Source organism: Cyprinodon tularosa, unplaced genomic scaffold (genome assembly GCF_016077235.1).
Source record: "Cyprinodon tularosa strain WSP-4 unplaced genomic scaffold, ASM1607723v1 ctg130, whole genome shotgun sequence".
NCBI lineage: Eukaryota > Metazoa > Chordata > Actinopteri > Cyprinodontiformes > Cyprinodontidae > Cyprinodon > Cyprinodon tularosa.
In genome coordinates, this window is record NW_024038115.1 from 500,842 (window position 1) to 641,498 (window position 140,657).

Genomic DNA, 140,657 nt, shown 5'->3' on the forward strand with positions numbered 1-140,657 from the left:
TTGCATAATGAGGCAGAAATGCATACAGAAATGTAAAAAGGACAGGCAGAAATAAATGCAGTTGAAAAAATAGTGTAAAAAAATACAAAGGAAGAATAACACAAAAATATAATCACTTGTACATCAATAAACAATAATAAATAAAGTTGGAAAATTATAGTGGACAATAATTAAGGTAATTATTACAAAGGCGAATAAATAAAGAACCTAATTAAAAGAGATATATACATGTATGTCTCATTGTATGATTTAATTTCTACCTACATTTATTTGTTTATTGTTTTTTGGGGGGCAATTAATTGTATGCTTATTCATTTATTGAGCATTTATTTATTTCTGTATTTATTTTTAAATATGGCAGAGTTGGTCCTCCATACCGTAGCGCTTCATACATGGTTAAAACTGTCAGTGTGTCTTCAAACCGACCCTAAGATCTGATTGGCTCTCCTGACATTGACTCTAATTACGAACCAATCATATGTCGATAGTGGTTTTAGTCCCCGCCCACTGACTGAACGGTAAGCCAAAATATGAAAATTAAACACCTAAATTTGCATCAAAAAAAGAGTATTGAATACTTAAATTCTGAAATAATCATGCTTATAAATCATAATTACACATATTTGAGAAATTTAGTGTTTGTTGTTTTTTTTTATTTGATGACGTTTTAATGTTATTTGAATATCTGAGAATATTTATCCATGTATGTATTTGTGTGGCGAGCTCGTTGATGGAGGAGGAGCTCCCTGCTGTCAGCTCTGCCCGCCCTCCTGCTGTCTGTTCGGGCTTTAGGAGGCGAGGCTGAAACGCCGCTTCTAGTGGAAACCAAAGGAGAAAAGAGGGTCAAACATGACGAGTAACATCAGGTACAAAAGCCGGATTCCGGTTAAAACAGGTGAGCACGGTGATCATTTTTATTTATAGCTATATTGCATTCTAATGATGAAGAATAGACGCTGATTGCTTCATGTTTGTGTCTGTCTGGGCGTCGCTCCGCATCCTTGCACCTGCGCCTCCTCATCCATCGGCCAACAGAGGACAGCGCGGAGGTAGGAGATCATTTAATGCTGATCTAATCACGTTTACTATAAGAGATTATCGGGGGGATAATCCGTTATAGGAGCGTTTTAATGTGCGGATACAGGGGACAGATGTGCCAAAATGCTCCAGACAATCACAGTTCATTTTTAGACTCCAACATGGTACCCAGACCGCAGCATCCTCCTCCAGCATCCTCCTCTGCTCACTTATCAACCATTATTGGTCAGAGTCCTCTGGTGAAATGACCTACTTTAAGATAAACAGCTTATTAACTGCCTGCTGTATTTAGTGAAACCTTTATGACCATTGTTCATCTGAAAAACGCAGCAGCCACGTGAGCCTTCAGGAGAGGTCGGGTCTCTGGTGACCCCAGGCGTTTCTCCTCCCCCTCCTCATCCTCTTTCAATTTTACACCACTGAGATGGATGCATCTCACTAGAGAATATTATCTGTAAGTGCTTCTATTTATTTTTTTTTAATCATATTGAAATGTCACAGATCACCATATAGTTTATACAGGAGGCAGTGTTTGAATGATGGTTTTATCTATTGATTAAAGTCACTAAGCAGTATCTGGAAATATGCCTTTCACGCCCCTGTTAAGGAAATCTGTAAAAGTGTTTAATTGAGCCAACTGCTGGGTTTTTTTGATGAGAACAAGCAGCATCTCAACCAGATTAAAGCCCAGACTTTGACTAGGCCAATCCCAAACCTTCATTTCAGATGTGTTGATGTTGTACCTGTTCACTTTCTGTCTCAGAATATTTTTTCTAAACAGCAGATTTTATTATTGTAGTAAAATGTTGCATGAGTCTTGAAGCAGACAAACCCCCGTGTTTTGTCTTAGGCTGTTCTTTTTCAAAAAAATGTTATTTTAGTTTTATCCCATAAATGCTCAAAGGATTTAGGATTTTATTTAATCGGCACATAGGAGGCAGTCCTTTATTTTAATAATATTTTGATATAATATTTATAGTTTATTGCTTTTCAGATCCTTTAGCCTATACTTCATGTGGTCTGATAGCTTATGTTTAAGTGATTTCTAGATTTGATTTGGTTTGTAGTAATGGGGCATAGCTGTAGTATTTAAAATTAAACCAAGAGATGTATTTATTGAACTAAACTCAAGATTTAACAAGGAGATAAAAAGTACATTTTCCTCATGGTCAGTTAAGAGTGGATAGCTTCATTCCCTTAATAGTAAAATGACGATTATTTTATTACGGTATTAAGGTATTTACTTTTATTTTGTTTCTACCTTGTACATTTAGAACACATCATTCTGTAAATCCTCTCATTGCTGTGGGATAATGTGTATAGTTTTTATTAATGTGAAATATAAAGGTTTTAGCTAGTGACCCAAAATTTCACCATATGAAGGTTATACGGTCAGGTAAAGATTAAATTTTGCATGATTATATTCTTGTGCTGGATGGTGGTACAGTTGGTAGCACTGCTCCCTTTTTGAAATTAGGTTATGGGTTTGAATTTGCTTGTTTCCATCATGCTGCTACTCATCTAAAGATATCTTGAGCCTACATGGATAAGCAGGAACAAACAATGGATGGATATTAGCTAATTTGTTTTCTTAATAAGAACTAATGCCCCAAACGAGTTGATAACCCACCCAGCATTAGAAATCATTACCCCGTATGACTATTAACTTTTCTCTGCAGGCATTGCTGGATGTGTCTTAATATTTTATCTTAATAGACAGATGACCTGTTTTTAAAAATGCTCCTAAGATTGTCAAACTAAAGTTTCAGGAGAAGCAGAGTGAACCCTGGCTGTGGAAAAATTAACCGGGTCATTCTGCTGGTCAGAATTGCAGACGGTGTTACTGCATTTAGATTTTTTATTGGCCCTCATGAGCCTATTATTGTTCACTGAGACCTTTTGTTTATGTTATTGGAGCTTTCAAGGTGCCATTGGATCATGGTTAAGTCATGCTTGTAGGACTTAAATTAATGGATTGGATCGGAAGTAATAGTGCATGGTTTGGGAACCTCAGGGTACCATCTTATGCAGAAGATGTGGTTCTGTTGGCGTCATCAGATCATGACCCTCAGCGTGAACTTGAGCTGCTGATAGGTCAGAATGAACCAATCAAAATGATGGTCAGGTCCTTGAAAATGCAAAATGCTCCTCTTCAATTCAACAGGGATCGGACAGGTTTTGTTCATTTGTGGTCTCAGTTGTACAACTATCACATTAAATGCATTATGAAAATGTGGGAATGTGAGTCCAGTGCAAAAATAATGTATGATAAACAGCATTAGGCCTGAAGCTTTACTGCAGGTCTAAAAAGTACTCTACACCCTACTACAACACCCACACACTTTGCTAGAGCTGATCTCAGGGCGCTTTTCCTTTCAAGATCTAATATTCAGAATAACTCGGACTGTAGAAAAGGAAAGAGACAAACACTTCAAATGTTCAGCTGCATGTGAATGAATCTGAGATGATCACCTCCAAATGAATCCTGACGGATTATTGATCCAAAGTCATTGTTCCCACATGCCCCCCCTCACTCTAGCCCTCAACCTTTCCATTACTTCACCAGCTGTCAAAAAAAGCGTTGCCAGGAAACTGTATTTATTTCCCATCCATTTTTATCAATGCTCCAAGTGTGGGCAGAGAGGAACTTAACATTTTAGACAAAAAACAGAGAAAATCAACAATAAACTTTAAAGGTCCATGTAGACAGAGGCTTGAATGATGGTGCCTTCTTAACCTTTTTGTGTAGCTTTACTTTTATTTTCATATTCTCTACACTTAGTTTCTTTGTCTAAATTGTTCTCCTTTGGAGGAAAACAGCTCCCTTTACTGACCAAACCAGAAACGTATAGCATCAGGAATCATTTGAACAATTCGTTTTTGGTGAGATGTTTTTTTTTTTTTTTCTAATAATCGGTTGATGGTTCTGATGGAGGGCAGCGCAGTGGTGCAGTTTTTAGCACGGTTGCCGTACTGGCCTGGAGTCTTTCTGCATGGAGTTTTCATGTTCTCATTGCAAGGCACGGTTTCTCTCCAGTTACTCCAACTTCCTCCCACTGTCCAAAAAATGACTGGTAGCTTAATTGGTTTCTCTAAATTCCCCTTTGCAGAGTGTGTCCACACTTGTGTGCCTTTGCATTTAACCTACAAGACAAGCGGTAGGAGATGGGTGGAAAATTACAAAGGAAAGATGAGAGACTTCAAATTTTTGGGGGGAAAAAAAAATCACAATTTTCAAAAAGATTATTTTTAATTCTATCTGTTGAATGATTTATTTATGGTAAATCTGTAGTAAGAACCTGCTTTGATCTTATTTAAAAAATGAACTGTTTTATTTTTGTTTTTTAGACTAATTTCCTTATTTACATCGTGTGATTTTGTTCCCAAAGCTCTAGCAGTCCTTATAGAAGTGGTCTTCTCAGTGTTAGCAGATATGATTTACAAGAACAATTTTGTTTTTTTCTTACCCAAAGTAGAAACACAACAAAGAAATACTACAAGGATACAAGATGGTTCTGAAAAAAATAAGTCACAGGGTGACAGCAGGGTTTATTTTTCCTTTAACAGGTCATATAGCTTCAGCTTTTCTCTTGTAGTATTTGGATGCAGCTACATCTAGACTCTCTCGGTTCTTCACTCCAATTTAACGTTCACCATCTTCCTACCTACGCTGTCTTTAAACACGCTGCCCTCGCTGCCACGCAAGGGACCCCAAAAAGGACCAGCTGCACAGCAGTGACAGCCAAATCTCAGGAGGTTGGTTGGGTGTTTGGATGGGATTTAAATTCCCCACTGTTAACCCAAATATATCCTAAATAATATTTTCTTTCCACTGTGAAATCAGTAATATTAGCAATTGTTTTTAGTTATTTTCTGAAGTCCTAAAAAAGATGTTTTGGGCTTCCACTAAACCAAAAACCTCTCCAGCTTACAGATGATAAATATTGTGCAAGATGTGTGAAAACAATAGCTTTGTTTGTTTGGTTGTGTAAAAAAATCTCAGCAGCTCAGGGGATTCATAAGTCTGTAATGCCTTATTGTTAAAAATACGTGGATTGAAAAAGTATTTATTTAAACGTGATGTTTGGTTTAGTCATTACCTTTGTGCTAAGGTAGCAAAATATTAGACAAAAAAACACTCTTTTAGTTTCACAGATTCGAGCAGTTCTGCTAAGATGTTTACACGAGCACTTTATTAGAGCAAAGTTCAACTATCAACTAGGAAAAGCCCCATTTCCGTATGGTAAAATTCATTCATTAAGCTGCACTTCCAACATGTTTTTAGATTGTCCTCTACTGAGCTTTAAGAATGGGCCCAGTTGGCTTTTTTTATTCCTCCCTAAAGAATGAATAGAATTAGTTTTAAAATGGTTAGTTTCCTTAATAGACACAGATTTAAGCATAGTTCATAAAATCTTAACAGGTTGAAGTTAGCTGACGATTCTATTCTTTATTGTTTTATCTATTTTAAAAGTCCTTTACATGAAAGACAATTACTGTGTTCAAGTTTCAAACCTCCTAAACATTCATTTTGTGCAGGTAAAGCAAAGCCATTTTCAAATCAACAGGGACTTAAATACGCTAACCAAGAATGCAACCCCTGATTTTAATCACACATTTTTTCAGCCCGACTGAATGTTGCAGCTCTAGACAGAAACAGGCCAAATATTACCTATAGAGACATTATTGTCAGATGTGGCTTCTCCTCTTCAGAGAGGAGAAAATCATCCTTTCCTGTTTTCATGCCTTTGGTTTTAGCCCCTAAACGGCCTCGGCTTTCTTTTAAGAACGCTTTTAGAAAGTCGCTGAAGGATGACCTAGAAAGCTGGCATCTGGGAAGAATCACCCTTGTGACTGCCTGGATTTTGTTCTGGATTACAAAAAAAACTTCAAAATGGGTTTAGATGTGAAAGAGGATCTAAAATAACTGAGATTATTTACCGTTACATCATATTGTCTCTAAAACATATTATCATCCATTTTCACTGCTGGGGTAGTGAGGGGTGCTGGTGCATATCTCTAGTTGTGTACAGGCAAGTGGCATAGTACACCCTGGACAGGTGGCCAGTCCATCGCAGGGCAACACAGAGACAAACATCCATTCACCCTCACACCTAAGGGAAATTTAGAGAAGCCAATTAATCTAACAGTCATGTTTACGGACTGTGGAAGAAAGCCAGAGTACTCAGAGAGAACCCATGTATGCAAGGAGAGTACATGAAAACTCAATGCAGAAAGCCGGGAATTGAACCGGGAACCTTCTTGCTGCAAGGCAGCAGTGCTACTCACTGCACCATTGAACAGCCCCCGCATTGTCATATTAATCTAAAAGGTACAGTTTTGTTCTTCACTTCTCCTTGAGGTATATCATAAGAATCAACTTATATTACTTTGTTCAGCTTAAGAAACAATGGTCCCTTTAACGTTGGGGACCATTAATTGATCTCTGTTAACTTGCAGAAAAAGTGGATTATCTTGAGCTCTTGTGACTTGAGCAGTGCTGGAGATTTTTATGAGCCAAACTGTGAGTCTGTGTAAAATCAGGCTGGATTCCTGCACATCTTCTGTTGTTTTCAGTGGGAAGTTATTGAGTGACGTACACGCTGTGGGTCGAGTTCACTGCTGTGGTTTTCTGGGAATCATTGAATAAGTGAGAGGAAGGAGCTGAGTGATGCCTGCTGATTTAGCAACTGACCTCTGGATCTTTTCCTCTGCAAGATCATCCAACAAAATGACAAACACTCTAAGTACCGGAAATAAGCACTTCTTTACCACATCAATGGGAAAGAAAAAGCCTCAGAAATCTCACGAACAGAAAGTCCAATGCTTTTTAACATCTTTTTGTAAAAGCTTTACCCAGGGATGCACTACTTTGAAATTTTGTCATTGATTTCTAGAAAGCTCAGAGAGATTAAATTTAGGTGTTATAAATAAGAACACATGACGTCCGGTTTTTGAAGAAATTGAAAATCCACCCATCTCCTGTGTTGCAAAATGAAACAGATTTCCTTGTTTTGACACATTTCTAAATAAATTAGAGTGCAAACCTGCAGCAGGCAGCTCATTACACAATGTTAAGAAATCTGTAAAAAATATTCCTAAATCTAAATCTGGATCTGGATCATTATCAAATTTTAACAGGTTCTAAACTATCAACTAATAGGCCATAGCATTTCCATTATCCAACAAACAATCCAGTGCTGAAACGTTACCTCCTTGGTGGAGGTTATAGTGGAAAAACAAATCGTATTCCTGCATTCAAACAGGCATGTCGATGTGAATGTGATAACTAAATCCTATACTTATACATCTTTTATTGTCATTTTGTATACACATATTGTATACAAAACAATTTTTTTTTCTTGCACAGCTTTTAGTTAGTAAATGAGCAGCAGCTTAGCAGTGAAAAAGTTTTAAGCTTTCTAAGCAGCATATTTTATGGCATTGTCGAGAGCTGTATCAAGCCGCTGCCTACAGACGGCGCCATGTTGATTTTCTACCTGTAGTGTTTCTTTGGAGAGATGGAGAGACTTGATCTACAGACAGCCATGGGCTAGTTTAAGTTTTCAAATTCTCTATAGTTACTTTGTTCAGGGCTTTCAGTCCTTTAAGCTTTAATAATCCTACCATGACTTACTTTATTCCAAAATTATTTAAGAAATTCCGAAATCCTGATCAACTCCAAAATTTAATGGGTTCAGTTCAGTTCAGCTCAGTTTATTTCTATAGCGCAAATTCACAACACATCATCTCAAGGCACTTTACAGTTTACCAGAGCATACAGTCAAATGTATTCAAAGTTTTCTATCTAAGCAAAACCAGTTGATTGCATCGACTCATTGACTCGGATGTAATCCCTCACACTAAGCATGCTTGTAGCGACAGTGGAGAGGAAAAACTCCCTTTTAACAGGAAGAAACCTCCAGCAGAACCAGGCTCAGTGTGAGCGGCCATCTGCCGAGGCCGACTGGGGTTCAAGGGCACAGAAGCAGAGATGCAAAAGGCAACTGTAAAAAGCAGCTGGAAACACACAGCCAGACAGACAAGCTCCGAGCCAGCTCCCATGTTAGAGGATGAAGAGAGCACATCCAGCCAGTCACAGGCCCCGTCCACACGAAGACGAACCCTGGCCTAAACGCACAAATTTTTCACCAAACCAGCCTCTCATCCACACGAAGCCGGCGTTTCGGGGGTCTGTAAACGATCATTTTTTTATTCAGCCTTCAGAGTGGGAAGATTCTGAAACGCCGTTTTCGCGTTTCCATCTTTACGCCCTAACCGCATATTTTTTTTTACACGCATGCGTCATAGCGTCGCCTCTACACACGCATGCGCGACCAGTATCACAACAACAATGGCGCCGTTGCTGCTAATGCTACTCACCCTGCTGTCGGGCTTACAACAGAATCTTCTTCTTCTGGAATATCTCCAGGAAGAACAGAGCAATATCGACGACATAGTTCAGCACCTGAATTTCACTTAACCACGAAAATGGACCCGCAGGGCAACCATGTATAAATATTAGTGCACATGCCCAACATTTCGTCGCTTATTTTTGCTTTGGCACCACAGCGCCACTTACAGGCCTGGCATACATTTTGCAGCGTTTTCATGCATTCGTGTGGACGATCACATTTATTTTACGTCTCCGTCTTTACGGCAAACGTTTTGGAAAATATCAGCGTTTCGTGTTCGTCTTGACTTCGTGTGGACGGGGCCACAGTCAGAGAAATGGGACTACACTGAAAAACAGGACGATCTCCAACATCTATAAACAAAGGTGTTGATGGCAGCAGCACAGCTCATATTTCACTCCAGGGTGGTGTCACAGCCAAGCAGGAACATTTGAGGCGGGTTCTAAGACTCACCTATGGGAATAATTTCAGAGCAATCCATCTTTCCACAGTTTTCCCTCTATCCCTACATTTTCCATAATCTTTCCAACTGACAAGAAAACATTGGCGAATCTGAAATTATATTCTGGAATCAACAGGTTTTAGTTTAACTTGATTTCTCCCATCAGTGTTGTCTTATAAACTAACATATCACACCCTAAAAACTAAGGATGTATGATATATTGATAGTAATACTATTGGTTGGTCATTTCTAGCATATCTGTATCATCGAATCATTGAAAATTGGGCCAATATTAATGATGGATATTCATTTCCATGAAGTTGCTGTTTCTGTTTCAGGTCATAGATGGGAGGGGATCTGCAATGCTATCTATTTGGTCAGGTGGCGGTAATCATAAATCATAGCTTTTGATTCAAGTAGAGAAACAGTTTTTAAGAAGTATGTTGTTGCTCTAATGGTGTCCAATAATTCGATAAATACATTACACATGGTATTGGTAAAAATATAGTATTTTTGGACATAATGGCAATATCAATATTAGATATCAGTTCAGATTTTGATATCGATACATTCCTACTTAAAACCTTATGCTTCTTTAAATTTGGTTATGTTACATTTGTTAAAGTTTGCATTTCTTGATGTTAACTTCTGTTTTAGAAAATAAAGCTTAAAGAACAGCCATGATAGCCTGTCTAAGGTTTCAAACTGTTTTGAAATGTAATGGGAGGACAAACTGAGCAGGTCAAAGAAGAGGAGCAAACAGCTTACTTTCACTCATACTGAATATCCAAGTGTAACAGAAGTGTGAATAAGTGATTCTATTAGGCCTGTTTGTTTGGTGTTGGGTGCCTGAATGGGAGATGAGGGACAGCTGGCTACTGAGAAGGACAAACTATGGGGGGTTTAACTGGGGTTATTGTAAGACCATTGCAAGACATCTGCCCCTTTCCTTTGTTTATACCGTCACTCCTTCTACTAAAGCTCATAAATCCGTCTAGTAGTTAATGAAGCATAGCTCTATATTGCATTATTTCAGTTGAAAACACTGAGACTTTCCTTCACAAAGATCTTCAAACTTTTAACCCCAGTGTAGTCCTCTGTCTCCCCCCTGTGGTCGGGGCTGTAGCTTTAACATCCTGTACGTGGCATCAACATGGGTCACGTCTGTGTGGGGGAAAAAACGGTCCTCCTTCTTTTATTTCAAAGAATGTTTAACTTCTGCTGCCCACATTATGTGTTAGCCAGACACACCCATCATACACGCACACACGTACGAATGCCATTGTAACATCTGGAATCAATTGGCTTTACCCTCTGCCATGAATGTACCTCCGTTACACACACACACACACAAACACACACACATATATATATATATATATATATATATATATATATATATATATATATATATATATATATATATATATATATATACGTAAGCACTTCTGAAGTGATAAGTGAAGACACACTGGCTCATTGTTCCTTTATGCCGTCTGAGCTCAGTGTCCTCATTAACTCCCCATAAGGTGTAATCCATCCATCTTTAATGGAAATATCTTTTGTACAGCAGCCAAATACTGTGCGGTTTTTCTCCATATCTTCGCTGGTATTGTGACAATTCATCTTTGTTAATGAGCTCAAAAAGGCCTCCCTGCCATCACCCTAATCACAACCATCAGAAATAAATTTGGACCTCCAACTGGGTCACTTCAGGCCAATAATGCTACTTCTTTTCAGGAGAAGCAAGTTGGTCAAATTGAAAGATTTTGTTCAACTTTAAAGTACTTGGGGTTTAAATAATGCTCTTCCTAAATTAGATTAACCATCATTCTATCTGTGTCTTTCTCTTGTTATTAATTTAATTAATTATGAAGGTAAATAAGAATTAAATGGTCAACTTTTAATCATATTACATGTACATTTGTACATTTTTACTTGGAAACTTCTAGATAAACAAGAGCTGCTTCTGTGAAAGGAAGCAACCTGTGGTAAAGTCTCCCTGCAAATATTAAGACTTTGAGTGGACTGGCCACAAAAAAAAAGAAAAAAAAATCCTGGCAGCAGCATGTATTTGTTATTTTTTCTTTTGATCTATTTTTACTCTGAAGGAGACAGACACTATTTTATGATCTATGTTTATTGTAACCAAATGAAGCAAATAAATAACTTAATTGTCAGCTTTTTAGTTTGAGAAGACTATACGTCATATTATATTTCTTTTCATTTTGCTTTCCCATTTGACGCCTTAGAGTCTTATGAATTATACATACAGATTTCTGTGCTTGCTGCCAAGATTCACATGCTTTATTTTCTATTTGGGTGGTACAAACTTTTAATTTTTATCCTGTATGAGAATTTAGATGTTTGGGATTTGAATGCAGTTTTTCTACTTCTAATGTAAGTTCTCCAGGGCCTCTGATGTACACTATATAAGTTTGTTTTTTGTATTATATTAGAGTGAACACATCAGTGAGAAGAATGACTGGCAGGTTAATTTCTTTATTATCTGATAACCTCACTGCATTTGTCTGTACATGCAGCGTTTGTATCTCTGAAGCTTTTGTTTCCTTCAGGTTGAAACAGGTTCCCTTTTCATATGTTAAGCATACAAACTATCTGCACTTTCTGACTACATGAAGCTGAAGGTTGGTGGGGATTTTGGGGGAGAATTTATTTTTCATATGTTAGTCTAAAGGGGGGGGTAGGGAATGTGGACTGAATGAATGGGTTTCCTTCAGACATTCGCCTCTTCCATCCCTCCCTCGTTTCCTCCCTCAAATTGCCACCTCTCTCTCTCTCCTTCTCTCCCTGCTAAACTCCATTTCAGAAGGGAACGTTTCTTCATACCTGTCTGAACAGGGTGAGCCGAACCGCTGTAGGGCACAGAAAAGATAGAATTTAACAAAGAAGCAGGACTGGGAAGTAAACAAACGTAAGAGCAGGGAGTCTAGGACAAATATATTTAGGGACAGCAACCAGGGAAAGTGACTTGCTTTTTTTTCCATTCCTTGCTGGGCTGCTGCTCCAACTTTCTGAGACCGGTGGCTATTTTAGTCTGTCAGTGTTGGGGTGGTTTAGGATGGATGCCATCATGTTGCAAGAGAAGCTGGTGGAACGACTTCTGTGCCCACGAGTGAGAACCGCCAGACAGAAGGTAAAGAGATAGAAGTATATGAATAGATTTAAAGAAATGAGGCAAGAAGTGTGAAACATTATTTGCACGGTCCTTTAAAATATAAAGAAATTGTATCTGGTTTAAGGAAGGATCTTCCACTTTAAATTTTTTTGCCAACTTATTTATGTTTTTGCTGCACTGTTTCTCTGAAAGTGCTCAGATTTTTTTCTGCAGCTTCATCAGAGGTTCATCTTTCACCTCTTACTATGTTTTTTGTTCTATGTCTGTACATATTTGCTTGTCTGTTTTGACAAATGTGATCCTCACCCCAGGGAACTGTTGGAAACGTGCGTGACAAGTTATGACAGCGTATGAGGACTCTCACTGTGTGTTTGTCTGGTTTAGCGAAGGAGCTTTTCAGGTCTGTTGAATGTAGCTTCTGTTTGTGAGTGAATGCTCTCTGCAGGGCTTGAATGTTTGTTTATCTCTCCACATGTCAGTGTGTTGTAGTGTAGGGTTAAGATGACGCTCTGCCAGATGCAGTGGGAGCAGAAGCTGCTGTCCCACACAGTGGGAGACTGGTATCCTGTGGTTCTCTTTGTGTTTCTGGAAAGTCTGAGGCGTTGGTTATTCTCAGCCGCTCTGAGAGGAATGCTCTGCACAAGACTTTCCAAACACTTGCAGCTTTTCTCACTGTTGTGGTCATTTTATTGCGGCACAAGATCTTCAGATCTTACATTTTAATGTCTTGACATGAAAAGCCCCCTAACCAAAGTAATGCCTGCTTTTTTTTTCTTTTTTTGAGTATTAATGATGAGCTAAAAGAAGGAGTGAAGTATGTAGCGCAAAAAACATCTAAATGTTTAATCAGACATATACACTATATTGCCAAAAGTATTTGCTCACCCATCCAAATTATTGGAATCAGGTGTTCCAATCACTTCCATGGCCACAGGTGTATAAATTCAAGCACCTAGGCATGCAGACTGTTTTTACAAACATTTGTGAAAGAATGGGTCGCTCTCAGGAGCTCAGTGAATTCCAGCGTGGAACTGTGATAGGATGCCACCTGTGCAACAAATCCAGTCGTGAAATTTCCTCGCTCCTAAATATTCCACAGTCAACTGTCAGCTGTATTATAAGAAAATGGAAGTGTTTGGGAACGACAGCAACTCAGCCACGAAGTGGTAGGCCACGTAAACTGACGGAGCGGGGTCAGCGGATGCTGACGCGCATAGTGCGAAGAGGTCGCCAACTTTCTGCAGAGTCAATCACTACAGACCTCCAAACTTCATGTAGCTCAAGAACAGTGCGCAGAGAGCTTCATGGAATGGGTTTCCATGGGCGAGCAGCTGCATCCAAGCCATACATCACCAAGTGCAATGCAAAGCGTCGGATGCGGTGGTGTAAAGCACGCCGCCACTGGACTCTAGAGCAGTGGAGACGCGTTCTCTGGAGTGACGAATCGCGCTTCTCCATCTGGCAATCTGATGGACGGGTCTGGGTTTGGCGGTTGCCAGGAGAACGGTACTTGTCTGACTGCATTGTGCCAAGTGTAAAGTTTGGTGGAGGGGGGATTATGGTGTGGGGTTGTTTTTCAGGAGCTGGGCTTGGCCCCTTAGTTCCAGTGAAAGGAACTCTGAATGCTTCAGCATACCAAGACATTTTGGACAATTCCATGCTCCCAACTTTGTGGGAACAGTTTGGAGCTGGCCCCTTCCTCTTCCAACATGACTGTGCACCAGTGCACAAAGCAAGGTCCATAAAGACATGGATGACAGAGTCTGGTGTGGATGAACTTGACTGGCCTGCACAGAGTCCTGACCTCAACCCGATAGAACACCTTTGGGATGAATTAGAGCGGAGACTGAGAGCCAGGCCTTCTCGTCCAACATCAGTGTGCGACCTCACAAATGCGCTTCTGGAAGAATGGTCAAAAATTCCCATAAACACACTCCTAAACCTTGTGGACAGCCTTCCCAGAAGAGTTGAAGCTGTTCTAGCTGCAAAGGGTGGACCGACGTCATATTGAACCCTATGGATTAGGAACGGGATGTCACTTAAGCTCATATGTGAGTCAAGGCAGGTGAGCAAATACTTTTGGCAATATAGTGTATATCCTGAGAAAACACAAAAGGAAACTTTCAAATGATAATTTCAGTTCTTCAATGAAGTAAGCATAAGGTGTATTTCAGAGTTCCTGTACGACCTCCTGGAGGAGTTGTTGATCCGCTCTTGGAATAGAGTTTGAGTTTCTTTTCCATTACCATAAGTTTTTTGTTTGTTTTTTAGATCTCTAAACCTTCTTCTATTTCATTTTTTACAGGTCAAGTAATAAACAAAATGCATGCAGCCAGTAACATTTTTTGACTCTTCTATCAAAAAAATGTGCGTCATCATATTTAAGCTGTAATTCAACAGCAACGTTTATTAGAGTCATATTATGTGCATTGAAATGTTATTCAAAAATTAATATTTTTAAAATAATGTATTAAAAAATGTAATTACTTGAAACAATTAATATATATTACTTGCACCCATACTGATTTTTTTTTGTAATTATGTATTTTTATTAGAAAGACAGATTTCCATCACATTCATTACTGCTTTACCCATTTGAGGTCGTACATGAGAATATTGGCAGAGTCCAAGTGATTTTGTCCATGCTGCCTTTCTGAGTTTTTTTTTTTTTTTTTACAGACTATTACTAATTTTAGTAATAAAAATAGTAAAATTAACTTTAGTTGTGAACCATAACAAAAATGAACAGAATTGAACAATATTGGGGATTGCCCCACCTCGAGCAATAAAAACCACAAGAACATAAAAGGGCAGGACACATAATTCACAAGAGCAATCAAATTAAGTCAGATCTAATTAGTTTTAAATATTCAGTACATTTAGTCCAGATTTGATCAAATTTCCCTTTTGGAGGGAAAAAAAAGTTTTTTCCATAGCATAAATCTATTGAACAATATCAATCCATTCATCGATAGCTGGTGGATCTGGTTTTAAGCATTTCCTTGTAATGGCTTTCTTACTGCCTGCCACTAGTATGACCAGCAGTTTTACGTCATTATTGGTCCTTGTAACCAAATGTAAGCTGCCCAAATACAACGTTTCACATTTGAATGGTATTTTTACATTGAATATATTTTCAATATGTTTGTGGAACCCTTCCTAAAATGGTTTTATCACCTGGTAGTCCCAGAAAAACATGGAGGTGATTGGCTCCTTTAGACCCTCAAAGTCTCCAGCAGGCTTCCCTGTTGCTTAAATATCGTCTCTGAATTGGTGTATATGTTTGATCGGGACCAGACCCACTGCAGTTGACATGTTTCCTCCCAGCCACAGACTGACCTTTTATAGTCTTTTTTTCTGTTAACCAGCAAAATGTTCTGGTTAGAGTGAATGGAAAGAACTTTAAAGTGTAACACAACCCCAAATTAGGCATCTCTAGATAAAACCATTTTAATTCCTGATATTATATTTCAGCTTTTACAGCAGCGAAAATTTTATATAAAAAAATTGTCACACAAATGTGGACCTTAGAAAAATGTGTAAGAATAAAATGATAGTGAAGTGTTAAAAGATAAAAAATGAAACACTGTACTGTAAAGTATTACAACATAAAACTGTGCACCTGGTGAATAAAATAACCAATACACATCAATGGACATTTTTACTGTAATAGATATTTGAAAAACAGCAGCAACATCAGAGAAAATAAATCAGAATTGTTATCATGAATAGAAATGTATCACAATGATGATCAACGATGCGATAAATACCCACCCATAGTGCTATCTTTACGTTGCGCTTCACAATTGGACATTTCAATGTAAACTTGTAGAATTCTACAATATTGGCCAAAAACTGTCCTAGTACTGCCCTCTATCGGTTTAAATGTCACCAATGCAGTTTAGTTTTTCTCTGTTAAAGGTACACTATGCAACCGGTGTTGATTTTCCAGTGAGGCTCCCTCCAGAGGGCGAAAGTAAAAGTGCACTGTCGTAAATATGCTCAGCTGTTCTCCTGGTTTCTCCGTCAAGCCAGGCGCGGTTGTTTTGAGCTTAGCAGCGAATGACTAACGCTGCGTTCACACTGGATGTAGCTGGCGCGACAGAAGCAGCGAGTTTACATGCAAAGGTCCCGCAGCGCGTTTTGAGCTGCAGGCGCTGCACGTCTGAGCGGCTGCAGCAGCGCGTCGGGTGCGTTTAGCAGGGAGAGAGACACAGCGCTGATGATCACTGCTCTTAAACAGTTTATTGACGCCTAAATTAACTTAAAAGGCAGAAATCTGCCGGCAGAATATGCAGTTTGGATTATTTAGATGAAAAACACCTACCAGCTGCCGCGGTGAACCGCTGCTGATGAAGGGATCCATACTGTCGGCGCATCCCTGGTATGTGGGGGTCTGAGCGGCTCCGACAGAAAAAATATTGAAGGCAGGATAATAATCTGGATGAACTGACTGCACTGATTACGTTTTCAGGTGTATTTTCTCACTTAAAAACATATTAAAACTACTTTATTCCCACTGATCACAGCAAATATATAGCTGCAAGGCAGAGAAAGGATAGTGAAGCTCAGCCCAACGCGCCTCAGACACACTTTTGCAGCCAGAGCAGCAAAACTGCTTCAGCCGCGCGTCAGTACTAACTGGTACAAGCAGCAAAAATGAAGCAGCAGATGCGATTTTGCTGCTTTTGCTGCGTGAACGTAGCATAACTGCACAAAGATTGCCACTGTGCTTGCAACGAGAATGCTTTTAACTGGGGGGTGTAGCAGTTCTCGCCGTAAAGCAAGACTGACTCTCACGAGACTTCTGAGCCTGTGGGTGCGGGTCGGTGCTCCTGCAGTTGCAAGTGCAGTATTTCCCCCACAGACCACCAGGGCGGCCGAGAATACCTTTGTTCAACCTGAAATGACTCATTTAGTCATCCATAACGTTATGGAACACATTAATTAACTGAAAAATGTTGCATAGTGTCCCTTTAAAACAATACACCTATACTGTCACAGCCTAGTGTCTGTTAATGATGGTGCATTCAATTCACCTTGGAATTGGGACATTGGAGCATAGAGATCTTTGGTATTCCAGTTACTTGGTATTAAAGACACCTGCAGTCATTATTATTAGTATATCGCCACTACAGCCACTGTTACAGCTATAATAAAAATGACAAAAACACTGTCTGTGGTATTCAAACTTAAAAGTAGAAGTGAAAGGCAACAAAAACCATTGTACTCAGTTGGAATAGTGGAAATTCCTGATTAATAGCTTGTTTTAAAATGAACATTTTATGACCTATTATAACCTTATTATTCTAAGTACGTATGTTATTTAATCCTATCAAATTTTCTGTAATGTTGGATTAATGATAATTATGTGTAATACCTGCTTAAAGGTTGTTATTTTTCTCATTGGACTGCATGTTCTAGTTAATTAACTATGACTGGATATAACAAACTTCAATATCAGACTCTTTTACACTCCCTAAGGTTGGCTTTGATAGCCTTTTAATGAGGCCATCATTTAAAACAACATTTTGCGTTTAGTCAGGTTTTCTTTGACATTAAATTTGTTTAATGAGCTGAAACATTTTTTTCAAAGCTTTTTCACTTTGCCTGATTTCTTTTATTAAGTCCATAAAGTTATTCAAGTCTTAGGAAGCAAGTTTAGAGAACTTTTCTTTTTCTGCTTTTTTTCCTACTTTACTTGGACCTTTGGGCATTGAATTATCATATTTGCATTATCTTGCTTATATATATATAAAGGAAATATTAAGTATAAGGAGAGAGGGAGATGGAGAATGATTCTGTTGAAAATTAAACCCAAACTTATATCAGGGCAATTTTCTAAGAAATCTCATCAGAATGAAAGTAAATTATTGAAAGCGTATAATGAAAAGTTTTAGCTTTTTTGTGACAGTATTTATTATCCCCTTGGTGTGTTGTGTTCACTGGTGCTAGAAGTGGTCTAGTGTTAGCTGATAATGCTTTGCTTTTCCATTCTCACAAAAAATGCAAAATGTCTGATGTGCAAATAACTTGTCTAATGTTTAATCTTTATACTGTGGTGACCATATTGTCTTATTAAGCTTGAGGTTTGTTGATAAAACTCAGATTTCCCACTTCCCATTAGTTTTCCTCATGAACAACTAAAAATAATCTACCCTTCTTAAATATGTAGTATTTTTATGTGCTAGAGAAAGCGATCATACAGTAGTTTGCAGGGTTTGTTGTAGATATTTTCATAATGGAGGCTCCAGAAGAACATCTACATCTTAATTATGGTTTAAGCAACTCTATTCTGTAGATTAAGTTTATATTTTGTCTTTCAACTTATACCAAAAATATCCAGAAGCTAAAATCATGTTTGTCTTAACAGGTGGATATTAACATAGTTGGGCAATTGGTTTTCGAAACCCATCCTAAACGACTGGTATGCTGCGTGCTCTAGATGTTTCTTGCGTTCTACATCTTAGTCACATTAAGCATGCATTGCCATGTATCTCCTGATGACAGCAGGTATATCATCCATTTAAATCAGATGGGTCAGAGCAGCGCTTGTGAGAAAAACATTAACTCTGATGTCTTCTGTGACTAAAAGAATGAGGAGAAATCTGATGAGAAATAAACATGACTTCTGGTTAGTTAGGGCATGTTGGAGCATTATGCTGGAGTCAGATGGTTCTATACAGGGTCGCTGTCAGTGTTTAAAATCATGTTGGGTTGAGTAACAAAAAATTGTCTAAAAAGATAGTTGTGTCCTTATCCCCATTAAAAAAACACAAAAGCTGATGAGAAGATTTTGAAGTTTTGTTAGTATTTTTAAATTTTTGTAACTTTTGCACCTGATACAGATGAGATACCTTTAAATAGCTTTTATTCCCTATTTTTTAAAACGCAGTTCTTTGTTTTACCATCTTAGGTTTATTTGTACCTCCTAGACCGCCCACAAAATAAAATCTATAACCATCCGAAAACACTGATTTATTTCTGAAAGATTTTTTTTACCATGTCTAAGTAAAGCGTCATACACAGGTTCCCACGTTTCAAGTAACACCTCTGATCAAGATGGGTTAAAATCAGTACCCTGGAAACATGAAGGGGGTCACAAAATAATGCAGGCGCTGCCAGAGATGGAGTAAAACAAGTTCCTTAAAGTTGGGGTCATATGACATTCCTTTGAGCTCAGACTGTACGGTTGAGAGCAACATGTGAATTAGGAGCCGCTTGTATTTGTAAGGTGTGATTTTAAACCTGTCAAACTCAATGTACTAAAAGGAAATGAAAATAATAGACTTTCTTGTTCCATAAGCATTCAGAATAAGGAAGCTTAATCATCTTACTTAAAGTTGTTTTATTTTACCTTCTCTTTTTATTGCATGAAAAGATCTGTAATCCACAAATTCCAGAAATGTCCACCCTTCCTGCCCGATTTTTGCATGAAGTTGCATTTTAAAAGTCAGGTGAGGATCACCTGTTTGGACGACCCACCAATGCTTTTCAACCACATGTTGACAAAATATCAACAGATGTTTTACATGGATATTTTTTTCACATTTGACATGGAAGTCAAAGATTTCTCAGGCTTTAAAAAATCAACTTAGAAAATCAATATGTAGCCCAACAGAGAAAAAACTTTATTTAACTTTTACTGAAATGTAGTTAGCTGATAGTGTGCCTTTTGCTGCCATAACACCACAATTTCCCCATTTTGGGACAATAAGGGGATTTTCTATTCTATTCTATTCTATTCTATTCTAAGTATTTCAGCTTTCAACACTTTAACCAAAAGGGGGTGCTGATGTTCAAATGTTTATACGCTATTGACATAAGTATGGAATTTTAAAGAGACGAGACATAACATCTTGACAGAAAATAATAAGCTCTATCCTAGAATAGTGGAAAAAATTAGATCAGTCTAAACCTCATTGAAAAACAAGAAATGAAATTCACTTCCCTTCAAGTTAAGCATTAAAGATTAAGGATATTCTGAAAGGCTACACTCTTTAACCCAACCGACATTCATTATGATACATATTCACATCATGTATCTACACACATCTTCGTTTATATAATTATTACTAATCACACATAAGAACTGGCTGTAAGAAATGTGTCAAGGGTCTGCAAATACATCCAAAGAGTCATTTTGTTCTGAATGCACCTGAAGAAAGTCAATCAGTCGCAGATTTCACACAAACATTTTATTAAAGGACAACTGATTTTTGTTTAATAGATGCTTTAAATATCTTCTGTGTTAAAACCTCGAACGTTATCTTGTGCCTGAGAACTAAAACTTAATTCTAGGTTTTAGAGAAAAAAAAAAACATAATCGCTATCTTTCTGAATGTTAATCTGTGGAAATGTATGTAAAATAAATGATAGATTTCAAGCTAACGGTGTAAAAAAGTAGACATGTAAACATATTATTGGTTCTCTGCAAAGAACTAATAAAAACAGTTGTAGATTTTTTTTTATTTTCAGCCACGATTAAGAGCCGTTGTAGGAGGTCCAAAGAGCCACTTGAGGCTCTGCAGCCACAGGTTGCAGAACCCTGGTTTAAGGCAATCAGAAAATTGCATGAAATAGATCTAACCATCCGTCTTTATAAACATGTTTGATGGATATTTTTTTTCTTGCCTTTTACTGTACAATAAAGAAGATATGTTGAAACATTACTGCGGCATGTAGAATACAGTATATGTCATCTTTATATTTAATTTGTTTTCAAATAATTTCATAAAAAACAACTAATTAATTCCATTTCATTCAGTTAATTTATACAGCGCTAAGTCAAAACACATGTCATCTCAAGAAACTGCATAGACAATGCAGTCGAGTCATATAGAGAGATTGGTTTAAATTTCCTATCAAAGGAAGAACAGCTGATTTCAACAATAGATTAACTTTGCAGGATTTGTTTATCCTGGATGAGAAGATGGTGAAAAATCTATCAACTTAAAAATGTATTTAGTATTTAGGGCAATAGTGGTGTTGGGTGAAGGAGTTTCCCCTGCATTCGGAAGGTTGTCAGTTCGAGCTCCGGCTTTCAGTGAATTGTCCTTGGGCAAGACACTTCACCTGCATTGCCGACTGATGGTGGTCAGAGGGCCCGGTGGCACCAGTGTACGGCAGTCCGCTTCTGTCAGTGAGCCCCAGGGCTTCTGTGGCCACTATATATATATATATATATATATATATATATATATATATATATATATATATATATATATTCAAAAAGAAAATTTGTGTGTGTTTTTACTCTATGTGCATCAAATCCTGCAAATAAGCCTTTGACGTAATTTGTTTTTCTTCAGCTGAGTGGTTTGCATTTCTGAATTATAGCTACATCAGTAGTAATGGAAGATCGCAGAACTTTTTTTCCTCAACACATCTTTTTCTGCCCTTTATTATGTTGCAGGAGAAACAATATGTTGGCTTTGCAACTCTACCCAACCAGGTCCACAGGAAGTCTGTAAAGAAAGGCTTTGATTTTACCCTAATGGTTGCAGGTTAGTTTTATTTTTATTTCTTTCTAAACAAAACTGTAAACAATTCAGTCATTACTGACAGTTTATTAGGATCATAATGCTAAACTGGCTATCTTAAAGGTTACACTGATCAGTTTTTGTTAGGTTTCAGGGTAATGGCTCTAATAATCCAGAATTCATCTGTTTTTGGACTATCTATATATTTTAAATATGCTGCCATGTCTCTTTGCTTACAGGTGAATCTGGAATGGGAAAGTCCACTCTGGTCAACAGCCTTTTCCTTACAGACCTCTACAAAGACAGGAAGCTACTGAATGCAGAGGGTGAGTCTTCATTTCACTCTTATCTTCATTTTCTTTTTTTTTTTTTGGTTTTCTGTTGGTTCCTACAAGCCTGGTTTTAAAACTGGTTTAGCCTTAACAAACATTATTCTGTTTAAAAAATTAATAAAGTTGAAAATAATGAAAATTGAATTTAGATGTTATCTTAACATAACACAGCTTATTTAGCTCTGTCCTTGATGTCTTTAATCCAATTTTTTCTGTCCTTCATCCTGTGCTGATGCTTTGCAGAACGGATTAACCAAACTGTAGAGATCATCAAGCATACTGTAGACATAGAGGAGAAAGGAGTAAAGCTCAAGCTCACCATAGTGGACACGCCAGGGTTTGGAGACGCCGTCAACAACAACGAGTGGTGAGCTGCAGCTCTTGTTGGTCTCATGTTAGCTAATGGTGCTGCTTTTCAAACACACAACCAGAGTTTGCATTGCCACATGTTGCAGATGGTCAATGTCAAAACTTCTACATTCTGGTTAAGATTTTATGTGGCATTAGCAAAAATAACCTGAGGAGTTCCTCAAGGTTCCATTGTTGGGCCCTTCGTATTATGTTAAGATCTGCTTCCTCTTTAAAACATCTCACTGTACATAAGCCAATGAGACAACTTTGTTTCTTTGTCTACAAGTCACCACAAATACTGAGTGACTCTGCATTGATTAAAAGGCTACCTCATTTTTAAGTTAATCTATTTTTAAAACAGTTTGGTAAAATAATTTTTATTCAGGAGTTATTGTTATTATTGGACGCAATAACAGGATACGATCAGGTTTAGACTTTTTTAACAAATATTCTACATTTTTGGTGAGTTATTTTCTGATAAACCCTAAAATGTGTTGTGTTTTTTTGGTTTAAAAAAAGTGCATCTAGAGGTTACTGCATTTTTGTTAGCTGTAGATTTGTCAGTCTTTTTGACTCTACAGCTGCCTTTAAGTGCAGTCCGTCCCACTGTTCCCTTTATCACCACTACTTTACACTTACATTTAGATAGTGTGGACAACTCACACAAGGTTATGCAAAGTTTATATACAGAAGAAATATACGCTGTAAGGACTCGTAATACAATTCATATGTGTATTTTTCTGGACTTTCCCCCTTACGCCTGTTCTCAGTGAAAGAGTAAAAATATGCTTTTTCTGCATCTGTCCTCTTCAGAAATGTAATTAACTTTAAAGGGTGCTCCATAGATAAATGTAACTTTAGTCATTATTTTGTGTGTTCTAGCTGGAAGCCAATCACAGACTACATTGATCAGCAGTTTGAGCAATACTTCAGGGATGAGAGCGGGCTGAATAGAAAGAATATCCAGGACAACAGGGTCCACTGCTGCCTCTACTTCATCCCTCCATTTGGACATGGGTAATGACACATATACACAGACAATATCTGCAGAATCAAACCAAAGGAAAAGTAAAATGGACTCCGGCTTTCTCTTCTCAGCCTGCGTCCCGTTGATGTGGAGTTTATGAAGGCTCTTCATGAAAAAGTGAACATCATTCCTCTGATAGCAAAGGCTGACTGCCTCACTCCCAACGAGATAAAAAAACTCAAAGACAGAGTGAGTTTAGGACCATTAGCCCGTATGCGCTCCCTGACCTTAATGCAGTTTAATCCACATGTTTTTGTGTGTCTCCTCTTACAGATACGGGAGGAAATAGACAAGTTTGGGATCAAAGTTTACCAGTTCCCTGAATGTGACTCTGACGAGGATGAGGAGTTTAAACAACTTGACAAAGAGCTGAAGGTGAGCCTGAGAGTTATAAAGCCCCTTTTTAGATCAAATACAAACTAGCAGTTACCTACTGACATAAAATACCCTCCAGAATTACTGTTTCATCTAAAAGGTTGTTAAATTTGTCCCAGCAGCTTAATCTAACCCAAACAACAGAGGAAAAAACACAAACTTTGATTTAAATGCATTTATTATTTTTCCTAATAATTTTACAAAGATTTTTGATCCTACATTCATCCAGCAAAAAGCTTCTCTTTTTTTTTCCAGGCCAAAATTTTAAACACTGATTTTGTTGTATTTGAAACTGAGCTCACTGTTATGCACAGTGGATGATCTGTAATGCTAGGGGCCCATTTCTCTTCCATTGACCCTCAGAAGCTTGTTAGAGTGTATGATCTTGAGAGAAAAGAGAAAGAAAAAACATTTTTATTCTTGTATACCTCGTGAAATGTCAGGGAAAGACTAAGGCTACGTTCACACTGCAGCCTGAAGTGACCCAATTCCGATTTTTTTGCCCATATGTGACCTGTATCAGATCTTTTTATGACAGTCTGAACGACACAGATCGGATTTTTTCAAATGCGACCCAGGCCACTTGGATATGTGGTCCTGAATCCGATACGTATCTGATCTTTTCAAATGCGACCTGTGTCTGTACGGCCAGGTCGCATTCATCCGACCTACACGTCATTGATACTTGACAAATGTTACTAAACGTTACTAATCTGCGTCCTACTAAGCGGAGGCGGGAAAAACTAACAACCATTGCGGAAGATAACACAGAGAGCAGTCAATGGAGAGAAAGTGAGGTTGCTGACTTACCCCAGGCTCACACCGACTCCGGTCTTACCGTTGCGGTGCGGTGGGTGCGGCGCCGCAGTGATTCCAAGTCATTAAAAAGACGTAAACCTCTCTCACCGGCTGCTGAGCTGTCCGGCTGCCGTTACCGAGACACTCCGTCGCTGCAGAAAATTCCGCAAGAAAGCTATCCTTGCGGCGTGCCGGAGCCCTCCGCAACAAGCTCTCGCAAAAATCCTTTATTTGGGCCGTGTTATCGCGTGAAGTTACGTGAACTCAAGTGAACTTCTGTTAAATCTCCGGACCTGTTGCCGGAGCCGCAGAGCCGCACCGCACCGTAGTCAAAAGGGCGGTGTGAGAGGGGGTGTGCGGGAGTTGGGGTCTCCGTCAGCTCGGTAACCGCACCGGAGCCAGTGTGAGCAAGGGGTTAATTCATATTTGGGAGATAGCTCGATTCAGATCAAACTCGAAGGGTCTTACCGGAACCTGGCTCTCTTTCTTTTTGATCTTCTTAAAAAGATTTCGTTCGTAAGAAGAACTTGGAGAAGAACTTAAAGAACGCAATATACGCTGCGGTATTACGAGTCATGTTTACTTCCGCAAACACTGAGGACGCTTGCTACATGTGACGTCATCGCGTCCTCGAGTGCGCATGCGGGACACTTCAGTTGAACGCTTTCAGTTCACACAGTAGATCACATACAAGTCGCATATACTTGGAAGTGTGAACGGACACGCAAAAAAATCCGATTTCACAAAAAAAATCGGAATTGAGCATTAAGGCCTGCAGTGTGAACGTAGCCTTTATGTTGCATTGTTGACCCACTTAACACAAGGAAACTGATAAAAACAATTATTTCTTAAAATGAGTGTTTGTATGAGACTATATCCCGCCCATACATCAGTAACTGTAAACTGCACTAGAACAATCTAGAGATTTGGTATCTTCTTTATGAGATGGTGTATGCTAAATAAACATTATTTTATACTTAATATAAACCAATCTTCATTCACTAACAGAAAGACAATGGAAACAGGAGTCATTTTTATGAATGCAATAAAATACATATTTCTAAGACTGCTTAGAAAATGTTGCATTATCTATCAAAACATTGTCATTTGTCACTGTGATTCCTTTAAACCTATTAAGGTGGTTGGTACCAATTAATTAGTCATGGTTTATTAAATATTGTTTGCTGGGAAAACCATAAAAACCTTCTTCAGAAGCTACAGGAAAACCTTAGGTTTTATTTTCAAAATCTAGAGGTGTTTTATTTGTATGCAAATAATTTCAGTTGTATGTTGTCATTTTGTTGGTTACTTTCAAGCCTTTTTCTCCACTGTAGTACAATGCAAGTAGATTTGGCTGGAAAATACAGGAAACACATTTGAAAAGGGTCTCAAATAAGATTCTTAATCCAAGGTCAGGTGTTTGGGATAATCAACCGGTTTCGCAGAATCTTTTACAAAAGAGTTCTTTGTTTGAACTTACAGTAGCCTAAGTTACAACTAATTAAAGCTTGTGTTGTGTTTTTCATAAAGATTATTCTATTCTTTCTGAAAAGTCTCAGTTGAAGCTGAAAATAAAAGTCTGGTTTGACATTTCTCTCTTATCGCTGTGTATCAAACTCTTATTGCATTTTTTCGGTCTGAGTTGAGAAGGAAAAGGCTCATATATCTCAGATTTGCAGCCAAACTAAAGATATTCTGCTGCTGATTTGGCAGAAATTGATTTAGTATTCAGAGATTTGGTCTAAACAGTGAATCCTCTGAACTGGATCACTAAGCTAATAGGTTATGTCAGTAGACATGAAGTTTAAATGTTATATGCACTATAGGCGCTATTATTTTCTATCACTTTCAACATCCAAAAATAAAATGATATAGCTGGTGGCGTGACTTTTCCTATTCTGCGTTTAAAATAGAAAAAAAGGAACAGCATGCAATGTGTTACATGTCTGAGCAATCCCTGTGATGCTTCCCTTTTAGTTGCATGGCTCTTTAGAGAACGTGTCTAAATATGTGAATATGCACCAGCATGCTCAGCCAGCCTTTCCTGTGCAAATGGGTTTAAAATAACAACTTGTCATCCTGCATGTAGGAGTGCACACCATTCGCTGTGATCGGCAGCAACACTGTGGTGGAGGCAAGAGGACAGAGGGTGAGAGGACGCCTGTACCCCTGGGGGATTGTAGAAGGTAATTTGATGAATGACGCATTGGTTCAGCCCTCATGACAGAGAATATAAGCTACATACATTGGGACTTGTACACTCATGAATAATGGTTGATGTAACCGTTTCCATTTTAGCTCTGGCTGTACGTTTATGATCATTGTCCTACTTGGGGACTTTCACCCCAGTCTAAAATCATGTGCAGCTTCAGGCATGTTTTCCTTTCTGTTTTGTGCTGTTTTTAGCGCCATCCGGCTTCTCGTCAGCACAATGTTATCACCTCAATGTTTCACTGTGGGAACGATGTGTTCATGGTGTTGATTTCCAACCACACTCAGCATTTTGCATGTAGATCAAGAAGTACAATTTTTATCCCATCTAAACAAGATCCGCTTTCTCCCTTACAGTCGCCTGCATGGTTGGTGACCAACCTCCAGCAGGGCGTCTACTGACCCTGCTTTGTGTTAATCTGTCACATAAAATCAATTAATCCACATAAAACAGCATTGCAGCTGGTGGTCGTTATGAGACAAAACGGTTAAACTCCAGAGGATGTGATAGTGTTGCAAGAACTGTATGCTTGTAAGCAGGCTTGTTGATAAAAAGTTTATCTCCACAGTGGAAAACCAGTCACACTGTGACTTTGTGAAACTGAGGAACATGTTGATCCGCTCACACATGCACGACCTCAAAGATGTAACCTGTGACGTCCACTATGAGAACTACAGAGCGCAGTGCATCCAGGAGATGACCAGGTTGGTCTCTCTGTGTTAGAAATAGTCTAAAGAACAAACATCAAACGTTTATAATCAGAGTTGTTTATGTTAATAGATATAAACATTTAATCCCTTCTCTTCTGTCTGCTTCATCTCTCAGTAAACTGGCTCAGGACAATCGGATGGAGAGCCCCATTCCCATCCTGCCACTGTCCACCCCAGACGTGGACACTGAGAAGCTAATCAAGATGAAAGATGAGGAGGTATGTCAGTGTTTGGAGTATTTATTTTCAATGTATTGTGTTATTTTCAAGCCCTCAGGCTTGCAAAGATAAGCCCATGTAGACAATTGATGGTGTAGAAGGACATAAACATGTCGATTGTTAATTGTTTTTCCACTTCACACTCAAGCTTTGTGAAATACATGTTGCACAGTAGTGAATGGTGCAATAATTCCCACAGCAATAAAGTCGGTACCAAATGTAAGACCCTATTTAATAGAATCTGGTTAGATCTAAAAGATGATTGACGCTCGGACATGATTGGGTGTTCCAGCAAGATAATGATAATGAACATACTGTATTTCTAAACTGGTTTGGAAAGTCTTCAGCTGCCGAACTTTAGTCGCAGTCATAGAAGATCATCGAATTTCATTTGATCAGGTTACAAAGATGTCTGGGAAAAAAGCAAGTCAAGAACAAAAACAATTGTAATTTTTCTAGGGCTGAAACTAGAAATAATCAAATAATGGTGATTATTTGATTATTGAAATAGTCGTCAACTAATTTAGAATACAATTAATCAGGAGTAAACCTGACAGAGCATCCTACTTAGAGCAGTAATTATACCAAGATTGTACAAAAATATATCAACATTTTGCATTTAAAGGTAAAGTGGAAGATGTTCTTTTTCCGAGTGGATTATCAAAATAAGTGGTCCTCCTAATTGTCAATCATTCTGGTGATATGTTTACGTAGGGCCATCCTACCTGCTCATACCCATTTTCACTTACCTGTGGTGAGTCTATGACAGTTGAGCAAATGCAAATCTTTTTTTGGAAAGTCAGCTTGTATGAGTGATGCAAACAGCTACTTTTAAACAGAGCGTGCACAAGGAGAAATGGGCTTGTGCACGCTCTCGCACACGTTTAATAGGCGTTCCCTCTCGCGAACGGGTACAGGGTTGTGCATGTGCATTTTTTTAAAAAGGGGAGAGGGCAGATCTTTTCAAAAATTTGCGAAAATCCTCCACTACACCTTTTAGATTAAGAAAAAAGAAATGCCTGTCAATATGCTCTATCCAGAACTCCTCAAGTGGAAAAGTTTGAGTTTTACCTGTTTAATTTCGTAAAAAGTCAGCTTGAAAGAATCTTTGTCTATCCGATTATTAATCGATAAAATAATAGACAGATTAATCGAGTTGCAAAATAATTGTTAGTTGCAGCCCTAGATTTTTCCAGGTTTATTCTTTTTTATCTGTTTATATCCATGTTTTTTAATGTAAAGTCTGTTTTGTAGCTTGCTGCAAAAACAGGCAGCTTATTTACAGTGTGTCAGTGTGTCCCTCCTTAACCATCCGTTCTCTTTCTCTACACAGCTGAAGAGGATGCAGGAGATGCTGAATAAGATCCAGCAGCAGATGCATGAGAAGGACCAGTGACATTTCCAGAGGCAGAGTTATCCTGCTTTGCAACCTGCTGTTTCTACCCCAAAACCCCCATGAGATCTTCAGACCTGGATTTAGATCGTTCGGCGCGGGAACTCCGGCTGACAGCTGCATTTCTATTCATTTTGGTGCTCCATTTTGTCTGTCTGCCTGGAGGTCATTTCCGTTTTCCAATTTGAGCCCCTGGCTGTGATATCAACTCAAATAATTTTAAGATATAATTTAAATAACTTGTCAGTGACTAATTTATAACACAGTGCTTGCAATTCTTTTGAATATAATGTGAGATGTTTTGTAAAGAACTGTAGGTTGATGGTTAGATTTGAACCTGGGTGTTATTTTGCGATTATGTGTTAGATATTTGAGCTTATATCATAATATATCTTTAACTCCAGATTTCCATCCATGAAACCTGTTTTCCCTCTTAAGGAAATTTAATTAATTAAAATCTAACTTTTGCTGTGAATTTGTTAATTAACATTAAGAGTTTCTTAAGGTCAGTATAAACATCCTCCTCCAGAGTTTTCTTACATGCAATCTGAGCTGAAACAGCACTTATTGGCAGCAGCTAACTGCTAAAATAAGGGTTTGTGCATTATAGGGAGCATGTGTGTGCATGCTGTCATTACTCATATCTTCTGGAAGCGTTGGGCCTATTTTTTACTGCTTTGTAACTGATTCCTTGTGCTTGTATCTAATGCATCCAATGTGCAGTTTGCTTTGTCGCCGCTGCATTAAGGAAAATAAGTAAGGAGGAGCAAATACTGTGTCTGTGCTTCTGTTTAAACTTATCTCCCTAGAAGTGAGTAAAGCCATTGATGTAGTAAAACTTCCATGTGAGTTAAGACTGCAAAGTGTCTGCAAGTGACTGTGTGGGAGTGTGTGTATGTTTGTATGGGTGTGTGCTGACTGTACTGCTGCTGATGGCCTGTACAGAAGTTCCCTGAAGGCTGTTAGCTCAGTCTTTGTGTCCCATTTTGCAAAAGTACGATAAATAAACTCCTCTTCTTGTTAACATGGAATTTCTGACTTATTATTTAATTTTTTTTATTTTTAGAGGATTAATCCAGTGAGCATTTCACAGTTTCCTTTATCACTTCCACACATCAACTAGACTGGAAGAGGGACCTTCTGCAGGAACACGATCTGCTGATTCATATTTATCTGCAGCAACCGCTCCTTCCCTCCCTCTGCTCACAGCATCATCTTCCTGCCAGGCTGAGGATACAGTGATATAATATAGCTTGTGCAAAAAAACTTCTACTTTCATACTTTATAAAAGTTTTAATTTTGTAGGATTTAGCATTTTTGGAGTAGGTTAAAAAATAAACCAGACTTACAAACACATTAATGGCTAAACAGCTTGAAACATGTAAAGATATATGTTTTACTATTACAGTGAAGTACCCACGGTTTCGATAAAAATACATAAAGTATTAATAGCTTTGAATAACCCTCACAGGTCCAGTTAAAAAGAATTGGATGTCCTCAGTAATTTTGTGATACAGTCCTGGCGAAAAACTGATCAGCAACACTAATCTTTTCTATGTTTTTGATGCAGCATTACATTTTTAAAATATTTAGTAATTGTTTGAATCTTTCTGGAAAGAGTTATCAAATGTACCTATGGAAACTCTATTGAAAGTTTTTTTTTTATTAAATCTGCTGAAATTTAACCTAAACCTTCATAATAGGAGTTATGAAAATACATTATGACCTAACTCTATATTTTCTATGAAAAGAAGGATCATTTAACTCTCTCTCTCTCTTTCCATCATGGTGTAGATTATCTGACTCCACACAAGCATGTATGTGTATGAAAACACACTCATAATTTGACAGCAGTCTTTATCAGTATGAGCCAGCTGGCAAACTGGTGAAACATTCCTGCTCTAAAATCCATCAGAAGAAGCAAAGTCATCCTCACAAGTCGCTCAGAAACAAAGGTAAATATCAGGCTTTATCGTTTTTTTTTTTAGACTTTTATACTATTAGTTTTTTTTATGTGATATTTTGAATCTAATATGTCCAGCAGGACTCCTGTAGACATACAAGAGTCAGAAAAAATTTATATTTTCTAGGTCAGCAAATATTAAAAAGTGTATGAATTTGTAAAAGAAATGTTCTACATGATCCTTTAGCTGAAGTGATACGTAATAAAATTGCAGATGAAGCATAATCTGGTGGGATTTTACATATCTGTCGTTGGTGGATATAATTTACTTGGATATATTTATTACTATCAAAAATAAACACATTTTTTCTGGTAAAGAACAAAAAACAAAAATTTGATATTAAAATAAATTCTAATATCTGACTTTGTATGTAGCATTGAATAATTACTTATGCTGGAAGTTATGCAGGTTATTTATAGTGTTCTTCGTAAAATAGAAAGTCAGGTCTATTAAATCTGATGCAAGGAACATATATTCTAATTGATCCTAGTTGTCAACACATGCAGTTAAGCCCAATCTATTCATTTGGAGTGGTTAGGGCAAAGAGCTTCGAATCGTGATGTTGTGCATTAGAAGTTCACTCAGACTGCCACTCTGGATCTATAAGCAAGACCCTTAACCCCCAATTGCTTCCTGGGCGCTGCACAGTGGCAGCTCACTGCTCCCCAAGGGGATGGGTTAAATGCAGAGAGTTAATTTTTCCATTGTGAAATCAATTAAGTTCAAGTTCGGACCAGGCCGATGTCCCCCTGAACAGAGCAGCAGGTTAGATCTAACTGTTGCTATAATGTCCAAACCCAAGTCAGCACCGCAGCAAGGCAGAGAAATATCTCTAACCAGTTCTACATGATGCTTTTATAGCCTAACATCTTATTAGCTGGGCACACTTGGAGGATGAAATACAGTTTTAAGTTATCGTGAGCATATGATGCAGGAAATTCTTGCTCGGTGTGGGGCCAACCGATAGGGATTAAAGCAGCTGTCTAGTTCATTTACCTTGTGCAGAAATGAACTATATCCAATCTTTTTCAAAAAATGCTTTTTGTTTTTTCATCCTAAAATCCTAAAATCTTTAACTTGACAAAGAACCTGTTGTAAACTGGACTTTTTTTTAACGATTTGCTTTTAAAAGAAAACACATTGCTCATGTTTTGTGTGAAGTATCTTCTTGGTTTCAGTTTCTTGATACTTTCTGCATACATCAATTGAATCCCTGACTCTTCTGCAGTGGTCCCTCACTGCAGTGGTCCTTTCCACTTCCATAATCTTTTAAGCACACAAAGCTTGGTGTGCTGCAACATGTGTGAAACATAAACCCAGTTTAAAAGAAAAACATTCAGAAAAAAAACTTCTGAAATGCTGTGGCACTACTGAGTGAGACCCATTTCAATATAATTAAAAGTGCACATTCATTGTACAGAACTGAACTAATGGATCTATAGCTCCATAAATTAGGTCCTTTTAAATAGAACAATCAAAAGTATATCAAATAGCATATTAAGTCAAAGAAATAAATGAGCCTGGCAAAAGCCATTCAGAAAAGAAGATAAGCAGTATGACAAAATAATAAAAAACAGAAAATAAATCATAATTTTTCCTCTTTGAATCAAAGCTCTTATCCAGTTGCAGTACCCATAAATATTCCAATCATCTGAAAACGAAATGAGCCAAAAAGATAGTATGAATCTAGAATCAATACATGAAGCAGAACAAGATTTTTAAAAAAGAAAGATGACAAATGTCATCACCCAGTTCAACTTAAATGTCACCTTTTGTCTCTTCTCTGCAGCATGCTAACCATGACTGTGCACCTGCTCCTGGGTCTTCTCCTCTCATTGGGAGCTCACAGATCACTGGCGTGCCCCCATCTTTGCTCTTGTCAGGGTTCTCAGGTGGACTGCAGCAGTAGGTCTATCACCTCTGACTCCCTGCCCTCCAGCTTCCCTGCAGAAACAGAGGAGCTGCGTCTGCATGACAACCTGCTGAGCACACTCCCCAATGGGATCCTGGATGACCTGACCTCCCTGTCCTCTGTGTCCCTTCACGGTAACCCTTGGATATGCGACTGTGGCATCCTTTACCTGCGAGCCTGGCTGAGGCGTCAGTCCGCCAGCATGGGTTCCCACTTGGGGGTCATCTGCAGCTCGCCTCCTAGCCTAAGAGGCCGGTCTGTGGTGTATCTGACCGAGGAGGAGGTGCTGGAGTCGTGCCACTACTGGTACTGTAACCTGGCCCTCGCCTCTCTGGGATCTCTGATAGTGTTTGTGGTGGTCCAGGCGGCTTTGTTGATAGCTCTTATTGCTTTCTTAAGGAGGTTTGAGAGGATTTCAAAGGAGGCCAAACGAGCCACAGAGGAAAGCTTCGCGGCTGGGGATGGTCACCGAGAGAATGATTATGAGCGCTTAAAGGACAGCAGCATCTGATGGGAAGAATTTCCTCACTGAAAAGAGTCGGCTTTTTAACGGGTTTAGAAGCCTGTTTGGATTAAGCTTGGAAAGTTTCTATGACTGGATCAATACTCTTAGAGGAAAAACATTTTGATTTTTCTTTTTGGTTTACAGCTTGTGGTAACTGATAATATTTCGTTAAAAAGATATTAAATTGTCTAAATAAGAGTATAACAAAGGTTAAAGGTTTGTCATTTTATTTTCAATAACAGTACTTGTTTTTGTTTTTTGTCTATATTCTGAAAAAAAACTGGATTGTCTCTGTTTCATACATTTTGCTTTAATACATCCATATTTTACCTCTTTTCTGTCATGATCACAAGAGGGTGGTGCTTATTTCCAGCAGTCTTGGAGTTGGGTTACACCCTGGACAGCTTAGCAGTCTATTGCAGAGACACAAAACAATGCGCACACACAACAAAGAACAACTTAGAGAGACCATTTAATCTAATAGTCATGTTTTTGGAAGACGAAAGGAAGCCAGAGTCCCCACAGACAACATATATGGAGAGAACATGAAAACTTCATACGGAAAGACCCAAAGCCAGGGATCAAACCCAGATCTTAAGCTACTAAATGCACCACCATCAACCAGCCTCAGTCATTTTTTTTAAATCAGATTTTAAAAATAATATAAGTGATTAGAGTAACAAAACAATACACTTGCAACCCTAGCTCAACTCTAAAACAAATTAATTCTTCAAAATCTTTATTTTGTTACCTGCAGAATTTGCTGCATAACATGTCACATATCTGTACTGCATTTCAGTCCAAATATACCAAGAAGTTTATCTTTCACCATAAAATATCTTTTAAGTAATTTTGTATTGGAAATGTCATGTAAAATGTTATAAATAGGAATACATTTATAACTCTATGAAACTTCAATATTTAAAGCTATTTGGAGGATGAGACCAATATAATAAAATAAAGATTTAATCAAAAGTATTGTGCTTTTCTTTTCTTTTTTAATATATATATATATAATTTGACAATTCTTGATATGCATATTTTAAAACTTGTGACTCTTTATCTTTTTAAGAACAATGCTTTAAGTTTATATTTGAATACAAAGAATAAAGAGGTAAATCTATATGGATTATTGACCATTGTTCTAGACTAAACAATTATAATAAACTAAACTTTATTATCTTTTGTATCCCACTTTTGTCTTTTATTTATCATTCTAAGTTAAACACCTCTCAATTTATATGCAACTCTATCCTTTTTACTCTTCCCTGCCTATCTTTCATATTTGAAAATTCTTCTAATTTTCTTCTGCCACCTTCTTTTAATTTTTCTATTTTTTTTTCTGTTTCTTTCTTTCCTTTTCCATTTTATGATATTCGGTATTATTACTAATGATAATTTATCATTTAATTTCCTTATATTTATTATTTTCTATATCGTTTATTATATTTGTATTTCATTTTTAATTGAAATACTTGAAATACTTGAAAATACTTGAAAATAATTGACATTTAATGTACCGCGGAACATTTCTCCGGAGAAACCCTTATTTCGGGGGGGACAATTTATAGTGACGTACACATAGATGTTTACACGTGAAGGCTATGTGGGGTTCCACATGAGTTCCTTCAGAAGCATCTATTTTATTCTCTGCAACCTTTTTGAAGGGTTTAGCCGAAAAAGTAAGAACCGAACAACAGTTATAATCACGACATTATCTGCATGAAGACATTTTGGTGACGTGGTCCTATCTTAGTTGTTCAGATTAGTGAGCCGTGTCTGTCTCGGTATCATAGTGTGTTTTCTGCATTGTACCCAGGTTTTGGTTTAAAATGGGGAAGTTGAGGAAGAAGCACAACTGGAAAGGGAGACAGCAAAGCGACACTCAGCAACCAGCGAAGGAAGAGAAGACGGGTGTTGTGGTTGAGCTGCACGGTTAGAAACATGGATATCAAATTGGTTGTCCATTCCCTCTTTGTATAATAGCTTTCTAGATTATCTGTCTTTTTTCTTTTCTTTTTTTCGACAGATGGAGACAGGTTGAAAGGTGTGGACGAGAGCAACGCCCTGGTCCTTCCAGCCTACAGAAACAAGAAGAAAACAAAGGAAGAGCAAAACCTTAAACAACCTAAAAAACCTCTCACAAAGAAGCAAAGGAAAGAGCTACAAAAGGTCTTGGAGCGTAAAGAGAAGAAAGCTCATGTAAGACAACAAGAACCACAGCCGTAATCAGTATGTAGCAGTGTGATACTAAATGGATATGGGAATTGTGTATCATTATATACGATTTCAGTTCAATAATACAAAGATCATGTTAACAAATAAAACCTTAAAGTCTGTCCTGATCTGTCTTAAATAATGACTTTATACAGACTTCAGGATTCCTTATTTCATCCATTGTGTCAACCATAGCAAAATAAAACTTCCTACAGCTTAAACCTATATTCATTGAGGTTTAGTTATTACCTAAACTTGGAACTAACTTAGAGAATATATAGGTAAATGTTTTTATTTGTCATTTACATAATTAAATTAGGTGAAAATGCAAAAGGAATCATGACTGTGCTGTATTTTTTATAGATATAGAACATCAAATCCCAATGAAATATGTTAAGGTTTATTAATGTTATGTGGCAAATTGTAGAAAACTTATAACAGGGTTATTACTTCTTTTTATTGCAACCATCTGAAAATAAAAGATCAAAGTATTTTTGTATGTTCTTCTGTTTTCAGACATAATTTAAGGACATTTCTTTTACTTTCAGGACATTTATTAAACCCTATATTTTTATTTATTTCATATCCCATAAAGATATCTCTGTCTGTTTTTAGAGGGCAGATATTCTGACCAAACTGTGTGAGGTGCAGCTTCCAGAGTCTGAACTGAAACTTTTGTATACAACATCCAAACTGGGAACAGGAGGAAAACTTTACCAAACTAAACAGTAAGTTTAGATCTAAAAACCATTATGTGCAGAAATAAAGGAAATCGCAGGATTGTGTGATTTTAGCGAATAGAGATTTAAAGACAGCAGCAGTATGATTACTCTGTGGATTTTGGGGATCAGTGGTTTTCCTTCTTTTCAGGTCATTGGATGAAGTGAAAGATGGAGGCTCTGGTCCAAAGATCAGCAGTGTCAGTGGGGCAAACAGAAAAAGAAAATGGGAAGAAGAAGAAGAAGAGGATGAAGAACCAAAGAAAGAAGAAAGCAGTGAGGACGAGACATCTTCTGAGGAGGAAGAAGAGGATGAAGACGAAGGGAATAACTCCACAGAGACATCCAAACTTCTTACAGCTGCTAAAAGCGAACAGGAAGTGAAGGTGGAGCAGAATGACGTGGATCCAGATAAACAGAGAGAGACCATTACTGATCAGAACACCGTACAAAGCAAGAGGCTTTCAGAGCCGGCTGTCTTTATTCCCGTCAACCGGTCAGCGGAGGTTCAGGTGAGGGGAAATCCCATTGCATGCATTCATGGATTTGGTCTTTGTTTGTTTGCTTGAAGTAATTCTGTTGTTGCAGGAAGCTCGTCTGAAGCTCCCAGTACTGGGTGAGGAGCAGGTCATCATGGAGGCAGTCAAGGAGAATCCCTGCGTTGTCATCTGTGGAGAGACAGGAAGTGGAAAGACGACACAGGTTCCTCAGTTCCTGTATGAGGCTGGTTATGCCAGGTAGGGGATCCATTTTGTTTTTATAAGTTTCTTTTGACATTAAATTAGAGAAAATGTTCTAGTATCACATCATAGTTTGGAAAAATCTGAACATTGAAAAATATCTGTATTTTCTTTTATTTACACAATGTCTGACTTTTAAAAATTCCATCCATCTTTTTGTCCTTTCTTCCATCCATCCATCCATCCATCCATCCATCCATCCATCCATCCATCCATCCATCCATCCATCCATCCATCCATCCATCCATCCATCCATCCATCCATCCATCCATCGAATTAATAACCTGAGCGTTTTTTCAATAGCTTAAGAAAAGTTTTGTTCTGCTTCTTTCATTCAGCGGCAGCAGGATCATTGGGATCACAGAGCCAAGGAGGGTCGCCGCTGTCAGTATGTCACACAGAGTGGCTAAAGAGATGAACCTTCCCACACAGTAGGTTCAATATTTGATCTCTTTAGATCCTAAGGGAACATTTTTATTAAATTACTGATAATAAATCAACTTTCTGTGTTTCAGAGTGGTGTCGTACCAGATTCGATATGAGGGCAATGTGACGAGTGACACAAAGATCAAGTTCATGACAGACGGAGTCCTGCTGAAGGAGATTCAGAAGGTTTTACTCTGTTTTATTTCTGCCTAAATTCCCAGGCTCTGCATGAAAGCAGCCTGCTTAGCATCGATCGAGGAATAGGTCTAAATTGAAGTTAACACTATTTGTATTTTTCTGTGTTTTTCTTTTGATTTGCAGGATTTCCTGCTCCAGCGATACAGTGTGATAATTATAGACGAGGCCCACGAACGCAGCGTCTACACGGACATCCTGATTGGGTTGTTGTCTCGCATCGTCCCACTGAGAAACAAGGTCAGGAACAATGCTGTGCTGTGTTTCACTTTTGATGGATACACCTTTGTGTTTACCTAATTTCAGGCAAATTCCCATTAATATATGTTTGCTAAATGTTTAGCTAAACTTTGAATTAGATATCCATCTAATCCTTGGCGTGTATATAAAGGCTGCCTGATATCATTGTTCATACATATTCCTGAAAATTTGAGAATGTACAAAACGTTCTCCATATTTAAAATATAGAAAACTACATACTGAGATTTCCTGGACTGTTTCTTGTTCTATTTTTTTATGTCCATGCTTTCTTTGATGTATCACATCAAAATATGATTTTAACATTTTAATAAAACTTTTCTATAAAACTAAATGCATGCATATCATTAAAAAAATCAAAAGGACTAATTAATTAACCTTTTCTTCACTACTTTATTTTTCTGAACTTCAGTATGCCTACTCTGTCTTCTTTTCTCTTTATTTTTAAGCCAGGCCTGGATTGTATGATTTTTTTGCCCTTTTCGGGCTGACTTTCCAGTCGTGCAAGAATTTTTACAATGCGGCCGAGTTTCAGCCTCATTGTGCGTCCTTGATCATATAGTATACAGTGGGTAACGAGGGTCGATCGTGGACAAATCCTGCTGTTGAAGTAGCGCTATGAGCCGATTTACCAGAACTTTGAGCGCTGCACATGTGCAAACAAGGGAGTTCTACTTCTTCCAGATTGAGTCAGACCAGCGCTGTCTCTCGGCACTGTGCCTGACGGGTGTTTTTTAGACGTACAGTGTGAGCAGGTAGATCGCATCAGAGCGTCGGGTCGCACAGTGTGAGAACATACATCATGAGCTGTGAACTTTTAAACCCTGCGATTTCATCGTACAGTTTGAGCTGCAGCTGCATGCAACGATTGAACATATTGCCCAGTGTATGTTCCTAGTCCAAGGGTTTTAGAGTCTGAAATGGAGAAGCTGTATTTTGGTGAAGATTAAAAAAAAAAAAATTTGTTTGGGAATTTTTTTCTTTTATCATTTATAGCATTTAACTACATAAGCAGTTAAATGTTTATATTTTGTTGCATTTACAGCTCTCTGTGGCGTGAATCCAGTGCAATATTGAACCAGATTCACGAAAAATAAGTTTTCCTCAAATTGTACTTTGTGCCTGTTTTTCCCATGCGTCGGCCTGCAGAAAGGGATGCCCATGAAGCTGCTGATCATGTCAGCCACTCTGCGCATTGAGGACTTCACAGAAAATCAGAAGCTTTTTCGGACTGTACCGCCCGTCATTAAGGTGGATGCTCGGCAGTTCCCGGTCACCGTACATTTCAACAAACGAACTCCGTTGGACGACTACACCGGGGAGGCCTTTCACAAGACCTGCAAAATCCACAGGATGCTGCCTCCTGGTATTTTTCATTTTAACTTTTATTTTAGGGCCGCAACTAATGATTATTTTGCAAATTGATTAATCTGTCGATTATTTTTTTCGATTAATCAATAATCAGATAGGAAAAGGTTAATTAAAAAAGACATTTTGCGAAAATAGACCAGGTGAAACTGAAACTTTTCCACTGGAGGTGTTTTGGACAGAGCATGAAAAATAGATTTTTTGTCTTAAATGCATACTTTTTCCTTTCTTTTATACAATTTTGGTATAATTGCTGCTTTAAGTGGGTTTCTCTGTCAGCTAAAAGCATGTTTTAGAGTCTATGCTCCAGTTAACGATTAATCGATTACTGAATTAATTGACGATCATTTCAATAATTGATTAATCACGAATAATTGTTTCAGCCATAGTTTATTCTTTATCAGTACTTTCAATGCATGCACTGAGCATTCTGTGTGTGTAAAAGGGGACAGTTGGTGATGGTATTTGTTTTCTCGCTCAGGGGGCATCCTGGTGTTTCTAACAGGACAGGCTGAGGTCCACAGCCTCTGCAGGAGACTCAGGAATGCCTTCCCATTCAGGAAGGGCAGCACAGCCACTGGTGCGTGGTCAGCCTCTCCCCATATGAATAACCATTGATCCCTGAGAAGGATCCCTTCTGTTCTGAATATCCCTGTTTCTCTGTTTAGCTGACGAACAGGAAGCAGACACGGCTGAGGCAATGAGGAAATTTAAGAAGCTCAAAAAGAAGAAGAATGTTGTGAGTTTATCTGCTGTAAAGACAAAAATTTTTCTGTGGGTTTAGACCGATCTCATATACTGCAGCAATGTTTCAATAAGCTTTTGTGAAATGGCTGTATTAGATTAGACATTAAGAAAATAAAATCCTAAAAATACTGGATTTTTAAAAATGTTTTATTCTCTCCCTGTCTGATATATTTTTAAATGTTTTTGTGAACTTTTAACTCTGATTGTAGTCTCTGCCTCGGATCGACCTGGATAACTACTCTGCCCTGCCAGTGGATGAGGGGGACGAGGACAGAGAGGCGGGTATCGGAGATGAGGAGGACGGAGGGTCGGACCTTGAACTAGGCGACGATCCAGCCGACACGGGTAAATTAATCCTGACAGATGGTTAATGATTAGCCCTAAAGTAAACTTTTAGAGATGTATTTTTATTAAGGAACATTTGGTGAACCTTTTGCAGTCCCTTGTTACTCAAAAACACCTTTAGCTCGTTCTGGGTTTGGAAAGATTTCATAGGGAAAGACATCTAAACATTCATCCTCATTATCATTTCCTTCCGAGTTTAACCTTACTAAGAGTTACTGTGACTATATTGAAAGTCATTTCTTTTACTCACAAGTTTAAAACCAGTGCTTAACTGACAAAGGTTGAAATTCCTATTTTATTTGGCCTTTATTGAAAAAAGGAAACAGCAAGTCATTATTGTTTTATCGTTTATTTGTAGCTGTTGACCCAGAGCTACTGAACAGTTTGTTGTTATCAAACACTGACAATAAATATCCTAAGCAAAGTGTTGCTCTTTGTTTGTTTCTGTAGAGGACAAAGCCGACCCGTCCATTCCTCTCTATGTTCTCCCTCTGTATTCTCTGTTGGCCCCTGAACAGCAGGCGAAGGTAAGGCCAATATGTTTGCCTCAGTGATGTTTAAAAATGAGTCAATGGCAGTTTTGAGTTAGCATGTTACTCATTCTCTGACCATCCCCTGCAATGCGGAGAGGAGAGGTTTCTGTACCTCTACCACCAATTTTAAGTTTGCTTCCTAACTCTGCATTCTGGACCCAGTTATGCTGCTCCCACAGCAAAGAACTGCTTCCCCACATTTTCAGATGAACCCAAATGTAAATATAGTGTTTTTATGACTGCAGGTGTTCAGGCCTCCTCCGCCAGGCACTCGTCTCTGTGTCGTCGCCACAAACGTCGCAGAGACGTCTTTGACCATTCCTGGCATCAAATACGTCGTCGACTGTGGCAGAGTTAAGAAGCGTTACTACGACCGAGTCACAGGAGTGTCGTCCTTTAAAGTCACATGGACCTCCCAGGCATCGGCCAATCAGAGGGCAGGCAGAGCTGGACGAACGGAGGCGGGACACTGCTACAGGTCAGTACTAATAGACAGTGGTCAGATATCGAGGCGTCTGATTCTAACTTACAGACGCTTTTATGTTTCTTCTCTGCTTCCCTGCACAGGTTGTATTCCTCTGCGGTTTTTGGAGACTTTAGCCAATTTTCCGAAGCAGAGATCACCCGCAGGCCTGTAGAGGACTTGGTTTTGCAGATGAAGGATCTTAACATCGATAAGGTCTGAAAGAGACAAAACAGATGTTTTAAGGGAAAAGGACAAAAAAGCAAACAACACGTTTTGTTTTCAAATTGTGGTTTTTGCAGGTGGTTAATTTTCCTTTCCCCACACCTCCCTCCGCTGAGGCTCTGGTCGCTGCAGAGGAGTTACTGGTCTCACTGGGAGCTCTGGAAGAGCCACCTCGTTCTGGAAGGTAGCTGACTGTTGCAATGCTTTACAGAAAACTTGTTGAGGTTTTTTTTTTTTTTTTGATGATGAAGTTTAACTAATTCTTATCTAAAGCTCATTTAAATGGCAGCATAATACATAAAATATTGAGGGCAAAATGGTTTAAAACCATCATGAACAGATAAAGTAATGTTAAATATAGAGTTTAAAGCAAATGTAAACAGGTTTAGTTGGTTGGGTTTTAATGTTTCTCACTGGGAATGCCTCAGGTTATGAGTTTATTAGTAAAGCTCATTATAGCTGTAGTTGCTCAGTCAGGAAGATTGTTTCCTATCTAAAAGTCCAATGATCATCAGACTAGAAGTTGGTTTCATTAGATTCCTGCTTAAAGGATTTTCCTCTAACATTTTTCTCTGAGATGTTCTCATTAATAGCGACTTGCCAATGTGTGGAAACTCATTGAAGTTGAGGAAAATGTGTTTCATAAAGGCATAAACATTTAAAGTAGGACTTAAACCGATTTTTGCCTGCTCCTCTTTTTTTTTATTCCCCTAGATCAGTTAGATTGGATGGATTGTGTTTGAGAACAGATTTAAAATGATTGCTTATGATTTTCCATTGGATTTACGTTTGGACTTTTACTAGGCCATTCTGACTGATGAAAATGCTTTGCTGTACTTGTTCCATTGCAGCTCTGGCTATATGTTCACAATGGTTATTCGCCTCATAGTCAAACCTCTGGCCTGTCCCGAGCCTTTTACAACCTCTAACAGGTTTTTCCTGTTTTTAGCCTCATTCATCCATAACTCCACAAATCTGCCCATCAATACATTATTTTATAGCTCTTCCAGTTAACATGGGCCTCCTCCTTAATAATGCTGTCCTTGCTCATCCTCTTATTGCATGTGACAGCTCTTATTTGTAATTGTGCTACATCGTTTCCTTTTTTAGAATGATCTGTGCTTCATGTGATGTTCAAAGCTCAGGTTTTTGCAATCACGTGCTACTTTATTAGCCCATCGCATAAAATCCCATGAGGTTAAATTAAAGTTTGTAGTTGTATCCAAATTGGAAAGAGTTTAAGAGCTGTGCTAATCACCTGCCTTTATACAAATAAAGATCTTTTGTTGTTTTGTTACATTAATTTTGTTTTTCCCCATGTTAACAGCTATTTTTTTGTTTTTTAAGAATGCAAGACTTGCAACGAGCGAAGCTCAGCTGTCCCATCACTCCGCTGGGTAGAGCCATGGCGTCGTTTCCTGTGGCTCCACGTTATGCTAAAATGTTGGCGCTTGGAAAGCAGCAGGACTGTCTGCCCTACATCATCGCTGTGGTTTCAGCCATGACTGTCCGGGAACTTTTTGAGGACTTTGACAGGTATGCTTGCACACTGAGTCTAATTATTGTTTCTAAATAAATGGATTAGACATTTAGAAAAAAAAGGCATCTAGTGTGAGATAAAAACATTGTCCTTTTCATGTAATAGCGCATGTTGTATCTACATAATGGACTGTGTTTATCATTGATAGACACATAAAAACCTGCAGCTGTCTTTAACTGAGTGCCTGGTATCAAGCTGTAGTTCTAATGTTTTGGCATCTGTCCTCAGACCTGCTCGCAGTGACGATGAGAGCTCCAAGCTTAACCAGCGTCGAGCGCGGCTGGCCCAGATGAGGCGTCTGTGGGCGGGACAGGGAGCTTCACTCCTGCTGGGGGATCTCATGGTCATGCTGGGTGAGGCTACTTAAAAGCTTTATTATCCTAAGACAGCTGCACATAGATTTATAGTAGCAGACATTCAAAATGGCCCATCACAGTCAAACGCCAGCCGAATGGCAGCCCACTTCCCTGCAACTCTCAGCAAAATCCCCTCCAACTTCAAGCCACTGGTGCGACCCCCTCCTTCTCCTGGACGTGCATATTTTTATACTCTGACTTCATCCTTTCACTGAATTACAGGGTCTGACGAGGAGAAGGAGATTCTCTTTAGATTTTAATGTCCACAAATCATGACAGAAAGAATATTTTAGTACAAAGATCGATGTTTAAAAAGGAATTGTAGGGGACCAGCCAAGGACCCATCAAGGAAAGTATGGAAATTTGAATGGCTACTACTGTATTTGTTCAAATTATAATAAATAAACTATAAAATGATTTAAAAATCTGCAAAAGCTGAGTTGTTTTCATCCATAACCCATGACTGCATTAAAAGCGTTTTAGTTGCACTAGCTTTGATTCACTACCCCCAGCATTTTATCCTATGTGGCTTTTTATAAAATAAGTTTAATGAACTGCCAATTCATTAAAATTATTTTAAATTAATCCCACTTTGAGATTACCTTTCAGAGACTCATCTCCATAGTTGAAATAAAATCAAACCCTACGGCTTGTTGGCCTTTTTTTCGAATAAATTTTCGAATAAATTTCGTAATCATCTTGTAACTAGTGCATCATTATATGGTGATAAATAATATGTAAAGATATTGGAATCACAAAGTGAATTGCCTTTTAACAAGCTGTTTTAAATTCAGCTATGTTTTCACCATTTATATAAACTGAAGTTATTTCCCAAAGTTAATTGGTATCTTTGTATCTACAAGTTCGTACGTTTTTTCTTGTTACGTCTCCTTCTGCAAATAAAATGTTTCGACCAACTGTAAAAACTATAAGCTGTTTACAATAAACAAACCAACCAACAAACAGTTAAAATAGCTGCTATCCTGAACACTCTAACTATTCCTTACAGGCAAAGTTCCTCTGTTCACTAACATGATTTGGTGAAGCTGCTGAAGCTTTTTTTCCCCTCTAGAGTTGAGTTTTGGTGACTATAGTGGCCATCGCTCTATCTAAAATGACTTCTCCGGAAACGAGATTTTAAAAAGGCCAAGGTTCATATCTTGATGCTTAAGCTACAGGTTCTTAAAGAGGGGATGGCATTTTGCCTTTACTGATACTGGATAATTTTGTCCTCGTCTAACAGTAGGTTTCCGTCACCTTTAAAGGCCAGGTAAGAACGGTAAAAACAAAAACAAAAAACAGGCCAAGTTAATAAAGACATAACATTTATTAACATGAAAAAATAACCTTTTTTCAACCTCAACATACTTTCTATACAGAATCACAGATTCTGTTAGTTGGAAAGATGTAAAATGAATAGTAGAGCTGCAACTCACTATTATCTAACTATTGTCTTGCTTATCGATTAATTTGTTGATTTTTTTTTTCAGATTAATTATTTAATATCAGATAGTCAAAGAGGGACAAAAAAAAGATATATATAAAAAAAAAGTTTATCCTATATGCAAAATGTTTACATATTTTTTTTTTTACAATGTTTGTATAATTACTGCTCTAAGTGGGTTGCTCTGTCAGCTAAAGGCATGTTTTAGAGTCTCTATTGTCCAATTAACCATGAAATCAATTACTAAATTAGTTGACAATTATTTCAATAATCAACCAATCACAGTTAAATATGATTAATTGATTCAGCGCTACTAAATAGTATAAACAAAAAATAAATATATAGTAATAAACAGTGATTAGGTTTCCAAATAATTGTCAAATGATTTACACAAATATACCACAATTTGACAACATTTTAAGATTGTTTAAGATATAATTTAGAGATCAGGAATTAACAATATCGAAAATATGCATCACTTGCATTCAGCATTAATACCGTCCACATAAGTATCGGATATAGAGTTTGAGTATCAATACTTTTGACAACTCGGATTGTATCTCCAGTTTTGATTTATTGCTGCACAAGTCTTACTAATTTATACAGTTGTTAGTAAACTGGAGCAGACTTTGATAATGTTTTTATTCAACCATGTTCGACTGCATCCCTTTCCATGGAATCTGAAGTTTTCTGCCATGTAGTCTTGCAGTCTTTCCGCAGTACATTGGGAGGTCTTGTTGGCTGTTCCAGACTCAATTGAACACTTCTGTCTTTATTTATCCATAGAAACTCAGCATGTCCAAATGTTAAGAATGATAAGTCTCACTGTAGCTCCGTATGTGTTGGACTGCAGGGGCTGTTGGTGCCTGTGAATTTGCCGGCTGCACTCCCAAGTTCTGTGAGGACAACGGATTGAGGTACAAAGCAATGGTGGAGATCAGGAGGCTCAGAGGTCAACTTACTAATGCAGGTACACAAATGCACACATACAGAAAATCACATAAACCTGCAGCAGGAAGTGAAATGGAGATCCCTGATCTTCCCTCCTTTCAGTGAACGCTGTGTGCCCGGAGGTGGGAGTGTTTGTGGACCCTAAGATGGCTCCACCTACAGAACATCAGGTGGTCTGTCTGCGGCAGATTGTTCTAGCTGGGCTGGGAGACCACCTGGCGAGACGCGTCCAAGCAGAAGACATGCTGGACCCAAAGTGGAAGAATGCCTATAAGGTAAGCAGATCCTAAAGTTTGGGTTGTGATAGAAGATAGCATATTTTAGTTAATTCCCTTCATTTTGTCACTGTTTTCTTTTATCATAGACTCCCCTGATGGACGACCCGGTGTTCATTCATCCCAATTCTGCTTTGTTTAAAACGTTGCCAGAGTTTGTGGTCTATCAGGAGATCATGGAGACTTCTAAAATGTACATGAGAGGTATGGGAACCCCACCGTGTGGAAGGGCTCAAAGGTCTGGGATGAGTTTCAGATGTTCCAGGTTATAGCCAAGTTTTAAAGATCCTAGTAATTATGGGAAAACAGGATAATAATAAATGTTCTGTGAAGAATTTTTATTTTATTATAAATTGTTTTGATTAAAAAGTTGTAGCTATGACCTTTAAAGAGTTAGCAATTTACCTATTATCATTATAAAGTGTAAAGGGGTGAAATAGGATTACAAACTTAGTATAAGGAGACATTAGAAATAAAGCTGCTGCTCTGTTGCTGGTGGTGCTTATTAAAGATAAGTTGTTTAATCATTATTTTTTCGAACATGGAAAATAGACTTTTATTTAGGTTACTGACTGGATTTTGAAAGTCCTCATAAGGATGATGATAAAGAACTCATCCTAAGGAGGAAATCCTCGTCTTTTTCACATTTTTTAGGTTGCTGGGTCATTCATGCATCCCTTTGTTTCCACAATCCCACCTTCTACATCCATGTACAAATGGTCTTATTGCTCCGCAGTTCAACTTGTATGATGAAAATTGATTAAATAATCTGCATGTTTAAGTCAGAACAGTAAAGGGGGATTCCGTAAAAGTTCAAAAACATCTTTGGTTTCCAAGATTTGAGATTTCAAATCTTGGAAACCAAGTCCAGTGGATATTTTTGAACTTTTACGGAGTGACTATGACCTGGATGACTGGGAATCCTCATCAGCAGTAAAGGGAGATATTTTTCCTTTTTTCATTCCTTTTTTCCTGTCTGCTTCCCTCTTTCTCCTTTTCCTCTCTACTTTTACTTCCATGTTCACCCCCTTTCTTTCTTCTCCTCTTTATCTATTCCAGTTAATCTATGCATTTTTTTTTCGTATTTGTAAATACATTAAATATAATCTAAGCTCTCTGCTAATTTGTTTTCGTAAATGTTCAGAACCTGAACTTCATAAATATGTATCAGCTCTGTTCCCTTTATGTGACTCCATCTTGTGAGAATATTTTCTTGTTCTTCCTGTCAGGTGTTTCAGCTGTGGAAGCAGAGTGGGTTCCACAGCTCCTGCCTCAGTACTGTCACTTCGGCTCTCCTCTAGACTCTCCGGTGCCGTGGTTCTGTTCCTCCACCGGCACCATCAGATGCCACAGATCGAGCACATTCTGTAAGTTAATTTAGTTACTGAGCGGCAAAGCTGACTGATTCTTCAGCCTTTATTTCATCTTTTTATGTCTCCTTTTAGTCCGGATCGGGTGGCAGCTGCCTGCAGTGGAGATGGAGTATCCTGAAGGTTTGGAGCGGTACCGGCTGTTTGCCAGGTTTCTTCTGGAGGGACAGGTACAACAGCATCCCTTGCATCTGTTTTGTACTAAATCCTTTAATTATATAGTAAACTATATATCCTAGCTGTTGAAGAAAAATCTTTCATTTAAAAAATATAACTTGCTCTTTCTTCTAAATGTACAGTTGTACTTTTTGATCAAAGTCAGTTGTTTTTTTGTTTTGTTTTTTATGAATATTTTTCACTGTATATTGATGGAAATACATGCAGGTAAATAAAAATAAATAACTAATAAATAAGATTATTTTCACAAAGAAAAAAGATTTACACAAGAAAAACAAAATTGATAAAAAATGAAAATTAAGGGTTTTATTTATAATTTTCCTCCATTTAAATTACCGGTGTCTTCAATTTACAACAGCATGATTTAAAAAAAATAAAATGTCATTATAAATATTAAATTTGATTAAAAAATAAAGCACCCCATACATATTATGTCATTTAACATTATATATGGTTCACAGGTTTGTCCCAAACTAAAGAAAAATACAGGCCACCTTCTGTCGAACCCTTCCATCATGATGAAAACTTGGGCAAAGTAAGTTTTTTTTTGTAAATATTGTAGAAGGTTGCTGAATATCTCCATTTGTACTGATAAAATTGATTTCTTCACTGCAGACTGTCATGTAATTTAAATATTAGAGACAGGCTTGCATTGTGTAAAAGAAAAAAACTATATGTAAAAAAACCTTTACATATTTTTCCTACCTATTTGCTTTAATTTGGCCTAAAATAGTTATATTTGAGTTTCTTAAATAGTCTGCAAAGGCCTGGAAATTGGTTAAAAGGATAAACCAGGCTGAAGTGACTATAAGTAAAGAATATTTTTAAAATTTGCACTTTAGACTTTATTCCTAATCTTTTTTTTTATATGGTATCCTTGTATCTGTTCATTGTCTATCATGTTTTTACTCTGAAAACTGAGATAAAAAGGGCTGTTGAATATTGACAGATAAAATTGTTGCATCTTTTCTTTTTTTAGACTTCAGCCTAGAACTGAAGCTTTACTGGGACCATTGGTTTCAAGGAGGGTCGACAGCAGAGATGCTCTCCACTCTATCTGGAGGACTGAAGAGAATTGTGAGGATCTAATGCTGTTTTTGTTTTTATCTAAGTGTCGTTGATATGTTTTCTAATTTATTTTCTCCACCCTGTAGTTCTGTTGTCTGCCTACTGCCAGTGGTTACCTGAGGCCATGCACCAGGAAGTCACCAAACTCTGGCCTCCCATTTAAAGGCTGAAGACAGAACAGGGAAGAGACTGAGCAAAGCCTTGGCCACAGTAGTCTTTATCAGATTGTACTGATTTTTATGCAACTATAACACCACAATACCTACTTTTTCCAGTTTTTATTGTATACATTAAGTCTGTGACCTGTAAAAATATTTGTGGGGAGGAATGTCTTTGTTTGACATCTGTACTAACTCTGACACTGTATTCTATTTAATCAGTGTGCTGCTGTTAAAAACTTGGTCTTCATAAGACTTTATAAAGCATTTGATTTGAAAACAAAGGCTACTCTGTGATTTATTTTTGTATATATATTTTTTGTTTCACATAAAATCATTTGAACATAACGCATAAAACACGTTTAACCTCATAACCAAAAAAGTTCAGTTGTATTTCTGCCTTTTTCTTTTATTTTAGCTAGTTTCTTAATTTTGTATTGTCCTTTCATTTTTAAGGATATCAAACATAGCATTTTCTTCTCATACACTGTATTAAAGCTCCTTTTACATTTCTTTGTATCTCCAATAAAGTGTATTAAAAAAGTTTCAAATAAAAAAAATTTCCTATACTAAAAAATAACTATTGCCAAACCATAATATTTAGACCGGCTTAATGTTCTGAGTATATTAGTATTGATATGCAATCACTTCTTTACCTTATTTATTTGTTAAAGGAAAGAAAAGTTTGAATCTGGTAAAGAAATATTGGTTTTATTGATATATATATACACGTGTGTGTAATTTTTATAATTTGTATAGCACTTTTTGAAGTAAACATCCTTCACAGTGGAGGGGATATGTGGTTAATTCTTTGAAATGAATTTCATTGAAAAGATTTTACAAAGAACTACACAGAACATTAGACAGGTGGTCTGAAATAAAACATTAAACAATGAAAAGGAGTGTAAGAAAATAATTCTTTGGAAATCTCCAAAATATCTGTGGATGATTTGATCAGATTCAAACAATGTAAATGGATTTCATTCCAGAAAATTTTGAAGTTTGGGCAGTTTTGGAATATTTATATTTGTGAAAGGAAATCTGCCATACAAAACGATTGGGTTTGTAATAAAAGTAACAAAAGCTATTCTGATTGGTTGCTGGCTGGATGTTAGCCGTCATGACGTAATTTCCGCCTGTCAGCTCGAATACTTCCTGGAGAAGAAAGAAGACAACAATACGCTGAACTTACAAGAAAAATAAAAAATAGCAATTTTTACTTAAAGTCTCCACATAAAAAGCCAAACGCAGTCACAATGGTAAGACAATAGCTGCTAATATTCACCGCTGACGCTAAACGTGTATGAAAATAAGTCGTAGTTTTAGCAGTTTAGCTAACTAGCTGCTAACAGCAACACAGACACAGAAAGATGCTCCGTCATCCTCGAGGTAAAGTTGTACCCTGATGGAACAAAGTTTTATTTTATTAACAAACTGTTTTTGACTTCACAGTTTTCTTTCCATCCTGTCTTTGACCACCCCATGGTCCGGGGCTTTTCGAACCGTTTCTCTACCCAGTACCGCTGCTACTCGGTGTCCATGTTAGCTGGACCCAACGACCGCTCCGATGTGGAGAAAGGAGGCAAAAGTGAGTGTCGCCTATGAAAGTTTGCATGTCTCAAAGGAAACTAATATGATTGAATGTTTTATTTTCAAGACCTTATCACCACTGGCACGGCAGACTCTTGAGAAGTAGAAATATTTTATTGCTCTAAGGCAGGGGGAACCAATTCAAAATCAGCAGGGTCCGAATAAAGAAAATCATCAACCATTAAAGTCCAGAGACATTTTTTAATGATCTGTTACTTTAAACAGAACTTAACACTGAAACAAAATGAGTTTTTTTATGCATCCATGTTTATACATTGACTTTTTAAATAAAACAACATTTTAAAATCTAAACTGTTTTTTTGAAGTAGAGAACTACAATCGTTCAGTTTGGTATACAGACAATTTCCTGATTCACATATTTTATAAAACACTTGAATTGACTGTTATTTTTCTTTCTTTTTTCCGGCTTAATGAGAGAAGTGGGCTTTTTGCTGCCCTACAAGGCTTTAAACCTGGGTTTGAATGGCGACAAAGCCATTCTAAAGCACATATCAAAGTACTCATTTTGAGCCTGGATCCATATTTATTTTTGATTTTGTTCATAGTGGAGAATCCTAATTCACAGCAGCAGGTTGAGCCAAACATACTAAAAATGTGCAGGGTCATCTTTGAGCACCCCATTTCACTTTTATGTCACCACATCACTGCGCTGCTTCCAGCAGTCTACACTTTCTTTCACGTTTTCTCATCATCGTTACCTACTGCCCGGCTTGTCACAGGTTTGCCTGCTGTGTCTAAAAGTCGCCAGCGGCAGCAACCCAGACTGACACAGTTCATTGGCTAATATGCATCACGTGTAGCCTGGTCCTGGAGGGCTTTACCGTACCAATAGGAGAAGCAGCGCAAGTGACGTTAGACACTGCTGTCTGACAACGTTCGGTAATTTCTAAATGTTTTATATCAGGTTGGGTCCGGAATAGCCAGCAGGTGGGTCCGGATCGAGACCCTGGTCCCCTAATCCATGACCTCTGCTCTATGGCAAATAATCCCCAAAAACAGACAATTTCTGTCATATATTTCCAATAAGAAAAAAGAAGCAGAAAGAAGACTGTTATTTTGTCTGCGTTAAATAAAAAAAAAAAGCAATCGAATACACATAAACGTAAATAGGCTTCGCTAAACAGTTTACAGCCTAAAGCAATGCATTAACAAACCACTGTGTTCAATTAAATCACATAATTTTTAGCGAAAATATAAATTTTATATATAAAAAAAATAATGCATATGAGGAAAAAGAGAAACCTCTTTATTTTGATACTGACTGAATATATTTTGTTTATACATATACATGAAAGAGTATTTAGTAGTTATAATATGGCACGAGCTGAACTGTAAAGTATGTTTATCTTTTTAAAATAAAAAAAATACCTAAGTTATAAGTATATTCAAGTTGTGGAGGAGTTCGGTCTTAAATGTATATTTAGTATAGTAGTACACATTGTAAATTATAGTGCTTTAACAACGAAAAAAGAATAAATTTAACATTACATTTTGACTGATAATCAGAGGTGTAAGGAACTAATAGAGATAGTAAACCTTCAAGGGCTGCAGATATTAAAAACATGTTACAATACCTTCCATTTAAGAAAAATATAATTTTATACAATTTTGACATTGGTTAAAACATGACCCATTTTTGTTATCTAGATGTCTTTGTCCTGAATTATGTTTTTTGGGATAAGAGATAAAGAAGTTAGTTTCCTCAAACACCAACATTACAACGTATTTAGAACCAACAACTCAATCCAAATCTTTTATAATTTTGGGTTATTTGAATTTTTTTTTTTTTGGTATCATAGTGCTTTTCATATTATTTGAGAAGAATGTTTATTTTCTGCAAAAACTAACAATTCCACTTGTATTTTTATAGTAATTATGCCACCTTCAGCGCTTGACCAGCTCAGTAAGTACAAGTCAAACGACGCTCTTCTCTGCTCCTCCATTGCATCAAATGATTCTAAATAATAGTAATTATTTTTTTCTTTTTATTCACACAGGTAGGCTTAACATCACCTATCCGATGCTGTTCAAACTGACCAACAAGAACTCGGACAGAATGACTCATTGTGGTGTTCTGGAGTTTGTGGCAGATGAAGGAATCTGTTACCTGCCACACTGGGTGAGCGCAAAACTAGCTGGATAGTGATGTTCGGCGCTCTGAATGGTCTATAGTGTATTTGCTCTCAAAACAATAGTATATCAATTTATTTAGAGTTAACAAAAATATGGTCTGATCCCACAACAGAGCTGAATATAAGGACTTCATACAGGCACTGTGGCGATTGAGATGAGATGGTCAGATTTATTGATTAGTTCCATTACACGAAGGACTTTCTCTCCTTCACAAAAGGTTTGCTCTATGCTTACACAGTTGGTGCCTCCTTTATAGAGACAAGTTTCGCTGGCCTTTCTGGTTTTCTTCTGCAGCTGGCTAATCTTTCTCTCCTCATTCCCGGTTCATTAAGGTCAGCTTTTATTTACATTGGATAGTGTTGGCTCTAAAGTTGATAAATTCTCATTTATTTCTCATTAAAGAAGTTGGTTTCTCATTCCTTGAGCTGCTACAGTGGCGTTGGATGTAGGAGTTTGCCCTGAAATCGAAGGGTTGACGGTTCAAGCCCTGACTCCGACTTTCAGTGTCGTTGTGTCCTTGGGCAAGACATTTCACCTGCATTGTCTACTGATGGTGGTCAGAGGGCCTGGTGGCGCCAGTGTACAGCAGCCCTGCTTCTGTCAGTGAGCCCCAGGGCAGCGGTGGCTACAATGTAGCCACCATCAGTGTGTGAGTGTGTGCGTGAATGGGTGAATGAATGTAGTGTAAAGTGCTTTGGTCAAGTCTCCTAACTTGAATAAAGGCGCTATATAAGTACATACCATTTACTATATTAAACGGTGACGAATAAGAAGACAGAAAAGTATGTTTTTTTCTTTTTTGAGTCTATGAGTGAATGAGAATGCCAGAAAATCTTGAAAAGATCGCTAGCTTATCAATACTTAATGTAGCAACAAATTTGGTGTAGATGAGGGCAGATTTTCAACAAAGCTAGTGTCTGAATGATTTCTGCCACAGTGCTGGGGCTGTGGTTACAGAGGGTGGAGCAGTGGAGACATAAGGCTGCACCTGTACAGCTGGACCTGGTCGGCATGCATCCACCAGGCTGCTGTCCTATCCTCCTTTCACCCCAACATCATTTTGAGATAAAAATAATCTTAATACAGTTTTTGTTTTCAGCTACAACACATACAGCAATCAGTCAGATCTCCAACTCTCCCTCCCACATGCCACAAAGCACTCTCTTCTAGATGCTCTTGAGAGTTTTTAGCAGAAACCAATCACATTTGCAGCCCCTATAATGCTGGATGGGTAACTTTTCCAAAACTTTTGAAAATCTTTTCAAACTGTTGGAGCAACAAACGGTTTATGTTGATCCTGTGTAGCTGCCTGAATACACTCTAAAGCACATGACCTTCAGTGTGGCAGATAGGATAAACCTTTAATCACAGAATCTTAAAAACAGACACACAAAAAAACAATCAGGAACTGTAAAACTACTGTCAACTACTCTGAAACATTTGATTTTGTGTTTTTCTTTCACTGCAGATGATGCAGAATCTTCTGCTGGAAGAAGGTGGTCTAGTTCAGGTGGAAAGTGTCAACCTCATGGTGGCTACATATTCAAAGTTTCAGCCACAGAGTCCTGACTTCCTGGATATCACAAACCCCAAGGCCGTGTAAGAAATCAATATATTTTATAATTATCATTTTTTGTTACGTTTACCTATTAGGTTCCTAATAGTCTGTCCGTTTTAGCCTGGAGAACGCTCTGAGGAACTTTGCCTGCCTGACGACTGGTGATGTCATAGCCATAAACTACAATGAAAAGGTATATTTAATCATTCCAAACTTGCTATTGTTAGGCTGTTTATGATTTTTAATAAAACTGTGTTTGCTTCAGATCTATGAGCTGCGGGTTATGGAAACAAAACCAGACAAAGCTGTATCCATCATCGAATGTGACATGAATGTAAGATTGTTTTTTTTTACTATATTTTATTGTTATAGATGTACGCTGCCTCATTCATGTTTTCACCACTCACCTCAGGTGGATTTTGATGCTCCTTTGGGTTACAAAGAACCTGAGCGACGGGCTCAGAACCACGATGAACCAACAGTAAGACACAAACCTTAAAACTGCACATTTAATGATCCGAACAATGTGGTAAAACCTGGTTCTTTGCAGGAAGAGGAAGGAGACCCCAGCAGTTATGCTGACATGGATACTGGATTCAGAGTAATTTCTTCCTGCTGTTAGACTGATGAGACAAATATTAATCAAGGTTTAGTGAAAGAACTAATCTCATTGTTGCTGATGTTTTGCCAGGCTTTTACTGGCTCTGGAAATCGACTGGATGGAAAAACGAAAGGGATTGAACCCAGTCCTGCTCCTCTCACTGCAAGTGACATCAAAAGGTTAAAACAATCAAATTCTTCACGCTGTAAAATGTTTTTAAAATAACTTTTTTTGTTAATTGAGGAAAGAGCTCAATTTTTTTTTCAGCTTTAAATTTCTTAATTTTCAATAGAGAAAAGAACATGATTTTAGATAACCTTCCAGTGTCAGTTAGCACTAACTACAAACAATGATTCATACAGACATTTTTAGGCTTTAAAGTAGAGGTAAATCTAACTTTGTTTGATTCATAAAAAAGCTGGATTTTTGGATCTCACTGGAAGAAAGAAAAAAAGGTGTAGGGGTTCATTCAAAATAGAAATTTCAGAATATTTATTGGTGTTCTACAATATATGATAAACTGTGGTTCAAAATGGATCATGAAAAAGTTTCCAAACTCCTTTCCCTTTTCCTGTTTGTATTGTAAATGCAGCCGCCTAGCCATTTTTAAACCCATTATGTGTCCGTTAACAGGCCTGGTTCTGTTTGTGTAGAATTCCTCCTCCATGCTAGCTGCCCATTTATCTCAGCATCTGCCTGTCAGACATTTAATTACTGGAAATGTCAACCCTGTAAATTGACATACAGATGTTTATAACGTTAATAATTTTTATGTTTAGAACTAAGTAATGTCCTTACACAAACTGGTACTTATGGGCAATTAGAAGAAGCCAGTTAACTTTAGTAATATTGTTGAACTATGGGAGAAGGCCCAAGTCGAAAAAATTCCTTTAATGTTATTTCCTTGTAAGTTTAATATTACATAAAACTTTAGGAAAGAGTAGTGTGTAGAAACAATAAAACCTTGTTTCATCGTTTGAGTGCATGCTGGACTAAGAAAGTCTAAAATAAATTTTTGAAATCTTGATATACAATCTTTCATTACAGAGGTATTCCAAATTATGACTTCAAAGTTGGCCGGATCACCTTCATCAGAAACTCCAGGCCTCAACCCAAGAAAAATGTTGAAGATGTGAGTAGATAACTGTCATTAGATGTTTAAAATTACTTAACCCCAAAGTCATTTTGTTATTTGTAAAACTTTTAGGTGTACCTCAGCCTTTTACATGAGCACTGATCTCCTAGATTCATTAATGCTCTCTAAATTTTTCTTTTTTTCTTCTAGGATGATGCTTTGAACAGATTTATTGCTTTCTCTGGACAAGGACAGTCACTGCGCAAGAAGGGCAGAAAACCTTGAATTATATTAAAGAGTTTCTCTGGCTTTTGTGACATCTTCAACAGCATGGTTTAATTTAACACACATGCACATTTGGCTTTTCCCTTGTGTGCGTTTTACGTCTGAACTTTGCAGTTGATTTTTTGATTATGTTTTGAACATAAACTCTGGCGGTAACATGCTGCATTGGTTAAACACTGTCACTAAAAGTTTGTGTTCACAGGTCCATGGATTTGAGCCAGACTCTATAGACAATATATCTTACTTAAAGAATAGGGCAAGGTTTATTGTTGGAATAGTATGACTTAATTTTGCTTTTACCACATTTTTCCAGATTTGTTATTTATTAACAAGTCCTCCTAAAAAACACTCTGTTTTCAGGATCCTGTTCATAGTTTAAACAATGGGAACAGTCATTTTATTTTGTATACGCATATGAACAATTATATCTTGGAATGTGTTTTTTTTTTTCTTTTTTTTTTCTCCCCACAGTTATAGCGTTGATTTGCTGACATTCTTTCCCTGGATTATTTATAAAAAGACAAATAAAAATCCTTTGTTTTGAAATTGTTTGCAGTTATTTATGTTCCATATTGTCATGTCAGTCATGTATGAAGGAAATTATATTATGTTGAATTTACCTGGATAATAAACTTATTAAGCTATGAAATTAAATTAGTTCTGGTGTTTGAAGTTATAGTGGATGACTAAAGGTAAACGGCAAATTGCTGCTTAAAACCCCAGAATGGAAACTGGAGTATGTGAATTTAAGGACTATTCTAACAAATGTACCTAAAGTTGATTTAATATTGTTAAAGTTAATTATAATTCAGTAGGATATTTTCATATTGTGTGCTTTTAATTTGAAAAAACTGAAACCGGAAGCACTTCCTATGTTGCCTGTTAACCATGGAGCGGCCTGCAGAAACCACTTGGAGGGTAAATTATCAAGAAATGCGATTGATATAATTTAGAACTAATACATTTTTTTTTTTAAATCTTTTTAGTAATTGCTTGTGACTTTTTGTTTTTGTGAGACGGAATCATAGTGAGGAGTTAAGTGCCTAGCTATCGATGCTAAATTCTCCGTAACCCTGACCACTAGTTAGCGAGAGGAACATTTAGAATAAATGGGAGGTGTGTCAATGAGTTTTATTTAAGTATGTTGAGGTATCAGTTACTCGTGTTTACTTAATGCTTATCAATGTGTGAATAAAAAGAAAAAGAACTCGATAATCTCAGAAAAACTACGTCCAAGTGCAGTGACGGACGCCAGGGGGCGCTGTTTATAGGTTTACTGTAATATTAGTTTATCTGTTTTTAAGATACTCGTTTCGGATACGTCTTTGTATTAGAAGTTATTTTTATGCATTTATTTTAATTTTATCAATAGCTGTTGAAAAAGAGTTTCTGACTTTCATTTTATTTATAGTAAAACACAAATATGTGTTAGTAGCTTGAAAAACAAAAACAAAAAAACCTTCAGGAACAATTAAATGATTCTTTGTCCTGTTGAATGATCAGTCTTTAACTTGGCATCTAGCAGATAAATGCATTTTGCTAATATAACTCCAGAAATGTCAAGGTAACAAGTTGAACCACTGCAAAATGCTCGAGTCATGTGATGGCAGCTCAAGCCCACATCATCATACTTCTTCCACTATGTTTGATAACTGTATGAGCTGCTTGTACTGATGGAGCCTTTTTAGTACCCTTTTTATTACGGTCTTTCAGTTATGTGGTCTTCTTTTAATCAGCCAATTATTAAAGAAAAATGATTTTCTTGAAACCCTGTTAAAGAGCATTGCTTGCTATTTTAATTTCATTATAAACTATAGTATTCAACACACAAAAGTGAGAAATGTAATCATAATTGGCATTTCTTGGGGGGAACTTGAGCTTATGGGTGATTAATGAACTTTAAATATTGTACTAAAAGCATTAGAGCTCCTCCCAGATTTCTAATTTCTGATGTCTCCGTCCTATCTACTATTGTCCTCAAAATCCACAGCAGTGAATGCTCATTACTGTCGTTTCCTTCTAAAGCCAAACTACATTCTTTGTTCTTGGGTCTCTGCAGCCACCCCGAGCTTGTGAAGATTACTTGAGTGAGTTCAGGCACTGCAAGAGTTTCAGGAATCGTTTTCACCACTTCTACGCCTACGGCACCGCCCTGTCCTGCCAGCAGTGGAAAGTGGACTACCAAAACTGCAGGGAATGGGAAAGTCACAGACTCGGAGAGGCTAAGGTGCAGCTTCACAATACAATCTTCTATAAAAAGACCTGAATATATGCTACTCTTAAACCCCTACAGACCATAAAGTTTTATTAAAAATTTAACTTTGTTTTTACATTCTAGGATGCTCTACAGAAAAGTGAAAGAATGCGATTGGCAGAGCAAGGAAATTTCACCCCAGTGTGGAAACTAAGGCAAGAGCCTCCTAGTGACTGGCACAGACCTCTGGACCAGGAAGACCAACAGAACTGATTGGACATGCTTGCAATATGAACTAATGAAATCTGATGTAGATATTACGTAGAATGCTGCTGCATCTAAAATGATCTATGGTGTTGAATTGATTTTTGTACAGAACACATTTATGGAAAGTTTGTTAAACATGGTAGTACAGAAGAACTGATTTAAATTTAGCTTCATGTATTACCCCTAATTTAAGGAGGTATTTAAAATTGAAGTCGTGTGCTGTGCTTTATTTAAGGGTAAATTCTGAAGCTGCACTTGAATTAAAACTTTGTATTACTGGGGATCAGTCTAAGGTTATTTGACCTGCCTTGATATCCTAATGTTTATGGTAAAATTATGCACTGTGGGGCCAGGATAATTACAGGGTTTATGCAGAACTACAGCTAAATAGCTTTTATCAGTAATGAGTACAAAAAAATACACCCTCAGAAATAAAACCCATTAAAGTGAAGGGACAGAAAGTCTAAAAGTCTATTGACACCCCAACGTATTGATGTTAAACAAAGGTAGCTATGATGTGTGATTTGGAGTCTCTATAGGTGAATTCATCATTGGTCTAAATTGAGAAATCAGTCACTTCAAAAAAGGAACCATTTGAATAAACAAACTTTAATTTTCAACATTTTCGAGGTCTGAATAAAAACAACTTATGAGTAATTATGTACCAGAGCCATATGTTTATATAAACGGTAAGGAAACAGTTAGCAACATATTCATCCCAATGGCCTTCGCAGACGGATTAAAAGGCAGGATCCCAGCCTGATGAATTATGTTTAAATATCAAACAAAGACAGGCAGCAGCCACAGGTTTTCACTGAGTGTACACTTTGGTGACATCATTGTACTTTCCATCTGGAGCCTCATAATTTGGGATTGGAGGCGTGTAGGCAGGGCCTTTATGAGTGAAAGGAAACAGTAGTGGATCTGGCTTCAGTGCTGCCTGGTAAAGCTCCATGGATTCCAATTTAAGCTCCTCCAGCGCCTCTCTCTGTGCCTCCAGGGCGAGTTCAATGGCTTCCACTTCAGCCATGTGTTGTTTCTGCAAAGCAAAGACAATATCTCATTTCCACATCTCTAGGTATTCATGATATAGACCAGACAGAAAAAGCTACATTCAGTAAACAGGGTGTCTGTAGGTTCTTGAGTTACAAAATAAATATTTTTAGATCTTTTATTCAGTTTTCCATTAAGGTTTTAATTTACATTTAGTTGTTTATAAAACCTTTAGGAATGAAGTATCAGAAAATAACCTGTTTGTATCGACTCCACTCTTTCAGAAGAAGTGCTCGACTCTCACTTTCTTCAAATGAAAGCTTTGGAGGACTGCGCTCTCTATGTGAAACAGGAGAAAAAAATTCAGGGAAAGTTAAATATTAATTTGGTTGAGTTCTTGTGTGTGCAGTTTTAAACTAAGCCTGACCTTGTTTCATCCAAACACTTGGTGGGAGTGATGAAATCCTCTATGGGGATGAGTTCAGGTGGAACCCTTTCCAGTTTCTTCAGCTTCTTCTTCAGTCGCTCCCTCACCATCTGCTCCCTCCGTGGGTCTGCTTTCTTCTTCTTTTTTGGCTCCGCTCTTAATGCAACATAAACCACATCTCTGCATGAGCATACTTTTGACCAGTATATTTTCAGTAATGTTATATTATAATCAGTAATGTTGCAGGTAGAATTTGAGGATTAGTGATTTCATGAAACACCCAATTAAGAATAACTTGTTCTATAATAACTTGTATGTAAAATCCTTTGACCTTTTACATTATTATACTACTATGCAATACATACGTTTTACTTTGTAAAATTTGAAAAAAAAAAAAGACGTATCTCTTATTTTACAATTTCTTAGAATTTCATTCAAACATTTTGACATTTTAAAAATGTGTCGTTTTCTAAATAAATGTGATAGTTTCGATAAGAGACTTTTAATTCCAATTCTATTAATGCTTTTTGTTTTGCCAAGCATTTTAGTCAACAAGTATGCCAACACAATGATGCAGCTAGTTGCAACTTATTACAAAAAACCTTGATTTTAATAAAATTAAAGAAATGAAAGTCTGATTATTTTTACACAGAGTGATTTAACTCCAGCATTTATCTGCAAAAATCTGTTTTTTTGTTTTGTTTTGTTTTTTTAAATACAAACATTACAAAACACTTATAAATAATTGAATTTAATACAGAGAACTGCTGACCTAATAAGTGTTCAGCAGACACTGATAAACACCCTCTACCAAAGGGAAGGTCCTCAGTGCTGTATCCAAGCATACTAAAGGAAACCTTTGGTGTAATAGAAGTGGATGCTCACACACAGCAGGGATAGCTGAGCCCATTCAAGCTGGAGTCAGGGCTTCAAAAGCCATCACATAGACACATCCTGGACATGGGTTACTTGTAATAAAAGCATCAGCAATTTTTAGCCTTGGCTAAAGAAAAAAGGAACTGAATGGCTGTTTTTGAAACCCATATTTTATTTTCAAATAAAGGTAAATTTTGCATATAATTTGAAATTCAAGGCTTGACCGATCAATAAACTTTCCTAAATTAGACTCTGGTAGAGAACCAATTAAGTATTGTTGTTGTTAAAAAAAAACGTTAAAAGTATTTTTTTTTTTCTTAGATAGGGGGATGAAACATTTAATGGAACCAAAGGTTAGAACTGCGTCTATGTGTAAACAATGCCTTTAAATGCATAATTAACTGAGATAAATTATTTTGATATCTTTCAAATCTATCTGTAGATTCCAGTCTCGACTAAATTAGACTTTAGACAGATTTTATTTGCCATTTTGTTTACACAAGTGTAAAACCAAAAGAAATTTCGTTTGGAAACAGCTCGACAATTTCATCTTTTAAAAGTGCAGCCTTGGAAAAATAGTAAAAATGAAGAAGTTCAATTCATGAGGAAATAGTTGATTCTTTTGATTCCTTCCCCGCCAAACAAAAAGAAAATAATTGTTGTGTTTTAATCTGCCTCGACTGTCAAACCTAAGTGGTGCAGATGTCTTCAGCGTGACCGCGGGTGAAAACCAGGGACTCAGCACAGCACCTTTATATAATCCAGAATGCAAGCTGCAAAACAATATAACAACAGCACCAATTAGCGAATGGCATGTGCAAATCGTGAAAACAAACTTTCATCACTGGTTTAGCTTCACCTCTCTTCTATTTAACCTTGTATTTATTCCGACACTTAGGAACCGCATCCTGTTACAAAAAACTCACCGTGACGAGGCAGCCTGTCGGGATAAAACCCCACAGATGCAGCGTGAAACAACCAGAGACATGTCTCCACTTCTAGTCGGTCCAATTTACTCTAATTATTTCAAACACAACCGTAAACAAAAGTCTTCACATGTCGCCTCACTTGTGTCCCCTTACAGAACACAACAGGGACAAGGCGCAAAAAGATGACGTAATAAGTGAGGCGCTTTTATCATTCACCTCTCGCATTTTCGAGCATTTTGAAGCGCATACAAAACCTTTAAACATGATAAATTGGAAGATAATTGCAGTTTATTTAAACAATTACATGTGAATACATTGTGAACTTATTTATACTCTGTAAAGGCGTTAGGTAGAATTTAGTTTATTAATTAATTTCCTATTGAATCTGCGGGAATAAAACACACAGCCAGAGCTTTATTTAGGGTAAAGGTCAGCTGGGCGCTTCTTTCTTATGTCCACCGTGGACAGATCAGGAGCCAGAATTAGAAAGGGCATCGATTTCGAGGTTCCAACTGTCCAAAAGATTATTACTGAACCAACATCATGGCGCTTATCAGAGGTAAACTGATATTTTTTATTCTGCACGATTCTAATAAAACACGGAAGCTAGTTTTTACTCTTTGACAACAACTGTATAGTTTACGCTTTTTTTGTGCACAGGTGCATAAAGTCAATAACATATTAGTAGACAGCCGTGTAAAGTGGAGCTATTTATGCAAATATATTAATGAAACTGCTTAAAAGTTTTCTTGAATTCAGCGTTAATTTAAATTGGGTTAAAGGTTACTGGACATCTTTGAGATGATTACCAGGGCTTTGCTCTTCTTTTGTCTTATTTTATATCATTGAAAAAGTATTTTATGCCTTAATTATTATAAGATTTCATATGACTTATGTTCTTTACACTTAGGCTAATAGAAACTATGATTAGTAATGGTTTGACCTACTAAATGTCCTTTTTTAAATTTAAATAAAGATTTTTCTCCTATATGGATCAAATAAAACAAAAAAGAATAAACCTGCAAAAATAACAACAACAAATGTCTTAGAACAAAATCTCAAGCAAACATATCATGAAACATTAGAAAACAAGGAACCAGACTCAAAGATTTTTCTTTTCTTTTTGTATAATGAGTAACAAAAGCTGGAGATGAAGCTTTTCTATTAGTTTTAAAGGCAGGAGGAGATAAAACCTTCCATGAATGCAACCTAATTTCACTGTAAGTAGGTTAAAGGTAACAGGATAGTGTTAAAATCATTGACTTTTTTTTTAGTTTGTTTGTTTTCTCCTTATTATGACTTCATTCTATACTAACAATTTTAAATAAAAAAAGATATGTCATAACCCTGTTAAAAAAAAGAATAAAAAATACAATTATCTGAGTTTTAGGTCAGTTTGTCTTTTAGACAGCATGTGTTATGTTACATAACAGCGAACAAAATTCACAGATGCAAATGGTGAAGATAATGTTTATCAAAACTTGTTAGTGCCAAGTCTGGGTTAAGGTGTGGCTTCTGCTCTGTATTGCAGGTTACACAATAATTTATAGGTAAGAAAAGGAAAAATAGTTGTCTTCATAATTAGATATGTAGAAAAGTATTATTAAGTTAATCAGAAAGGAATTATTAATTTAATCATAACTGGATAGTTCCATGTAAAACTGAAACTTTTTTTATTGTGATTAATCGATTATTTAAATATCAGTTAAACTTTTTATTAAGTAAGTAATTAACTCAACTCTAAAACATGGTATTTGCTTAAAGAAGAACCCATTCAGAGCAGTAACTAGGCCAAAACTATGCAAACAATATATATATTTTGTATTTCTTAAAAAAGAAAAACCTTCTTTCCCTGTCAATATTCTCTAACGAGAATTCCTCAAGCAGCACAGTTTTAGCTTCACCTGTTTCAAATTTTGTAAAAAAAAAAAAAAAAAAACAATTAAGCACATTTTACTCTTCAATTTTAATTGGTCAACCGTAGCTGGGCAACAACTCAATATATAGAAAGTGAGGAAGAAAGGTGTCCCCTAACAACTATACCAAGCATGGTTGTTGGCAGGGCTGACCCATTTCTGAATGTTAAATGTTTAAATAAGCTTAGGGCTGCACTTCATATTTTGCCGTTTCCCCCTAATATTTATTTTAAACTGAGGGAAAAAAAAAAAACACAAATCAAAAACTATCTATCGACTGACATTGAAAGGCTTCTATTATGATAGATTTTTAAACATATCGATATTGCACAGCCCCTTTAGTGAAATGATGTGAGGTTGAATGAGGAAAATTCATGTTGGATTAGGGAACCTTTGTGTTATCCCAGCAACATCTAAAAACTTACTAAAAGCTTAAATAATTTTTTATATTTATAAAGAAACATTTCTAAAAACAAACATTCTATGAGAAGTGTTAGCTGAAAGCCATATAATTGGAAAACAGATCTTTATGTTCGACTCAACATGGCATAACTTAAACACACAAAGTTCTAAAGAATTTAACTGATTTATTTTTTATTATTTCAGCTGTAATGTCGGTTTTTAAATGTGTATACATTTCTGTTCATATCTTATTTTTTTTTTATTAACATCAAGGAGTTAGTTTGTCAAAAACAACAAATACATATACGTAGATTATAGAACAAGAAGTTACTTTAATATCTTAAATAAAGTGATTTTCTTTTTCTGCAGGTGTTTTTATTGTAGCAGCCAAGCGTACTCCATTTGGTACGTATGGTGGAGTCCTGAAGGATCATAGCGCCACAGACCTGGCTGAGCATGCAGCCAAAGCTGCCCTTGTTGCCGGCTCTGTGGCACCAGAGCTTATAAATAGCATCATTATGGGAAATGTCATGCAGGTACGCTGGCTGGTATTCATGGAGGTTTTCTGTTCTTTATGGTTTTCCCTAACTATACCTGTGTGTGCTTCCTCAGAGTTCAGCTGATGCTCCATATATTGCTCGTCATGTTGGTCTGAGGTGTGGCGTTCCCATTCCAGTTCCTGCCCTTACTGTGAACAGGTTGTGTGGATCTGGTTTCCAGTCCATCATAAACGGCGCTCATGTAGGCATCGTTACAAACATCTAAAGAAAACATTCTTGCTTTTTACACTCTTTTTGTCTGTTCTGTTTCCCCTTAATCTAATCTAGCAAAACAACACAGTTGTTTTCTGCTTTTAGTCACATTTGATAGTATTTTCTACATTTTATGTTGACGAAAAAAGTTTAAATAAATTAATTCATAGCCTTTGAGAATGCATTTATATTTGAAATGCTTAGTCTTAATCTCCATAGACATTCTTTACTCTTAGTGGAATACAATAGGGGAGTGGCAGCAGCGCTGCCCGGGCGCCACGTAATGGCAGCCCACTGTTCCCCAAAGGGATGCGTTAATGCAGAATGTGTTGCTTTGTACTTGTAACAATGTAATAACAATTAAGTTGAATTCTATTCTTTTTAATTTCAAATATATCTAACTCCAAAGTTTGTCATGCCTCTACTTGGAGAGCATAAGATAAGATTGTGGTCATTTTATGTGTTTGTAGGAGATTTGTCTGAAAGAGGCAGAGGTGGTTCTGTGTGGAGGCTCAGAGAGTATGAGCCAGGCTCCTTACGCTGTCCGTAACATCCGCTTTGGAACAAAGTTTGGACTCGACCTTAAGGTACATTCCCAGCCGTTCTACATGCACAACAAGGCATGTTCTTTAATCATAATTGAAACACAAAAAGCAAGAAAAAAGCGAGAAAAAAACCAGGGTGAACAACATCCCAAACCACCAGTGCCAAATTCATTGGTGCTACCAGCCATTCTCTGCACAGTTGATCTTTGTCAGTCTGACAGCACATTTATCTATATTTTACAAGGTTTAAACATACAGATATTCTAGCCCCTCTCTGCATAATGTTTTTAGAGCCTCCTGAGTAGTTTGAGGCTCTTGTCTGTTTAGCTGATTCGCAAGTTTTCATGCTGTTTGGTTCTGTGACTTAAAGGGAGACGCCGTTTTTTTACATTGGTCCCTTGATTTTACGTTATTATATCATGTTCTACTCACCCATATGAGTTTTGTGTCATTTGGAGCTGTGGTGAAGATATTCGATTAGGTTATATCCAAGTAACGGCTTCCTATGGGCAACGAGTTGAAGGCACAAACTAAACTGTTCGTAATGTATTCTTTATGGTACGGCAGCATTCATAACGAAGTGGTGCTTTGTTTTTAAAAGATATACATATAAAAAATATAACCACAGATGTCTGGGGGACAGTGATTCGCCTACATGTTATTAATGCTGGCGTAGCATAAAGAATACATTATGAACAGTTCAGTTTGTGCCTTCAAGCCATCATACCTCATGGAAAAAAAATATTTTTAAAATATCTACAGAATATCTTTAGTTGCATTTATTTTGTGGGGACCGTTGGATGTTTTTAATACTCTCCCTTTGTTGATTTCAATTTTTAAAATGTTTCCTTTTCATCCGCTGAATGAATCAACATAAAGGTTAGATTTTCTTCTGAAATTCTAAATGCTAGGTTTTGCCCTGCTAAAATATTTAAATTTATTTTGAAGCTTTTTTAAACATCCTTTCCAGGGATTACATGAAAAAAACTTTTCCTCCATCATAAAAACACACGCCCTTTGATGTTAAAAAAGCAGGTTGTTTTCAGAGGTTAAACTTGTCGTCATATGTCTGACAGCTGGAGGACACTTTGTGGGCGGGTCTCACCGACCTTCATATCAAGACCCCGATGGGGATCACTGCAGAAAACCTAGCAGAGAAATATCAGATAACACGAGAGGACTGCGACAATTATGCATACCAGACCCAACAGAGATGGAAGGCAGGTGAGCCGACAGATATTATGTTTATATCATCCTTTTATACCGATTATTTGATTTAGCTCCTCTGTTTCTGTGTTGTTGAAGATAGAAAAAATGCACTGCATCTTTTCTTTCTTACAGCTCATGAAGGGGGTCACTTCACAGCTGAAATTGCTCCAGTTGAGGTGAAAGCAAAGAAAGGCAAAGCATCAATGTCTCATGATGAACACCCTCGACCTCAGACCACACTGGAACAAATGGCCAAGCTGCCCACTGTCTTCAAGAAGGGAGGAACCGTCACCGCTGCCAACGCTTCGGTGAGCTGCGTGCTTTCTGCTCACTCTTCTTTCTTCTTTTTCTGTTTTTTCTTCATCACTGACTTGGAAAAAAAATGGGACTTTACCTTATTTGAAAAGGGAAATTATGTAAACTTCAAAAATCACTGTTTGATTTTTTAAGCAACAAACATTGAATTATTCATTTCGCAACTGACCACACACTACCACATAAGAAAAATGAATAAAGAAGTACAATTATCCCTTTGCAGAAGTTTGCATTAATGTTGCATTAAGTCTTTTTACTGTTTTTCTGTCCCAGTAAATATGCCACATTTAAACTTTAATGATGAGAATTATCTTAATATCCTTTTAATCTGAGTCTCTTCTTTATCTCCAGGGTGTCTCTGATGGTGCTGCTGCCCTGGTGATCAGCAGTGAAGAAGCCCTGAAGGAACATAAGCTCACCCCACTGGCCAGAATTGTTTCCTATCACGTGTCAGGCTGTGACCCGAGCATAATGGGAATCGGTTAGTTACAACAGAGATACAGTTTAATTTAGTTGAAATAAATGAAATGAGTAAACAAACTTCAAAATGTTTAACAGTTTGTTTAATTTTTTTTTTCTTTTTTTTCACATAAGGCCCTGTTCCAGCCATTACAGAAGCTCTTAAAAAGGCTGGCCTTTCTCTTAAAGACATGGATCTGGTTGAGGTTTGTTACAAAGAAAAATTAGATTTTTCACTTTCCTGTATGTTTATACACACAATGATTGCTCTGTGAATTTAGGATGTAAGGATTAATAATAATACAGCATCTAAAAACAACCCCATTGGACCAAATTTTTCCCTTAATCTCTCTTTTAAAGCCCATGGGAAACTTATTAGAGTGAATGGCATCATGAACTCTGAAATACTGAGCCATATTTGTAAAAATCTGTGGGCCTCTAACAGAAAGCTAAACATAAGTTGTCATTGGGGGCAAAACATTTCCTTCAGCAGATAGAAAATCAAGTTGCTTTAATGGCAGCCCATGTTCAGATCTAAATCCTGGAGAAAACCTGAAGAGAAGAGAATAGGACAGAGGCTGTTTAGGAATAGAAAAGGTCAAAGATTCATCTTAAAGCATGCTTCAGACATGTGAACCTTTATTAGAGAAGACTAAAGGCTGTTTTATGCTCAGAAACCAGGTCGTCTGCTTGTGTGTCGCAGTTAACTGATAGACTTAGAAGCGCAGACAGTTTCCAGACATGTTCCTCATGTCCCTCCGTTGTCGCACAAACTTGCTCCCAGTTCCTCACCACCTCGGCCGTATCTAGACCAACAGCTAGTTCGTGTTTATCCCTCCTGTGTTGTGGCGTGGAATATCATAGAGGTTAAATCCTGGTTCAAAAAAGGGTTATAATAAGTATTAATAATAGGGATAATGATAAAAAGTTTTTCCAGTTAAAGTGTGAATTTACTTATCCATATTTGAGTATATTTTTTACCCAAACTGAATAACTGTTTCTGAACATGCATGGATCAGATATCAATCTGATTTAAGATCTGATATGAGGATTAATACTGCCTTTCATGTCTAGTACATTAGCTTTTGGCAATGTGTCTGTGTCTGTCTCTCTCCACAGGTGAATGAAGCTTTTGCTCCTCAGTATTTGTCTGTGGCCAAGGCTCTTGGACTGGATCCAGAAAAATCAAACGTCAACGGCGGAGCTATTGCCATCGGACATCCTCTCGGTGCCTCTGGAGCGCGCATCACCACTCACCTGGTGCACGAACTCAGGTACACTATTAATTAACTAAACGTCTACGCCCTAAGATTCTCTTTTCATGACAACAATTGTTTCAAACAGGCGAAGAGGAGGAAAGTATGCTGTGGGCTCTGCTTGTATCGGTGGAGGTCAGGGCATTGCCATCATCCTGGAAAAGTGCTAAAGGAGGAAGAGGAGGAATTCCTGTGAAATCGAATCCAAACACAAAGACTGTTCACCATCATGATATAAAATACATACTCAGAGAAAATGTTCTCAGATGTTTAATAATAAATAGCCTCCTAGTTCAGGACAAATATGCATAACTAATGCAACATTTATCTGATTCTCCACAAGTTGATTTCTGCAACATTTTTAAGCCTAATGCCTTTTAAGCGAGAATTAAATAAATAAATGACTGTGACTACACATCTGTGCTCAATGCACAGAGGTTTGGGAGCCTTTATGTGCCTAAAGTATATGTTTAGCTTGTTAACATGTAGTTTGGTAATACAATAAAGGATTTGCCTTCAATTGCTCTTCATCACTTTCATCTCATGGTTTGGTGTTCTAACAGAGGAATGAACTTTATTTAAAAAATAAATGTTTATACTTCTTTGTCAAAGGATCTAAAAAAAGTATTCATTCAATTCAGTTTTAATTCAGTTTATTTATATAGCATCAATTCACAACACATGTCATCTTAAGGCCCTTTATGGAGACAATACAGTCAAATCTTTCAGACGGAGGTGTTTTTAACATGTTTGAGAAAGAGGGGAAAAAAATGTCTTTAATGACTTTAATGTGAACAGTGTCAGATCCTCTGAGTAACAGGGAATGTGTGTCCTACATCTATATCTTGTTTCCTGATTACAAACAACATATCCGCGAAAGTCTAAATAACTAAAAACAAGACCTGAAGCCCTACAATTCTCTCTTTAACGCTTATGGCGTTTGTGAGTCAACAAGAAGAGGACCCAGCATACCTGGCTCTAATGACTTATTAAGAAATGAAAAAAAAAAAAAAAAAAATTTAAGAGTGGCACTGAAAATCATCCGTTACATTTGTAATTTTGAGGAAGAAATTTAAAAGAACTGGGAGCCAAGTTGAAAAAAAAGTAATAACCACCTACCCTACACATGAACCTATATGATAACATTTTGTCAGTGACCATCTGCTTTAATGTCTTCCAGTCTGGATTCTTTGCTCACCACAGTACAGAGACTGCTTTTTTCAAGGTCTTCAATGACTTAATGCAGACTGTTGAAAAACCACTATTCTGGTATTGGACCATTTCCATGACTGCTCTGGTCCCTGACATACTGAAAACCAGTTAAATCAATCACAGTTGCTCCTCAGATGTAACCAGCTCCCTAATATGTCATTTTGAAGACCAAGTGTGGCAGTCTAACCAATGACAGAAGTGGTTTCCAGTGTGCTCTGGGACCAGAAGGGTCACAGAGAAGGTCAATGGTAAGGCAAAAAAAAAAAAAAATGCAATTTACAAAAAGGAAAAGGGAATGGAATAAGGAATTACTTTTTTTTAAAGTGTGATTAGGAAAGGTATGTATAATCAGATGTAGGAATCAGGTTTTTCAATTTAGATATAGGAGTTGAAAATACATTTTCAGATTCCAGTATTTAATAACGGATGAATTAATAAAATTCCTCTAATAATTCAATTTAAAATGCACAATTAGAAAATGCTTTTCAAATCTGGTAACAAATTACTAATCTGGAACTAATTCCAAGAAAACTGCAAAAGTGAAGTTAAGTGAGATTAAAAACCTCTTTGCTTTGACAGTGCTATCTAAACAATATTAGTTATACCGGTAGACCAACTTGCATTTAATTTTGTTTTCAGCTATCTCAAAACTAATGACTAAGAGCTTATAATCTAAATTATTAATTTTCAATCTTCTTGGTTATCAGTTTTAATTAATCATTTAACTTCTTTCATGGAATTGCAATGTACATTTCCTTTTGTGCTTCTTTTCTTATGTACAGCACTAATGTGCTAGATAAAAACCTTTTCTTACTGCAACTTTTAATTTTGGAGGGATGACAGAGATAGTAATATTTATTAGAGCTAGATTTGATTTAAAAAAAAGCTAGTCTTTGGCGTTTTCACTCTGAAAACAGGAGTTTAGTTAAAGTTTATTGTAAGCATTATGTCCATAAATGTAATGTGTAAAAATATATATACATTGAATTGCATTTGGTATACAAACCTTATTTTCTCTAAGGACTACAAGGACCATCACGTCTGTGAAGAACGACGTTGACGTAATCACGCAGCGTCCTTATAAACGTCACATCCCCGGATGTCGATCTTTTTTTCATAGCTAAGGTAAGACACCCTAGCCTTCGTGTTACTGTTAGACAAAAATCTGTTGTCATCGGTCTTAAAGAATAAAAACTATAACTTCGTAATAACATGCATCGAAACTCTGTACTAATATGGTTTGACCCGGACCATTATTTCCTTGATTTATGAATTAGGGTTCCGTAAATAGGAACGTTTTATATACCGACCCTGCTAGGCCGCCGGCTAGCCTGAATCTAGTCTTAAACGTAAGCGACGTTATTGTAATAAACATGTATCCCTCCTTTACCTTTTAAATTTCATATCTAGTGAGTTGTTATTTGGGTTTGTCTTTATTCATAAGACAAATCCACATAGAAATAGCGTATGAGGCAGACGTATTGCTAACCTGTAGTCATGCTACATGTCATGCTGCTGTTTGCATTGTCGCCTCCGTTAATAAACAAATCTGTATCTTTAAGGGTTTTTTCCTGTATCTTTGTTTGGAGGGAGTTTAATTTTGAGTTATAATGGTGTGCCATATATAACTAGGAATTGTATTCAAATTTGAAAGCAGTAGGAAAATATACTAGCCTCATGGCTCCATAAATGCATAAACTCTCTTGCTAATGCATTGACTGTCCTGTTGAATTTACTTTAGGATGTACCAGTCAGATCACTTTCATAAATTGATTTGAATAAATCCTTTTTTTTTTTTTTTGCTTACGTCAGATGGCAGAGGGAGACAAGAAGAAGTCTGCCAAGAAGAAGCACGGGAGCCGGAACCCGGCTCTGGCCCGGGGGATCGGCCGTTACTCCCGTTCTGCTATGTACGCCCGCCGGGCAATGTACAAGAGGAAGACTAAGACCACCGAGACCAAGGTGAGGCCAGGTGCACCACAGCCCATGTTAATGTTAAAATGTTCTGAATGCAGCTCATTTGATTTAATTCGATTTCTTAATCCTGATGTGTTCTTATTTTAGATTGAGAAAAAGATCAAAACAAAACCCAAGGCCACAGTTGTTAAGACTGTTGGAGGAGACAAGAATGGAGGCACCCGTGTTGTTAAGCTGCGCAAGATGGTGAGTTATAGAATAAAACTTTTTTTTTTCAGCTGCATGGGATGGATATATGGTCAAAATGATTTTTTTTTAATGTATATATTTGTAAGGTCAACACTAATCATTTTGACACCTGTCTAACCCATCACAAATATTAAAATTTTAAATACAGTGCATATAGAGAAGGTATTATTTGGAGATGAGTGCACCATATGTGATCTCAAGCCATGGCTGGTAAATACATTAATACTTCGAAGAATGCATTTGGGTGTTGGTCCAACTTATGCAACGGAAAAAACGCATATATCAGCCAAACATTTATTTTGTCTGCCTCTAAACCTTAGGAAGGGCCTAGTATCAACTCATGGCACATTAGAGTATGAACATATTTGAAATTGAATCCAGTTTAAATCCTTCCTATTATGTTTGACTGGATTAGTTCTTTTCATGATTGCATGTTTTCTAAGCTATTAGCTAGTATTTGGCTTTATCAGAATACAACCTGTGACCAGCTGGTTATTAGTAGCTTGATACTATTTGCTAGTAGCTATTGTGCTTGTGGGAAATACTCCTTTAGTTTCAACCTCTTATTGGTAATATTATAAAACTACAAAATTATATTTTCTTGTTGGGACAAATGTCAGTTCTTTTAGGCAGCCACCAAACTCATCACTAAATGTGCAAGAAGGATGCCACTTGCACCAATAGTAGTTAAATCTTCTGCTTTGACTGTTAAGTCATTCAGGTGTTCTTGTGTCAGTGGTAAATATGCACTGTTCAGTCTAACATGGTGTCTTTTGACATGGTTATGGATGCAAAGGCACCATTGAGAATGGATGAATTGAATTTTAATTCAATTCCAGGTCCAAGGATGATGAAAGCTCTCTTGCACTAAATCTAGCTTCTGATTTATTAAACTCTAAAAAAGGTTTTTCTTTTAGTTGTTTTGATACAGTTACTACTTAAAAAACTACCATGCTAATGTTTGCCATAATAAATGTGATCCGTAACAAGATATGTTCTAAAAATAAATGTATTTCAGTGTTTTTAGGAATTAACATACTGATTTTACTTAACAGAGAACTCGATCGATTTTTAATAACCTTGTATAATTTTATAAAGGAAAATTTTGCTTCCAATTGGAGGTTGGGACCAATAAGAGTGTGTGGGTTTAAAATGGGGATTACTAATATACTAGGTGCAGACCTGACCCAACCTGAAGGAGTTAAGCCCTTCTGTTACAAACCTTAGTAAATCAGTATTGCATTGTTTGCATTTTGGTATTAGAAATGTTTTAAAGCACCTTAACCAGACAAATGAATACCTCCTGTTTCTGTAGCCCCGCTACTATCCTACAGAGGATGTACCTCGCAAACTGAAGAGCCATGGGAAGAAGCCCTTCAGCCAGCACAAGAGGAAGCTGCGGGCCTCCATCACACCTGGAACGGTCCTCATCCTGCTTACTGGTCGCCACCGTGGAAAGGTGAATGCTTGACAAAAAAAAATTATGGTGTTTACTAAAAGTTGGAATTTAAAAAATAAGGGCAGATAGTCCAATTAGTTGGTGGTTTTTCTCATTTTAACTGAACGGAAAATCTCTTTATTTGTAAAAACCGTTTCATTTTGGGTTTGAAGGGTAACTGGATTAAATATAACCTTTTTTATTGTTATGATTGCTAGGTTATCTAATTGTAAACAGCCATAGAGAACACCTTCATCCCATTTGTAAGAAAATAAGTTTTCTAAGATTGGGAAGAAAGTTTAAGTTAATCAGAATCAAGTTTATTGCCAAGTAGGTTTGCACTTACAAGGAATTTGACTTGGTGTTGTTGGTGCAGACAAAAAACAAAGCAAAATAAGATAAAATATATATATATATATATATATATATATATATATATATATACAAACAGTAGACTGTGCGTTAATGTAACGCAGAAATCCTGAATGGGGGAGAGAAACATTGTCCATTGTCACGGGCGGGTCTTGGCCTTTTTGATAAGGCCGATAGCAGATGGGGGAAAAAAGTCTATAAACATTAAGTCTATAAACATCAACTTAGCTGTTTAAATCCTGTTAATTCTTGTTTTAATAAACATTTGATGGTTTTATTGTGCAGATAAGTATTAGGGTTTGAGCTCAGTGATTCCTTATGGTAAAAGGTTATAAAATAACCTGGTAAATCTGCTTTACTTTAACATTTTGGGGGCTCAGTCAATAGATTCAGCTTTAATCTCACACCTTCAGTGCAACAGTAAAGATTTCTCTCCCACTCACCTGTTGTGGCAAGGATATGGAAGCAAGCTTACCCACACACACTTTGAGAAGGCAGCCTAAAAATGTTTTGAATTTATTCAGCAGGCTGAGAAAAAATATTATAGATTTGTTACAATGCAGCTGACATGGTAGATTTTTGTTTACTGCTTCAAAAAAACAGATTGGAGGTCCTGGGGGGAATATTTGTAGCATGTGGTGGAGTGTTTTGATGCATCATACCTTGAGTGCAGAAGATATTAAATACTGTTACAATTGTTTTTCAGCGCGTGGTGTTCCTGAAGCAGCTCTCAAGTGGTCTTCTGCTTGTCACCGGTAAGGTTGCATATTTTAGAAGAGGTTATTCAGCTCAGAAAAGCTTGATCTAACTTTTGTTTCCCGTTGATAGGCCCTCTAGCCTTGAACAGAGTCCCTCTGAGAAGGGCTCACCAGAAATTTGTCATCGCCACCACCACCAAAATCGACATCTCTGGTGTGAAGCTCCCCAAAACCCTCAATGACACTTACTTCAAGAAGAAGAAGCTAAGGAGGCCCCGTCACCAGGAGGGAGAGATCTTTGACACAGAAAAAGAGGTAATTCACTGAAGGTCTCATTATGCTTCTACAGTTCGGTTGTTTTCTTATTGACTAATCTGTTATCATCTCTAATCTGCAGAAGTACCAGCTGACAGAGCAGAGGAAGGAGGACCAGAAGGCAGTCGATGCTCAGATCCTTCCCCTCATTAAGAAGGAGCCTCAGCTCAAAGGATACCTGCGCTCCGCCTTTGCCCTGTCTAATGGTGTTTACCCACACAAGCTGGTTTTCTAAATGTCAATAAAGAGTTACCACCGTCTTACAACATCTATTGACTCTTTATCTTCTGTTCCATATGCAACCTCTATCACACAGCTGTACCACCTTCAACTCATTTTCTGCTTTGAAGGGCTTTTGTTAAACATCAAGTCACGTTTCCACCTTAATAAAATACTTCCATAGCTTTTGTAATTATACTTCAAGGCGACAGTGGCATCAATGTTTGCCTTTCAACCTGAGGGTTGAAAGTCGTGACTTTCATTGTTTAGTCCTTGGGCACGACACTTCACATGCATTGCCTACTAATGGTTGTCAGAGGGAATACGGCAGTCCCGCTTCTGTCAGTGAGCCCCAGAGCAGCTTTGGCTACCATGAAGCTTGCCATCTTCAATGTGTGCATAAATGACTGTAGCATAAAACCCTTTAGTCAATTCCTTTGACTTGAAATGGTACAGGCCTGTCATGGCCTATAGTGGCCTGCAACTGGCACAAGCTGTGGTTTGGATGTGTGGCCTCCATAGGAAGGCGCAAATGGAGGATTAATTCTTAGTGTCCAGGATTGGGCCTTAAACTTAATTTCAATGACATTGGGGGAAAAAAGCCAATTTCTTTATTCTAAATGGGACTTCAGATGGACATGGTGTATCTGAAAATCTGACTTAAAAGAAAATTTCTAAAGTAGCCCAGAAACTTAAATACTTCTAAAATTCTAAACTATAAAGGAAAAAGATTACCCAATAAAATTGCATTAAATGTTGTATGGTGAAACATTGTTGCAAGACTGACAGCCCCATCATGGACCATAAAGAGTTGCTACTTCAGATGAACTGGCTCAGCATATTGGTGGAAGGAAAAAGTAGCAGAAGGCGCACAGCACAACAGGATAGCTGGAAGTCTTGGGAGGACTATACTGTTTGGATTACAGCTTTTGAAGACGACTAGGACCCGAGGGTTCCTCTGGATTGTATATCTTAAGGGTCTATCTAGGCTAAGGTAATAACTTGTTCAATTCAAAGAGCTCTTTAGATACATTTTTAGTTTCTGAAGCTTTCCTGTTTTAAGTTTTCCTGTGTTTGATCCGTGCTGTCTTCCAGATGTGAGTGGATCCTTAGATGCCAGCTATTTCTGTTTTCATTAAGATGACGCAACAGAACCAACATTTCGGCTAACTAGAGCTCGGGGATATGGACAGAAAATGTTTCTAGGCCAAATAAGAGAAATACAATATTTGAATGTTCTCATTTTAATAAAGGCACACCTCAATCAAACCAGTCCTTAATGTCAAATAGACACATTAATGTGCCAAATTAAACAATGGCAGAAAAAACAATCCACTGGCAAACCCCAATTATGGCTCTACCCAACATCAACCGTCTCCATTTAAAAGTCCTATTTCCCTTTTTTAAACCCGATATTTTGAAAATATTTTTCCCATCCAACTACCAGCTGTAGGTAGTTATAACAAACCAAGCTTGAAAAGAACCCAGACAATATGTTAGCGCTAGATTGAGGATTAGTGCTGGGTTTTTACTAATAAAAATCACTCCTTGCATTAATCTAGTGCTCACTTTCACATTGATTTATTAAAAGATAAACTATATAAAATGTGCTTCTTATACACTGATTAAGTACAAATCCTGGAAATTTGTTCAGTTAATATTTTACAACTCTGTAAGAAAAGATTCCCCACGCTAGTCAGCCTCCACCCTAGTTAACATGACGTTCATTATGAGGTATGCAAAACTTAATTAGCCAGATACATGGTGTCTTGTCAAACAGCCAAAACAACTTAATTTTGTAGTGATTACACTTCAGAAGTCAAATAGACATTGTACTTTAAAACTCAAACCACTGATTCAATGAGCATTTCTAGAATAAACTTCTTTAGCACTCCTATAGTTGAAATTGCGCAAAAGAGGGATACCAGCTTTAGAAGAATAGATTCATTCTTCCTTTATGGGGTCATGTCCTTCGCCTGTTTATTAATCAGTGAGTCTTTTATCAACTTCCATTTTCTAAACATTAGCCTTTTCAATTCTGTTTATATAGCTCCAATTCACATGTCATCTTGCAGCGCTTTACAGAGACGACAGTAGGGTGGTTTCTTAAAAACAGTTGATTGCATCCAGTCTTTTAACGGGAAGAAACCTCCAGTAGATGATGCATACATTAATTTGGTAAGAATTCTTCAGCTAAGCTATCCCTGTAATAATTTGTTCAACCAACTCCAACTAGTAACAAGGAATGTTTTAACAATGCCTTCCTTTTCCTGGTTGCCATGGTGGGACAGGTAAAATTGCTTAAGTGCATGGAAAATGAGTGGATGCTTTATCCAAAACAGTGAAATAAACAAATCATTGAACACAGAACACTTGACATTTAAACTTTAATTAAAAAACTGACATGTCCAAAGTAACAAGACAAAAATAAATACAAGTGTTTCATCTCTTAAACATGGCCATTCTTATAGTCAAAAACAACAAAGCAGAATGCAGCACAGAAAAAGGCAGCGGCCCTTCGCCAAGGAATGATAAGTGCCTTTTGTGAGCTCCGTCAGTATTGTGTGGTCAGTTGGGGTTTGGGGAAATGCAGACATCCCTCAGCCGGACTTAAACAGCAAGATGGCTACCTGACCCAGGTAGAAGTAAATGAAATGCTTGGTCTCATGAGTAACGTAACTCCCAAAATTTCTCCCAACGATGCAGTGCCACGTAGGGTTATATTTCTTGTCAAACTCCTGTGGGGAATAAAAGATATTCTGATCAATATACATGAAATAGGGTTTTTGACTTAAATAATTCAGTAGTTGTTACAAAATGAATTGACAGCTATGTAGAGGCCACATCATTAAATATTTAACTGTAGGTTGATACAATTATAGGAAATATGCCCGATACCCGCACTCCTACACGTGGAACAATTAGAGTAAAACACCCAACCTATTCTATTGTTTGACACTGTTTACTTACATTAAATCTTTCTCCAAACATTAAAATTCGGTAGTGCAACAAAGGTGGAGAATAAATTAAGAATAAATCAAAGATGGAGAATAAAAAGCTTTGTTAAATTAATGCAGGATAATAATACGGTGCTGAACAATTGCCCAATACTTAAGAGAACGGAGTTAATTTTACAGGGCTTCAAAAAACAACAAAAAACATATCAGTTTTGTTTTGGTAAATACGTATATTAGAAAAGACGACTTCTAAACTGACCATTAATTTAAAAAAAAAAAAAAAAAAGGAAAGGAGGAACAAGATTAAAAGCTAAATTGCCATTTATGAGAAACAAGTAAAAATTGAAGAGTTTATTTTCCAGTTACAGATTGGTCATATATTATTATTTAGGACTCTTTGTGGTGGCTCAATGTGTCTAAGATTTATATATATATATATATATATATATAAAAAACATGGAGGAACCCTGGAGGGCCGGTTAGTATAATAATAATAAAAAAAAAAAAAAAAAGCTTTGATATTTCCCTTCTACATTTTCTTAAGCAAAGTTTTCAAGTGACATGACTAAGCTGACTGCAATTTTTCAAAGTTCTCAACAGTTGTTTAAAAACTGTCTCTCTACAGGAAATACCATGATGAAAATTCAACTTAAGAAATATTCAAGGATGCCAGTGTTAAAGGACACGCCGCCTCAAGGGAAACCTATATCAAACTGGATGGTCAACAATGAAGCCCTGGACGGTTTAAAAATCCTCTACTTTATATCATATTGGCTTAGTGGGAACAGTTATGGAAATCTGCAGAAGTAACATGGGGTGTTTTTCCAATTTAAGATATTTTGCAAACAGCATCTTTAAAGGAGAGAGTTTATGACTTTGCAGTGCTTTAAATCTGGGGAATATACAAGTGGATAACTAAAGCGTGCCAAATTTACAATGCAACTGTGTGATTAAGAATGTATTATTATGATTATTTTTGACTACAAAATGAAAAACGTGTGTATGCATCACCCTACTGCAATTGCATGTTTTCAAAATAGATAATATGGTTTCGGCACTAAAACAGTCTCTAACCCAACCTCATCCTCAGCCCTAGGCACAAAAATATACACAACATAAAATTCCTACTAGAATACTTAGATGTTTTTTAGAAATTGTATGTAGATTTGTTTTTAGATAAGATGCTTCATTGGTGTTTTACCTTTTTAATGAAAGCTGCAATGTCTTTCTCGATGTTATACTTTTCCAGGGCCTGTGTGGCACACTCCACGGCGTCCTGCTGCATGTCCTCCGACATGTCGGCGTTCTTTATCACTGACTTTCTGTCAGACATGGCGTTGCCCTGAGTAACCAAAACACAGCGTATCATTTATCATCCTCGTGAGGGCATTGACTCACACACGTTTAATGTGACCGAGTATTGCGCCTGAAGTACCAACACTGATCAGCAGCAGCATCCAACAAATTTAAGTAGGAAATGCAAAGAGATTATAAGAAATGGAAAAAAAGGTCTATTCTGGGACGACATTATTACATAATGTTTGATCGAGCCATTTCTACAAGTGTTGCATAACTTCCATCAAATGGCAGGGAGCTGAACGTGCGCTCTGCGTAGTTTCTATGGATACTCGGACATTTAAAATTACCGTTTGCATTTTTTTTTTTTTTTACATAGAATCTGATAAAAAAAAAAAAACACTAAGACAATAACTACAGCGATCCTATAAAAATAAAATAGCAACCGCTGAAAACTCCCCTCTATTTATTTATAATGTGGACGGCACATACATTTTAAAATCTTTTTTATATGTTTAAGGGAAACATGTTTTTCATCTAAAAATCTATGCGCTAGACTCTAGCAATCAATGATGTCATTAATTAGCTAAAAGCACGATAGTGCTTAATACGACAAATATATATAACTGCGATCACATGGAACAAAAATTTCACATATATATATAAAAAAGTGACTTACATAAATGTATGTGCATTAATAGTCAGCCTACCTTTAGTTGGAACGTATCAAGCGATGAATGGTGCTAAATGGTTGATTGTATGGTGTCAGATTGCTCCTGGAGCGACAACTCCCGCGAAGTGGTTGACACAAAAGTGATGTGGGTGTGTGGCAGTTGCATTCTGCTAGCTTGAGCTCCTCCGATTGGTTACCGTTAACGCTCAAAGCGCCTTCATTGGTCTATTTAACATAATACTTGTGGAGTTTCTCGTAGCATTTTATTTCAACCCGTCATGCACTGCGAAACAACCGTTACCAGGGAGACTTGTGTAAATAATTGTGTGTTAAGATGCAGCTGAGGCTAATTGCTAAATTGTTATTCCAATACAGTTACGTACTGTAGATCCAGTTTTACCCCAATTGTAATTTTGGTTATGTAAAAATGTGTAATTACATAGATTGATATAATTACATAGATTCAAAACGGGATATTTTGAGAAAAAAAAAAAGCTATTACTTTTCAGTTCCGCATGGTCTGTAAATAAAATACACCAATTTAGAATTACATTGAAATTTTTCATTTTAGGGTTCAATGTAATTTTTACAGGTTAAATTTCAGTACTTTCCATTCTTTTATCTCAGGCTTTAAATAATCTCAGAAAATTACTTAAGAATCAATGAAACCTTACAGAATGGCAGAAAGTTCAGCTAAAATGAGATCGATAGATGGACAGATAAATAATAGATTGACAGGTAAATAAATTCATGGATGAAACAGATTGATGGATGAATGGGAACAGAGACTTAGAACTGTTTGAAAAATTGGTGAATGAGAATTGATTAATGGATGGATGATTTAACTGGATGCATGGATAAAATTGAGATTACAAAATAATTGGATTATTCTTGGATGAATAAATTAGACTTTTACGTGCATCTCTATTATATTGGAATAAAAAGCAGTGGTGGGAGATTTTATCTTCAGAGATTACTTTGTTTACAATGGAACACAATACTATGAAAAAAAATAGTAGTCATCTTAGTCATCCAAATACCCAAATCACATTTTTTACTTTAGCTTAGCAGTGTATACATTTCCTGCTTAGCATAGAAATACTATCACTTCCACAGAAAGGATGGAGGTTACAGACATCTGCAAATCACTTGAAACAAATGGCTGAATTTCCTCATGCCATACAGCTCTGTGGGGACCTGGTAGCAAACACTAGAATATATTAATACTTAAGACCAATGTTGGAGGTTTGAGGTCAAGAGCACAAAGTGGAACCATCATGATAAAAAATGTAGTAAATGGAAAATACAACTGTTTGGATTTATTGTTTATTTCGCAAACAATTACCCAGCATTATTATTTAACAAACACCCAAAGGATTATTCTATTCTAAATGAGTGACTGACAATAAGCAATGCTTCAGACATCCCATTTTCTTCATCAGTAACATTCAACATATTTTTTAGAGATCCCAACACAAACTAAAGGCAACCCTAATTTATTATTTCATGTCCATCTGCTGCCCATTTCCTGGAAAAATATCACATTTTGCCATAATCCAAAATGATGTGTGTTGAGGTTTTTTAATCACTTATAATAGATTGAATAAACTACAGTTCACCATATTCAAATTTATATAAATAGACCCACTCAGCGGCTTCTTGAAACTATCTATAATCAAGAGCCTAGTCCAATAATCAATTACAGAGCATGATGCTGTAACATTTTCAAGGTCCCTAATCTAAAGAACTTCAAACTAAAACACTTATAAAAGGCCATAATGAAATGCAAAAACATGCATATAAACGAATCAAACAAAAATGTAACAAAGACAATCCACTTAGAAGTGTTTTTTTTTATATATAAAAATGTAACTCCCCTTTTAGGTTTACAATAAACAGTCTGAAAATGAGGGACATAAAACTATAGCTGATATGAAGTAAAGCCCCAAAATACAGCAGAAGTACTTCCATAGGACAGGACGGTGAAGCATAAATAAATACCAAGACCAGGATGTGAAGATCACTTCAATTTAAGTTAAGAAAAAGATCCAACTCTAAGAAATAAATCTTTCCATTATTGCTCTTTTTCAGCGTAATGAGTGAATAGTAAAAGTGGTAAAAGAGTAAAAAAAAAACAAACAAGATCCTTTTTTTGTAATTCATGTTTGCAGAACCACTTTAGATTTTCTTCACTCGCTGCGATCCTTGGGTTCCCTGTATCTGTACTGGATGTAATCAAAGATGTCTCTCTCACTATCCACCAACAAAGGCTCTCCTGCAATACCTGCAATGAAAACATTATTAGAAATCAGTAAATGGCTCTTGGCTGGAGTGAAACAGAAAGCCTATATAGGTGCTGTTGTCAGACTGACCAGTGACACCAAGTGGTCTGATGGTATACTCATTCAGAGTGAAGCCCTTCTCCAGCGCATGAGTCCTCATGTTCTTATTAAAGATGTCACTTCCAGTGAAATACAGAACTCCACAGTAGTACTGATCCTTAGGAATTAACCTTGGAACATAAAAAGGCCAATTTTGGTTAAAATGATGAAAATACGATTTATTTAATTCAACACGGAAGTTCAAGTGCAAAAGTTCCGCAATATATATAAATGTCATAAAAGACAAGGTCTGTTAAGTAAATTAAAAGGTAAGAGGTTCCTCCACTGATTTATTACTGTATGTTTTAATTGTTATAATCATCATAGTAAGACAATTACTATAAAGAAATGCTTTGTTGCCAAGGAGTGTTTTTTACTCATACCAGGAATTTGTTTTGGTGAAGTAGTTATAAACAATGACAAGCAAACATACAGTCAACATAAATCCAAGAATAAACAAATTCATTCACATCTGTTGGTTTTTCCTGACATGTAACAGGTTTTATAACCACAGTTCAAATATAATTTGAAATAATTTGCCACAGTCTAAGCCTGCTTTATTTATTTCAAAAGCAGTTCGGATCTTTTTCGGGGATACTTATTGTTTCGTAACAATAAACTGTTTATGTTTCATCCAAGTTATGGATTTGAGGTGAAGTGGAAGAATTTGGAAGGTAGTTATGTTAATCTTTCCATCCACTGTAAGTAACACAGCGATAGGAAAGGTATGAAAGAACCTAGGCATGACGATCCCAACATAATGCCTGATATTCTTACCCTAAAGGGCAATGTCTCACACCTCTGAGCATACTTTTTCTTTTTTAATCCACAAACCATACGGGCTTATCCAAGTAGGGAGCAGCAACTTTGTAAACTAAATGAAAACATAGACAGTTGTGTGTTTCAATAGCACAACCATATTCCAAATAAACATCAAAACTAGTTTCCAAATATTTCCTGAATGGTCTCCAGATGCCTTTAAACTCATTTCTATTTAAAATGTATTGCCTGAGGATTGTTATTAGCCACAAATGTGATTTTTTTTGCATCCTGTTAAAGTAGGGCAAGGTGTATGTATATTGTGTGATGAAACTTGTTTGGATTCAGATTCAGTGTATATTACAGAAAACACACAATTTCTTACTGGTTCTCAATATCTAAATTAATTTAAATTATTTTATGCATCATCAGTCCAACCTGAATGCATTGTTAAAAGTCTGAAATGCAATTGTGCTGTAGAAAAGTTGTTTTAAGCTTAACAGATATGATATTTGTTGGTAAAAATATTACCTAATATCAATGCGCCTGTGAAGATGTTCTTCCTCTTCCTCATCATCATCTTCATTTCCCTGCAGCTGGCAGACTCCCTAAACAAACAGGAAGTACATTTCGACAAGTCGAACCCTAAATAGGATGGCTGCATATCACGGATTGCATAACTATGTTACAAAGTTCAACATCAAATTTAATTTACCTTTGGGATCAATAAAGTAGTTTTGAACTGGATTTGAATTGAATGGGGATCCATACAGCTGACTACATATAGGAGAGAAAAACAAAGAACAGGGACCTCACCATGAACTTGGTGTCTCCTTTGGACAGAGTGTCGGTCACAAACTCAATGGACTCCAAATGATCGACCACAGCATGAAGAAGCTTAGGCTGCGAACAGAGAACATTTTTTCTGAACAGGTGGAGTTCTTACATACTTATGTATACACTATATTGCCAAAAGTATTTGCTCACCCATCCAAATTATTGGAATCAGGTGTTCCAATCACTTCCATGGCCACAGGTGTATAAATTCAAGCACCTAGGCATGCAGACTGTTTTTACAAACATTTGTGAAAGAATGGGTCGCTCTCAGGAGCTCAGTGAATTCCAGCGTGGAACTGTGATAGGATGCCACCTGTGCAACAAATCCAGTCGTGAAATTTCCTCGCTCCTAAATATTCCACAGTCAACTGTCAGCTGTATTATAAGAAAATGGAAGTGTTTGGGAACGACAGCAACTCAGCCACGAAGTGGTAGGCCACGTAAACTGACGGAGCGGGGTCAGCGGATGCTGACGCGCATAGTGCGAAGAGGTCGCCAACTTTCTGCAGAGTCAATCACTACAGACCTCCAAACTTCATGTGGCCTTCAGATTAGCTCAAGAACAGTGCGCAGAGAGCTTCATGGAATGGGTTTCCATGGTCGAGCAGCTGCATCCAAGCCATACATCACCAAGTGCAATGCAAAGCGTCGGATGCGGTGGTGTAAAGCACGCCGCCACTGGACTCTAGAGCAGTGGAGACGCGTTCTCTGGAGTGACGAATCGCGCTTCTCCATCTGGCAATCTGATGGACGGGTCTGGGTTTGGCGGTTGCCAGGAGAACGGTACTTGTCTGACTGCATTGTGCCAAGTGTAAAGTTTGGTGGAGGGGGGATTATGGTGTGGGGTTGTTTTTCAGGAGCTGGGCTTGGCCCCTTAGTTCCAGTGAAAGGAACTCTGAATGCTTCAGCATACCAAGACATTTTGGACAATTCCATGCTCCCAACTTTGTGGGAACAGTTTGGAGCTGGCCCCTTCCTCTTCCAACATGACTGTGCACCAGTGCACAAAGCAAGGTCCATAAAGACATGATGACAGAGTCTGGTGTGGATGAACTTGACTGGCCTGCACAGAGTCCTGACCTCAACCCGATAGAACACCTTTGGGATGAATTAGAGCGGAGACTGAGAGCCAGGCCTTCTCGTCCAACATCAGTGTGCGACCTCACAAATGCGCTTCTGGAAGAATGGTCAAAAATTCCCATAAACACACTCCTAAACCTTGTGGACAGCCTTCCCAGAAGAGTTGAAGCTGTTCTAGCTGCAAAGGGTGGACCGACGTCATATTGAACCCTATGGATTAGGAACGGGATGTCACTTAAGCTCATATGTGAGTCAAGGCAGGTGAGCAAATACTTTTGGCAATATAGTGTATATACGTTTTTACTTTAGACCAAGTAAGGAGCAATTTATGTGCAGTTCTTACCTGCTTCTCTGTTTGAGAAGTGTAATTCGGATGAGTCAGCAAAATATCAATATCACCACTCGATGCAGCACCTGGAAATTATAAACATTTAAAAAAAAAGCAACAACAAACTGCTTCGAAACAAAAGACCAAATGTTATTAATTAGAGGGAATTACCTCTTCTATAACTTCCACAAATTGTTCCGATATATTCTGGATCAATTTTCTTCAATTCCTTCAGAATAAGAGTCTTAACCAACAACAAAAACAACCATAAGATTATGGTTTACAACAGCACAAATAAAATTATTTATAAAAAGACATAAGAAATTCTGAAAAACATAAACACCTCCATCTTTTCCATTTCAGCTCTTGGGATCCTTTTCTCAAATTCTTCAAAGTACCTACATTCAGCACAGTAAACCATAATATTATAAACACTGTACACTCTTAAAAAAAAAAAAAAAAAGGCAAGTTCAAGTTTTAAGATGCAAATATCAAACCTAATGATTCAGATTAACTTACTTGAGTCCAATCTTTTGGTGATGATTTAATTTGTGCTCTACCTTCTTCAAATCTAAAAAAGAAATTCAGATGATCTTAAAAACATTTAAATGTCCACTGCAACAAACCTTTAAACATACAGAGATCTCTAGGATAGGTTCAACATTATTCATGGAAATTTAACTGTTTGAAGAGAATAATGAGATCTGGTATGAGTGATACAAACCATCCAATGTCTTGACCCCTTCTTCAAAAAACTTTCTGGCAGCAGCAGGCCTAAAATTGAAGACCATGGAGATTTGCTTATTTATATAATAAAATACAGCATTAAAGTCATACTTAACACTATATTTGGTAACATACTAACCCAATTCCAGTGACTCTAGTGAGGAAATTTATGGAGGAGCTGGTGTCATCATTTCGGATCTAGAAAAAAATAAGTATCAGTGAGTCTTGGGGCTGAATAGTAAAACATACAAATATATTGTACCCTGAGAGCAGGGGCCTCTGCTGGTAGAGTTATGTTACAAATACCAAGCCTATATGACCCACGCAAGCATGCTGATGTATTAATTAGTAACTTTGGCATTTATTTAAAGTTAAAAGGAGTGACATATTCCCCAAACAACCAGACCAACCTTTTCCAGTTTTCGTAGTTTGCCAGTCTGCAAGAACTCATCAATCTTTTCAGCTATTTTAGCACCAACTCCATCCTGTTGAAGCGTAAAAGCAAACATAACAGGGTATGAATATTGATATGTATATTCAAATATATACAGAAAGGTTTAGAAAAAAAAAAACACTTAGAGGATTTAAAAAAAACAACAACACCCAATTGTTCAGTAGCACAAGCATGTTTACCACTACAAAGTATTTCTGCTATACGGATGTCATTCAGCTAAAGGAGAAGGGCTATCAACATCAGACACAAACATGTTTTTGTTGGTTGTTGGTTATAGGTTTACAACCAGTGTTGAAGAAACATCTTTACCTTTATTCTTTTTTTAACTCTGTCACTTATTCTGTTATTTTTATACACTTTTTATTGTCCACATTGGTGTGACCACAATTTCCCCATTGTGGGACAATGAAAAGATTTTCGATTGTATTCTATTTTTCATATGTTCATTCCACATGGTGATCATTTTTAAATGTTTGATGGGTGTATAAATGCTCGTGCTGCGCATATTCAGTTTAATCTATATATCAACTTCATGTCGTTTTTTAATGTTTGGTAAATACCCAAGCTTGAATTTTTCTTTTATTTTTGCAAGAGTATTTGGCAGATATGAGCAAACTCCTGATGACAATATATCACACTATACAATAGTCCAATGACGTAACACATTATTTCCTTTTTACTTTATTATCAACAGCAACAAGGAACAATTTGGAAAATTAATTGAGCACATACCAGTTTCTTGGCTTCTTCTCCACTTTTAATCTTGTTAGGATACTTTGCAATGGTGGATGCTGCTTTCCTATCCACATTAAAGACACAAAGACAAAATTAATGTACAACATACAGCAAGTAAGCACCTTTAAGTTGGAAGATACAAAAAGGCAGCTGGAGGGAACTCTTTTGTATCTTCAGGGTTTAATCTCCTTCAGCTCATTTTGTAAAAGACTTTTAAAAAGTCATATTCAAACAGAATGACTTCAAACCATTTCTAAACTCTTTGAAAACAAATAAGAGACAGATGAGGCACAAATACAAGTTATGATCACTTGATGCCTTCTAAAATTGTTTTCTTTTGTCTAAGTGAAAGTTATTAAAAACATACTTCCATACACCCCATAAATAAAATATTTTCAGATTTCCTTTTTGGTCAGTAGGTTGGAATACCATCTGGCTTTTTTCCAAATATGTCTTTTTTGCAGAGGTTTTATTTGGCTGTACTGGGGGCCAAAGCAGCCCCTAAAGCACTAACCTAGTACTACAAATGAATGCATTATTTCAGTCTTTAAAAAAAAAAAAAACACACCTTTTAATAACTCACCTGTATGCATTGTACTTGTGTATTGCTCTGTTGACATTTTTCTCGTAGTTGGCCAGCTCTGAAAGCAGAAGAAACTTTAAGGCGTAGAATCATGAACCATTTAATTTTAAAACCATAGAGCAGAAGCAGCCATTTAAACCACGTCATGTATCAGAAAGTGTACCAAATAGAAAACCACATGCTTCAAACTTAACAGAAAATAATATGTATGAAAATTTTTTATTAGTATATACTAATATATTTTTATTGTAATGGAGTTCGTACGCTAAAGAAAAATAGCCACTGTCAGGCTAACTAACTGCTGACTGGACTAATCGTCACGTACCAACAAGAAAGTCTGTTATTCCCTCATTTAGGGACTCCTGTGGTGCTTTCCTCTTGCTCATAGCAGACTACAGGAAAAAACAAGGTGCACCTGAAAGCCAATCGGCTCTATTATACGACTAAACTGAATATTTCTTTCAATTGTTAGGACTATTAGCAAGCACCTTGCTAACACTTTAGCAGAATACGCTCACGCTGAACAATAACGTCCCATGCTACGTAAAATGCGTATCACGTCATTGATGACTCTCTTCTTCTTCTGGCCATTTACCTGTCCCTTTGAGACAGATTGCAGGAAGGACTTCAACTTGATGCCGTGTTTCTGTGGAAGTGCAACATCAAAGCCAGAATAAGGCTGGAGTTTCACTTCCACAGAGCCACACAGAACATGAAGGATTTTATTCAGCTGTGGGGTTTTAACAACATTTTATGTACTGTGTCAGATGATGGAGAATTTTTTAACTGACACTTGTTTTTACCTCAGTAATGATGTTTAACTGACACTTGTTTTACGGCAATTGTTTATATTTTTGAATTGTGTAAATAAAGTGTTCTTCTTCTTCTTCCTCCTCCTCCTCTTGGATTTATTGGTGGTTGGCAACAAACATTTAGTAGCATTAGCTGGTATGGAGTGTGGTTCGTGATGGACTATCTACTTAATAAACATATATATAATTTAAGGGGGAAAAAAAGAGAAGAAAAAAAACTAAATACTTATACATAACTTTGTATTCTACCCATCTATATCATAAACACATTTACCCTCTCTATAATAAAATTCTATGAAATAATTTAGTTTTGCTTTAAAAATCGAATAATTATTTGTATATGTTTACTCCCCAAATTCTTCCTCAAAATATCTACTAAATTAATCTTTTCCTTAATACATTCAAAGTGTCTCTTAATATATCTTCTCTCGCTTTCATATTTATGACATTCCAGTATAACATGTTCTATTGTTTCATATTTTCCACAGAAATCACATTTGCCAGTAGTATGCTTTTGAATTTTGAAGTATTTAAGTAAGTCATGTATGCCCTAATCATTGATGACTCTCATTTCATGTTTGAGCAAAAATCAGAAAGTAGGTCGTTTGTGCGCCCAGAAAAAAATACATTCTTCAATCCCTCCCCTTGGGTATCCCCACCAAATACTTTAAACAATTTGAAGCACTTTGTAAAAAATTATTTTGGAACGGCAAAAACTTCAAAGGAAGCAAATAGAAAAATAAAAACTATAAAAACCAACAGAAAAAGGTGGTAAGGGTCTTCTAAATATGCTGCTTACTATTTTGCCTTTAGCTTAAGAAACATGGCACATTGTACACATATCCCTGAAAAAGCTCCTCTATGGTACTTCATAGAATAGTAATTTTACACGTTGTTACCCCATTGCTCTTGTCTGCCTGAATGCCATCAAATGCTCAATCTCATCCTATCATATCACATATACAGGAATTCTGGAGAAAAATGTCTATTTAAGATAAACTCATATTTCACTGACTTCTGGAATTTGGAACAACCCTACTCTGGAAAAAAAAGTCGGTGAATAAAGGGATACTTACTCTGAGTCTTTTTATTTTAATTTTTCTTTAACCTTTATTTAACCAGGGAAAAAAACACAAAAAACATTGAGATTAAAAACCTCTTTTTCAAGAGAGTCCTGGCCAAGAAGCAGCAAAGTTACATAAAAAACAGAGATACGTTAAATTAAATGACAGGTACATAAAAAAGTATCAAGTAAAACAATTACAAATCATTGAGGCTGCTTCAAATTCTTTCAGTTTCAACTTAAAAGCATTTAAAGATAAAAACTTCCAGTTTCTTGGAAAAAAATTCCACGCAGAAGGAGCTGCATAGCTAAAGGCTTTCTTCCCTAGTTCTGTGCAGGGAAAAGGAACAGTGAGCAACAGCTGATCGTTGATCTCATGGCATAAGAAGCCATGCTTTTCTGTGTAAGTTAGGTACAAATATAAGAAGGCAGTAATCCAAGGAGGGCCTTGTAAATAAAAGTGTACCAATGACACTGCCTTCTCGTAGAGAGGGAAGGTCATCCCACCTGAGAGTGCAGGTCACAGTGATGTGTCATGGCTCTACAGTTTGTGATGAACCTTAATGAAGCGTGGTAAACAGAGTCCAACTTTTGAAGACATAAAGAAGAAGCATTCTTATAAAATATTGCTAATAATCTAAGACTGATAAAAACGTTGAAGAGACAAGGCGCTTTTTTACTCCAAAAGAAAAACATTAATTTATACGAAGGAGGATTATCTTAGCCTTTTGGCAACTTCATTGAGCAGTTAAGTCTGTCCAATAATAAATTTTGGAGGTTCCCTCAATTAAGACATCTCCTGGTCACCATCTTTGACTCACCTCAAACCTCACCCCAGATTTATTTTATGCATTTAAACACTTCTGGCTATGATATTATCAAAGCTCTGAAAGCAACATGGGAAAAAGATTTGGGTGCTTTGGGTAATATTAATATTGCTAAACATGTCTCCAGAGTTATCAGAATAAGAATAATACAGTTCAAGATTTTTCATGGTTACTACTGGTACCCCAGCAGACTGCTTAGACTAGGGTCTGCAGATGCTGGAGGTGTAACTGGCTGTTAGGGGACTTAATTCATGCACTGTGGTCATCCCAAAAGGTAAGAGCTTTTTGGACTTGGATCCTTATGTATATTTTGGAGTTAGCAAGGACTGACTATACTAGGGGGAAAAAAAACAACAACCCCAGGCTAACAGGGTCCAAACAAGCATCCTGATTGGCAAACAGATAATAATGAGAAAGTGGAAAGATGCTGAAGTCCCATTATTTCAGGATTGGATCTCAGAACTGGGAATGGTGGCAGCTTTTAAGAAAATATAATACAGTCTAATGAATAAGATGGACAAGTACAATGAAACAATGGGGAAAATTTCTACAATATCACTCATTACATGCAACTTGGTTAGTGTTTCACCTACTTTACTGTTGCCAAGCTGTATTCTATCTTGACAGATGTTTTTTATTTGCAATATATTCTTATGCATATTTGACTGCATGTGTGTATTTCATTTACTATGGGGGTAGGATGAAGGTGGTGAGGGCACCTCAATAGTAATGTGGACAATAATCTGGACATTTTGATTTAAAGATTATGATTCCTCTTATGTAAATGGTACAGTGGTCACTAGTCAAATCTCCATGCTGAAGTTTTACTTTTGATACACAAACGTTGCCCTGGGCTTTTTTTTTGGTTGTGACTGTCAGGTCTTTCAGCCCACAGATTTTTTAATTTGCTGTTGTTTGCACTTGTTTTTATTTATAACATTAAATAATGCTGTTTCTCCCTTTTTTCTCAATTTTCTGGTGACAAAACAAAAGGATTGAGAGATATGACATGTTTTAGTGTGAAATCCTCTTAATAACCTGTAAAAGTGAACAAACTTAATTTATACAGCAAAACAGTTATAGTAATCAAAAAGAAAAATAAGTCAAATGACAGCAAAAAAAAAGTGTGAATTTTTATTTCAACTTGACCTTACATTTAAAGATGCTCTTAAAAGTGGGCACATCTGTTTTGAAAAAAACACAATTTAAAATTAAAGCATAGAAATAGACTTTGATAAATACTTTTAAAACATTTTATACATGCATACAATTTCAATATATATCACATAAAATAAAATAATAAAACTAAAACTACTGGTAAAGAACCAGCAATAAACTAATTGCATAAGAATGCACAGTCTTGAGCTAATGCTTTGTTGATGTACCTTCCAATTTAATTACAGCATTTAGTTTCCTTAGCCATCTTAAGGAATCTGATTAATCTCAAATACACTTCAGCTGACCCTGTAGACATTTCCAGGCAGTTTCTCTTTTGCACCCTTCGTTTAAGCCATAATTTACGACGACGGCCGAGTCCTGTAAAAGAAGACTGAATACTGAAATTACATCAAAGGTGGTTCAACAAACGTTACAGTTTGTACGCTTCTACAACTCAATGGTTCCTGGTTTTTTATTTCTCATATTCTCTCTTAAGGCTGTTGGAATCTAGAGGATAAATGTCACTTTATTGTTTTGAAAAGGTTTGTAAGTTGTTCATTGTGGATCACCTTTTTATTTTAGTAATAAAATCCTAGAATTTTCACAGGTATGGTTACACATTTATGATCCACAAAAGATCTTCATTCATACACAAGCAATTGCATATCACTTCAGAAATAGTTTTATGTGAGCGCTGATGACTTCACGCAACTTCAAAAATTCAACTTCATAATATCACTTTAGAAAATATGTTCTTTGTCTAAAAAAACTCCTCCACAACAATATAATAACAAAATTTGTCTTCTTTTATAAGGTCTCGTTGTGTGTTAGGAATCAAGTTTGACATAAACCTTATCCCTGGAGAAAATTTTTATGGCCTCTTCAATCTCAGAGAGCGTATAATCCAGCTGAGCCCGGCGTGTCCGAACACTGAGACTGTCCGTCTTTAAGGGGAGGGAGAGCAGCTCGGTTACTAATGAGCGGTGGGCTAAGGGAAAGAGATGAAGAACAGAATTTGCAATGTTAGAACTTCTGCATACACTCCGCCTGATGGTAACAGTAGATCTGTTTATTTAAAGAAGACCTACTGTCTTTCAGGGACTTGAGTTTCTCCTGCCTCTCGCTTTCAGGCATCAATGAGTGACCCGCTGGGATGGAAGGGTCAGGTGCATTCCTCTTCCTTTCTTCCTCCTCTTTGCGCCATTGCTGCTTTCTTTCCTCAAGACTGCATTTTAACGGCAGTGAAACAGTAGAGAAAAGCTTCTGGTTAAATTACCGCTTTACCAATGTGAACCCAATATAAGAACCTGTTTAATTTCTTCCTATTTCAAAGCAACATTTTCAGACAGTTGCACATCAGTCTGGGTTTGACACGAAGTTCATCGTTTTCATTAATGATTCAGTTCATTTTATCTATATTGTGCCAATTTACAAAAAATGTAACCACAGAACTATTTACATGTATCAACAGACTTATCAACTGTAATTAATCCGACCATCAGTTGTAACATAGTAAAGTTGGGCTCAGTTCATCATGAAAATGAGTAAAACATTTTCAATCAAGGAAACTCGGTTGACTGGGTTCAAGCCACTGACTTTACAGCCATCCCTGAAGCTGACCAAGAATGAGGCCACAGCGCAAAGGAAAACTACATGGCAGTAAATTAGTAGTAAAAAACAGAAACGTCATGTTCATTAAAGTAATAAATCATTTTGAAAGAAATTTGTAGTATCCCTAATTAGAATTTGTTTTGGTTCTACTCGCCTTTTGGGCAAACTGACCGACCCTCATATAATATGAGCCCCTGAGACATTTTGCCAAAGAAAAAGGATTATGAAGTTTCTATAAACCCTTAAATATTATTAGTCATTTGGCTCAAAAAGAGAAAAATTCCAAAGTTTTATGAACAAAGAGTGCCACAAAATAAAAAGAGCAGATTTCAGTAAGAGCAGATGTCTCAGTGGGCCATATACAAGGAATGTTTTCACAGGCGAGCAATGCTGGGAGTCAAATGTTTGCAACATCTAAAAAAAAAAAAAACAGCTTTTCACCAGTATCAATGGGTGGCATCTAGTTTTGCAATGCAATTTTGTATTTTTTTTTTTTTTTTTTATAAAAATGCTTGAGGGACCCTGGACTACCAAGGTCAAGATGTCATCAGAGGTTCTAATTTCTTTCCCCAGCTTGGAAAACTGCATTGGATGATTATGTTTTAGGTGCAGATAGATGTTGGTTTTAATGCCACAGTCATTCAGTTTAAATCCATAGTGCGTCCAAACTTCAACTGTTGCATTCAGCTTTGAAACCACTTAAATTCGTTTTTTCAAACTCTCAAGCTTTCTGTCTCCTGCTACTCATCTGTTAAGGGGCAGCATGAAATGGTTAGTGGAGACTGATGCACTGAAGTGAAACATTTTGTCATCTGATCCGGTTAGAGGAAGGAGAAGCATGCAAACCGAAATCCTCAAGCTTATTTAAATCCATCATAAAAATGACTGATTTGTTGTTTATTGCAACAGGCCTGCTGTCCTCCATAATGACTATGACAAAGAAAATAACAAAAGGTGGATAAAGGACGCATGGTAAGTTTAATTCAGCCTGGTTTACAAAAAAGCTAAGAATCAAATTAACAGAACTTCAAAATAGTAAATTGGGGAAATGACAAGTACAGTAATAAAAAGCAATGCTGATAAAAGATCTCGTTAAAAAAAAGTCCACACTTTCATGTTCATTAGGTAAAAATAGTACAAAGTTAATGTAACATAAGTAATTTACAATAAGTTATGTGACAGCAGGTTATAAGAAGGTTAAACTATGGTTTAAATACTCACTACAGAGGGACCTGGCCTTTAACTGCGCTTGGGACTGGTTTATCCTTGAGGTTTGTCAGTGACTGTGAACGACGAAGGTTGGTTTTTCCAGCTGCCCGGGCATTATGCTTCACAAAGTCTATTGTCTGACCCCGCACCTGAAAACATCATTTAAAAAAGAAGATAATGCAACAAACATCAATCTAGCTACATCTTCTCATTGCAATCAACTTCTTTTTAACCTCTCCTACTGAGTTATTTTCATGGAAAAAAATATTTTCAGACGGTTTTAATTAAAGGACATCATAAAAAAAAAAACTGACTTCATGACTGTATGGTAATAACTTTGTGAAACCTTACCATTAAGTCATGGTCCTGTGTAGAACTGGAAGAGGCTGAGCGCTGCAAAGCCACAGTCGAAGGTCTTGGTAGTGTAGGAGAGCCTGCTTTAGAGTGGGCCCTCAGGAACTTTTGACACTGAGGCTTAACTGATGGACTAGAAACCTAGGTGAAGTAAATGCAGGTTCAAACATAATAAGGAAAATAAGATTTGCTCAGACCTCAGGGAGAAGATGTAATCCTTGCCTCTAACTGTGCCATAAACCTGGAAGGGACGTTTTGGTATTTTGTGGAGGTCCATAGAGCTTTGACTGGGATAGAACGGGTCTGGATTCTCTCAGCTTCCTGCTCTTTGCAGCGTTTCTGGATCTCACGGAGTCGACGTACGTTCTCTTTACCAAAGTCATGTACTTTCTGTTCTACGAGGACAAGCAACAAAATCTGTCTTAATACATTTTAATACACTAAAGCACTGGTCTAAGGCTCTTCGGTCTATGTCCTGCAACTTTTGTCTCTGCTTCAACATTATTAGCACATCTACATAGAGCACAGCTGCTTGCTAAAAAGAGAGTTTAGCCATTTAGTTCAGGTGTATATTGGCGGGGAAACATCTACAGGCTGCAGGACACCTGTCCTAGAGGATTGGAGTTTTAGACCATTGCTCCATATACTTTATTTACAGTTTTACATGTTAACATAACTAAGATATTAATATTACAAGTTTACACAGTTGAATTAGATTGATAAAGCTAGGCTTTTTCTCTTACTATGCTTGGGAACAGGAGTTGCAGAAAACTGGTCCAGTCTTAGTAGTTCTCCCACAACCCCTTTCTGACCACGCTCCAGAATATGAGTGGCATTTGGGCCAATACGAGGGCGGCAGCTCGGGGTTCGAGTACTGTAGCTGTGCGGGTTCAAGACTGGGTCTGGAGAAAGTGGACCCAGGAGAAAGGCCAGGGTCCCATCATGGTTTCCTTCCAAACGGCCTCGAGCTGGAGGAGGTGAGGCTATAAGTTTAAAGTTATTGTGTCTTTTTTTTTTTTCTTCAAACTTGATTAAACAGATGCTGTCCCTTCAACACGACTAAGTTTGAGCTATTTCCAAAAAATCACCTTAGGTTTCTAACACCTAAAGACATGCATAGGTGTCAAATGTTTATCTTTAAAAAAGAAATCATACATCATATTTACTTACATTATTGGGCTTCTTTGCATAAATTAATGAACAACATACATTGAACGTTTTGGTGATGTGACAAAATGTAAGAAATTCAAGGAGAATGAACACTGTCTTGTTTATCAAAGCACCTGCAAGTCAGTCCATACTAACTTCAAACCAGCATTGCCTTTGATATTTCTACCTAGAAAAAAGTCATTCCTGCTAAATCATCCATCTTTACAGTAATGAAAATGTTCAAATAATAATGAAAAGATCCAATGAGCATAAATTTGAGATGACATCCTACAGTACCTGAAACAGGTCGTCTGTAGTACTGCGGAAATAGAGAAGGATCTGGGGGGATTGGCCCAGATATTTTAGAAGGTCCCTCACACATCTGAAAGGACAGAAACCGCTGTAAGAAATACAGTTTCAGTTAAGAAACATTCAAATAAAACGGACGATTGCCGATTTCTTTACCTAACAATAACTGTATTCTTTACATATTTCCAGATAGATACATCTACAATGACTAGGATAAAACATGTTACTGCACTAGAAAAAAATCCAAATCTAGATAAGTCTTTTTTTTTTTTTATTAAGTGCATTTGATTTTGAATTGAGGAGGTGAGTGAGACACTTTTCCAATGGAACAAGACAATTTACACAATTGCATTGTCTTATTTCAAGAGCATATAATCTAATTATCTTATTTTAAGAGTAAAAATACTCATACCATTGGCAAATCATCTTATTTACCTACTCGAATTAATGGTAAAAAGACTTAATGTAATAATTTTTTTACTTATTTCTAGATTGTTTTTGCAGTGTGATTATGTTTGGTTTGTAACTAAATCTGACGATTAGGGTAATTGATTACAGTTTCTAAGTGGATTAAAGGCTGAATAAAGGTTAACATGTAAACAAATAAAACCGATATTAAAAAACAGTAACATATAGCGATGTAAAGGAACAGCTTTCTACGGCTAAACGTAAACCACAGCCATTGTTTGCTCTCTTTAAAGCAAGCTAACCATCATACACTCTTTTCTTCTTCTTCTGTCTATGGATTAAGAGAAACAAAGAGCTATTTTTATTTTCTAAAACCCCGCAGATGCGAAAAGTGTACCTAACAGCCGCGTTTACCTCTTCCAACTGAGTTGTTGTTATCGGTTATCGTTGAGGGATTTTGTTCACGCGCACCACTGACGCCGATCAGCCCTGCACTTGTTGTCCAGTTCCTCACCATGGCAACGGAGCACGCGCAGTCAGATCCAGACCAGATAGAAGTGCAACGATCGAAGGGAATTCAGACTTTGCTCTACCAGACAACGTTTACCAGGTAGTAGGACCATACTATTATGTGTAGGACAGGGCGGGGCCTTTCCACGCACATAATAAAAATCTAAAATAAAAATGACAGCAGGAGCACGTTTTATAGCATATTAATTGAGCCAAAAAGCCAATGTTGCGCCAGGGGCGGAGCTAAAGGGGGGGCCAGGGGTGGCCATGACCACTCTTAGCCAATAATTTGCCACCCCTACCATTTTCCCCCCATAATACTGACAGTGGCAGCAGTAATGCTCTCAAAATGTTTTAACTTTTCATAGATTGACAATTACTTAAAAGAAAAAAGTTAGAACTGTACATTTTTACTATTTTTCAAGGCTGCTTTTTAAAAAAGATGAAGTTGTCCAGTGAGCTGTTCCAAACGAAATGTATTTTTGTTTTACACCTGTGTAAACAAAATGACAAATAAAATCTGTCCAAAGTCTAAAGTCTAAGTCTACTTGACAACAAAAACACTGTGGTTAATTATGCACATCAATATACTAACGTTAAAGATGATAAATACAGAATTCAGGCTCTTTTCAGAACTAGATTTTGTGTTTTATGGGGTAAAGAGAGAATGCAAGTCAGTCTCCACGTAAATCATAGATAAATAACTATTCTTATAAAAGCTTAGTAAGTAAACAATTTTTGTAGATATTAGTACTTGTAAATATCAATTTTATGCAGAATGATTATTGATAAAAGTGGGTAAGTAATGACAATGGAAAAGATATTCGAACAGCAGTCAAACCTGAAAGAACTTTATCCACTATACCTTTTATCTAGATGGATGTTTAATTATATGCGTCTATTTGTTAGCAAAGGCTGTAGAAAAGTATAGTTTGTCTTTATTTGGAAAATATGTTTGTTGTGGTTGTTAATTTTCCTGTTGGATCAGTATAGATTGACCCTAAGGTTCTGGTGCCGATCCGCTGTCAGCCACCCGACAGTGTACATCGGTTATTGCCTGGCCACCCTTATAAAACTCTTCTGGCTACGCCTCTGCTGATCTAACAGACAAAAACTGCAATCCTGTTTTAGTGGTTAAAACATAAAGGTGATTGAAATTTCTAAATAATTGTTGAAGTAAACTGTCTAGGCAGCAATATTTATTACTAATTATTACTTCTTTCACTGCATGTCACCATAAGGAAGTGGCTTAGAGTTACACAACAAAAAATATCTAAAAAAGTACAAATACTCTTAAAAAAATGAAAAAAATATTTGCCCATAATTTGAGCAGGTAAACAGGAATGGGTATTTCTGCTCTTGGTTTCTATTGTCACTTAAAATAAGACAGTTGAGATGTTTTTATTATTACTTTAAACATCTAATATCATCTAGTGTCATCTGCAAATTATCTTATCTCCGTAAATCAAAATACACTTTCTTAAAGAAAAAAGCATCTACTTAAATTTGTCATGATTCTGCTTTTTTTGGTTCTGTTTAATTTTCTTTTTGAGTTTTCATTGGTTTCATTTCCATTTTGTGTTGTTTTCTGGTTGAGTTTGAGTTCTTATGTATTTGTTGTTTACCCGGTACCCTCTGTTTCCCTCTTGTGTCAGTCTCTTTCCCCTAGCTCCCTTCTAGGTTCTTCTGTCCACACCAGCTCCCAGTCAGTTAAATACCCTAGTCTTTTTTCTATTTGGCATATATACTCCTCCTCTTCAGTTACTGTTTGTTAATTCCTCGTAATTTCTTGGCTCATCATGTGTGTTTTCCCTGATGTCTCCTGGATTTTGTTTTTTCTGTATTTTGTTTATGGATTTTTGCTTCTGTTGAAACCTTTTGGATATAAATCTGCAAGAAACCACCTCAACTTCCATCTCTGTATTTGGGTCCTCTTCAAACCTCCACACAACCTGACAAAATGTAAATCTTTAAAGGGGCTAGGAGTACCAGGACCAGTTCTACAGAAGCATTGACCTTGCATTTTAACCTGCTGTAAATCTAAAACTCAAAACATGTTTGGTATGAACCCAGGATTACCTATATAAATAACATTGTAGATCAATTTAATTCTATAAAACTGACCCTATTATATGCTCACATAATGCTTATTAAATGAGCATTTAATGAAATTAGCCTTTGAGGCGCTGTGAGGTTTACAACAAAAGGAGAGGATGTTCATCTAGAGTCGTACACATTATTAGTGAAAACATGATTATATAGATGAAACACAAATATATACACACAAAACAAGAAACATTAAATATAAACACATATTTGCAACAATATAAATTTATGTAGTTCTGATTTTGAGGTTATGGTACAATTTTCCTGATAGTTTGGAAGGATGTACTCTTTGCTAACATTAAGGGCCTATTTTCTTTGGAGCTACTAGGCTTTACTTCAGGATGCACTGGCATACAGGGTGGACTTGCTACCTCTGATACTTTTTCTCATTGGAATTACTAATAAGCAATGTCATTATGTGCACTGACATGAATAACACAGAATGATCCTTCAGCTGTTGGAGGGCGGGGGTTTATTAGGTAGCAAGTGATCATTAAGGATTGTAGTTTAAGATGTGGCTTACTTTTAATGGCTTAGTAAGAGCTTCTGCAGGTCTAGGTTTCTTTTTGAGTGGTTCTGGTCAACAGTTTTTAGAGTTTATCAAAAGTGATCAATAATGAACCAAAGACTAAATCAATGAGGCTGAGACATGTGTGATCCAGCCGATCACCTCAAACTGTTTAAGCATTTCATGTTTCTGAAGGAAGAGTTTTCATAATGCAGTTTTACAGAAAAGGGTGAATAATAAGAAAAATGAAATTATATATATATATATATATATATATATATATATATATATATATATATATATATATATATATATATATATATATATATGTATGTATGTATGTATGTATGTATGTATGCCAAAATCTTCCACATTAAGACAATAAAGGACCTGAAATATTTCAGTTAGTGTGCAATGTTATAGCCTAAATGTAATCGAACTGACGATGCTAAAATAAGATTTGTGGAGTGAAAATAGCCAGCATTTTGTGACATTAATAAGATTTAATTGGATTTTATAGTACTGTATGTTAATGCCAACTTAAATGACGATTTAATATCGGTTGAAATGTTGTATATAGCCAAACGGATAGAGTACCCTAAAACATGGCCACTATATAAGAGAACCCTTATGTTTATTATCATATAACAGCACAGCCACTAAAAGTTTATTCACCAATGACATTTACACAACAGCCCCGCCCTCAGAGGAAGGCCTCACTGCGCATGCGCCATAAGAGGCTGCGCTTTCTCCTTCACTCAGCTGCCCTGAGGAACGCTGCAAACTCTGCACACTCCGTTTGAAATTACAGGTAAGAAGTCATTAACTTTACCAAAATGCGTGGATTGGTAAAGTTTTCCCGCTGCACGTTTCTCTGCATTATATTTAGTTGTCGCCAAAGGTCGCCTGACTGAGTGAGAAATGAGTCACATAGAGAGGGGGGTAGGAACATAGGAACGGTGCAGACTCTGTGTCTGGGTTGTGTTCTACTTCAGGCCTGTGTTTGTTTTAATCACTTGTAATAAATGTATAAAAATCACGGCGAGCTGCAAAGTGATTTAACCCAACTTGAAATTTTTTTTTGATTTGGTTCGCATTATAGTCGCATTTATGCGCCCAGGTGATTAGTTTTAACTGATTTACACACTATGTTTGAAACCATGTGTGGTATTTAAAAACAAGTTAAACAGTTTGAGTGCAAACTGCAGTACAGGGGTTACTAGTAAGACGCACCCTGTGGTGAACTTCTGGGTCAAACGTGGTGTCATAAATCTAAAGAAAATCTAGTCACATGGCCTTGGAGAAATATTTTAAATTAGACTTAACCAAACGAAACCTCCCTGGCATTAATTCATTATCGTTAATATTATTTATCTTCTTTTTAATAATACAGATTACTCTTGGAATGATTAAGTTTTATAGTTTTTACATTTTATTAGTAAATTGGTGTTATTCCTCTTTTATGTCGCTATCCAACGTTCTGAATCAGGCAGTTCTTTTTTAGATTAAATCCTCCCCACAAATACTCTGAGAGTTGAAAGTTGTATTTCTGTATTTGGTTGATTTTCCTTGAGATTCACAACTCAATATACTGATTTTAACAGTTTTTTAAAAATTATTTTTATTTCAATGGCTTTAAGACAAAAAAGAAAGTGCTTTAGGTTATGTTGAAGATCCAGTGATGCCCCCATAAAGTTTTTAAAAGAGTGGCCAGATGGGGCCCACTGATATTCATGAAATGGAACAACAAAAACCAAGTTTAAGCATACTGTTATCAGATAAAGATAGTGGGTGGGGTAGCAAGGCAAATGACTGACTTAAAACCTATTTAATCTTAAGGGTGCATTCAAATAGAAATGTCTTGATCGATACTCAACTAAATTTCTTGTTGTATACACTCTGTGTGTAGAAAATGAAGATAAAGTCTAAGTCTAAGTGACGTAATCTTCAAGGTCAATGTACTCCAGTTTTCCATTTGTAGACCCTTGTGTCCTCAATAACTGGTACCGCCATTGTTACAACATAAAAGTGATAAAACGCTGATCCAACCAGTATTCTGTACATATACCTATTTTTGAAACAGAAAAAACTGCTACTGAACAACTGACTGAATGCTAAATATATAAAAAAGAACTGCCACAAATGGTAGGAAAGTTTAACTACTGTCAACATCTTGAATGCGGAAGTCGGGTAGCATCTTTTGCGGCGCCTTTCCGACTCGTAATTCCGACTTTCTGGGGTGTTTCATTTAAAATTTGTGACTTTGAAGTTGGAATCTTTGACTTCCAAAGATGGATGGAATGTGTCAAAGATGCTAATTATTAAAGCATTAAAGCTTGAAGCTCTAACACTTCTTAATGTATAAATGTTTTATACAACAGTATTCACTTCGCTGAAAATATTTTTGAGTTTAATAAAATTCAGACAATAGTTAGAGACCTATGTATGTGATGCAAAAATTGACAAAATCTTTTAAGCACTTAATGTTCTGTTGATTTCTCAAACACCAACTATAGCACACATTTTTTTGTTCTCAGTTTAGATGTTAGGGTCCTTAGAAGTGTAAAACTCTTGGAATGGTCTCAAAGAGAGAAATCCAGCCCCCCAAAGACCAGACGTCATTTAGACGTTATTTTTAGGCTAAATCTGGTCAGTTCGTCACAGTCTTGATTTATTCCAAAATCATTGTTGAAAATTGGGCTGTATTTGGTTGGTCTGATTTTGTCCAACTTTAATCAGATAATAGACGTTGAAAAGATGTTGCAAACCGAGTTTTCAACGCCTTTTCAACAATCTGAAAATTACGACTTTTCACTTTTCAACAAAATGAGGAAGTTGTTTGGACATAAATTGCAATAGAAATGTAGGATTTGTGTTGCTACTAAACCTGATCAGATGCAGAATTGGCTGCATTATTGAAGCCTCTATAATAACAATATAAACTGATTCTAAAATCAGGGTAAACATATGCTTACGCACATCAGCAGAGTGGCTGTTTTCACTATACACAGAATGCAACAGTCAAGCCAGTGGGATCCAAAATGCCACACAAAACATTGTTGCGGTTTAAGCTACATGTTTGAAGAGTAACTTTGCTGTACTTATCCTTATCTCTCTCTCACACACAGACACACATTTCTTTCCACAAGCACATACTACCTTGGTTTTATGTTATCTAGAGATTAGTTTAGTGTTGAGTAACTGCTGTTTTTACACATTTTAAATTGTTTTCGTCTTTTATCTCTCTCAAATTGTGTCTTTTATCAAGGTTCTTTTTAAGCTGAATTTAAACCACTTAATTTTATATTATCTGATGCCTTTTTAGGTGTATTTTCCTAATTTTCTAAACAAAAACTATGAAAATAGAGAGACTGATCACTGAAAATGTATTAAGTTCGAATATCAACCACCATCTTGTGTTTGTGTCACCTTCATATATGCCCTTTTGACCTTTGAGCTCAGTCCGACCTAGTAATGAAACCGAGAGTGAGTGGCATGTTCATGTGAGCATTTCTCCATAGAGTGGAGGCACAATGCAGAAACACTGCATGTATTTTCTAGGGTTTTATTTCAATCCGCTGATCTTGGGGGGAGGACACATGTTGACTGCCCGGTCACGTGTTGCAGTGTCATGTTTACCAGAGCTAAACTTAGAGGCCAGACCAAGCAATGAAGGCTGAAGGGGAGAAAGAGGCAGACATGGACTGTGTGAGGGGAGTGAAAAAGGAGCATCTGTCAGTTCAAATGACAATGACTGACAAGGAGTTCCATGCTGTCAGCAAATATGCAGGTTAGAGTGCCCATTCTAGGGAAGCTAAGGCAGAATCAGGAGCAAGAGAGAATTTGAAAGCTTGCTGACCCCAACCTGCTACATGATAAGACCTGAGCAAAAACCAGACAAAACCCCTTTTGCATGAGCTCAGATGAAGTTATATGGTCAGTTTGGAATCTAATTTAATGTCAAAGACAGTTCAGCATTTCTCTTTTAACATAGCTTTTTTCTAGATGTGGTACATTACCTAAATGTGACAAAAATATATATATATTTCAAAAAATACATGAACATGTATATTATTGAAACAAGGAGGCACTCTTTCCACACGCTTAAGCTATCTGACCAAATTTGTGTTATAAAAAATATTATTGAATTACCGCATGGTTACATAAAAAGGCAATAAATGTGCATGTTTACACCTTCTCATTGTTATCATCTCTTATCTATGATTGGTGACCAGCTGTTCGGATAAAAAAAAATACTTCCCATACGCTCTCTGTATTTATATGTATATATAATTATACATCGCTGCCATTTTGGCTCTACCTCCTATACCATATTTATATATTCTGTTACTTATTTAGTAGGTGATGTACTGTGAGCTGAAGTTGTCAAACTGTGCAGAACGTCTTGCATTTTTCTTCTTCCTGTTGCCTTTCCCTCGTCCTGAGGAGACATGGAAGGAAAGGTGGGGATTGTGGTTCAACAGGAGAGGACTGAAGCAAGCGTGAAAGCAGAAAACAAAGATGTCTGTGTCTCATGTTTGCACAACGCCCCCAAGGGTCACGGTGAGTGGTGGGGGGTGCATGGAAGGGAGAGAGAGGAAAATTATCATCAGGGTCCCTGCATCACTTTACGGTGTGACAGTGTCAGCCTCAGTACCGCTCCTAAGGATTTTCTAGTTTTTATTCTGTTGTATTCCAGAGCTTTGATTGGTCTACACCGGTTCTGTTTGGGATACATTACCTGATGGGCAAAGTCCAGCTGTTTAACTGAAGAGCAGTGAGATTTAACTGTCAGGGTAGCAGGATAGAGGGCAAAATAAAGATGAGGACCAAATTACACATTAACCTCTCCTTCCTGTGAGTGAAGGCAGCATTATAAATGCTCCATCAGAGTCACCAGGTCTTGCGTGCATGCTAACTCAGGGGACCCTGATGATTGTGTGAAGCATTACGGTGGGGTGCAGGGTTGTATAAGGCTGTTAGGTAGCATATAGCTGCTGACTGCAGAAGCAGGCTTACTGCTTATGTTAGCTTTTCTGCACTCGCTTGGTCGTATGTCTTTGCACATCATACATTTTACATTCTGCTCTGATGTGTTGCATAATGAAGGATTTTGTTTGACATGCAGTTTTTGAGTGGCAACAAGTTGGTCTGTGGTTGCAAATGTTCTGCATGTCTGGACTGGAGAGACGGTTTCATTAGCTTAACCACTGCTGGATTACAAGTGGATTGTGGCCAAAGGATCGATTCATGTCTATGAGCTGGAGATGTAGGACACATAGAAAGGTGCTGTGCTGCTGGCCGGACAGTGTGTGATGAATGCTCTGCTCTGCTTTTTGCTTTTTTATATGTGGACAGAAGTAACATTCCCAGTGTTTCAGCATTCAGTTGAAGCATTTTTAATTATATTTTCTAAACCAGTTTCAGTCTCTGTTTAACAGGTCTGTTCAGAAGTGCTGGAGTTTTTGCAGTTTTGCATCTGATGTTGGATTTTCTCTGATTTATGGAATCCTAATAATAAACACAGGCTTAAAAGTTAACATCCACCTCTACTAGTAATTGGTCAAGTTTCTTTTAGCAAGTTTACAACCAGGACACATAATTTGTGTTTCAATCAAGAGTGATCACCTCTTTATGTGATTGGTTTCCTGGCATGGACCAGATACATTTAGGGTCAGACCTTTTTAAGTTTGGAAACTTGATTTTAGTTCAAGTAAACTGTTCATTGTTCCGATAAAACACAGATTTCCAAGTTTTAACCCCCTAAACAGATAGTTTGTGGTGATGTCAAATATTTCCAGGTAACCCTTCTAAATATACATTTCCCTCCACCTTGTGCAATACTCCAGCACCCCTGGCTGTGAAAAACAGTCCCTCAGCCTGATGATAACATTGCCTGCAGCAAGTTTTGAAATTAGGATGCTAGCATCTAAGTAAAAGTGGCTTCACAATGCTTCAATCTTGGTACATAGTTCTTGTATGATTTAAAAGCTTCATCTGCACTGACATTTTATTTCTTTTGATATTCAGGAATTTAGAAAAATGGGCTCCTGTCTTTGTTACACTCTCTTCATCCATGAGGATGAAAAACTGCTGGTATAACAGCAGTGTCCAGTTCATAGCAGGCGTAAAGCTTTCATGCTTATTGTATTCTTGGATCTAATAAATACACAGCAGTTTCCTGTCATCAGAGATTGGGTATTTTTCAGGCCATGGCTGTGTGGTAACATGTCCAAATAATTAACTGGCCCCAAAGTTTTTTATCTCAGATCTTTACTTAGATTGCTGATCAATCCAGTCAAGTGCTGTGGATCTGACAAAATCTGTCATCTTTAGTGAATCATGATAAGTTATAAGAGGTTAATTAACCAAAAATTACTAGTTAAGCTTCTTGCAACCTTCTGCAACACTTCTAAATGTGCATGTGATGATGTTGATGATAGGACAACCAATAAAGATCCACAATTTTGGAAAGCTAAAGAATCACTCATGGCCATCACGAGTGTTTGCAAACCAATAATGTCTTTATTGACTAATACAGCACTATGAAAAATAAACTAATTGCTCTTATAATTTGCTCAGAGGAACCAGTTTATGTCAGGATTAGTAATATAATAATAATAATAATCATAAAAGCTGGAATTTCCTCATTGTTTCCTATTTTTTTCAATCCCATCCATTTAGGATATTTTTATATTATGGTTTCTGTCCTCCTGCCTACCTCCCACCATCTTTTTTTTTCTTAGAAAATGTTATAGAGCAACATCGGTTAGATTTTTAATAAGTGAATAGCATTGAGAGATTTCTGCTTTGAACTTCAGGTAAATGCATGATTTTTGAGTAAAAAAAAAAAAAAAAGTAAAAAAAAAAAAAAATCTAGATTGCTTTTTAGATATTGGAGAAAAGTTAAGCTCCTCAGAAGGAAAACTGTAAGGTTTTGGGTTACTCAAGACTTCTCAAACGGATAACCTGGAGCTGAAAGCTGGCTTGGGGATCCTGTCTGGGGGAAAAAATCACCTTGAACTTAAACTTCAGATGGAAAACTGAAAATATGGATGATTTGGTTTTAGGAAAAAATAGCAATTACTTTCATGCATCTTTCAGAAAATTAAAGCTGCATTTGTCTTTACTGATAGTTAATAAAACAATGTGGACTGATGTGTCTCCTCAGGAACAATGGCTGTTCCACCTTCATACTCAGACTTGGGAAAATCTGCCAAGGACATCTTTGGCAAGGGATTTGGTGAGTTATCCCCTCTCAGCTGTTCCACACCTGCACTGTTTTTATTTATTTGTACTAATGCTGCCTAATTTGGGCTATTTGAACCAAAGCTGTGTTAATGCAGGAGTTGTTTAAAAAACATTTCTGCATATTTCAGATGTTTATTTGTTCTGCTACACTGGCAGAAACAGGGAGTTATTTCTCCAGCTTGACTTTTTTTAATTTCCTGCTTTTCTTTCTCCTCAGGATATGGAGTTCTGAAGCTCGATGTCAAGACCAAGTCTCAGAGTGGTGTTGTAAGTAGTTTTGTCTTTTAGGGATGTCTAATGTTAAGATTAAACTTTAGACGTCTTTGTCAAAGAGATGCAGTGTAAACCTCATTTACAGAAATGTCTCCTTTCTTTAGTCTATACATTTCAAATGTAAGAAATATCATAAAACATCATAGTATTTTTGTCCTAGAAATACTTTTTCTGTGTATTTTTTTTATCTTATATGCTATTCATTTAAAACCACACTGTACCCTTTTAGAATATACTCATCAGGTCACATAACTTTAAACCTAAACTTGTTTTGATAATAATAATGATAATAATAAATGAACTTCAGTAGGAAGCAGTGTGGGGTTAAGGGTCTTGCTCAGAGAGCCATAGTGGCAGTCTTTGGGAGTGGGACTTGAGCTCAGAACCTCAGGATTCCAAGCCTTATGTCCTAACCACTAGGCCACCACTCCAGTGACTACTTCAATGTCGCTCATAAACTGTCATTCTCCCTAACTTTCTCTATTTTTCTTCCTTGTTTTCTGCTTCTTCTTTGGACTCTTCTGTTAGATGGTAAGACAGAGAAGGTCTGTGTGTCTCCATGTTTGTGATGATTATTAGCAGGTGTAGTGTAGATTGGGCCAGTAATGTGCACATGCTTCCTTCCAGCTGTTTCCTTTGCAGTAGTTTCTGGTCTGAGTGAAACAACTGCAGCATTAGCTGGCAGCGCTCATCCTTAAACCCATACCAGCAGCTTCTCCCTCTCAGTTCAGCCTTCAGTTTCCCTCATTAGTTTGATTCTCCAACTTTCAGTTCTCCTTTTACATACCTGGCCTTGTATCCTTGGCAGTGGTTTCCCTCTGCTGCTTCTTTTCTCGTTTGCTTCATCACCTCTCTGCATCCTGACCTGTACCTCCCCCTCACTACAGCATCCCTCTTTGTCCCTGCAGGAGTTTTCCACCTCAGGCTCCAACAACACAGACACAGGGAAGTCAGGAGGCCACCTGGAGACAAAGTATAAGATGTGTGATCTGGGTCTCACTTTCAACCAGAAATGGACCACAGACAACACTTTGACCACGGAAATCACCATGGAGGACCAGGTTGAGCTTAAAGTTTCTACAGAAAGTCATTCTACTTGAAATGAAAAAGGAAAATAGCTAACTGGTTGTCCCTTTTGTGTCTTTAGCTGGCTAAAGGGCTAAAGCTTGGATTGGACACATCTTTTGTGCCAAACACTGGGTAAAAAGAACACCGTTTCTATGCTATAACTACTGAGTTAAATTATCTTTCCATTTAAATTTTCCTGATGTTTAACTGTATAGCAAGAAGAGTGCCAAACTAAAGACCGGATACAAGCGGGACTTCATGAACCTGGGCTGTGACCTGGACTTCGACATGGCTGGTCCCACCGTCCATGCGGCCGCTGTGCTGGGCTTCGAAGGCTGGCTGGTGGGCTACCAGTTGGCCTTTGACACTGCCAAATCTAAATTGGCTAAAAACAACTTCGCCTTTGGATACAAGGCCGGTGACTTCCAGCTGCACACCCACGTGTGAGTCTTTCCTCTCTGTGAAAATGGTCAACATATAAAATGTGTTTGAATTGTAGCAACCTTAAAGGGTCATAGAATGCAAAACTGAGTTTACATTGTCATAGATGAATAACGGTAGTTCAGTCGGTGAAATGAACGTACAATAAAATTCAAACCCCATCGACACCTCCTTTCTCTGCAAATCTCACAATTCTATACTTCCACCATAATCACCATCAATTCGGGGATGGTACCTTATTTGGTTCAGGTGTCCAGGCTACTATCACCGGGTCGGGTTCGGTCGCTCCGTCCCCGTCCCCCACTGGCTCCCTGCCACCGTCTGCCGGGGTTCCCGGACCAGCCCTGTAGTTGACGGCTTGGTTCAACAATTTGATGTTTCAGTGAGTGAGTGCATGTTGCTACAATGCGTATTTGCTCAGCAGCTTCTCTCAGTGTAAACCAACCAATCAGCGCACAGCTAAATATTAATGAGCATAACATAAAAGGAAGAAAACCTGTCGTTTTATTCTAGGGCTTTTAACCAGGCTTGCCATATTTCTCATAGCATAGCAAATATGCCACTTTCAGCCCAACCAATGTTACACTCCCAATTAGGAGACCAGCACCAAATACCCTAAATAATCATTCTATGACCCCTTTAACATTTTTATTCCTAAATGTTTTATTTAGTTTAATTATGAAAGTTTTCTATGGGATTCAAAACTAGACCGAATCAGATTTGTGTGGGAACTTTTCTCACCCTCTCTGCTGAAGTCTCGCTCAGACTGAAAGCTTCCATCACGGCATCAAAAGGGTGTCCTTTTAGGCACAGAAACATAAACTTACTGCCACAACATCTACACTTCTAAACTACTATTGGAGTTTTACAAACTAGAGGAACGGTCTCACATTTTTACAGATTTATCACTGGTTAGGAATAAATATTGCGCTTTAGATGGAACCTTGTGATCATTGTGCAGCTTATTTTTAAGCTGCTCTCTAATATTTATTCTAATTCAATATGCCAATTGTATTCACAGTCCAAATAAAGACTGAGACGTGTCCTGATTGGGCATTTAGTTGGAAATTCATCTGAGACGCGATAATAGGCTTTCCAGCATTTTAATGCTTAGTGGCTTTCAAGGCACTAAAAACACCACCTGGTGTTGATTTAGCAGCATTATGCTTTTAATTAACACCAGCAGACACTTTATAATCATTGCCATGTGTTTGAAAAGTGTAGCATTATTCATTAGGATAATTCATTAGAATTTAAAATTCAAAATTTATGTGGACAGTTTGACTTAACCTTTTAACTTATGGTTAGAAGGTGTTAAAAATGATTGCTGTTAACATCAGAGGACAGACTGGTGTTTAATGAGGCTCCACCAGTTATTTAATTTATAAACTATATTTTAATGCCAGGTTGCACCATTTAACATCACATTTATTTCATGTGAAGCTGGTCTTCTGATGCATCTGATAGACAACATTTATTCTTATTTTTTTATCTTTATTTTATCTTTTTTATCTTTATTATATTGTTTTATTCTTATTTTTTATCTTTTATCTTTATTATATTGTATAGTTGGATGTATGTATATATCATGTAAAACTGTAACTAGAGCGTGTAACAAAAGTAATTTCCCTCTGGGATTATTAAAGTATTTCTGATTCTGATGTGGAGCTAACAAGCTTAATAATCCAAACTTTTTTTTTTTATACCTAAAACACACAGTTGCAGCTTCTCCTTCCTTAAAAAGCTGGTATGGATCACAAGAGGCTGTGTTTTTTTTTTCTTTACTTGAATAGAATATAATAGAAAACAATAGAAATAACCCTGTGAATTAAGGGCATATTTGCAACACTGCAACAAGTGTGTAACTGAGTGGGGTTATTTGAGGAAATTTGCAAAATAGTTTAAATATTCTATGTTATTACTATGAATAAAGGATTTAATAGATCATTTAAAATCTTTTTGACATTAAATAAAAACATTAGATGCCAAAAAAAAAAAATGTATTAAAAATTTGTGAATTATAATATAATAATGATGAAACCATTTGAAATTCTCGGAAGTCTCCCTTCACACAACTCTATTAAAGTTTGTTCTTTAAAGAAATATATATAAGCTACTTCCATAGCAGTGTCTTGTTCTCGTGTACATTTCTGTGGAATTTTTGTGTTTGCCCCTATAAATACACACAAAAAACACAATGACGTTAGAATCCTACCCTGGTGCCTGTAGTGCAAACCTTTAGCGTGTCAGTTCTAAGTATGCCTTTTCATCTTCTTTTTCTTAGTAATGATGGCACAGAGTTTGGGGGCTCCATTTACCAGAAGGTGAACAGCAACCTGGAGACAGCAGTGAACCTTGCATGGACAGCAGGAAGCAACAACACACGCTTTGGAATCGGAGCCAAATACAAGCTGGATAAGGATGCCTCCCTGTCTGTAAGAAAGAGACATATGAAATGAATTTAAAGTTAAAATCCCTCTTTAGAAAGATATATTTAAAAATCACTGCTGCTGCTCCCATCATAAAATCTTTATCTTAAGTACCCTCTAAAATTTGATGTTTTATTTATTTGTTTATGGACTTTCAATTAGTCATCACAGAGCTCAAGACATTTCCTAACTCCAAACCAGTCATTAGAGAGCCTGTTGCAGGACATGCTGTAGCATCTCTAGGTGTTTCCTAAGCATCTGAGGGTGAACCTGGTGACAGTAGATAGTTGGCAGTTGTCTTTCCTCCACTTGTTAACCTCATTTCTTTACCACCCTTAAAGGTAACTGCAGTCTTCCTTCTGAGCGCATTAGACAGCTCTTCAGATCTTAAAAGGTTTCAGTCTCACTTCTGTAGTCAGGAAGAAACCAAACCAAATGTCTGAGGTTTGCACAGTGCAAACATCCTTTAAAAAGAGCAGTTATGCTAAGCTAATGTGCATCACATTTGAAACATCTCTGTAGTCATTTTAATAAGGAATACATACAAACTGTGATACAGATTTTATAGAATTTCCCTTCCCTTTTTTCCTTATCAAAGATAATGAGTTTTTATTAGTTATTCACAAAATATTTCATGATTAACATTTCTGAGTTTTTGAGCAGTTTTGTCCCAAATGAAAGCAAATTCATGTCTTCTCAGTATTTTGGCCAAATTCTGCACTCTTAAAATGATCTAGAAATAATTAAAAACTTCTTAAAATAAATGCAGTTACCCTTAATTTGAGTAGGTGAACACGATAATCTGCCAATGGAATGAATATTCTTACTATTAAAATAAGATAACTAGATAATATGCATTTGAAATAAGACAATGCAATTGTTTTTTTTTTCTTATTCTAAGTGTAAATTATGTTGTTCCATTGGCAAAGGGTCTCACCTCTGCAATTCAAGAAAACATGCACTTATTTTAAGAAAAAAAAAGACTTATTTAGGTTTCAGTATTTTGCAGTGTGTTGTACGAAATAACATAATTCATTGAAAGCTGCACCTTTTCATTATGATTCATTTATAATGCCTTAAATATAGATTTTTACTGGTGTTTTTTCTCCTCACAGGCAAAGGTCAGCAATGCCTGCCTTGTTGGAGTTGGATACACGCAAACCCTCAGGCCAGGTTCGCAATCATACATAAAAAAACTAATTTTACAGCAGAAACAATTAGAATTGTAGACCTGCAGTTAATTGAAGTCCACATTTTATAATTCTCTCTCCCGGCAGGAGTGAAACTCACTCTCTCTGCGCTGATCGATGGGAAGAGCGTGAACAGCGGTGGACACAAAGTCGGCATGGGATTCGAGCTGGAGGCGTAAAGACCTGCCAGAAAATGGAGAGGAAAAAAACAAAATACACAGCCCTCAATGTGACGAAACTGCAGTGACCCACTAAGCAACATGTGAATACATCCTCTCAGTCCAACACGCACACATTCTTTGGCCTTAACCTTCAAACCCAAGTAGCCTCCAAGACCTCCAGTACTGTAACTGTCACCCAATCATAACTTATTTTTACATTTTAAAATATGTTCAACTTTAAATCTAAACCTAAGAGCATACAGCACAAACACAGTTTTAACAGATTAAAGTGCACTTTTAACCAGAGCAAGTTCTGAGGCGCAGTTTTTAATTTAACTGTCTGTTTTAGTTCAGTTATGCTCAGTTGTATCATGTTAGGATATTTATAGGCTGCTTGTTTTGGAGTGTTTTGGTTTTTTTGCATGATATCCAGGCTATTGATAAAGTGTGTGAAAATCAATTGCAATATAGATCGGAGAGAGTTTGGTGGGAAAAAAAAAATGAAATATAGTTTTGTTTTTTCCAGGCCCCATTTGGTTTAAATAGGGGTTGAATGCAGTTTGAATCTCAGTGTCAACATCATGTTTCAGCCTTGGTCACGTTTCACAACTATGCTGTGGAAATATAAGAACTATTGTCTACTCTTTGGACCTCTAACTAATTTTATTGAATAAATGAAATAAAGACTGTCAAACAACACCAGCCTGTTGGTTTCTGTTACATTTTTATCGTTGAGATCACTTCAGTCAGATGAAAACAACCAGTTAAAAAAGGTAAACGGGGACGTGCAGCTGGCGTTAGTCCTCGACGTGCCCGACCCAGGTTTGAATCCGACCTGTGGTCCTTTACTGGATGTCTCTCCCCCTTTCCTGTCAGCCTTCTTTTGGAAAAAAAACTACCCACTAGTCCTGTAAAAACTTAAAAAGGAGTAAACAGTACAGATGAAGGCATCTGAGTAACACCTCCGACCGCAGAAGGAAGCACAGTTGTTGGGATCACAGGTACCATGGGGATTTCTGCCGGTCATAAACCAGGGTGGCCACACCACCTGTGTCGTTATCCATAGGGCAAAGTTATACAGTTTTTATAGAAAGGATGAAAACAGTTACTCTTAAACTAAGAACTTCAAACTAAGGCTAGATTAAAGGTAGATTAAGCTGGATCTAAATTTGAAATAAAAGCCTCTCATTCTATTTTCATAAGATTCAGATGGAAAATTCCTAAGCTTGCCACTTGTTTTTTTTTAAATCTTTTTGTAAGATACAAGCTTAAAATGTCAAGCTACAGATTTAGAGTTCTGGATGCAGATAACAGCTGACATGTTAACCATCTCCAAACCATCAAGGTTATGAAATCTGTCTGGGTTCTCATTTTGGGAATATTGGAATTTAAAACAAAAAACAACCAACATTTGGAGATGTATATATATTTTTCCTTATTTAAATGTTATTATTTTGGCCCTGAAAACGTTCATATGATCATCTCCGCCACCTTTCTAGAATCATTCCCTGTTTGAAGGGGAAAAAAAAAAGAAACAACAATAATTCAAAGGTATATTTGGGATGAGCTGATAATATTCAGACAGATTTCCCAGAACGTGGCATTAATCTTGTAAGAATGTCCCAAAGTCTGGTGCAAAGAAACTGCTTTAAAAAGTCATGAAATAAAAAAGTATTCAGTTAAATCTATCTGATGATGTGAGCCAGATAAGAAATGATAATAAAAGCCAAAGATGACTGAAATAAAGAAAACAGTGAAATATGATCTGTTTTTGATTTAAAAGCGAAAAAGAGGATGCCAAATAAAAGTAAAATTTGAAAGTCAGTTAAATAACAGCCAATAATCTATTAAACCTAAGTATAAAAGAAGTATATTATTTCTCTGACAGTTGCGCTGGTTCAAAGAGGTTTTCAGGGCTAACAGTATGTTGGGCCTAATATTCTTTAATGTTTTCCACTATATATTATTTTGTGGATTACAATTCATTTACTAAAAAGAAATTATCACAAGACACAATATAGGATGGACTGAATTTATTTCAGTATACATAAGATAGAAAAATCCTGCATTGTTGTCAAAACACATAAACCCAAATCATCTTAACTCTTTGTAAAACAGAGCAAAAAAAAAATATATATTTTTTTCTTTTGTGGTTAAGTGTTTTAAGATCTCAAACCCTGTGGTAAAAGTTTAGTTAAAAAAAAGAATCTATAAGGTCAGTCCCAGTAAAATAATTATTTTACAAAATGTAAAAAAATACTGAGTTCTTCTTAACTTCAGTATTTCTTAATAATCCCCATAAGCAACCAGATAGAAAACTTAAAAGGAAAAATATGTACCTGAAAGTTAAAAGTCTAATTGGTCCCTGAGCAAGACCCTTAATCCCCCACTGCTCCCCGGGCACTGCACAATGGCAGCCCACTGCTCCCCAAGGGGATGGGTTAAATGCAGAGATAGATTTCTCCAATGTGAGATCAATAATGTTCAATTTATTTATTTATTTAATTCACCAAATCAGACAACTGACTGTACATACACCTGCTTGTACAATTGCCCTCCACACGGGGGCAGCACAGGGACATTTAAGCAATATCATTTTAGGCGAGGTCACTGGAGAAATTCTGATCTCCTCGCAGCCACGTCCATTCCTTCAGCATCTAGGACAAAAAACAAGGCTTGCATAACTCACAGCAGTATAATAAACCAGTACTTTCAGTATGAAACCACACACACCTCCATGCTGCTCTCTGATTCCTGGATAGTTTCCTGCAGTAAACTCTGGAGGCGACTCTCAAATGTCCTGCTCTCCTCAACTAGAGACTCATCCCTGCAGAGACATCAACCATGATTCATACGAATGTTATTGATGGTGTTAACATCGTTATCACATCGTCTGTGATGCTGTATTCCCAGAAAACTCAAATGCATGCATGCATAATATTAAAGAGCAGATAGAGGGAAAAAAAGGGGGCGTCCAATAAAAATCTTTACAGTTTACTAAATAATTCTATAATTAGGTGATATTTTTGGGCCTCGTAGTGGATATGAATGTTTATTAAAGTTTCATAATGTTACTGAGTTGAATGTTTGTGTTTAGGCATACTCACAGTTGCTGTACGCTGTGTCTGGGGGTCATCAGAGGAGGCACTGATGAAGGCGTTCGGAGTCCATCGGGACTTCCACTCACGGGGCTTCGAACTTTGCTCTGCATTAAAATAAAATGATTCTGTTTCACACATCAGCTGCTAACTGGCTCTGCCTGCTAAATGTCAACCTCTTGTGTTTTCAAGCTTCTCTTCTGTGTCAAACTGATCGGGTGAGAGAGTTCATGCATCCTCACACAGGCGATTTTCAGCAGGTTCCACAGCTCCCTTTGTCTTCTCTCCTGTAGACCCATCAGGACCTGCTCACTCTCTGCCAACTTCTGGACCACTTCTTCCACCTTCGGCAGCAGCTCCATCACACGGTGGCGGCACATTGCAGTCTTACTGTAGCATGCACAAAAAAAAAACTATATTTTCAGCCCCACTCCACACAGATTAAGACCCAAATGAAATGTTAAACACTAGCTGGGAACCGGTGGCCTTGGGTCTGGTGTAGTGAAGTGTTCTGGCAGCACATTTATGGTGTATGTAATTTACACATATCTTGGTTTGGACATAGCACTATGCATATGTCTAAAGCTCAAAGAGGTGTTTTAGTAATTGTTTAGTTTTCTAGCTTCCATATTTATCTACTTTGTATGTGCTTGTTAAGCTATCCCATCAAACTAGGTTCTAGATTTAGCTGCTTCCAGATGGTTAACTGGACCTAACTGCTTTTTTTTCACAGAGTCTGCTATTGATAGCCTCCTTTCTGAGCTACAATGCAAAAAATAATGTCTTACATTAAGTGTATTTACCCTTAGTTTGAGTAGGAAAATAAGATTATCTGCCAATAGAATGAGGATCTTACTCATAAATTAGATAATTAGATAATATGCACTTGAAATTAGACCATGCAAATATTTTTTATTTTAAATGAAAATTGTCTTGTTTAATTGGCAAAGTGTCTCGCTTACCTCCTCAATTCAAGAACAAATGCGTAAAATTAAAAAGTAAAATTTTTTTTTATTCCATCATGATTTCGTGTCGCTTCTCTGAACTTATTTTGATGGGGTTGTTAGCAAGTTGGAGGGATTGATGAAAAAACGAAATGCTCTCGAGTTAAATTACAAGAATCCTTATGAACGGATGCATCAAGGTCATATTTTCCTTTTTGACATATACGTTTCTGAAAATTTAGGAAGAGTTTTCAGATGTTATTTCAAGGGAAATGCACAAGCACAGATGTAAATGTACAAAAATGTAATGTACATATCAGATGTAAATGTGTACGAGTACCTGAGGATTGTGTAGAAATCCCTGATTTTCTTTTCATAGAACTGAACTGCCTGAACCACCAGGCGTGCCGCCTCCATGCCGTCTCCTGGCATCCTCTGGTCTGAGGAAGGAAAACCAGAGAGTTGTTTGTTTCCACATGCAGAAGCCGAGACAAGTGCTGATGCTTGAAAGAAAAGAAAAAAAAAAGTACAAACCTCTGGGTTTTTCTCTGAGTTTGCGGAACAACTCCATGGCTTTTCCTTCCCTGAGGATAAAAAAAAAAGAAGTGAGCCGTGTTTCAGCTTAAAGAGAAGTTCTTGATTTTATTTTCAGACTCACAGCGTGTCCAAAGTCTCTCCGCTCCGCTGCCTCTGCACATCCACGATGTCTGGCTGCAGCTTCATCATCTCGTCTTCAAGTTCGGTCACCTGGGCCTTCAAAAACAAAAGTTATAATCCTTTAAAGGAAGCAAAAACCCCTTAAAGGCATCTTATAATACTCAGCGTACCTGACTACAGCTGATGGCAGTTTGCTCCATTTCCCTCCAAACACTCAGAAGTTTATCAGAAGCTTTTAGATATAAAGAGGTACATTTAGTATTAGATCGATTAGCTATTCCTGAGGTGAAAGCTGCAGACATCTCTTTATTCAGTTAACATGTTTGGTGGATAAAACACTTGCTATCTCAGAGCATCATGTACCAATCCCTGTGGCTGTCTGTTCCTGGTACTTGTCCATGTCTATGTGAAGGCTTGTGTTGAAGAAATCCAGCTTGGCTGTCAGTCTCTGGTGCATTGAAACCATCTCAATCTTCTGTTTGGACAAAGTGGAGTTGTGTCTCAGGAGGCTCATGCTAAAAGGAGTAAGAAAGAACATTTTCATAAATGTGCAAATGTCTTAAGTGATTCCAGCTTTAAAAAACTCTGAAACACTTGTGAGTTCTAAAAATTAGGAGTGGTTTTCAACATGTGTGGATAAACGGTGTAGTATGTCCTACATGGCAGCTTTCTGGCCTTGCTGCAGCCGTTGCCAGTCTTCCTTCAGAGAGCGAATGGTGTGCCACACCTGGCCACAGGTCCTCCTCAGCTGGCTGTACTGAAGAAGACACTTGGGATCTTTTTCTTTGAGACAGAAAAAAACACAATAAGATGAGGCGATGATGTTTGGGGACTTATCAGCAAACTGAAAAATGGCTGTTTCTCTAAATCCATTTATTTAAAGAGGAGAGACTGTGTTCTTACGGATGTAGCGGACATTTTCAGGGAGGATTCGAGGACTAAACTGGGGTTCATAAGTGCAAGAGGAGCAATCGAACAGAAACACAAGAGGATAGTCTGTCCGTCGTCCATCTACCTCCTAAAGGAAAATGAAATAACAAATCAAAGTTTGTAGATTGTATCAAACTTACAGCAGTGATGTAAAAAAATATTACCATGTAATCTACAGCGCACTGGGAGGCCAGTGCATTTGCTTCTAAAACCAGTCCTGCTTCCAGCAGCAGCTCCTGATTGGCTGCAGGAATGTTGGTGTCTTTTTCAATTCTCAGCTGCAGGCTGGCCACAGTCTCATCATCAGAAATGGCATATATCAGGATTTTGGCAGACATCATGTTGAGGACATGAACCAGCTGGAGAAGCAGGGTAAAATGAGGTCAGCAATGCCTGATGTGGACAGAGTGAAAAAGTGGAAATGGCTCACCTTGAGCTTGAGTATCATCTCCAGCTGGAGGAAGCAGTCGCTGGGGATAGCGTTGGGGTCTTTGCCTCGCTCCTTCGGCGACCACTTTAACATCAGCTGGAGCCACTTCTCCAGCCTCTCTGTTAACAGACTGCAAGCAACAGTTCCCACACGAAAGAAAGTTAAAGAGGAAACACGGCATTATTTTTCATGTTTTAAGTCAGTGAGGGTTACCAAAACTATCTTCATTTGCCAAACATCAGAATGAGTTTTTTTTAATAAAGATTTTCAAAAATTTTGTCAGATTTGTCAAATTTTGTTAACATTCAGATGTGTGAGCTGTTGTGCGGACTTGATTTTGATGCTATACTGTGTTTAGGGTCTTGTTGGGTCCAGTCGACAAATTTAAGGTGTGGTAAGGGTTTGGGTCAGGGTAAGACCATGGAAATAAATGGAAGTCAGTGCAAAGTCAATCACAAAAAAAAAAAAAAAAAATCACTAAATACTGTAAAGATACAGGCTGAAGCAAAAAGGAGTCTCATCCTCTGGACCAGTGTTTCCAAACCTTTTTTGACTTGTGTACCCCTTTGGCTATTTTGAGTACCCCTTCAGTCAAAATTATTGATGATTGTCCAAAAGTAGAACGTACAACAACTGCTTGTAAAATAACAACTATGTTACCTAATCTTTTATTTCAAGCATTTAATTCTTAAGCATTTTATCTAAAAAAAAAAAAAAAAAAAAAAAAACACCAAAACAAAACAAACAAAAAGACCAATATGAATATGTTGCCTGAAAGTTAGTAAGGAATTCAAATAAATAAATAAAAAATAAAATCCTATTATAAACCTGTATTTATAAAACTTGAGATCTTTTGAGTAACTCCCATATAATCACATTTTAAACTTGATCAATTGGGAACAAAATACAGAACAATAATTATAATTAGGTGTTTTGATGAAAACAAAGTAAAACTAATTAAGTCACCCTGAGCTGCTTTGATGATCTCCGATAGATCTGTGTAAAGAATTACTAATCCAGGTTGTTTTTAACTTCCAGTTTGTTCCTCATCTTGGTTTGGTTGTGTTTCACAGCTGAACTCAAACATATAACAAAAACTTACTTTTTGGTTAATAAAAGCTGGTTTCATTTTTTTTATTGGGTACTCACAAAGCAAAACAGATTCCAGCCCTATTTTATTGTACTACCTAAGAAATAAAATATTTTCATGTAGCCCTTGCAATGCACTCGTCGACCACTAGGGGTACAAGTACACCGGGTTGGGAATCACTGATCTAGGTCACCGATGGAGGAAAAAGCCATTAATCCAACAGAAACTTGAAAATTAAAGTGTTAAATAAAACCATAGCTAAATGAAAGAGTTTGGACATAATCACCACAATTATATTTATAGGATAAGAGAGAAAGCAGCACACCTGCAGTTGTGCATGGTCAGGATGAACATCATAGAACATAAACTTGTGCCATAAACTTGTGCACTGTATGGGTGTATTTTGCATATTTCTCAGGTATGTGACAATTTGACTGTATTATAAGGTTAGCCATGTTAAATGACGCACAGGTCTTATAATAATACTTATAACAAAATTATTGTATGCTGTGTGACTCTAATGAAAAAAAAATATATATAGAAAAGCAATTAAAAACAGGGTTTGCCATGTTTGCTTAGAGAAATGAGCCCCAATCCAGCAAGCAATTGTGTTAAGCTTGTGGTAGGATACCCTAAAAAATAACTCAAGTCATGAAATTTAAAAGCAAATTCAGATACAGCTAAGCAAAATTAGCTAAACTAACCACAAAAAAATAAAGAAAGAAATAAGTAAAGTACACTATCTCAAGGCAAGGCAGGTTTATTTACATTACATCTATCAGTATCAAGACAGCTTCAGTTGTTCTACATAATATAATCAATTTACTGAGCTTAGTGAGTTAAAAAAGGTCATGTGTCTTTTTCAAGTGTATATATATATATATATATATACACATATAGATAGATATACATAATGAATTATTTTTTACATGTATTTTGTGTTTTCTTCATTTAAAATCACCTGTTGAGGTTGTTTGGCTGAGGTAAATGTTTGCTGAAACGAAGATCCCCGTTCAGGTCCTCGTAGACAACAATGTGGTCGTCGTGCTTCATCCTGACTTTGTTGTGCCTGGAAAGATGGAGTTGCTTTAAAACTTAATGTTGAGTTTATCACCTTTGTGTCTTTAGGAGAAAGGGATTAGTGTTAAATTCCATTTCAGAAAAAAAAAACAAAACCCAAGAACTGAATTCCTGCCAGTGTTAGGGCATATTTTTCCATCTCGTGGAGCAATATCCCCCCATGAGCATCAGATCTTTTATCACAACGGTGAAAAAACAAGAGGCGCTGATGCTGGCACAACCCACATATCCTGCAATTCACTGGCAACTCTTGTTTTTCTTACATTCAGTCTAGAAATCATACAATAACATTTATCTTAAATACCGTTAATTATCGCCTAGTATAAGAAAATATTATCCTTGAACTTGTTACGTTATCACTGCTGCTAGAAGCTTGAAAAAATGGGGTTAAGGAAGAGAAAAGACACAAGTTTGCATCACTGTTCCATATTTTGACCCAAACAAGAGGTCAACATAAATGTAAAAAAAGGCAAACAAAGATGACATGATTAGTCTTGGATAAAGTTGATGGATTTTATTAGCCTCGTGAGACCATCCTGATCTCGCAAGCTTTCAAGATTTCACTCGCTAATCAGTCTGGAGACTCTCTGTTAAAGAAAATTTGGAGCCGTTCACCAAACGAACGTCCAATCAGCGTTGGCTTTGAGGCGGGTTGAGGTGTGACGCAACGAGAAGTGCAACAGTTCTGTCTAAAGAACATGGCGGCTTCAGCCGATGAAACTAGCGTTAGCGTAGCTATCGAGCAAGTTTTATCAAAATTACAGAGTATCTCTTAACTGAAAGAAGAGCAAAACACTGCTCTGGAGGCTTTTCTCAGAGGAAAAGATGTTTTTGCTCTTCTCCCGACTGGTTTCGGCAAGAGTAGCCTGGCTGTTAGTACGTCATATGCTTCTTTGATCTGATTGGTTTATTTGGCCCGTCTATCACCAACATAGGCCAATCAGCTAACCAGTATTTTCGCCGCTTCCCAAACTTACTTAAACCGAAGGTTTCCAGATGGATATGCAGAGCAAATCCATCTGGCGGAGTCAGGTTAGGATTTTATTGATCCCAGCTTTGGATATGTAAACATTGGAGCAAAAGAAAAGTGTATACAACCCAGTTTTTGTGCTTAAGAAAATAGAAAACCAGGAGAAAATCTCCCTTTGCACCTTTAATGTGAACTATAAGCTGTAAAACTTCATTAAAAAAAACATATTTCACAGAAAACATAGAAACCAAAACATTGCTGTTTATTTCTTGAGAGAGCACACCTCTCTTATAAGAAAGGATGTTGCGGCTGTGTTCAGAGTTCACTACTGTATTCAGACTTGTGTTAAATGGATACCATTAAACCCCTGCCATCATTTAAAGAGCTTCTGATTAACATCATAAAACGTTCAGCTGCTCTAATAGGTTTTTGCTGACATTTTCTTTGTTGTATTCCGCACCAAAAGCTTGATACTTTAAAAATGTGTCAGGAGAGGAGTACAAAAGAATATCCAATATTATTAGATACATCATGGAAGAGTATAAGTTTAACTAAGGAAATATTATCATGGTCAAAGGTGACAGATCTTGCTTTAGAGTAGGGTTGAAACAATGAATCTGATTAATCGTGATTAATCAATTATCTAAATAATTTTCAACTAATTTGGCAATTGATTAATCACTAAATGGAGAGTAGAGACCTTAACCCCAAACCTTAACTTATACCAAGATTGTAGCAAAATCTATTAATATGCTCTATCCTGAACTCCTCAAAGGGAAAGGTTTTAGTTTCACCTGGTTTAATTTCATGAAAAGTACTTTTTAACGTACTTTTTTCTATCAGATTATTAATCGATTACTCGAAAAAATAATCGACTGATTAATCGATTTGTTTATTGTTTATTTATTTGGATCCCCATTAGCTGTCAGTAATTTGACAGCTATTCTTCCTGGGGTCCCTTTAAAATTACAGATACACAAAACATATTAAATGATCACATAATAATAATAATTATTTGAAAAATAATGGTTAATTGCAGCCCTACTTTGGAGAGTAAAAAATAGTGTCTATCAATACCAAAAACAACATAAAGGAGATTTAAAATGTGAACCTACCAAGGAACAGGCTGCCAAGTCGGTAAGAACGGTCGAAACCCAGTGATGCACTCAAACACCAATGTGCCAAAGCTCCAGTAATCCACTGAAACTGTGTACTTTTGCCTCTCAATAAGCTCTGGGGCCTGGAAGAAGAACAAGGAAGAGTAGATTTAGAGCTCAGAATGTAAAGAAGGAGAAAGTTAAAAGAAGTCCAGTGAGATCATTGGTAAGACTAACCAAGTATTGTAATGTTCCCACAAACGATGTGCAGAGGCTGCTCTGGTCCAACTCCTTAGCGTAGCCGAGATCTATGATTTTATGGATGAGCTGTAATAATGAAATGAAATAAAAAGTGAAATTATCAAAGGATTCATTTTGTTCTGCAAATGAAATACAACAATTAAAATGGGGACATTTTATGAAAGAAGTAACAGTCAGATTGTATTTATACCATTCCATTTATAAGCTGGAATAAAAAACATCAGTCCAGATATTCTTTCTTTACTTGATATTACATTTTATTAGCAAAAGAACTGAAAGATTGTCATCTTTTAGCTGAAGGTTGGCAATTTTAGCTTACAGTTAAAATTAGTCTGTGCAAAGGTTGTATCACCATTACAATGTTGAATAATCAACACATGCAAAATAGCAGTCAGCCACCATCTTTGGATTTTTACCCTCTGAATAAATTAAACCAGATAACTAAGCTCATTCTGTTCAGATATAAGTGTGCATATCTTTTATGGTTTGAATGGGTCCACCCTTGACTGGCGCCTTTGCTGTTTTCCCTGTAGTGATAACTGCTGTTACTGTTTTCTCAGCTTGTGCATTAGAAACACAATCAAACCCTCTATGGGTGCCTATAAGAACATTAACAAAAATATAGAAATATTCAAGCTTAAATTAATTGGTTGGTTGGTTGGTTGGTTGGATGGATGGACGGACGGACGGACGGATGGATGCAGACTATAGCATTATTATCATTTTTTTATCCAGCAACATAAACCTGTTTCTGTTATTATAGGTAACAAGGGCCCAGGTTCCTATAATTGCAGCTTCCTCCTGCTAGACATTGACGTCCATTAGCAGAGCACTTAACCTAAAGTTACCTACCAATCTGTGCTTTGGTGCATGGGTGCGATTAGGTGAATAAAGCTCAGATGTAAAATGCTTGAGTGATCAATATAAATCTACAGTGCTCTTTAAATTCAGTTAATTTATCATTGATTATCTTGAAATATTAAATGCATAAATTCGTTGCAACTTTTTATCAATTAAAATAAATTAATATCATTTATTGATTAATATTAATGAATGACATTGACTTCCCAACATAAAGCAAGCGGACCATCTCTTTAAAAATATATGGACATATCTTTTCAGCAGTTTGTTTTTTTACATTCTTTCTAGATATATAATAAGGATGGTTGGTTGTTGCTGAAGTTAATTTGAAAGATAATTACATAACCCTATCTGTACTTCAAAAAAAACAATATGCAGAAATTGTAGACCTTAGAAATTCCTAAAAGAGAAAAGTAAATCATTCTCATAAGCAGGAGAAGTAATCAAGAAGATAGAGACCTTTCAAAGGAGGCACTGATCTTTTTTTGTCTTTTGAGTCATTAAAAACAAATCAAATACATATTTCTTGGGACGTATTTCTCTTTTTATTTCCAAATATAAAAAATTCAATGTGACTAATTATTCGACTGTTGTTGAGGTGATCACCTCCCTTTTTTTTTTTTTGCAGTGGTAGCCCATAGTGTAAACAGGTTCAAATAACACTGGCTTAGATGGTGGTTCAGTTTGGAGCCTTGAAGCAAGAAGGATTCCTGGCCCAGGGTCTTTCTGCATGAAGTTTGCAGGTTCTCCTGTGCATGTGTGGGTTCTCTCTGGGTACTCCGGCTTCCTCCCACAGTCCAAAACCATTACCCCATTTACACTACCCTTGAAAAACCGTGCCGAGACCGGTCCGAGCTCAGTAACTAAGATAACTTATCGTGTGTAAATATAAAGCAAACTGAACTGAACCGAGCTAGACACAACCAAACCGCTCTAACTGTAGACCAGTTCCAGAGGTGGGCTCGGCTCGGTTTTTCCCTGGCTCGGTTCTCTGATAACAAGAGCGCATGAGCAGAGCGCGTCATCTCCGTCTGGCTGCACATCCCGATTCACACTCCATTCCAGTAGTTGGTGGTAATGCCCCTCCGGAAGTTGCTTGCCAACCAACACAAAACAGAAGAAGAAAAACTATAAACAACAATCAAAATCTTCTCCACGCAGCATTTTAAATAATGGCATTTTAAATAATAGCACTGAAGTACAGCAACAATAATCAAGCATAACGTTCTGAATGTGACGGGCGCCGCAATTTTGATTTGCTTGATTCCCTCCTTCATCGTCTTCTTCTTCTTGTGTTTTATGGCGGTCGGCAAACAACTTTTGGTGCATTACCGCCACCAACTGCTTGATTTCCTCCTTCAATACTGGCAGTAATACGGCAGATCACTAGGAGGCGAGGAGTCGAGGAACCGAGATAGCGCGATGTGTAAAAGGCCGTCAGAACTGAGCTCGGCCTGGTTAACTGATCCGAGCTCGGACCAGTCTCAGCAAGGATCTGTTTTTCAAGGGTAGTGTAAAAGGTGGAACATGACTGATTATTAAGTTGATTGGCATCTCTAGATTGTCCTTAGGTGTGCATCTCTGTGTTACCCTGCGACAGACTGGCGACCTGTCCAGGGTGTACCTGAACAGGAAGTCAAAGGTTTATTTGATAAAAGGTCTTTGGGCTGTAGATTATCATTGCCTTTAATGATGTAGACAGAATATATGAGAATAAAAGTATAAGTGAGGCATTTTTTTTATCACTTTGTTTTCTTTGTCACTTGCCTACCCCTGAGTACTGCATTGTCCCTCAAATGGCGACATGCTTCTTTTATTACCGACTGTAATGCTTTCTGTCTGTATGTTGGTGCAAAGCCACAATAATGAACAATAATCTCAGAAGAGGCACATCCCACAGAAAACACAGGAAAGAAGTTGAGGGACAACACCCCATAAAAATGGCTGCATAAAAACAAGGTTACAGGCAGAGCTGAGAAAGGAGCTTCCTTTTGACTCTCTATGGTTAATTTAAGCATGGTAAATATTATTTTTCAGTTATTGAAAAAGTAATGGGATTCCCCCAAAAAGATAAATTAAATAGGTTTTTGCTTGTAAATGGTTCAACATTTTAGGGTTTACAATTGTTTTGGTTTCATATTTCATAGTTACGGTAGTTCTAAAACATATTTCACAATATACGAACTACCTAAATGTTAAAGTTTGGTTTAAATATCTTAAAACAAATTCAGACTTTACTTTCACACCCAGAAATTAAACTTTTTTTCTATTTTCTTGTATGTAAGTGAAAAGAAATAAACAAATATGCAAAACTATAAACTTGAGTTGAATAATTTCGTTAGTTTCCATTTCTACGAGGTCAACAGATTGTAAATAAACCTGATCATAAATTCTTTAACGAGTCTGACCTCAGTTGCATAACTTGTTTTAAGCAGAATTCTAACATGCAATGATTTGTTTTTAAAATAAATAAAATGAAGAGCAAGGTCCTCAAGTAGAGTTTTCCACATAAAATACTGAGGAGAAGGAATCAACATGTTGAGAAGATTTATGATTGTAACTCACATACAGAAGAGGCAAAAATCATCTTGTGGTTTGGGTGTTTCTCTTTTAACTTACCCTTTTCTCTCCCTGCTGCAGAACAATGTTTTCTGGCTTCAGGTCCCTGTGGATAATCCTCTTACTGTGGAGGTAGGTCAGAGCCGAAGCTACGGAAAAGAGATTTATATATATATATATATATATATATATATATATATATATATATATATATATATATATATATATATATATATATATATATCTTGGAGACACATTTATCTTTTGGGAAATATTGGAAAGTACAGTTAAAAGTTACAAAAGAGATGGAAAATCCTGTCTCACACTGCAGAAACGATAAACTATCTACATACCAACTCTAATTGGTGCATTTAGTGAGAACTGTTTTTGTTCAATAGAATTGATTTAAAAAGTTTATCTTGGGATTTTAAGAAATATTACTCACCATTTAATATTGGTTTAATTATTCTACTGAAAGTAGTCACATATCTTGTATTATCACTTTACAAATGTTTAATCCGTTAGCTTACTCTGCTTGCATTCAAGGCTTTTTTCATTATGATGTTAATCTGTGTTTTTTGCTTTGTTTCCATTCCAGTTGTCTCTACGTCACCATAGATATTGCACCATGGAGCAAAACACATGCAGCGGAAGTTTGGATAAAAAAGTGGAAAAGTTTAACATCAAGGGTCTGATCTTCAAACATTTCAAATGAAGGCAATTAAATTAGATCATATCAGTTTGCATCTGACATTCACAAGTACTAAAACAAATGCAAAAACTGCAACCTCAGTTGAGTTTTAGATTTTGGAAATGTTCCATCCAAAGATTTGTGCGGTTTGGTCATTAGACTATGATTTGCATTCTGATAAAGGCACACGCAACAAAAGCTTTTCACCCGCCGTCTGCTCAACGGCAAACATAAATTACTTTGTGAAACAAACAGGCTTGCAACTGTTTTAAGACACACACATCTTGTGAAAATCAGACCCTAAGTATGCAAAAGCTCAAACAAATATTGTAAGTTAAAAGGTATATGGGAGAAGTGGCACTTGAAATACAGAATGAATGTTGGGAGCTGAATGAAGCGGGAGCTAAAGATGCTAAATGGCCTGAGAAAGTATTGCCAACAAATGATAACATGCAACAATGCTTGCGTCTGTTGATTTTATTTGGTTTAAAAATGTTGTTCATCAAGGTAAAAAGTAAACACTATTAGAAACCAGTACTTGGCGAATATAGTTTTATTTGAAGATAAATAGATGTTTTCTCTCTTTTTTTTTTCATAGGTATGGTGCATTGCTAGGCTCCTTTAAACTAATCCTTTTTTTTCATTCGAAATGCAATGAAATACTATATACAGTGTTTTTAACTGGTGGAATCTGGAAACTTTTATGGTTAATTTAATTTTATTTCTTGCCCCCTGTAATGTACACAAAGCATATGAAGGGATGGATAATTCATATATGGCTGGTCTTAATGACAAAAAAATCATAATCATAAAATTTAGACCAGACTCATATTAAGCAATTAAGCACATTTTGCCCGCTACCAGGACAAGTGAGCAACAAATATTTTCCACTGTCAATAAAAGTAGGTGAAAAATGGTCACATGTTTTCTTTTTCTGAATCTCTTGAAAAATAAGGCATTAAGCTGCCATTTGTTTTGTTTTTCCAAGTACACTTTCATTTTTTTGGCATTTCAAACACACAGGATTTAATTTAAAGGTCTTTCAAAAAAAAGTCTGTCTTGGTCCATCCCCTCATGGCTGGCATCCTTGGAAACTAGAGAGCATTGCATTTCCAAAATACCTATGGCAGTTCTTTGTCTGATGTTAATACGGGGGCTGCCATTTTCATTTGTAATGGAGGTTATAAAAGTGGAGGTAGGCGTCATTCTCAGGTTTGTGTTTTTAAATTTTTGTTTTTATCATGGTGTTTTTAAGCTTATTTAAAAAAAAATGAAAGTGAGGCTCAAATATGCATTATCTTTATTTGTTTATTCACAAATTAGCCAGACATGGTAGCAGTTGCAATAGTTTTCCCACTGGAAAAAATACTCTTATGCCTTATCTTTACATGGATACCAAATGGTTACATTTAGAAGTGATAACTGTGAAATGATTAATGATTTCTGTGTGTACTTTCATGTGGAAATAGATTCTTGGTAAAATAGGCTAAAACTATGAAAATGCATTTTAATTCAGTGCTGACAGGATGCTAATTGATCCACAAACCACTACTGGTACCATTTATTAGAACGGAAATCTGATAATCTGATGATCTAATTCCATGAAAAAAGATAATGCATAGTACAACGTAATCCATAGTAGTCAACTATGACATTTTCGCTTTTGCTTTAGGCAGAATTTCCTTATTCTTTCATTATTTTTTATAAGAAACAATGAGCTAAGCTATGAGAGGGTAATAAAAACAAGCTTTTAGTCTGCTTTTTATGAGGACAAGAATAAAGACTTATGTATAGACTCAATAGAATAGAATGAAGGCTGCCTAGAATAAAGCCTATAGCCTGGAATAGAAACTGAAAAGTAACAGGTGTGCAACCAAAACTCTGAAGTCATCTCATGTGCGTCAGTAGTTGTTAGTGTGTGTGTGCTTACAAAGATTCTTCAGTAAAGAAGAACTTCCGCGTACTTAAACGTGTGTTTGAGTCTTTGGTTGTGGGTTGTTCACTTTTGTTTAGGCATTATCGGGAAAGTCCACCAAACTTCAGCAGGAGAAGGAGGTTCTGTGTTCCTGTGTGATTACAACTCTACTCCCATCTAAATCTGCTGTGACCCACATGCTGCGTTTTTCAACCTGCACTCAAATGCAAACAATTTATGTGTCAATGTTAGCGTCAAACTTGCATGACACAGTCACAAAGTTTGTGACTGTCTCAGTTGTTGACGCGAGCCTCAGCATGAGTGGGGCTATCATGGTGAGTAAACAGCAGGGGGTTTGGACTCACTGATGATACCACGGTGTTTCTCAGCAGAAAATTATTTTCCTTCAAACCTCAGGATATAACGGTCTGTGCCAGCTCGGCTCATCTTTTATAAAAATACCCTTCCCCTCCCTGAAATCTGAGCTGTGACATTGTATTAGTAGTGCTGATGTTGACAATTGAGCCTAATACTCACAAATGTCCCGTAGAAGAATGAGAATGGATCCCTCCCTCATTCCACAGCAGTTATCCAGGATGTTCAGATACTGCAGCAGAAAAACAAACATCTGTAATCCGGACACCATGGGTGTTGGGAAAAACCACATAAAAAAGGTTCAATAGTTTTCTTTTTTCAGTTGTTATTTTTGAAACTTTTACTTATTGGCTTTTCTCCCAAAACATCTTTTTTTCCTTTTAGGTAGTCATCTTTATAGAGAAGCATACACGGCAAACTAATTCACTCTGTGTTTTTATACATTTCATAGACAAATTCTTGGAACCAAGGAGTTTGCCTCATTAAAAAGTGCATAATGAGGCTTGTAATTTCTAGCATACATAAAGGTATAGTGGACGATGTTCTTTTTCTGGGTGGATCATCAAAATAAGTGGTCCTCCTTGTCAATCATTCTGGTGATATGTTTACATAAGGCCGTCCTACGTGCTCGTCCCCATTTTCACTTACCAGTGGTGACTCTGACATAGTGGAAAAATTGCAGATCTTCTTTTGAAAAGTAAGCTTGCATGATCGAACAAACAGCAACTTTTAAACAGAGTGTGCACAAGGAGAAATGGGCTCCTTCATGCTCTCACACGTGTTCATTCTTCGGAGTAGGTATAGGGTTGTGCATGTGCATTTTTTATTTTTTTTTAAAGCGGAGAGGGTGGGTCTTTTCAAAAAATTTGCGAAAATCCTCCACTATACCTTTAAATAAATTGTTTAGCTCTGGTCTAAATGAAGGGAAAGACAATTTATAAATTCGATTTTCCTCTGAAACTTGCAAAAAACTGCACGAAAGTCAAGATAAAACCTTCAGGTAAGATTGAGTTGAATAAAGCAATTGTTATTATGGGACTTTAGTATAAAAAGGAGCACTTTATTCTTGCATTTCTGTTATGGCTATTCGAGCCCTTATTTTGTAATAGTAAAGGAAATAGATATTGGGTTGCTTTATTATATTAGTCAAAAACACATTTAGCGGGTTAGCTGACAGCTGTTCAGTTTAAAAAATGGCACTGATGAAATCTCTCCTACTTTGAAACTAGATGTAAAACAATCTAGAAGTAATTAAAATATCTTATATTAAGTCTATTTACACTTAATTTGAGTAGGGAAATAAGATTGAGTAGGGATTTTTTACTCTTAAAATAAGATAATTAGATAAAATGTACTTGAAATAAGACAATAAAACAATTTCTTCCTTATTTTAAATTTTGTTCCATTGGCAAAGAGTCTCACTTTCCTCCCAAATTCAAGACAAAATGCGCTTATTTTGAGAAAATATGACTTATTAAGATTAACAATTATTTCCAGTGGTTGTCAGCAGCTTAGCTCTGTCAATTATAAATCGTGATAAAATTAAATCCATTTTTATTTTGCGTACAGTCTCCACCGCTCATTTTGTTTGTCCCTAAGACATCAGTTGTGTTTGTAGTGTTTTAAAATTCTGGTTATTTGGCGTAATGGGTTAAATTGTTGTGAATTTCAGTGTTTTTTTGTTTGTTTTTTTATCCTGTTTTTTTTTTTTTTTTTTTTTTTTTTTTTTATCCCATTGGGGAAATGGTGAAAACCATATGTGTTACCATATCTGTTCAGAAAAAAAGCCAGACTGAGGTTCTGTTAACTAAAGCAGCAGTGTATTGTTTTTAGCTTTTGTATTTTCATAATGATATGATATGAAGACAAATGCACAAAGAAAGATCTGGGAAAACAAATTAGGTAAGAATCTTACTAAATAATTATTCAATGTTATTCAGCAATTAAAAATGAGATGTGACCTGGTGAGCTCAAACCAAATGCAGGTCCAGCCACACTGTGCTATATACCTTTCTTAAATCTCCGCCCTGACAGTACTCCATGGCGAGTAGCGGCAGGTCATTAGTGGCCACCAGTCTCTGCATCCCCTCAGGAACGTCTCGTGCAGCAACCACATTAACATGGTCCAGCCTGAGTAAAATCAGAGCAGCAGACATCAGAACAGCAAGGTGCATTTATTTAAGGCATTTTGTGGAAAGCTTAAACATTTTCAATTAAAAATATCCCAATTTGCTGAATTTAAAGGGGTTATAGAATGAGTTTAAAGATGAATAACGATATTTAAGTGGGTCAAATGGACGTAGGAGAAGTTCAAACCCCATCATCTCCTCCTTTCTCTGCAAATATCACAATTCTAAACTTCCACCATGAAACGGGAGAATCCAAACGAAGCCCCGAATTGATGTCAATTCAGGGATGTTGCCTTATTTGGTTCTTGCCTGTATTTTTGTCACACCCCAAAATGTACATATAGTCCAGCCATTAGGTTAACTGGCCCAAGAACATGAATAGAAGTAGATGTAAGGCACCAGTTTAGCTTTTTATCCTACAGTTGGGTTTACTTCTACAAATATTAAAAAGCAGGCAGTTTCTCTATTGAAAATTAGCTAGAACCATGGGTGAAATGCAATGTTCCAGGCTGCATGGAGAAAGGGGAAATTTTTCAGTTTTTCCAAGGATCTGAAGACTCGACAGGCATGGATTATTTTTGTCTATTAGAAAATCTCTGCGAAGTTTGAAACTCAGCTGTTTGTTTGCTCGAAGAATTTTACAGAATTTTAACAGCTTTCAAAATCTTGGACAGTTCAAAGCAGGTTTTCTAAACTTCTTTTACTGAACCGAGTGGCTGTTCCGACCGTAAGACCATCACAACCGCAAGCTGTAAGCATTATTTTGTGGCTAAGCTGTTGATAGCAATGCTTGCATATCTATGGTGACCAGATGCTGGTTTCTGGAAAAGAGGACCAGCTCCAGGGCTGGTCTGGGAAACCTGGTGAACAGGGCTGTGAGTCAGCTGGGGACAGAGCGACCGAACCAGACCCAGTGAGGGTATGCTTCCCCCTGCCTGCCTTACCCGATAAGGCCTTATTGCTTGTTGCTATGATGCGTCTTTGCTCAGCAGTATTGCTTGTTGTAAACCAACCAATCAGCACACAGCGAGCCTTTTAACAAGGCTTGCATTAGGGAACAGCAAATATGCCATTTTCAGCCCGACCAATGTTACACACTCTATTCAGAGACCTTAAGGACCAGCACCAAATACCCGATATAATCATTCTATGACCCCTTTAAACAACTGAAGTAAATTGTACTTACTACTCTGGCCACATAGCAATAGATTTGCCTTTGCTTTTTTTGCTCCTATCTAATACTATGCAGTCACTCGTTTTTATTTCATGATCACAGTTACTAAGGAGCAATCTGTTTAAAGGGTGGACAACTACAAGTATCTGGGCGCTATCATTGATGACAAATTGACTTTTAACAAGAACAGTGAGGCAGTAATTAATTAATTGAACTTTATTCATCTCATATTGGAGAAATGTACCTCTGCATTTAACCCATCCCCTTGGGGAGCAGTGGACAGCCATCGCGGGGCGCCCGGGGAGCAGTGTGGGGTTAAGGGTGTTGCTCAGAGACCCAGAGTGGCAGTCTGTGGGAGTGGGACTTGAACTCAGAACCTCAGGATTCCAAGCTCTATGCCCTAACCACTAGGCTGCCACTCCCCAAGTAGGCAAGAGGGGACATCTATCTTCTGAATTTATTCCGTCTTAACATCGATAGGACTACATTGCCCTTTTTTAAAGTATAATGTTTTCATTGACTCAGTGTTATCTTTTTCTTTAGTGTCTTGGCTTGGTCATTGATCACTACAGGACCCCCCTAAAGAAAATCACCAAATGGGTTAGGAGACTAATTGGGTAGCCTCCACTCTCCTTGACTTCTTTTTATGAGACACAGTTACAACATAAAGCCGACTGTATGCCCTTTGAATGGCGTGTTCCAGCTCCTTCACTCTGGCCGTTGTTTTTAAGCCCCTAAAGGAAGGTCAACATGGTACAGGAAGGGTTTCTGTCAACAGCGATTGTTATGCTGAATAATCTTGTTCATACTGATCAATGGACGTGAAGCACTTTTTACTGACCACAATTATTTAAGTATTTTATATTTCAAAATGTGTGTTTTGTTGTTATCTTGTTTGTCTCGATGTAACTCACATTAATTGTCTTACTGTCTTTATTCATGTCTGTACAACAACTTTACCAGCACTACAGGACTGTAAAAATAAACAAACTTTGAACCTCATAGAATAATATGAATCCTTTGACTTTTCACGTCCCAAACACTAACATGAAATATTACAAGATGTCATTTGGAGTCAGTGAAATCTGTTGTAAACTCAATTTATATTACATCAACCACATATTAAAATTAAATAAATTGTATTTTAAAACAGGCATGATATTATATAATACGTTTTACCTTTAGTTTAATTCTCTCTGCTGTCTCTTTTAGGATTATAAACTCTGAGGCCTTGTATCAAACAACAAACAAAAAGATTAAGTCATTCCAGTTGTAGTAGAGAAAAACTATTCCATGTTAAAATGACATACCCCTAAGATGTTTTGGATTTTCCTCCATTTCTAACATATTTGTCAAAAGGAATGCAGTCAAAGCTTTTTAAGATGACACATTTGTTTTAATTTCTATAAAGGTCAGTGTAAATATGGCAGAATCTGAAGTATTTTGCATCCATCTTCATTAGTTCTTCCAAAGGATGGATCGTTTAAAATAATAACACTATATAAATATAAACTCCTGAAAGTTATAAACCGTTATCCCGAATAAATATGAAATAATATCTGGTCTGTTTCCTTTAATGAAGCATAAGCATCTTTGAGATTTAAGCATGTTTTGGTATTAAAAAAGACAAATATAACCTTTAGCAGCCAACCTTTTTTTCCCCACATGCTTTGGGACATTAGCCTTATCTAATTTATCAAAAATAATAAAAAAAATAGAAGAGGATCACATAGAACTGAAAAAGATTATTGCTTAACGTCGGCTCTCACGACTGACGCCATGTGCAACAGTGTCGACGACGGTATTTAAAAAGATAATTTGAATCAAAAAAGGCAAACAGACTCATCAATGTGAAAAGAAGTTTTAAACAGAGCAGTAGTGATGTCCAAGTGACATCACAGATGCTGTATTGATCTCATGCTACATTGACTGAAGTCATAGCTGTGTTTAGCCTGAGGAACAAACGAGTATGTGGCTACAGAGAAAAAAAACTTTGAATGACAGTTGTTAGTGTCACTTTACATTAGAATGTAAACCAACTCTCTTCCATCCACCAAGTCAAGACAGAAAGAATATAAAGGATACTTGTGCTGTTCTTGCAGTCAATGCAAAGAAAACAATAGACTCCCACTGATGCAAAGAGGCTGGATGTCTTACCCAACAGTAAAACAGGACATTAATCTATAAATCCAAATTATTGTTTTACTATTGATAATCATTGTAGATTTAGGGCAGGAATTTTCTTTTTTTTTTTTAAATCTTGGCTGGTAACTATAAAAATGCCTTTTGTAAATCCAACTTTGGAGATAAAACACAGAAACTGCAGAATAAGTCACTTTTCATGGTTCGACGAAATCTTTCAACAAATGAAAGAATAGCCCAATTAAAACTTGGTAAACATATTATAACTGCCAAAACAAGGCGAGATGTTTTCCAGTGGACACGCAAATCTGGGTTAAGAAGCTGCTATAATATAATAGCTAATGTTGCTATGTCCCCTGCCCTGTGGTTTTTCCATGAATGAAGCGTGGGTGCATTGGGTCGTTGTGGTTTTAACCATGTCTGTGCAAAAAATAACACACTTGTTAAAGTGAGAATGAGGAAAATGGAGCTTGCACCATCAAATATAACAAAACACACGCACACTTTGCATCTGACAAACATCCCATCCCACACGAGCTGGCACACCACTGCGGGGACTGACACCTAAACGGAAACCGCTCACAGATGTGTTTGGATATAAAATGCAGAGGAAAATCAGAAGATGGAACACAGCGGTGCTAGAAATAACCAAAGTCACCAAAATAACTGAAACAGCCAAGCTACTTTAATTATTTAATGCGTGATTTTTTTAAAATTCTATTTAGGGAAACCTAATTTGTCTTTATTTTAAGACAAAAAACCTGAGTAAGAGACGGGGGCATGAAAATGTAAAACCCCCAAACACCGAAAACATCATGGAAAGTACAAAGTTGGCTCATAAAACGATTAACTCAAAAAGAATAAGGCCTAGGAAGAAATCTAACAGCAAAAACAAATTTTGTGAAAAAAAACAACAAAAAACCCCCAGAGAGAAAAATTTCAACACATGTATAAAATTTTGTGAAAAAAATACCTGGATTATGATTGCATTTTAACAAATCCAATGCATTTTTTCTCCCTTTTTTTTTTTTTACTTTTTGGACTTTTACCTCATTGTAAGCATGACATTGCTTTAATTTGTGGGACACTGAGACATATATGGCAGTCCTGCAGTACTATGGATAGTAGGAGCTTTTCTATGTGTAATGCAGCCAGCGTGACCAGACATTAATTAGTGAGCTTGAAGAGTCGGACACAAGAGTTATGACCCATAATATCGATTGAGAGCGATGTTGGACAGACCTAGAAAACCTCCAAAGGGAATCTAAGGAGCCTTCTTTCAGTCTAATCCACCCTTAAAGCTTCAGTGTGTAATAATTACAGGGATATACAGTCAGAAATGTAATATATTATACATAACTATGTTATTTATCATCATCAACGAGCTCAGCCTCTTAACCTTAATATTTGCGTTGCCTTAGAATTCGTTATTTATAATTACATAGGAGCGGGTCTCGCAGCCATGGAGGCAGACATCTTTGCGCTACGCCAGCGCAGATGCGGGAGATGTTCATGTTGCTGCAGTCTGCAGTCTGACCGCTAGATGTCGCTAAAAGTTACACACTGTAGCTTTAAGGGTGGATTAGACTTCTTCAACCGCACACATCAAATGTCGCCTGGCGTCTGGTCACGAAGCAGTTTTGTTTGTATGCTTCTGCAACTTCGATTTGGAATTTCTAGGGATGCACAGCAGTTTCCCGCCAAAGCATTAGGGGAAGCCTATTCGAGAACTCGCGAGAACTTCGTCGGAAGGTCACGATGAACTTCTTCGGTGGTGCCAGCGTGAGTGTTTATTTTCCAAAACAACATGTCTGAGGCATCATACAAGTGGTTGTACTTCCAAACCTCCTCGATCAACCTTTCGGCGTGGTTATCCATTGTTGTTATTAATCCTCGGTTTTTAAAAATGGCGTGCCGTCTGACGTGTAGTCAGGATTTTTTTGAGGTGTGCCGTGACGGCTGCAGAGCCTCTGCGCGGGGGGAGACAGATTTGACGGTTGAAGAGGCTATGCGTCAGAAGTATAAATTGGCCTTTAGAAAACACTTGAGCAAGAGCAAAATATAACTTTTAATTACAGGGGTTTGCAGGGACCAAGGGTTGATAAGAAGATTCAATATATAGGTTCAAATTGGCAACAAAACTAATTATCCCCAAGTACTTAACACTAAATCAGATTTAGTTATGACATAATAAAATATTTGTTTTTCTAACCTTTTAAATCTTAACTCAAAATATATTTTAAAAGCCTCTGTACAAACTTATGGTTTCTAAGACTTAAAAATCTTACTTTAAAACGACAGAGGAAGTCAAAAACCATTCCAGATGCAGTCATGAAGGAAAAACAAAATATATAGATTCAAGGAAAAACAAAAACAAATGCATGTATAGGGGAAGAATAAAAATGTCTCTTCCCTATGAACATGAACCCGTGGGACCAGGAAACCTACCTCCTCATGATCTGTATCTCCAGACACCAGCGCTCTTTGTTTCTTTCACTCAGCTCCTGACGACATTGCTTTAAAGCAATCTGTTCCTCTGTGTCCTGGAAGCACAAACATACACTCAGGTTTACACCATTCCAGAGGACTAACATTACATTACAGTATATTTACAACTTCCCTGTCTGCCGATGCTCTGCTATAATCCTCCCAAGCACACACACAAAAAAATTCATTTTGAAAAACTCACACGAAGAGAAAAGACAATTAGGAGAAATTTATTGGTACAATTACTTTGTCTTTGGCGCTCAGACCTCGGCAGGAAACATAGTGCTTGATTTTGATAGATATGCACAGTCTATAAGGAGCAAAGAACAGGGCTGTTTCCCCCCAGGCCTGAAACTGGTGGTGGAGTGGAGATAGATGAAGCTGGTCAGTTTGTAGACTGCTGGTTAGAGAGACGATATGCTGAGCTTTATCGGGAGATCCAGTTGACTGCGTGAGCTGATACTAAAGTTTCACTCAGGGACCTGGAAGATCGAAGTCCAGTTTGATAACAGGTTGAGAGAACCTGTCCATGATGAGCAAGCATGGAGCGACAGTGGAGAGGAAAAACTCCCCGTTGGGAAGAAACCTCTGGCAGAACCAGGCTCAACATGGCGGTTTTCTGCCGTACCGGTTAAGATGAGACAGGGAACGCAGTAAGAGTCTGGAGGAATGACACTCTGATGAAGCTTTAGCTGGAGGAGGGGCTGCAGGTGGGTTGAAACGGTGTCATCTAAATGAAGTCACACAGCGCATCTGCCGCCCGCATGCAGGAGCAGACAGGTGCGTATTAAGATGAACTTTGGAAGCCGATTGGCTTTCGTGGAGGTGTGATTCAAAGCTGATTGGATGTGTCGTAGCTGGATTTAGGCAAGCAATGAGTTTCTTTAGTCGAACTTCCGCCTAGGCTCAATATGTCAAAGGACTAGTTCTGCCATTTAAAAGTTTTGTTTGGATTTCATTCAAGACAGAAAACAGTCTTGGATATTTGCCTTTAAAAATATTTAATGGGACACGCTTTAGCGAGCAGTTAGAATGAAACAAATTTCAATCAGCCAATTAAAGCTACCATTGTTATTCCAGTTCAGCTGTTTAATAAGAAGCTTGTATGCTCTCAAAGTTAATAAAACTTTGCATCACAGATGCAAATAGCATATGAATAAACTGTAATCCAGGCCAGTTAACACAATTGTACTGGAATCATTTATCCTCTTTATCAGCAATAGAAAGCCCTATATTTCACTTTAATTTGGCTTGTTTAGATTTATTATGATTAAACAACACTTCTTTGACATTTATTCATATTTGGGGAAAAGAAATTAAAACCTGGGAGCAAATCCATGCTAACAACTGGCTGCCTTTTAATTAAATTAAAAAAACAAAGTTTGATTGGATTAATTAATAAACAGAATTATTTTACTATGGTGATTTATATGAGTGAACAGAAAGGCTCTTAACTAAATGAAAGTTGCTTCAAATCTTAATCTGCATGTTGAGCTGTGATTGCCCCAGTGATTTAACACATACTGTGAAAAAACAACTAATTAGTGCAAGAATGAATTTATGTCTAATGGAGTGAAATGGTAAAGAGGAATAAATAGAAAAAAAAGAAACAAAAAGAAAACAAGATGCAAAAAGGCAAAGAAACCAGTTGTGATCTGTCAAAATAAAAAGCATGTTAAAGCTTGTTTCAAACTTTGTTGCTGAAGATATTATGGAAAATATTTTGTTGCAGGAAAAAAGCAGTTTAGTCATTAAACACAACAAGGGGATTTGCTATGAATATCATCCCAAATAACACATTCCTTTGACTGAGGTTTGCACATGGAGACATAAAGGTATCACTCTCGGTGACACCTAGAGCTGAAGGTAAGAAGGATGGACAAATGTAAAGCAACATTCTTGATAAGGACAAATTGGGATTTCGAAGCAGCACAATAGTTCCAAAAACACAGACATGGAAACAGTTTATTGGTTCAGTGAAAGAGATTAAAACTGATAGAACGGCTAAGAATTGTCTGACTTATATATTTGACATAAATCTTCGAAAAGAATATAGAAAGTGATTGCATAGAAAATAAATAGAAATGATCCCCTGGTCCTTTAAGATTTGAGGACAATTTGTGAGGAAGAATGGGTTAAAAATTACATCAGTAAAGCATGTGAGCATGTTCTAATTATGACTTACCTTAAATATGTCAAAAACAAAAAAACAAATAAATAAATTCCACAAAGCATCTAAAATATTTGTTAAACCAATATTACATTTGTGTCCATCCATTTTGTCCAAAGATTTCCTTTAAAGACAAGCTTGTAACTGTGGATAACTTGGGATGTTACAAACATCTGGAGCAACTGGAAGTCAGTGACCTGCTAAGAATATTTAATGGCTTTTCTTAAGGTTGGTTTGGGAGCTGGGTCTATACTAATGATAACTTTCACCTTGATATTGTGGTGTGTTTGCCAGCAGGTAAAAGCTCACGCTGAAACTAAGGTCCAGTCGCGAGGCCCTTTATTTAGGTAATAAAGGGATGGGACGATTTATGAAAACCGTCCGAACCGTTCAGTTCGACTGTCTCGGTTCGGTTCGCGTGTGTTTCATTCGGTTCATGCGCTGCTCCTTTTTCTCATAGGCGAAGCGTTTACACTCCAGAGCAGAAGGTGGCGGTACTGCGACCAAAGCCAACTACCAGTGGTAAACAAGAAGAAGAAGAAGCGGAGCAGCTTAGCCGGGTGTAGCAGAAAAAAATCAGATGTTGTGGAGAATTGTGTGGGAATGGCGAGTGGGAAAGAACAGGAGTTGGAAGACACGCCAGCAGCACTTTATAGGTCTGCTGTATGGGAACGCTTTGCATTTAGAGTGACCTACGATGACGGCGGAAAGAAAGTTGTGGATAAAAGGGCAACAGTGTGCAAGCATTGTGCAACACGTTTTGTTTCTGCTAACAGCAACATGACCAACATGTCATGCTAACCCCGAAATCCCTCATACTCCGTCAGCGCTCCGCCCCGC

At 37.0% G+C, this 140,657-nt stretch overlaps 13 protein-coding genes across 23 annotated transcripts in view; 8 read left to right on the plus strand and 5 right to left on the minus strand.

The window, feature by feature from the left end:
- Positions 1–742: 742 nt before the first annotated feature.
- sept5a (septin 5a) lies at positions 743–29,963 on the plus strand. Of its 3 annotated transcripts, XM_038277235.1 has the most exons (12): positions 743–895; positions 1,036–1,049; positions 21,450–21,540; positions 21,756–21,842; positions 22,092–22,215; positions 23,082–23,216; positions 23,298–23,415; positions 23,500–23,601; positions 26,489–26,585; positions 27,180–27,315; positions 27,437–27,539; positions 28,873–29,963. In XM_038277235.1, the coding sequence occupies exons 1-12, from the start codon at positions 850–852 to the stop codon at positions 28,933–28,935; spliced, it is 1,116 nt and encodes a 371-aa protein (XP_038133163.1). In that variant the 5' UTR covers positions 743–849; the 3' UTR covers positions 28,936–29,963. The 3 variants fall into 3 exon arrangements, with proteins under 3 accessions (XP_038133163.1, XP_038133164.1, XP_038133162.1); XM_038277236.1 differs by lacking the exons at positions 743–895; positions 1,036–1,049 and adding an exon at positions 1,470–1,492; XM_038277234.1 differs by lacking the exons at positions 743–895; positions 1,036–1,049 and adding an exon at positions 11,707–12,052.
- An 817-nt stretch (positions 29,964–30,780) lies between these two features.
- On the plus strand, positions 30,781–33,779 carry gp1bb (glycoprotein Ib platelet subunit beta). Its single transcript, XM_038277238.1, has 2 exons — positions 30,781–30,887; positions 32,686–33,779. The coding sequence occupies exon 2, from the start codon at positions 32,687–32,689 to the stop codon at positions 33,317–33,319; it is 633 nt and encodes a 210-aa protein (XP_038133166.1). The 5' UTR covers positions 30,781–30,887; position 32,686; the 3' UTR covers positions 33,320–33,779.
- Positions 33,780–34,872: 1,093 nt separating this feature from the next.
- On the plus strand, positions 34,873–49,172 carry dhx37 (DEAH (Asp-Glu-Ala-His) box polypeptide 37). The gene is made up of 27 exons (XM_038277232.1): positions 34,873–34,995; positions 35,133–35,248; positions 35,343–35,515; positions 36,146–36,258; positions 36,401–36,761; positions 36,838–36,986; positions 37,328–37,420; positions 37,505–37,601; positions 37,737–37,850; positions 39,018–39,234; positions 39,718–39,816; positions 39,905–39,975; positions 40,193–40,328; positions 40,779–40,855; positions 41,107–41,339; positions 41,429–41,540; positions 41,627–41,733; positions 42,897–43,085; positions 43,318–43,442; positions 45,743–45,859; positions 45,943–46,115; positions 46,205–46,319; positions 47,345–47,482; positions 47,561–47,655; positions 48,124–48,197; positions 48,642–48,739; positions 48,817–49,172. Exons 2-27 carry the CDS (start codon positions 35,146–35,148, stop codon positions 48,891–48,893), a joined length of 3,456 nt encoding a protein of 1,151 aa, XP_038133160.1. The 5' UTR covers positions 34,873–34,995; positions 35,133–35,145; the 3' UTR covers positions 48,894–49,172.
- Positions 49,173–49,988: 816 nt separating this feature from the next.
- ufd1l (ubiquitin recognition factor in ER associated degradation 1) lies at positions 49,989–56,697 on the plus strand. The gene is made up of 12 exons (XM_038277237.1): positions 49,989–50,147; positions 50,341–50,476; positions 52,370–52,402; positions 52,497–52,618; positions 54,101–54,231; positions 54,311–54,383; positions 54,456–54,524; positions 54,603–54,671; positions 54,741–54,791; positions 54,882–54,970; positions 55,839–55,923; positions 56,077–56,697. Exons 1-12 carry the CDS (start codon positions 50,145–50,147, stop codon positions 56,149–56,151), a joined length of 936 nt encoding a protein of 311 aa, XP_038133165.1. The 5' UTR covers positions 49,989–50,144; the 3' UTR covers positions 56,152–56,697.
- A 286-nt stretch (positions 56,698–56,983) lies between these two features.
- On the plus strand, positions 56,984–59,269 carry cunh22orf39 (chromosome unknown C22orf39 homolog). The gene is made up of 3 exons (XM_038277240.1): positions 56,984–57,069; positions 58,211–58,378; positions 58,490–59,269. The coding sequence occupies exons 1-3, from the start codon at positions 57,040–57,042 to the stop codon at positions 58,616–58,618; spliced, it is 327 nt and encodes a 108-aa protein (XP_038133168.1). The 5' UTR covers positions 56,984–57,039; the 3' UTR covers positions 58,619–59,269.
- Positions 59,206–62,023, minus strand: mrpl40 (mitochondrial ribosomal protein L40). The gene is made up of 5 exons (XM_038277239.1): positions 61,835–62,023; positions 61,598–61,681; positions 60,033–60,188; positions 59,863–59,944; positions 59,206–59,651 (listed from the first exon to the last, which is right to left on the minus strand). Exons 1-5 carry the CDS (start codon positions 61,894–61,896, stop codon positions 59,424–59,426), a joined length of 612 nt encoding a protein of 203 aa, XP_038133167.1. The 5' UTR covers positions 61,897–62,023; the 3' UTR covers positions 59,206–59,423.
- Positions 62,024–62,240: 217 nt separating this feature from the next.
- Positions 62,241–69,221, plus strand: acaa2 (acetyl-CoA acyltransferase 2). The gene is made up of 10 exons (XM_038277233.1): positions 62,241–62,396; positions 64,525–64,691; positions 64,768–64,896; positions 65,378–65,494; positions 66,529–66,676; positions 66,794–66,969; positions 67,328–67,457; positions 67,571–67,641; positions 68,555–68,709; positions 68,780–69,221. The coding sequence occupies exons 1-10, from the start codon at positions 62,381–62,383 to the stop codon at positions 68,859–68,861; spliced, it is 1,191 nt and encodes a 396-aa protein (XP_038133161.1). The 5' UTR covers positions 62,241–62,380; the 3' UTR covers positions 68,862–69,221.
- A 2,471-nt stretch (positions 69,222–71,692) lies between these two features.
- rpl6 (ribosomal protein L6) lies at positions 71,693–75,160 on the plus strand. Its single transcript, XM_038277241.1, has 6 exons — positions 71,693–71,865; positions 71,968–72,066; positions 73,385–73,528; positions 74,586–74,634; positions 74,708–74,892; positions 74,975–75,160. The coding sequence occupies exons 1-6, from the start codon at positions 71,716–71,718 to the stop codon at positions 75,125–75,127; spliced, it is 780 nt and encodes a 259-aa protein (XP_038133169.1). The 5' UTR covers positions 71,693–71,715; the 3' UTR covers positions 75,128–75,160.
- A 2,321-nt stretch (positions 75,161–77,481) lies between these two features.
- Positions 77,482–80,227, minus strand: dynll1 (dynein, light chain, LC8-type 1). The gene is made up of 3 exons (XM_038277242.1): positions 80,075–80,227; positions 79,270–79,410; positions 77,482–77,849 (listed from the first exon to the last, which is right to left on the minus strand). Exons 2-3 carry the CDS (start codon positions 79,399–79,401, stop codon positions 77,712–77,714), a joined length of 270 nt encoding a protein of 89 aa, XP_038133170.1. The 5' UTR covers positions 79,402–79,410; positions 80,075–80,227; the 3' UTR covers positions 77,482–77,711.
- A 1,122-nt stretch (positions 80,228–81,349) lies between these two features.
- Positions 81,350–88,466, minus strand: polb (polymerase (DNA directed), beta). The gene is made up of 14 exons (XM_038277244.1): positions 88,246–88,466; positions 87,921–87,978; positions 87,335–87,401; positions 86,559–86,633; positions 86,288–86,346; positions 86,147–86,196; positions 85,942–85,993; positions 85,766–85,820; positions 85,594–85,666; positions 85,438–85,508; positions 83,994–84,080; positions 83,709–83,785; positions 82,410–82,549; positions 81,350–82,321 (listed from the first exon to the last, which is right to left on the minus strand). The coding sequence occupies exons 1-14, from the start codon at positions 88,304–88,306 to the stop codon at positions 82,227–82,229; spliced, it is 1,020 nt and encodes a 339-aa protein (XP_038133172.1). The 5' UTR covers positions 88,307–88,466; the 3' UTR covers positions 81,350–82,226.
- A 3,264-nt stretch (positions 88,467–91,730) lies between these two features.
- On the minus strand, positions 91,731–97,394 carry enkd1 (enkurin domain containing 1). Of its 6 annotated transcripts, none has more exons than XM_038277246.1 (8): positions 97,235–97,394; positions 96,401–96,503; positions 95,698–95,937; positions 95,177–95,349; positions 94,952–95,095; positions 94,613–94,749; positions 92,869–93,005; positions 91,731–92,768 (listed from the first exon to the last, which is right to left on the minus strand). In XM_038277246.1, the coding sequence occupies exons 2-8, from the start codon at positions 96,483–96,485 to the stop codon at positions 92,608–92,610; spliced, it is 1,077 nt and encodes a 358-aa protein (XP_038133174.1). In that variant the 5' UTR covers positions 96,486–96,503; positions 97,235–97,394; the 3' UTR covers positions 91,731–92,607. The 6 variants fall into 6 exon arrangements, with proteins under 6 accessions (XP_038133174.1, XP_038133175.1, XP_038133173.1 ...); XM_038277247.1 differs by having other exon boundaries at positions 96,401–96,485; positions 97,218–97,393; XM_038277245.1 differs by having other exon boundaries at positions 96,401–96,485; positions 97,235–97,391.
- Positions 97,395–100,639: 3,245 nt separating this feature from the next.
- Positions 100,640–113,456, plus strand: vdac3 (voltage-dependent anion channel 3). Of its 4 annotated transcripts, XM_038277251.1 has the most exons (11): positions 100,640–100,755; positions 104,394–104,507; positions 107,116–107,187; positions 107,413–107,462; positions 107,997–107,999; positions 108,377–108,529; positions 108,616–108,668; positions 108,752–108,979; positions 111,262–111,412; positions 112,522–112,579; positions 112,684–113,456. In XM_038277251.1, the coding sequence occupies exons 2-11, from the start codon at positions 104,396–104,398 to the stop codon at positions 112,773–112,775; spliced, it is 972 nt and encodes a 323-aa protein (XP_038133179.1). In that variant the 5' UTR covers positions 100,640–100,755; positions 104,394–104,395; the 3' UTR covers positions 112,776–113,456. The 4 variants fall into 4 exon arrangements, with proteins under 4 accessions (XP_038133179.1, XP_038133180.1, XP_038133182.1 ...); XM_038277252.1 differs by lacking the exon at positions 107,997–107,999; XM_038277254.1 differs by lacking the exon at positions 104,394–104,507.
- Positions 113,457–115,240: 1,784 nt separating this feature from the next.
- ikbkb (inhibitor of nuclear factor kappa B kinase subunit beta) overlaps positions 115,241–140,657 on the minus strand; it is a 32,654-nt gene continuing 7,237 nt past the window's right edge. Inside the window, exons 3-22 of the mRNA XM_038277256.1 lie at positions 137,609–137,703; positions 131,725–131,845; positions 129,878–129,947; positions 126,795–126,883; positions 123,291–123,380; positions 123,072–123,196; positions 120,868–120,975; positions 118,817–118,946; positions 118,551–118,745; positions 118,360–118,474; positions 118,116–118,239; positions 117,820–117,971; positions 117,627–117,688; positions 117,458–117,552; positions 117,334–117,383; positions 117,140–117,239; positions 116,098–116,245; positions 115,865–115,962; positions 115,491–115,584; positions 115,241–115,414 (exon numbers count right to left, since the gene is read on the minus strand). Of these exons, the coding sequence (XP_038133184.1) occupies positions 115,355–115,414; positions 115,491–115,584; positions 115,865–115,962; positions 116,098–116,245; positions 117,140–117,239; positions 117,334–117,383; positions 117,458–117,552; positions 117,627–117,688; positions 117,820–117,971; positions 118,116–118,239; positions 118,360–118,474; positions 118,551–118,745; positions 118,817–118,946; positions 120,868–120,975; positions 123,072–123,196; positions 123,291–123,380; positions 126,795–126,883; positions 129,878–129,947; positions 131,725–131,845; positions 137,609–137,703 (2,121 nt within the window). The 3' untranslated portion in view covers positions 115,241–115,354. The remainder of the gene's footprint in view (positions 115,415–115,490; positions 115,585–115,864; positions 115,963–116,097; positions 116,246–117,139; positions 117,240–117,333; positions 117,384–117,457; positions 117,553–117,626; positions 117,689–117,819; positions 117,972–118,115; positions 118,240–118,359; positions 118,475–118,550; positions 118,746–118,816; positions 118,947–120,867; positions 120,976–123,071; positions 123,197–123,290; positions 123,381–126,794; positions 126,884–129,877; positions 129,948–131,724; positions 131,846–137,608; positions 137,704–140,657) is intronic.

Coding starts and splice junctions, on each gene's coding strand:
- sept5a (XM_038277234.1), top strand. CDS start 11,978: ATGGATGCCATCATGTTGCAAGAGAAGCTGGTGGAACGACTTCTGTGC. Junction 21,541..21,755: donor TTTTACCCTAATGGTTGCAG/GTTAGTTTTATT, acceptor CTTTGCTTACAG/GTGAATCTGGAATGGGAAAG. Junction 22,216..23,081: donor GCCGTCAACAACAACGAGTG/GTGAGCTGCAGC, acceptor TGTGTGTTCTAG/CTGGAAGCCAATCACAGACT.
- gp1bb (XM_038277238.1), top strand. CDS start 32,687: ATGCTAACCATGACTGTGCACCTGCTCCTGGGTCTTCTCCTCTCATTG.
- dhx37 (XM_038277232.1), top strand. CDS start 35,146: ATGGGGAAGTTGAGGAAGAAGCACAACTGGAAAGGGAGACAGCAAAGC. Junction 39,235..39,717: donor CCACAGGATGCTGCCTCCTG/GTATTTTTCATT, acceptor TTTCTCGCTCAG/GGGGCATCCTGGTGTTTCTA. Junction 41,541..41,626: donor AGGATCTTAACATCGATAAG/GTCTGAAAGAGA, acceptor TGGTTTTTGCAG/GTGGTTAATTTTCCTTTCCC.
- ufd1l (XM_038277237.1), top strand. Junction 50,477..52,369: donor TGTGGAGAAAGGAGGCAAAA/GTGAGTGTCGCC, acceptor GTATTTTTATAG/TAATTATGCCACCTTCAGCG. Junction 54,672..54,740: donor AGAACCACGATGAACCAACA/GTAAGACACAAA, acceptor GGTTCTTTGCAG/GAAGAGGAAGGAGACCCCAG.
- cunh22orf39 (XM_038277240.1), top strand. CDS start 57,040: ATGGAGCGGCCTGCAGAAACCACTTGGAGG. Junction 57,070..58,210: donor CTGCAGAAACCACTTGGAGG/GTAAATTATCAA, acceptor GGGTCTCTGCAG/CCACCCCGAGCTTGTGAAGA. Junction 58,379..58,489: donor ACAGACTCGGAGAGGCTAAG/GTGCAGCTTCAC, acceptor TTTACATTCTAG/GATGCTCTACAGAAAAGTGA.
- mrpl40 (XM_038277239.1), bottom strand. CDS start 61,896: ATGTCTCTGGTTGTTTCACGCTGCATCTGTGGGGTTTTATCCCGACAG. Junction 60,189..61,597: donor AAGACATCTGCACCACTTAG/GTTTGACAGTCG, acceptor TGTTGCATTAAG/AGCGGAGCCAAAAAAGAAGA. Junction 59,945..60,032: donor AAGTGTTTGGATGAAACAAG/GTCAGGCTTAGT, acceptor TGTTTCACATAG/AGAGCGCAGTCCTCCAAAGC.
- acaa2 (XM_038277233.1), top strand. Junction 64,692..64,767: donor TTATGGGAAATGTCATGCAG/GTACGCTGGCTG, acceptor GTGCTTCCTCAG/AGTTCAGCTGATGCTCCATA. Junction 64,897..65,377: donor CCATCATAAACGGCGCTCAT/GTAGGCATCGTT, acceptor ATGTGTTTGTAG/GAGATTTGTCTGAAAGAGGC.
- rpl6 (XM_038277241.1), top strand. CDS start 71,716: ATGGCAGAGGGAGACAAGAAGAAGTCTGCCAAGAAGAAGCACGGGAGC. Junction 71,866..71,967: donor CTAAGACCACCGAGACCAAG/GTGAGGCCAGGT, acceptor TTCTTATTTTAG/ATTGAGAAAAAGATCAAAAC. Junction 73,529..74,585: donor CTGGTCGCCACCGTGGAAAG/GTGAATGCTTGA, acceptor ATTGTTTTTCAG/CGCGTGGTGTTCCTGAAGCA.
- dynll1 (XM_038277242.1), bottom strand. CDS start 79,401: ATGTCTGACAGAAAGTCAGTGATAAAGAACGCCGACATGTCGGAGGAC. Junction 77,850..79,269: donor TTGCAGCTTTCATTAAAAAG/GTAAAACACCAA, acceptor TATTCCCCACAG/GAGTTTGACAAGAAATATAA.
- polb (XM_038277244.1), bottom strand. CDS start 88,306: ATGAGCAAGAGGAAAGCACCACAGGAGTCCCTAAATGAGGGAATAACA. Junction 86,347..86,558: donor AACTACGAAAACTGGAAAAG/GTTGGTCTGGTT, acceptor ATTTTTTTCTAG/ATCCGAAATGATGACACCAG. Junction 82,550..83,708: donor CACAGGCGCATTGATATTAG/GTAATATTTTTA, acceptor TTATGTTCCAAG/GTTAATTCCTAAGGATCAGT.
- enkd1 (XM_038277246.1), bottom strand. CDS start 96,485: ATGTGTGAGGGACCTTCTAAAATATCTGGGCCAATCCCCCCAGATCCT. Junction 95,938..96,400: donor CTACAGACGACCTGTTTCAG/GTACTGTAGGAT, acceptor TTAAACTTATAG/CCTCACCTCCTCCAGCTCGA. Junction 94,750..94,951: donor CACAGGACCATGACTTAATG/GTAAGGTTTCAC, acceptor TGATGTTTTCAG/GTGCGGGGTCAGACAATAGA.
- vdac3 (XM_038277251.1), top strand. CDS start 104,396: ATGGAAGGAAAGGTGGGGATTGTGGTTCAACAGGAGAGGACTGAAGCA. Junction 104,508..107,115: donor CAACGCCCCCAAGGGTCACG/GTGAGTGGTGGG, acceptor GTGTCTCCTCAG/GAACAATGGCTGTTCCACCT. Junction 108,530..108,615: donor AAATCACCATGGAGGACCAG/GTTGAGCTTAAA, acceptor TTGTGTCTTTAG/CTGGCTAAAGGGCTAAAGCT.